The sequence below is a fragment of the Procambarus clarkii genome, chromosome 18, assembly GCF_040958095.1.
Source record: "Procambarus clarkii isolate CNS0578487 chromosome 18, FALCON_Pclarkii_2.0, whole genome shotgun sequence".
NCBI lineage: Eukaryota > Metazoa > Arthropoda > Malacostraca > Decapoda > Cambaridae > Procambarus > Procambarus clarkii.
Window position 1 is genome coordinate 16,766,604 of NC_091167.1, and position 144,179 is coordinate 16,910,782.

The window sequence follows — 144,179 nt, forward strand, 5'->3', positions numbered from 1 at the left end:
CCTCACAAGTTACCCTGGGAGAGAACTCCACAGTATATCCTTGGTGAGACCTTACACAAGTTACCCTGGGAGAGACCTCCTCAAGTTACCCTGAGAAAGCCCTCACATGAATTACCCTAGGAGGGCCCTCACAAGTTACCCTGGGATAGCCCTAACACAAGTTACCCTAGGAGACCCGTCACACAAGATACCCTGGGAGAGCCCTCACAAGTTACCCTGAGAAAGCCCTCACTTAAGTTACCCTGGGAGGGCCCTCACTAGTTTCCCTTTGAGATTCCTCACACAAGTTACTCTGGGAGAGCCCTCACACAAGTTACCCTGTGAGAGCCTTAACACAAGTTACCCAGGGAGAGTCTTCACACAAGTTACCCTGGGAGAGCCTTCGCACAAGTTACCCTGGGAGAGCCCTCACACAAGTTTCTCTGGGAGAGCCCTCACACAAGTTACCCTGGGAGAGCCCTCACACAAGTTATTCTGGGAGGGTCCTCATAAGTTACCCTGGGAGAGCCCTCACATAAGTTACCCTTGGAGAGCCCCACGCAAGTTGCCCTGGGAGACCCCCCACACAGTTACCCTGGGAGAGGCCCACACAAGTTACCCTGGGAGAGCCTCCACACAAGTTACCCTGGGAGAGCCCCCACACAAGTTACCGTGGGAAAGCCCCCACACAAGTTACCCTGGGAGAGCCCCCACACAAGTTACCCTGGGAGAGCGCCCACAGAAGTTACCCTGGGAGAGCCCCCATACAAGTTACCTTCGGAGAGCCCTCACACAAGTTTCCCTGAAAGAGCCCTGACACAATTTACCCTGGGAGTGCCCTCACATAAGTTATCCAGGGAGAGGCCTCACACAAGTTACCTTGGGAGAGCCCTCACATAAGTTACCCTGGGAGAGCCCTCACGGAAGTTACCATGGGAGAGCCCCCTTCACAAGTTTCCCTGGTAGAGCCCCACACAAGTTACCCTGGGAGAGTCTCCACACAAGTTACCCTGGAAGAGCCCCCACACAAGTTACCCTGGGAGAGACCCCACACAAGTTACCCTGGGAGAGCCCCCACACAAGTTACCCTGGGAGTGCCCCCACACAGGTTACCCAGGGAGAGCCCCCACACAAGTTACCCTGGGAGAGCTCCCGTACAAGTTACCTTTGGAGAGCCCTCACACAAGTTTCCCTGAAAGAGCCCTCACACAATTTACCCTGGGAGAGCCCTCACAGAGGATACTCTAAGAGAGCACTCTCACAATTATCCTGAGAGAGACCTCCTCAAGTTACCTTGGGAGAGCCCTCACAAGTTACCCTGGGAGAGCCCTCACAAAATACCTTGGGAGAGCCCTTACAAGAATTACCCTGGGAGAGCACTTAGACAAGTTACCCTCGGAGAGCCGTCCACAAGTTACCCTGGAAAAGTCCTCAAAGTTTACCCTGGGAGAGCCCTCACACAAGTTACCCTGGGAGAGCCCTCAAACAAGTTACCCTGGGAGAGTCCTCACACAAGTTACCCTGGGAGAGCCCACACACGAGTTACCCTGGAAGAGCCTTCACACATGTTACCCCGTGAGAACCCTCATGCAAGTTACCCTGGGAGAGCCCTAACACAAGTTACCCTGTGAGAGCCTTCAAAAAAGTTACCCTGGGAGAGCCCTCACACAAATTACCCTGGGAGAGTCCTCACACACGTTACCCTGGGTCAGCACTCACACAAGTTACCCTAGGAGAGCCCTAGCAAGTTACCCTGGGAGAGCTCTCACACAAGTTAGCCTGGGAGAGCCCTAACACAAGTTACCCTGGGAGTGCCCTCACACAAATCTCCCAGGGAGAACCCTCACAAGTTACTGTTGGAGAGCCCTCACACAAGTTACCCTGGGAGAGCCCTCTTAAGTTTGCCTGGGAGAGTCCTCACACAAGTTACCCTGTGAGCGCCCTCACACAAATTACCCTGGGAGAGCCCTCACAAATTACCCCTGGGAGAGTCCTAACACAAGATACCCTGGGAGAGCCCTCACATAAGTTACCCTGTGAACGTCCTCACACAAGTTACCCTGGGAGAGCCCTCAGACAAGTTACCCGGGGAGGACCCTAACACAAGTTACCCTTGGAGTGCCTTCACACAAGTTACTCTGGGAGGGTCCTCACAAGTTTCCCTGGGAGAGCCCTCACACAAGTTACTCCGGGAGGGTCCTCACAAGTTACCCTGGGAGAGCCCCCACACAAGTTACCCTGGGAGAGCCCCCACACAAGTTACCCTGGTAGAGCCCCCACACAAGTTACCCTGGGAGAGCCCCCATACAAGTTACGTTTCGAGAGCCCTCACACATGTTTCCCTGAAAGAGCCCTCACACAATTTACCCTGGGAGAGCCGTCACAGAGGTTAACCTAGGAGAGCACTCTCAAAGTTATCCTGGGAGAGACCTCCTCAAGTTACCCTGGGAGAGACCTCCTCAAGTTACCCTGGGAGAGCCATCTAAATGTTGCCTTGGGAAAGCCCTCAAACAAGATACCCTGGGAGAGCCCTCAAACAAGTTACCCTGGGAGAGCCCCCACACAAGTTACCCTGGGAGAGCCCCTATACAAGTTACCTTTCGAGAGCCCCCACACAAGTTACCCTGGGAGAGCCCCCACACAAGTTACCCTGGGAGAGCCCTCACAGAGGTTACTCTAGGAGAGCACTCTCACAAGTTATCCTGGGAGTGACCTCAAGTTACCCTGGGAGAGCCCTCACAAGTTACCCTGGAAGAGTCCTCAAAGGTTACCCTGGGAGAGCCCTCACACAAGTTACCCTGGGAGAGCCCTCAAACAAGTTACCCTGGGAGAATCTTCACACAAGTTACCATGGGAGAGCTCTCAGACAAGTTTCCATAAGAAAGCATTCCACAGGTTACCCTGGGAGACCCCTCACACAAGTTATCCTGGGAGAGCCTTACACAAGTTATCCTGGGAGAGCCTTACACACGTTACCCAGGGAGAGCCCTAACACAAGTTACCCTGGGAGAGTCCTCACACAAGTTAACCTGGGAGAGCCTTTGCACAAGTTACCCTGGGAGAGCCCTCACACAAGTTTTTCTGGGAGAGCCCTCACACAAGTTTCTCTGGGAGAGCCCTCACACAAGTTACCCAGGGAGAGCCCTTACACAAGTTACTCTGGGAGGGTCCTCATAAGTTTCCCCTTTGAGAGTTATCACACAAGTTATCCTGGGAGAATCCTCACACAAGTTACCCTGGGAGAGCCCTCACACAAGTTACTCTCGGAGGGTCCTTACAAGTTTCATTGGGAGAGCCCTCACACAAGTTACTCTGGGAGGGTCCTCACAAGTTACCCTGGGAGAGCCCTCACATAAGTTACCCTGGGAGAGCCAGCACGCAAGTTACCCTGGGAGAGCCCCCACACAAGTTACCCTGGGAGAACCCCCCCCACAAGTTACCCTGGGAGAGCCCCAACACAAGTTACCCTGGGAGAGCACCCACACAATTTACCCAGGGAGAGCCCCATACAAGTTACCTTTGGAGAGCCCTCACACAAGTTTCCCTGAAAGAGAGCTCACCCAATTTACCCTGGGAGAGCCCTCACAGAGGTTACTCTATTAGAACACTCTCACAAGTTATCCTGGGAGAGACCTCCTTAAGTTACCATGGGAGAGCCATCTAAATGTTGCCCTGGGAAAGCCCTCACACAAGTTACTCTGGGAGAGCACTCTCACAAGTTATCCTGGGAGAGACCTCCTCAAGTTACCCTGGGAAAGCCCTCACAAGTTACCCTGGGAGAGAACTCCACAGTATATCCTTGGTGAGACCTTACACAAGTTACCCTGGGAGAGACCTCCTCAAGTTACCCTGAGAAAGCCCTCACATGAATTACCCTAGGAGGGCCCTCACAAGTTACCCTGGGATAGCCCTAACACAAGTTACCCTAGGAGACCCGTCACACAAGATACCCTGGGAGAGCCCTCACAAGTTACCCTGAGAAAGCCCTCACTTAAGTTACCCTGGGAGGGCCCTCACTAGTTTCAATTTGAGATTCCTCACACAAGTTACTCTGGGAGAGCCCTCACACAAGTTACCCTGTGAGAGCCTTAACACAAGTTACCCTGGGAGAGTCTTCACACAAGTTACCCTGGGAGAGCCTTCGCACAAGTTACCCTGGGAGAGCCCTCACACAAGTTTCTCTGGGAGAGCCCTCACACAAGTTACCCTGGGAGAGCCCTCACACAAGTTATTCTGGGAGGGTCCTCATAAGTTACCCTGGGAGAGCCCTCACATAAGTTACCCTTGGAGAGCCCCACGCAAGTTGCCCTGGGAGACCCCCCACACAAGTTACCCTGGGAGAGGCCCACACAAGTTACCCTGGGAGAGCCTCCACACAAGTTACCCTGGGAGAGCCCCCACACAAGTTACCGTGGGAGAGCCCCCACACAAGTTACCCTGGGAGAGCCCCCACACAAGTTACCCTGGGAGAGCGCCCACAGAAGTTTCCCTGGGAGAGCCCCATACAAGTTACCTTCGGAGAGCCCTCACACAAGTTTCCCTGAAAGAGCCCTGACACAATTTACCCTGGGAGAGCCCTCACATAAGTTATCCAGGGAGAGGCCTCACACAAGTTACCTTGGGAGAGCCCTCACATAAGTTACCCTGGGAGAGCCCTCACGGAAGTTACCATGGGAGAGCCCCCTTCACAAGTTTCCCTGGTAGAGCCCCACACAAGTTACCCTGGGAGAGTCTCCACACAAGTTACCCTGGAAGAGCCCCCACACAAGTTACCCTGGGAGAGACCCCACACAAGTTACCCTGGGAGAGCCCCCACACAAGTTACCCTGGGAGAGCCTCCACACAGGTTACCTTGGGAGAGCCCCCACACAAGTTACCCTGGGAGAGCTCCCGTACAAGTTACCTTTGGAGAGCCCTCACACAAGTTTCCCTGAAAGAGCCCTCACACAATTTACCCTGGGAGAGCCCTCACAGAGGATACTCTAAGAGAGCACTCTCACAATTATCCTGAGAGAGACCTCCTCAAGTTACCTTGGGAGAGCCCTCACAAGTTACCCTGGGAGAGCCCTCACAAAATACCTTGGGAGAGCCCTTACAAGAATTACCCTGGGAGAGCACTTAGACAAGTTACCCTCGGAGAGCCGTCCACAAGTTACCCTGGAAAAGTCCTCAAAGTTTACCCTGGGAGAGCCCTCACACAAGTTACCCTGGGAGAGCCCTCAAACAAGTTACCCTGGGAGAGTCCTCACACAAGTTACCCTGGGAGAGCCCACACACGAGTTACCCTGGAAGAGCCTTCACACATGTTACCCAGTGAGAACCCTCATGCAAGTTACCCTGGGAGAGCCCTAACACAAGTTACCCTGTGAGAGCCTTCAAAAAAGTTACCCTGGGAGAGCCCTCACACAAATTACCCTGGGAGAGTCCTCACACACGTTACCCTGGGTCAGCACTCACACAAGTTACCCTAGGAGAGCCCTAGCAAGTTACCCTGGGAGAGCTCTCACACAAGTTAGCCTGGGAGAGCCCTAACACAAGTTACCCTGGGAGTGCCCTCACACAAATCTCCCAGGGAGAGCCCTCACAAGTTACTGTTGGAGAGCCCTCACACAAATTACCCTGGGAGAGCCCTCACAAATTACCCCTGGGAGAGTCCTAACACAAGATACACTGGGAGAGCCCTCACATAAGTTACCCTGTGAACGTCCTCACACAAGTTACCCTGGGAGAGCCCTCAGACAAGTTACCCGGGGAGGACCCTAACACAAGTTACCCTTGGAGTGCCTTCACACAAGTTACTCTGGGAGGGTCCTCACAAGTTTCCCTGGGAGAGCCCTCACACAAGTTACTCCGGGAGGGTCCTCACAAGTTACCCTGGGAGAGCCCCCACACAAGTTACCCTGGGAGAGCCCCCACACAAGTTACCCTGGTAGAGCCCCCACACAAGTTACCCTGGGAGAGCCCCCATACAAGTTACGTTTCGAGAGCCCTCACACATGTTTCCCTGAAAGAGCCCTCACACAATTTACCCTGGGAGAGCCGTCACAGAGGTTAACCTAGGAGAGCACTCTCAAAGTTATCCTGGGAGAGACCTCCTCAAGTTACCCTGGGAGAGACCTCCTCAAGTTACCCTGGGAGAGCCATCTAAATGTTGCCTTGGGAAAGCCCTCAAACAAGATACCCTGGGAGAGCCCTCAAACAAGTTACCCTAGGAGAGTCCTCACACAAGTTTCCCTGGGAGAGCCCTCACAAGAATTACCCTGGGAGAGCACTTAGACAAGTTACCCTGGGAGAGCCCTCACAAGAATTACCCTGGGAGAGCCCTCACAAGTTACCTTGGGAGAGCCCTCACAAGAATTACCCTGGGAGAGCACTTAGACAAGTTACCCTGGGAGAGCCTTCAAGTTATCCTGGGAGAGCCGTCCACAAGTTACCCTAGGAGAGTCCTCAAAGGTTACCCTGGGAGAGCCCTCACACAAGTTACCCTGAGAGAGCCCTCAAACAAGTTACCCTGGGAGAGTCCTCACACAAGTTTCCCTGGGAGAGCCCTCACAAGTTACCCTGGGAGAGCTCTCACACAAGTTTACTTTTGTATAGCCCTCACACAAGTTACCCTGGGAGAGCCCTCACACAATTTATCCTGGGAGAGCTCTAACGGAGGTTGCTTTAGGAGAGCCCTCCACAAGTTACCATGGGAGAGCCCTCAGACAAGTTTCCATAAGAGAGCATTCCACAGGTTACCCTGGGAGAGTCCTCACACAAGTTACCCTGGGAGAATCCACACAAAAGTTATCCTGGTGTAGAGCCCTCACAAGTTACCCTGGGTGAGCCCTCACACAAGTTAATCTGGGAGAACCCTCACACAAGTTACCCTGGGAGAGCCCTCACTTAAGTTACCCTGGAAGGGTCCTCATAAGTTTCCCTTTGAGATTCCTCACACAAGTTACTCTGGGAGAGCCCTCACACAAGTTACTCTGGGAGGGTCCTCACAAGTTTCCCTGGGAGAGTCCTCACACAAGTTACAATGGGAGAGCCTTCACACAAGTTACGCTAGGAGGGCCCTAACACAAGTTACCCTGGGAGAGCCCTCACACAAGTTACTCTGGGAGATCCCTCAGACAAGTTACCCGGGGAGGGCCCTAACACAAGTTACCCTGGGAGAGCCCCCACACAAGTTACCCTGGGAGAGCCCCCACACAAGTTACCCTGGGAGAGCCCCTATACAAGTTACCTTTCGAGAGCCCCCACACAAGTTACCCTGGGAGAGCCCCACACAAGTTACCCTGGGAGAGCCCTCACAGAGGTTACTCTAGGAGAGCACTCTCACAAGTTATCCTGGGAGTGACCTCAAGTTTACCCTGGGAGAGCCCTCACAAGTTACCCTGGAAGAGTCCTCAAAGGGTACCCTGGGAGAGCCCTCACACAAGTTACCCTGGGAGAGCCCTCAAACAAGTTACCCTGGGAGAATCTTCACACAAGTTACCATGGGAGAGCTCTCAGACAAGTTTCCATAAGAGAGCGTTCCACAGGTTACCCTGGGAGACCCCTCACACAAGTTATCCTGGGAGAGCCTTACACAAGTTACCCTGGGAGAGTCCTCACACAAGTTAACCTGGGAGAGCCTTTGCACAAGTTACCCTGGGAGAGCCCTCACACAAGTTTTTCTGGGAGAGCCCTCACACAAGTTTCTCTGGGAGAGCCCTCACACAAGTTACCCAGGGAGAGCCCTTACACAAGTTACTCTGGGAGGGTCCCTCACAAGTTTCCCCTTTGAGAGTTATCACACAAGTTACCCTGGGAGAGTCCTCACACAAGTTACTCTCGGAGGGTCCTTACAAGTTTCATTGGGAGAGCCCTCACACAAGTTACTCTGGGAGGGTCCTCACAAGTTACCCTGGGAGAGCCCTCACATAAGTTACCCTGGGAGAGCCCCCACGCAAGTTACCCTGGGAGAGCCCCCACACAAGTTACCCTGGGAGAACCCCCCCACAAGTTACCCTGGGAGAGCCCCAACACAAGTTACCCTGGGAGAGCACCCACACAATTTACCCAGGGAGAGCCCCATACAAGTTACCTTTGGAGAGCCCTCACACAAGTTTCCCTGAAAGAGAGCTCACCCAATTTACCCTGGGAGAGCCCTCACAGAGGTTACTCTATTAGAACACTCTCACAAGTTATCCTGGGAGAGACCTCCTCAAGTTACCATGGGAGAGCCATCTAAATGTTGCCCTGGGAAAGCCCTCACACAAGTTACTCTGGGAGAGCACTCTCACAAGTTATCCTGGGAGAGACCTCCTCAAGTTACCCTGGGAAAGCCCTCACAAGTTACCCTGGGAGAGAACTCCACAGTATATCCTTGGTGAGACCTTACACAAGTTACCCTGGGAGAGACCTCCTCAAGTTACCCTGAGAAAGCCCTCACATGAATTACCCTAGGAGGGCCCTCACAAGTTACCCTGGGATAGCCCTAACACAAGTTACCCTAGGAGACCCGTCACACAAGATACCCTGGGAGAGCCCTCACAAGTTACCCTGAGAAAGCCCTCACTTAAGTTACCCTGGGAGGGCCCTCATTAGTTTCCCTTTGAGATTCCTCACACAAGTTACTCTGGGAGAGCCCTCACACAAGTTACCCTGTGAGAGCCTTAACACAAGTTACCCTGGGAGAGTCTTCACACAAGTTACCCAGGGAGAGCCTTCGCACAAGTTACCCTGGGAGAGCCCTCACACAAGTTTCTCTGGGAGAGCCCTCACACAAGTTATTCTGGGAGGGTCCTCATAAGTTACCCTGGGAGAGCCCTCACATAAGTTACCCTTGGAGAGCCCCACGCAAGTTGCCCTGGGAGACCCCCCCACACAAGTTACCCTGGGAGAGGCCCACACAAGTTACCCTGGGAGAGCCTCCACACAAGTTACCCTGGGAGAGCCCCCACACAAGTTACCGTGGGAGAACCCCCACACAAGTTACCCTGGGAGAGCCCCCACACAAGTTACCCTGGGAGAGCGCCCACAGAAGTTACCCTGGGAGAGCCCCCATACAAGTTACCTTCGGAGAGCCCTCACACAAGTTTCCCTGAAAGAGCCCTGACACAATTTACCCTGGGAGAGCCCTCACATAAGTTATCCAGGGAGAGGCCTCACACAAGTTACCTTGGGAGAGCCCTCACATAAGTTACCCTGGGAGAGCCCTCACGGAAGTTACCATGGGAGAGCCCCCTACACAAGTTTCCCTGGTAGAGCCCCACACAAGTTACCCTGGGAGAGGCTCCACACAAGTTACCCTGGAAGAGCTCCCACACAAGTTACCCTGGGAGAGCCCCCACACAAGTTACCCTGGGAGAGCCCCCACACAAGTTACCCTGGGAGTGCCCAACACACAGATTACCCTGGGAGAGCCCCCACACAAGTTACCCTGGGAGAGCTCCCGTACAAGTTACCTTTGGAGAGCCCTCACACAAGTTTCCCTAAAAGAGCCCTCACACAATTTACCCTGGGAGAGCCCTCACAGAGGATACTCTAAGAGAGCACTCTCACAATTATCCTGAGAGAGACCTCCTCAAGTTACCTTGGGAGAGCCCTCACAAGTTACCCTGGGAGAGCCCTCACAAAATACCTTGGGAGAGCCCTTACAAGAATTACCCTGGGAGAGCACTTAGACAAGTTACCCTCGGAGAGCCGTCCACAAGTTACCCTCGGAGAGCCGTCCACAAGTTACCCTGGAAAAGTCCTCAAAGTTTACCCTGGGAGAGCCCTCACACAAGTTACCCTGGGAGAGCCCTCAAACAAGTTACCCTGGGAGAGTCCTCACACAAGTTACCCTGGGAGAGCCCACACACGAGTTACCCTGGAAGAGCCTTCACACATATTACCCGTGAGAACCCTCAGGCAAGTTACCCTGGGAGAGCCCTAACACAAGTTACCCTGTGAGAGCCTTCAAAAAAGTTACCCTGGGAGAGCCCTCACACAAATTACCCTGGGAGAGTCCTCACACACGTTACCCTGGGTCAGCACTCACACAAGTTACCCTAGGAGAGCCCTAGCAAGTTACCCTGGGAGAGCTCTCACACAAGTTAGCCTGGGAGAGCCCTAACACAAGTTACCCTGGGAGTGCCCTCACACAAATCTCCCAGGGAGAGCCCTCACAAGTTACTGTTGCAGAGCCCTCACACAAGTTACCCTGGGAGAGCCCTCTTAAGTTTGCCTGGGAGAGTCCTCACACAAGTTACCCTGTGAGCGCCCTCACACAAATTACCCTGGGAGAGCCCTCACAAATTACCCCTGGGAGAGTCCTAACACAAGATACCCTGGGAGAGCCCTCACATAAGTTACCCTGTGAACGTCCTCACACAAGTTACCCTGGGAGAGCCCTCAGACAAGTTACCCGGGGATGACCCTAACACAAGTTACCCTTGGAGTGCCTTCACACAAGTTACTCTGGGAGGGTCCTCACAAGTTTCCCTGGGAGAGCCCTCACACAAGTTACTCCGGGAGGGTCCTCACAAGTTACCCTGGGAGAGCCCCCACACAAGTTACCCTGGGAGAGCCCCCACACAAGTTACCCTGGGAGAGCCCCCACACAAGTTACCCTGGGAGAGCCCCCATACAAGTTACGTTTCGAGAGCCCTCACACATGTTTCCCTGAAAGAGCCCTTACACGAGTTACTCTGGGAGGGCCGTCACACAAGTTACCCTAGGAGGGTCCTCACACAAGTTTACCCTGGGAGAGCCCTCAGACAAGTTACCCGGGGAGGGCCCTAACACAAGTTACCCTGCTAGAGCCCTCACACAAGTTACTCTGGGAGGGTCCTCACAAGTTACCCTGGTAGAGCCCTCACATAAGTTACCCTGGGAGAGCCCCCATACAAGTTACCCTGGGAGAGCCCCCACACAAGTTACCCTGGGAGAGCCCCTACACAAGTTACCCTGGGAGAGCCCCCACACAAGTTACCATGGGAGAGCCTCCACACAATTTACCCTGGGAGAGCCCCCATACAAGTTACCTTTGGAGAGCCCTCACACAAGTTTCCCTGAAAGTGCCTTCACACAATTTACCCTGGGAGAGCGCTCTAAGAGGTTACTCTAGCAGAGCCCTCACACAAGTTACCCTAGGAGAGCCCTCACAAGTTACCCTGGGAGATACCTCACACAAATTACCCTAGGAGGGCCCTCACAAGTTACCCTGGATAGCCCTCACACAAGTTACCCTAGGAGACCCGTCACACAAGATACCCTGGGAGAGCCCTCACAAGTTACCCTGGGAGCGCCCTCAGACATGTTTACCCTAAGAGAGCATTCCACAGGTTACTCTGGGAGAACCCTCACATAAGTTACCTTGGGAAAGCCCTCACTTAAGTTACACTGGGAGGGTCCTCACTAGTTTCCCTTTGAGATTCCTCACACAAGTTACTCTGGGAGAGCCCTCACACAAGTTACCCTGTGAGAGCCTTAACACAAGGTACCCTGGGAGAGCCCCCACACAAGTTACCCTGAGAGAGCCCCCCACACAAGTTACCCTGGGGGAGCCCCCACACAAGTTATCCTGGGAGAGCCCCCATACTAGTTACCTTTGGAGAGCCCTCACACAAGTTTAACTGAAAAAGCCCTCACACAATTTACCCTGGGAGAGCCCTCACAGAGATTACTCTGAGAGCACTCTCACAAGTTATCCTGGGAGAGACCTCCTCAAGTTACCCTGGGAGAGCCATCTAAATGTTGCCCTGGGAAAGCCCTCACACAAGTTACTCTTGGAGAGCACTCTCACAAGTTATCCTGGGAGAGACCTCCTCAAGTTACCCTGGGAGAGCCCTAACAAGTTACCCTGGGAGAGCCCTCACAAGCTACCCTGGGAGAGACCTCCTCAAGTTACCCTGAGAAAGCCCTAACACGAATTACCCTGGGAGAGACTCAGACAAGTTACCCTGGGAGAGCATTCACAGAAGTTATCCTGGGAGAGCCGTCCACAAGTTACCCTGGGAGAGCCCTCACACAAGATGCTCTAGGAGAGCCCTCACAAGTTACCCTGGGAGATACCTCACACAAGTTACCCTGGGAGATCCCTCAAACAAATTACCCTAGGAGAGCCCTCACAAGTTACCCTGGGATAGCCCTCACACAAGATACCCTGGAAGAGCCCTCACAAGTTTCCCTGGGAGCGCCCTCAGACAAGTTACCCTAAGAGAGCATTCCACAGGTTACTCTGGGAGAACCCTCACATAAGTTACCCTGGGAAAGCCCTCACTTAAGTTACCCTGGGAGAGCCCTCACACAAGTTACTCTGGGAGAGCCCTCAAACAAGTTACTCCTGGAGAACCCTCACACAAGTAACTTTTGGAGAACCCTCACACAAGTTACCCTGGGAGAGCCCTCACACAAGTTACTCTGGGACGGTCCTCACAAGCTTCCCTGGGAGAGTCCTCACACAAGTTACAATGGGAGAGCCTTCACACAAGTTTCCCTGGGAGGGCCCTAACACAAGTTACCTTGGGAGAGCCCTTACACAAGTTACTCTGGGAGGGCCCTCACACAAGTTACCCTACGAGGGTCCTCACACAAGTTACCCTGGGAGAGCCCTAACACAAGTTGTCCTGGGAGAGCCCCTCACACAAGTTACTCTGGGAGGGTCCTCACAAGTTTCCCTGGGAGAGCCCTCACATAAGTTTACCCTGGGAGAGCCCCACACAAGTTACCCTGGGAGAGCCCCCCACACAATTTACCCTGGGAGAGCCCCCACACAAGATACCCTGGGAGAGCCCCCACACAAGTTACTCTGGGAGAGCCCCTACACAAGTTACCCTGGGAGAGCCCCCACACAAGTTACCCTGGGAGAGCCCCACACAAGTTACCCTGGGAGAGCCCCGATACAAGTTACCTTTGGGGAGCCCTCACACAAGTTTCCCTGGGAGAGCCCTCACACAATTTACCCTGGGAGAGCCCTCACAGAGGTTACTCTACGAGAGCACTCTCACAAGTTATCCTGGGAGAGACCTCAAGTTACCCTGGAGAGCCCTCACAAGTTACCCTTGGAGAGCCCTCACAAGTTACCTTCGGAGAGCCCTCAAAACGAATTACCTTGGAGAGCACTTAGACAAGTTTACACTGGGAGATCCTTCAAGTTATCCTGGGAGAGCCGTCCACAAGTTATCCTAGGAGAGTCCTCAAAGGTTACCCTGGGAGAGCCCTCACACAAGTTACCCAGGAAGAGCAATCAAACAAGTTACCCTGGGAGAGTCCTTACACAAGTTACCCTGGGAGAGCACTCACAAGTTACCCTGGGAGAGCTCTCACACAAGTTACCTATGGAGAGCCCTTACACAAGTTACCCTGGGAGAGCCCTCACACAATTTATCCTGGGAGATCCCCTAATGGAGGTTGCTTTAGGAGAGCCCTCCACAAGGTTACCATGGGAGAGCCCTCAGACAAGTTTCCATAAGAGAGCATTCCACAGGTTACACTGGGAGAGCCCTCAGACAAGTTTCCCTGGGAGAGCCCTCACACAAGTTACCCTATGAGAGTCCTCACACAAGTTGTCCTGGGAGAGCCCTCACACAAGTTACCCTGGGAGAGTCCTCACACAAGTTAACCTGGGAGAGCCTTCGCACAAGTTACCCTGGGAGAGCCCTCACACAAGTTTCTCTGGGAGAGCCCTCACACAAGTTACTCTGGGAGAGCCCTCACACAAGTTACTTTTGGAGAACCCTCACACAAGTTACCCTGGGAGAGCCCTCACACAAGTTACTCTGAGGACGGTCCTCACAAGCTTCCCTGGGAGAGTCCTCACACAAGTTACAATGGGAGAGCCTTCACACAAGTTTCCCTGGGAGGGCCCTAACACAAGTTACACTGGGAGAGCCCTTACACAAGTTACCCTGGGAGAGCCCAACACAAGATACCCTGGGAGAGCCCCCACACAAGTTACCCTGGGAGAGCCCCTACACTAGTACCCTGGGAGAGCCCCCACACAAGTTACCCTGGGAGAGCCCCCACACAAGTTACCCTGGGAGAGCCCCGATACAAGTTACCTTTGGGGAGCCCTCACACAAGTTTCCCTGGGAGAGCCCTCACACAATTACCCTGGGAGAGCCCTCACAGAGGTTACTCTACGAGAGGCACTCTCACAAGTTATCCTGGGAGAGACCTCAAGTTACCCTGGGAGAGCCCTCACAAGTTTACCCTTGGAGAGCCCTCACAAGTTACCTTCGGAGAGCCCTCAAAACGAATTACCTTGGGAGAGCACTTAGACAAGTTACACTGGGAGATCCTTCAAGTTATCCTGGGAGAGCCGTCCACAAGTTATCCTAGGAGAGTCCTCAAAGGTTACCCTGGGAGAGCCCTCACACAAGTTACCCAGGAAGAGCAATCAACAAGTTACCCTGGGAGAGTCCTTACACAAGTTACCCTGGGAGAGCACTCACAAGTTACCCTGGGAGAGCTCTCACACAAGTTACCTATGGAGAGCCCTTACACAAGTTGCCCTGGGAGAGCCCTCACACAATTTATCCTGGGAGAGCCCTAACGGAGGTTGCTTTAGGAGAGCCCTCCACAAGTTACCATGGGAGAGCCCTCAGACAAGTTTCCATTAGAGAGCATTCCACAGGTTACACTGGGAGAGCCCTCACACAAGTTACCCTGGGAGAGCCCTCACACAAGTTACCCATGGAGAGCCCCCACACAAGTTATCCTGGGAGAGCCCCCCACACAGTTACCCTGGGAGAGCCCCCACACAAGTTACCCTGGGAGAGCCCCCACACAAGTTACCCTGGGAGAGCCCTCACACAAGTTACCCTGCGAGAGCCCCCACACAAGTTACCCTGGGAGAGCCCCTATACATAATATCTTTGGAGAGCCCTCACACAAGTTTCACTGAAAGAGCCCTCAAACAATTTACCCTGGGAGAGCCCTCACAGAGGTTACTTTAGGAGAGCATTCTCACAAGTTATCCTGGGAGAGACCTCCTCAAGTTACCCTGGGAGAGCCCTCACAAGAATTACCCTGGGAGAGCACTTAGACAAGTTACCCTGGGAGAGCCTTCAAGTTATCCTGGGAGAGCCGTCCACAAGTTACCCTGTGAGAGTCCTCAATGGTTACCCTGGGAGAGCCCTCACACAAGTTACACTGGGAGACCCCTCAAACAAGTTACCCTGGGAGAGCCCTCACAAGTTACGCTGGGAGAGCTCTCACACAAGTTACCTTTGGAGAGCCCTCACACAAGTTACCCTGGGAGAGCCCTCACAGAAGTTACTCTGGGAGGGTCCTCACAAGTTACCCTGGGAGAGCCTTTACATAAGTTACCCTGGGAGAGCCTCTACGCAAGTTACCCTGGGAGAGCCCTCACAAGTTACCCTTGGAGAGCTCTCACACAAGTTACCTTTGGAGAGCCCTCACACAAGTTTAAACTGGGGAGAGCCCTCACAGAAGTTACTCTGGGAGGGTCCTCACAAGTTACCCTGGGAGGAGCCTTCACATAAGTTACCCTGGGAGAGCCCTCACGGAAGTTACCCTGGGAGAGCCCCCATACTAGTTACCTTTGGAGAGCCCTCACACAAGTTTAACTGATAGAGCCCTCACACAATTTACCCTGGGAGAGCCCTCACAGAGATTACTCTATGAGAGCACTCTCTCAAGTTATCCTGGGAGAGACCTCCTCAAGTTACCCTGGGAGAGCCATCTAAATGTTGCCCTGGGAAAGCCCTCACACAAGTTACTCTGGGAGAGCACTCCACAGTTATCCTGTGAGAGACCTCCTCAAGTTACCCTGGGAGAGACCTCCACAAGTTACCCTGAGAAAGCCCTCACACGAATTACCCTGGGAGAGCACTCAGACAAGTTACCCTGGGAGAGCATTCAAAGAAGTTATCCTGGGAGAGCCGTCGAAAAGTTACCCTGGGAGAGCACCTCACACAAGATACCCTAGGAGAGCCCTCACAAGTTACCCTGGGATAGCCCTCACACAAGTTACCCTAGGAGACCCGTCACACAAGATACCCTGGAAGAGCCCTCACAAGTTACCCTGGGAGCGCCCTCAGACAAGTTACCCTAAGAGAGCATTCCACAGGTTACTCTGGGAGAACCCTTACATAAGTTACCCTGGGAAAGCCCTCACTTAAGTTACCCTGAGAGGGTCCTCACAAGTTTTCCCTTTGAGATTCCTCACACAAGTTACTCTGGGAGAGCCCTCACACAAGTTACTCTGGGAGGGTCCTCACAAGTTACCCTGGTAGAGCCCTCACATAAGTTACCCTGGGAGAGCCCCCATACAAGTTACCCTGGGAGAGCCCCCACACAAGTTACCCTGGGAGAGCCCCTACACAAGTTACCCTGGGAGAGCCCCCACACAAGTTACCATGGGAAGTAACTTGTCTTTAATTGTTAGGACAACCTTCCTCTTAACACCTCCAGAACGATTGCTGCTGCTACCAGATATAGTCTTGGCTAAAAATGTTTAGTTACTATGAAAATAAAAAGTTATTTAAAAAAATATTAAACTAATGGCGCGGCACTGTGGTATAACACGAGGGACGGGAGCACATGGGTTGACCAGTGTTGAACAAGTCCACTTGGGGCAGCTATAGCATGTTATGTAGGCCGCCAGGAGGAAAAAACTCACAATATTTTTGAAGGAAACTTCAGCCTGTGCACATTGTTTTTAGGAAATTTATATATTTGTTATTACATAATTACTAGTATTTCATTTGTTTTTGGCTATGATGACTTGTTCTAAAATTAATGGTAATTCCTGTACCCAGGTGGTCCCTCCCGACGCTCCCCTCCCACCCTCCCGACACCACCCACCCACCCACCCACCCCACCCTCTCCTCCACCATGTGCCTTGAGCCAGCCAGCTACAGCCAGACGGGATTAATACGGTACGGCCCGCCCCAAGGCTTTCATATCCGGACAATTCAATGATTATCCAGCTGACTGTCCAGATAGTGTAACATCAGCAGCAAGTTAACTGGCTCCAATTTTTTTATCCACCTAAACCAGCTTTTATCCAGCTCCCATGGCCATTTTGGCCGGATATTGAGATAACTTTATCCGGTCACGATTTTGGTCGTATAAGGTCGTTTTCCGGATGTTCGAATCCCGGATAATCGAGTGGTTACAGTATATGCACGGGATGAGGTTTATCTATCTAGGGTGAGGATGGCAACCTTAGCTAATGCTCTAGAGGAAACTATTCTCTGGGGTTTAGACTGGTAGATCAGAGTGATCTTGGTTTGTATTGGCAGGGAGACAATTGTAAACATGATTATTGAGCTAGAAAAGTGGAAATAAAAAATGGCCAAAAGAATATAAGTAGGGATTTTGTAAACATATTCTCAAGATGAAAGGGGAAACATCATAAGATAACAAACACTGCTATAGGTATATTATACAAATAGCAATAGTAGAAACAGAACAGATGAATTGTGTACTTGTGTATATAGCAACAATAGATATAATTATGTAGTGTATTGCAATAACAAAAACTTAAATGAATGTAGAAACATAACTTTTAGGGAAATTCTAAATTAAGAAATACAGTTTCACACTAATAAGATGATTAGATGAGGTAGGGAAGTAGCAATACAGACAGCCACTTGCTTTGCGAATGTCGTCTATCCAAAATGCTTGTTTTCCGATTAGGGTTGGTTCGGATACTCAAGTTTGGGAAGCTCAAGGTTTACATAAAATGGTTCGGGTATCTCATCTGGCAAGGGTTCGCCAGGCCTCGCGGCCCGGGGTGGGTGGTGAGTGGTTGGGTGGGAAATGAGCCTAGTCTGCCCACTGACCGTGTCAGGCACCACTCTATTGCCTTCTACTCTGTGACGTCACAGAATCACGGCCCATTGTTTCCATTGTTTTGATTTGTTGCGAGAATGGGGTATTCATTCTACTACTTTGTTGAATATAGTGTCACAATCTAGGAACATCCGTGCACCTTGTCGGCTCCAAATGCACCCATTGTGTCAGTGAAAGCTTCAACAAGCGGGATACGTAAAAGAAAGAAGTCGGTAATGACATTTGAGAAGAAAGTTGAAAGGTGGAGAGCGGTGTCCCGAGAAGTGTCATGTGCGCTGAATATGGCATTAGCAAGAGTACTGTTTTTTATCTTCTAAGGTTAAACTTATCATTTCTGAGGGGAGCCCCTACGGCTCCCCGGAGCTTACCAGGCTAATATGCTAATGTCAGACTTTGGCATCAGTCATGTGGTAAGTAGTAACTTGTATATTACTTTAGTTGTATGGTGCTGGTGTTAAAATGCCCCATCTGCCTGTTAACAATCCTGTTCAGTAGACACGGCTGATTTTGCCTTAGGAATTTCCAAGTAGACTTTAGCCCATCCTTTTTCAACAATTTTTACTTTGCCCCTTCCTTTGCTTTGGTTACTTTGCCAGATGAGTAATGAAGTGGGGCAAGAATGACACTTAACGCTGTTATATATATATTTTGGCTCGTAAACCACTTTATCGTTGTTGCTGTTACTTGTTTCATCATCTTTCCAGAACCAGATCCAAGTGTTTGTGGAACGAAAGGACGCGCTTTTATATTAGTGCGAGAGGAAGATGGCGCCGATGTTGAGGAGGAATCGGAGGGTGAACTCGTGGAAGCTGAAGAGGAGGAATCGGAAATGAGCGAAGATGATATGCCTGACTCGGCACATATGAGTGATGAGGATGAACAACGTGAACATGGTGAGTTACAACCACAGTTCCCCTTGAAACATCCTACGAGTTGGATTTAACAGGCATGAGCTGTACTAGTTCTAATGAATTGGGGTAAGACTGTGAGCCATTTCCTTTCTGGTTTAGTTTTAGTTGTGATAAATTTTAAAAGTACTGTCCATTGAATTTACTATATTTACTATATTTACTATATTTACTATATTTAATATATATAATATATATAATATATATAATATATATAATATATATAATATATATATATATATATATATATATATATATATATATATATATATATATATATATATATATATATATATATATATATTATATATATATATATAAATTATATATATATATAAAGCTTACACCAAATGATGTTTCAGAGTTCAAGCGGGAAATGATGGAAAGCCTAACAAATGCTCTGCGCGAATCATCTGCAGCAGAGAATGTGGTTCTAGAGATTAATGCGTCACGTCATGCATATAACATGAGCATGGAAGATGTCCTCACAACTGTGACTCAGGTGGGAAGCTTTAGTTTGTTTACTTTACCTATAATGATGCATAATGTAAGCACTAACTTCATACTAACTCTGATTAATTTCTACACTTTTGACAGCCAAGTGCTTTCCTGTCAGTGCTTACCTATTTGTGACTACTGGGGAGTGAGCTCTATCTCTTTATGCCACGCCTCCTGGCTGTTTATAACCGACGTGCAAATTACTCCTCTCCAGATTAATGTTTAATCCCTTAACCTTCGATGTAATGGGATGTGCCAAGAAGTGTCCTAGAGGTCCAGGGAAATCATCGGTGTGTGGTCATCCGAAAGTGGGAAAAGGGGAAATAAATATGGTATTCAACGAGGATAAGTTTCAGCTCATGCGCTACGGAAAAATTGAAAATATAAAAACAGAAACCACGTACAAAACGCAGGCAAATCATAACATAGAACGAAAAGGCAATGTAAAGGACCTGGGTGTACTCATGTCGGAAGACCTTACCTTTAAAGAACACAATAAAGTAGCCGTCACAAACTGCAAGAAAAATGACAGGTTGGATAACAAGAACTTTTCACACTAGAGATGCTATACCGATGATGATACTTTTCAAAACGCTTGTGCTATCTAGAGTGGAGTACTGCTGCACAATGACAGCCCCTTTCAAAGCTGGAGAAATTGCTGACCTAGAGAGCGTGCAGAGATCCTTTACTGCTAGAATCCACTCAGTAAAACATCTAAATTACTGGGACCGACTAAAGAGCCTAAATCTGTACTCCCTTGAGCGCAGGTGGGAGAGATACATAATAATTTACACGTGGAAAATAATTGAGGGGCTGGTCCCAAACCTGCACACAGAAATAACACCACATGAGACCAGAAGACATGGCAGGATGTGCAGAATACCCCCGTTGAAAAGCAGAGGTGCAACAGGTACTCTGAGAGAGAACTCTATCAACATCAGAGGCCCGAGACTGTTCAACACGCTTCCACTACACATAAGGGACATAACTGGCAAACCCCTCACAGTGTTCAAGAGAGAACTGGATAAGCACCTCCAAAGGATACCTGATCAACCAGGCTGTGACTCATACGTCAGGCTGCGAGCAGCCGCGTCTAACAGCCTGGTTGATCAGTCCAGCAACCAGGAGGCCTGGTCGACGACCGGGCCGCGGGGACACTAAGCCCCGGAAGCACCTCAAGGTAGCCTCAAGGTAGGGGGAGTAGTTGACTGGGTCAGATGAGACTAAGTCCAGAATGAAACCGGAGATCCGCATAGTCCAGTTTCAGAACCAGAAACGGGCGGGAAATCCACTGAAGACGAGGCCGGTTTGACCATTTCCAAACGAACCCACTCTGAGATGACCCGACGCATGCAAGAAAGAGGCCCGCCCAATCAGACCCGAACTGCCGAAAGGAGGAAGGGCCGGCCAACGCTACCCAAGGTTTTGGGACATGACCAGAAAAGCTCATGAAGTGGGAGACCAAGTGTGGGCAAATACAGCCGGCCTCCCCACCCCATCACCCGATCAAAGGGTGACCTACAAAAGGGCCAATGCGAACCCTGAGAGCCAGTCTTCCCTGCAGAGCAAGCACTACGCTAACCCAATTTCTGACACCACGGGCCCACCCTCAACCTAATGCAACCTGAACCCTGGCCCAACCCTTCTGAGAAGGCCTAGAACAACCCCCTCGAAGAAGTCAGAAATTAGAATGGCAACCAGCATACACCACCAACAGAAACTGTGCAACACTGTCCACAAAGTACAAAAAGGGGAAGCCAAAAGAAGAGCCAGGGCCCATGGGGAACCCAAAGAAAGAGCCAGCACCGCCTGCTGACTCACAAGAAGTGAGGTGAAGAACATGAAAGCTGCTTCCCAGAGGATTGGAGCATACAGCTTAAGGAAGGCAGACAATGCCAAAGCAGTTGAGAAAAAGACCCTGGCAGAAGGCCCCTCACCAAGCATTCCAGTGACCTCCGAAAGCCATCACGAAGATTCAGGAGGCTAAAGAACTGCACGACAGTCAAAATGCGCACTAGTTCGAAGGTTGTTAGCCACCAAAACATCTGAAAGAGAGGTCACCCGAGCTGGATGCTCGGGGTGACCAGGGCAGCAGCGAAGAGGCACATGTTGAGGGACTTAAGAGAGCTCCCGAACAAGACCTACAACACAGAGGACACCGCCCTCCACACAAGTGTACTGACAAAAGCCATGTTAAGCCCTAAGCCAAACAAAAGACAAGTCTGCTAGCCAGGATGACTCCAGAACCTCGGAATGCACCCAATACGGGGAAGAAGAACTGAACTCAAAAGAGGCCAGATCCATCACCGAGGCATAAACCGTGTCACACAGGAAGTTAACACCGAGGGCCTCCCCAGTTTACGAAGAAGAAACACTGGGAAAATGAAACCTCCAGAAAGACTAATTCATGGAGCCCAAATGTACCTGAAAACAAACCCTGGGGGAAGCCCTACCCAACTCGAATCCATAAAGTGACGGGGGATACAAAAACCTCATATCTAACAAAAGCAGACCCTGCACGAAGGGCAATAGAGCCCATGCCAGGTCAAAAGGAGCCCAAGAGCTACCATCGACAAAGGCCCCGGGGGTTAGAGCCCTCATCCATGACCACCACCCAAGAAGATGAAGCAGAGCGCAAGGGAGTCTTCTAGCTGACTCCCTCTTTTCAGGGAGTCGGCTAGAAGGACTCTGAAGCCTCGGCGGGAAAGAGTGGCTCAACCTGCCTCTGTGCCCGCATCAGAAGGGGCACCCTCCAGATCTGCTGAAGCCTCTTCCCAAGCTAAATCCTGCCCCGAGTCTGAAACCCTCAGACAATTCAAAGCTGGAAGGAGGGGGGGAGGAGGGAGAAGAGAATTGTGAACCCTGCCCAACTGGGAAGGAAAGAGGTGTGGCCGGAACTGTGGTCGAGGTGACCATCACCCCCAGGGTCGAGTCCCTAAACACCAAACGGAGCATATCCAGAGCATCCCAACCAGGTAGATAACCTGACAGGGTGCAACACAAAAAAACTCGTATGCAAAGTGACCGCTGCTCGATACCTCAAAGTGTCTATCGAGGAATTTGAGATTGAGAATACATGAGGAGAAAAAGTTCCACGTTACTCAGGGTCATTGGTGTCACCGACCCAACAACCAGCATGGCGGAGGCAGAACTTCTGACCGGCACCCTGAGGCACAGGTGACGAACAAACCATCCAATTTGCACAGAGCGAGAGCCACCTCCCCCCAACAAGGGAAGGGGTGGAGCTAACTAGCAGGGGGCAGGTTTGAAAACATTTTGATTGTTTATTTTCTGTTTGGGGAAGTTCTTTAGGCATTTAATGGGCTAAGGTCTTGTATTAAACCATGCAGTGGTTTGTTTTGATACACCTACCTTTCTGGGTGCCTTCCCTGGTCAATGGCAAGTTGATAAACTTTAAATGTAAAGTGTTCATGAGCCATTGCTCCCTGCACCTCTGTGGAGGGGGGGGCAAGGTTCTATCTCGTGGTCACTCGCTAGGCAATAAGAACTCTACAACTGATGACACTCGGATAGTATGGTACTTAATCAGCAAGATAGCTTAAGGGAGCCAATGCGTCTCCCCACAGAAAGCTTTTGATACAGTTCCTCACAAAAGACTAATACACCAGATGGAGGGACTTGTGTGATAATAGGAAAGGAACTGGACTAGGTATGGGGAAGTACTTGACAGATAGGAAACAAAGAATCATAAAGAGGATATGTCAGACTTGAGAGGAATGGAAAGTGGTGTTCCACAGGGCTGTGTCCTAGAACCATTACTGTTTTTAGTTGATGTAAATGACCTCGCAGAGGGAGTGAGCTCATAAATGTTGACGTTTGCAAATGATCACAAGTTAATGAGGAGTGTAAAGACTGAAGAGGACTGTAGGATACTGCAAGGAGATCTTAACAAACTTCAGGAGTGGACAGATAAATAAATGGCTGTTGGAATTGAATTCAAATAAATGTAAAAGCAATGAAAATGGGAACACCAGGAGCTCATGTGAACAGGATAACATCAGCAGCATATGGGAAGTAGGCAAACATAAGAATGTCACTTAAGAATTTAAAAAAGGAGTCTTTTAAATCCATAAACACTACCTATTTGAGACCATTACTCGAGCATGCAGCTCCAGCATGGAACCCCAACCCGTTCTCGCAAATTCGTAAAGTCAATATTGACTTATCAACTACGTGCATAGGTGATATACTAAACATAATAAATACCCCTAAAAAGATTCATAGAAAACACCGACCTTACCTAACCTTGTTAGTATCTTAAGATAAGCATCTTATTGCTTCGTAATTACAATTATTACTTAACCTATACCTATTATAGGTTGGGTAATAATTGTAATTACGAAGCAATAAGATGCTTATCTTAAGATACTAACAAGGTTAGGTAAGGTCGGTGTTTTCTATGAATCTTTTTAAGGGTATCTATTATGTTAAGTATGTCACCTATGCACATATTTAATAAGTCAATATTGACTTATTAAATTTGCGAGAACGGGTTGTGGAACCCACACCTTTTGAAGAATAAGCAAAAACTTGAGAAAGTTCAGAGGGGTTCCAACTAGATTAGTTCTAGAATTTTGAGAGGCCTCACCTGTGAGACAGAGGGGATATGATAACTACATACAAAATTTTGAGAGGAATAGATAAAATAAATAAAGGAGCCTATTTAAATTATAAAGAGGTAGGATAAGCGGTCCTTGGTAAAAGCTGGACGTGCAATTGAGTTGAAGAGATGTAAGGAAGCTCCATATTTGTATGGGTGGAATGAACTGAAGGTAGAGTTGTTGAAGCCAATTCCATTGACAACTTCCATTAAAAAAAATATAATTCTACTTCCATTCAAAAGAAATATGATGAAAACATTAATGATGAGAGAGGTAATTAGTGCACCAGGAACGGCTAGGAGGCAGGTCGTTATAAGAGCTGATCTCACTCTCCCGTAGTCACTGAGTAGTCAGCATATCCATAATGGGAAAATTCATTCTAGGCATTCATATACCAAGAAAGAAACAAAGGATTCACAGTATGGTTTAATGAGAGGTTAATATGTATAAAACAAATTTGCTCATTCTTTTCCAAAAGATTTTAATCAGTTTTAGTCAGTTTAAAATTAATCATTTTAATCAGCCTCTTGATGAGAGGCTGCTTAGGAAGGTAGAGTTGCATGGTAGTGAAGGGCATCTCTAAAAGGAAGACATTAAGAGTAATGTTGACTCAACTACTTCATTGGTGAATTTACACATTACACTCTATTGTACTGTACACTATATTTATGCTTTGAAAAATAATTAAAATACTGTTTTTATACATCATTGGTGAGTGTACTACAGCACTGTACTGTACTATATTGGTGCCTAATAAATGGCAGTAGTACAATACTTTAGGAGACCTGTGGACTGCATTTGTGTCATATAACTTTTAGTTTGCTTCTTTCCTCAAACTGCCATCTGCCGAGGCTTAGCTTGACTGTAGTCCTGGGAGACAGTAAGGACTGTTTGTATAATGTTTCTGTATCATATTACTTTTATCAGAATAATATGCATGTTTTACATTTTGAAGTTTTTTACAATAATTTAGGATATCATAGAGTACATTTCCTTCTCCAAAGTTGTTGACATTTAAATTCCAGACTGGAGAGAACAAAATTTGTCAATTTCTTAATTACTTTATGACTACTGTACTCCAGTGTAGCACAATAAATAATTGCTAAAAGATACACAGTAATATTACTGAGGGTTTTACATCAGTAGCATAATTATCCTCTGAGGTTATCTTGAGATGATTTCAGGGGCTTAGCGTCCCCGTGGCCCGATCCTCGACCGGGCCTCCTTTTTGTTACACACCCCCAGGAAGCAGCCTGTAGCCGCTGTCTAACTCCTAGGTACCTATTTACTGCTAGGTGAACAGAGGCATCGGGGTAAAAGAAACTGCCCATTTGTTTCCGCCTCCACCTGATCTCGAACCCGGAACCTCAGGACTATGAATTAGAAGCACTCGGCTGTCAGGCACCTCTCGGCTGTTTACAGGAACTGTAACATACAGTTTCATACATAACTCTTCACTCAAAATGAGGTTGATGTTGGTAAATAAATTATGGAACTACCACTAGTCTCCCTGTGACCACTGCATTATGACGTTTGACAACTATCAAACCTGTGGGAATGTCAGTCGGAGTCTTCCATGAGATGGGCAGAATGTATGCCAAGACCAGTGACTCTGCTAGTGCTTGTGTGAATGAATGTGCAGAAATCCTAATATAAATAGTTTGAGACAGTGGGACTGTGTGAGGTATCACCTAGATAGTACCTGGATATATGATGCAGACCCTCAGTAGCAGTTCTATAATGTATGATACAGACCTTCAGTAGCAGGTCTATGATGTATGATGCAGACCCTCAGTAGCTGGTCTATGTATGTATGATGCAGACCTTCAGTAGCTGGTCTATGATGTATGAAGCAGACCTTCAGTAGCCGCCATATAATGTATGATGCAGTGGATAGTGTATTACAATAGGAAGATGGTCTGTAGTTTAGCATTATTTTAAATTGATAATTGGCCATTTCAATTTGATTTTGTACTAATTTTCTGTCCTGATAACTAGGTATGTGACTCCTTCAATAAAATATCTAAATTAACATTTCAGGGCATCATCCGTGTAAGTGAAGACAAACTTTGGGAAGTTGTAACACGGAGATGTTGTGGCAGAGTGTCAAGCTTTCAATCACTGCCTTTACACATGTCCTTAAAAATTATATTCGGAAGAACAGAGATCAAATCCTGGTTCTGAATGCTATAGAGGTGAGTATCACTGTCTCAAATAAAAATAACAATTATATTTTAATAACAATTATATTTTAATAATAACAATAATAATACTGTAAGGGAAAGGTTGCCAGTTCTTGGTCACCTGCATCCAAGATGCTTTTTCTTTACCACATCGTTCGATAAAACAAAACTCCCAAAATTTCAGTAACCTTAACTGTCGTATTTCAACATGTTACATATCTTAAGGTACAGTATTAATAAATTTGAACTTTCTGGGGGGAGGCCCCATGAGGCTCCCTGATGCTATGATACTGATTCAGTGTCAAACTACTAGGTGCCATCAGTCGCGGAGTCCTATTGGCCTTCATGGCACCGAACCCAGGTTCATACACCAAACAAGCAAAGCCTGAAACCAAGGCTGGGCTGGCCACCATGGGGCTACGAGAAGCACCCTCCCATGATAAGAATCCAAGTGAGTTAGGGACCTGGAGCAACAGCCAGACTGGAGAAAAGAGGTACAGGAACCCCCACTGCGACCAGTTCTGCCGAAAAGTATCCATCTCTCAGACGGGAAACGGCGCCTCATACAGAGGAAGATGTTAAGACCACACTGACGCGAAGAGGGCCACCTCCGGGCAGTCGTACGTCTGGCAAAGCCAACTGAAGGACTCGGCGTCGATCGCCCACTTCATGGAAAGTGGAAGAACTGGAACAAGGTATCTGCCAGGACGTTGGACACGCCCTGGATGTGAACCGCATGGAGAGTTACACCCCTGAGAACTCAACAGAAGAGCTACACAAAGCGACCACCCCCAAAGAGCCACGGACCAGAGAGATCCCCCGCGGTTGTGACAATGCACCATGGAAGAACAGTCTGAATAGAGTTTGATCAAAGAACCCTGAAGAAGCCGAATCCAGCACAGTGCATCCCACACAGCTGCAAATTCCTGAACTGTGCTGTGAGCCCGACGGAAGGCTAGACCCCAACGCCCCTGGCCGGACTGGTGAGCACTGGTCACAAAACCCCAACCCAGAAACGAGATGTCCATGAACACATCAAGCGAGTGATGGGGAAGGCACCATGGCACCGAACCCCGAAAACCCTGAAGAAGCAGCAACCGACTCAAGGACTCCGGGGTGTGAACGCAACGATCGCGAGCGTGGCGAAGGAGGTGGCTCCAAAGATACTGTACCAGAACAGCTTCTGACTTTGGAAATTGGGTCAAATTCTACCCGACGAAAGTACCAGAAGAGCAAAATTCAGGCTCCCCCACAGCTGCTCGAGCAACCGAGTGAACTGGGACCCCCTCAGAAACAGCTAGAAATGGGACTGCAGCCAGATCAGAGCTACAGGAGGGAGAGAAATGGACACAGTCTGAGAATCCCATAGGAGGCCCAGCCAAGGCTGAACCTGGGATGGAACCAACTGGGACTTCTGTCAATTTACCAGGAACCTGTACCTGGCCATCTGGGAAAGAACCAGATTCCTGGCTAGCAGACAAGCAGACCGGCTGGGAGCCCACACCAACCAGTCGTCGAGGTATGCCAAGACCTAAAGCTCTAGTATTCGTTCCAGTAATCGTGCTTGCTTGGTTGTTGAAGAGATACACACTGTAGATCAATTCAAGTGCTTTATTAAGTTAGGTAACTAAGATAGATGTGAAGCACTGAGGTCCTGAGGACCTACCCAGTCTAGGTCTTTGAGACACTGACGCGGCCTACTTGAGAACGGGCACTGCTGCTCTATCAGAAATAACGTCAGAGGCTTAGCTGCCTCAGGATTGGCTAAAAACCAACCGTCTTACAATATGAAAGCTAACTCCAGCAGACACAGATGGGCTACTACGACCCGAGTAAGACGAGTAAATACGCAAGGTGCCAGATTTAAGCCGATAGGTAGACAATGAAAGCGGTAAGCTTGTTGCCCCACGTGGAACCCCAACGAATCCCTGAACCCCGGATGAATAAAGACGTGCCAATAAGCGTCCCGGAGGTCCAGGGATATCCAAGCCCCCTGCTCGAGAACGACCCGGACCTGGGCCAAAGTGGTCATCCGAAATGAAGGGCAAGGAATCAACCGGTTCAGATGAGACAAGTCTAGAATGTACTGGAGATTCACACAGTCCCATTTTGGAACTGGAAACAAGCGGGAACCCACTTGAGAGACGAAGTCGTTTCGACTACGACTAAGCGAAGCCACTCCCGGATGACCTGAACAATGGGTGGGGAAGGAGGCTGCCCCCACAGACCTGACATCTCCCCCGAACAGGAGAGACGGTCTACCCAATGCCACCGAAGGCCGGAAAAAAACCACCCTAAAATGCCCACAAATAATGAAACCAAGCATGGGCAAAGAGAGAGAGCCTCCTCCCTCCCCCAATGCCCCATCAATGGAGCAACCCACGAAAGGGCCTTGCTTCCAAACTGTCGGGTAGGGTTTGTGCATCTGCTCCAGAATTGACTGCGCAGATCCTGGAAGGTGGTGAGCACCTGTTCCCAAATGAGAGGGGGAGGTGGGGCAAATAAGCTCATGTTAGTTTCGAGGGATTCGATCATTTGTTTGCATAGTCGGGGGAATTGGTGATATGTCACCACTCCCAGGCCTCTGTGAGGAGGGGGCCAGATGCTTGGCTCTGGTCCTAGTAGGCCAAAAAACTCCATGGCAACCTGGTAGATTGGAACCATCTCAGTGTATACCTTTAGGGAGTTAATACAGCTCACCCATAAATTGGCATTTCATTACATTCAACACTGGATTTTGATGGCGATTGATTGAAAATGGGGGTATGCTGTAGAGCAAAAACTAGATGTGATAGGCAAAACCAATGTGACATTTGAGTTCATCACCCTCAAATTAGTCAGAAACTAGCCTCTTATGTTAGCAAAAATGTTACATTATTACCTAGACCTCCATGTGTTTACACATGGAGGTTTATAATATATATATTTACACATATATATATATTATATAATATATACAGTATATTATATTAATATATTATATAATATATATATATATATACACATGGAGGTATGGAGGTGTTGTTACAAGCAACACATGGACAAAGGAGGAGCTAGATAGTAAATGAGAGGGTCTTATAACAATAATGAGAGAGATTATAGCAAGAGCTGATAAAGATAAATAAAGACTGTTGATAGTCGGCGACTTCAACTTGAAATCCAGAGACTGGGAAGCATATGAAGCTAGAACAGAGGATTTTTGTACCTGTAGGTTTGTAGACCTCATCCTGGAAACATTTTTGTATCAACATGTTAAACAAGCTACTAGGATGAGGGAAGGGGGACGTTCCCTCCATGCTAGATTTGATATTTACCAGGAAGGAGGAAGAGATATTTGACATTCAGTACTTTCCTTCCTTGGGTAAAAGTGACCATGTATTTTTGGGAATAAAGTATGTAATGCGTTATAATCTGGAAGAAAATAAGGAGGTTGAAGCAGTTGAAAAACCTGACTTTAGGAGAGGACATTATGGTGACCTTAGAAATTTTTTATTGAGTATATCTGGACAGACTTGTTGCTAGGCAAGGAAGTAAATGAGATGCATGTCAAGTTTCGTGAAATATATGATAAAGGCGCACAAAAAATTTATACCAAAGCAGAGATGCAAAACTAGGAAACAGGATTGGTTTAACAGAAATTGTGAGAGGGCCAGAGACCAAAAGACACAAAAATGTATTCAATATAGGAAGAGGCCAAATCCCCAAACATACCAACGATACAAAGATGCGAGAAACAACTACACAGCAGTGAGGAGGGAGGCAGAAAGAAATTTTGAAAAAGGGATTGCAGACAAATGTAAAACAGAACCAGGTCTATTCTATAAATTCATAAACAACAAATTGCAGGTAAAGGATAATATTCAAAGGTTGCAAATGGGAAATAGATTCACGGAAAATGAAAATGAAATGTGTGAAACATTAAACGAAAAGTTCCAAAGTGTGTTTGTACAAAATGAAATCTTCAGGGAACCAGACACAATAAGAATTCCAGAGAACAACATAGAACACATAGAGGTGTCTAGAGACGAAGTGGAAAAAAAATGCTCAAGGAGCTAAGTAAGAACAAAGCAGTTGGTCCATTTGGAGTTTCACCAAGGGTTCTGAAAGAATGTGCACCTGTTCTCAGCATTCCACTTCAAACTGATTTTTCAGGCATCCCTGTGTACAGGAGTCGTAGCAGATGTGTGGAAAAAGGCTAACATAGTTCCAATCTACAAAAGTGGAAGCAGGGAAGACCCCCTCAATTATAGACCTGTATCATTGACAAGTGTAATAGTCAAAATATTGGAAAAAATAGTAAAAACTAAATGGGTAGAACACCTGGAGAGAAATGATATAATATCAGACAGACGGTATGGTTTTCAATCTGGAAGATCCTGTGTAACGAACTTACTCAGTTTCTATGATCGAGCCATAGAGATTTTATTGGAAAGAGATGGATGGGTTGACTGCATCTATCTGGACCTAAAAAAGGCTTTCAACAGAGTTCCACATAAGAGGTTGTTCTGGAAACTGGAACATATTGGAGGGGTGACAGGTAAGCTTCTAACATGGATGAAAAATTTCCTAACCGACAGAAAAATGAGGGCCGTAATCAGAGGCAATGTATCTGACTGGAGAAATGTCATGAGTGGAATACCACAGGGTACTCTTGCACCGGTAATGTTCACTGTCTACATAAATGATCTACCAGTTGGAATACAGAATTATATGAACATGTTTGCTGATGATGCTAAGATAATAGGGAAGATAAGAAACCTAGATGATTGTCATGCCCTTCAAGAAGAGATGGACAAAATAATTTATGGAGCACCACATGGCAAATGGAATTTATTGTGAATAAATTCCATGTTGTGGAATGTGGAATTGGAGAACATAGAACCCACACAACCTATAAATTATGTGAGAAATCTTTAAAGAATTCTGACAAAGAAAGAGATCTAGGGGTGGTTCTAGATAGAAAACTGGCATTGAACATTGTGCGATGAGCCTATGCTACACTTTCTAACTTCAGAATTGCTTTTAAATACATGGATGGCAAAATACTAAAAAAATTGTTCACGATTTCTGTTAGACCAAAGCTGGAATATGCAGCGGTTGTGTGGTGCCCATATCTTAAGAAGTACATCAACAAACTGGAAAAGGTGCAACGACATGCTACTAAGTGGCTCCCAGAACAGAAGGGCAAGAGCTACGAGGAGAGGTTAGAGGCATTAAATATGCCAAAACTAGAAGATGGAAGAAAAAGAGGTGATATGATCACTACATACAAAATAATAACAGCAATCAATAAAATCGATAGGGAAGAAAAAGATAGGGATGAGACGTGGAACTTCAAGAACAAGAGGTCATAGATTTAAACTAACGAAACAAAGGCTGCCAAAGGAATATAAGAAAATTCACTTTTGCAAACAGATTGGTCGACGGTTGGAATAAGTTATGCGAGAAGGTGGCGGAGGCCAAAACCGTCAGTAGTTTTCAAAGCATTATATGACAGAGTGCTGGGAAGACTGGACACCACGAGCGTAGCTCTCATCCTGTGGCTACACTTAGGTAATTACATATGCTCCATTCCTAAGGCAACTAAACAATTTGGCTGTATTAAATTACACTGTTTTCTGTTTACAAAAAGTATGTTGGTGTTTATGTACATGATTTTGACTAATAAGTATAATTTTGACGAATAAATTTATGTTTACAGTTACTGTTGAATGAGTCACCGAAATACTTGCCAGTTGCCCAGAAGATTCTCTATGAACTGAACCAAACACATGAAATCTTGGATGATGAGGTTGTGGTCCACTGGTTCAGAAAGGGAGGTGCTGCTACTTCAGTTTTTCCTGCCCTGAAAAATGCTGTGAGTACCCACCTAAGATTAGCTATTGTACATAGTGGTTTTACACTTCTCAATATTCTACTGCTGTCATACATTCTCTTCATGTTATGAATTGAAATACCTTCTCGGATTTAGCCCGAAAGAGCCCTTTCGGGCTCTTCCCTTTTGAACTTGGCTCTTGGAACTTCCTCCAGCCTTAGGTTCTGGTCTTTGATAAACAGCTTACCCTATCTCGAAACCTGACATGATTGGGCTCCTTGTCATCGACTTTTGTGTGCTTACCTTACCGTACAGTTACCTTGCATTGGTTCCGGGAGTCAAGGTCCCCGCAGCCCGGTTTCTGACCAGGCCTCCTGGTTGGTGGTCTGGTAAACCAGGCTGTTGGATGTGGATGCTCGCAACCTGACATATGACTCACAGTCTGGTTAATCAGGTATCCTTTGAGGTGTTTAATGAGTTCTCTCTTGAACACTGTGAGGGGTCGGCCAGTTATGCTTCTTATGTGTAATGGAAGCATGTTGAACAGTCCTCGGGCCTCTGATATTGATAGAGTTCTCTCTCAGAGTACCCGTTACATCTCTGCTCTTCAACGGTGGTATTCTGCACATCCTGCCGTGGCTTCTGGTCTCATGTGATGTTATTTCTGTGTGCACATTTGGGACCAGCCCCTCTAATATTTTCCACGTGTAAATTATTATGTACATCTCCCACCTGAGCTCTAGAGAATACAGATTTAGGCATTTTAGTTGGTCCCTGTAATTTAGATGGTTTATTGAGTGGATTCTAGCAATAATGGATCTGTGAATACTTTCCAAGTCAGTAATTTCTCTAGCATTGAAAGGGGCTGTTATTGTGCAACAGTATTCCACTCTAGAGAGCACTAGCATCTTGAAAAGTATCATCATTGGTATTGTATCTCTTGTTTGAAAGGCTCTTGTTATCCAATGTCATTTTTCTTCCAGTTGTGATGACTAATTTATTGTATTCTTTAATCACTGCACTGTGCCTTGAGCAGCTAAATCGGTGGTGTGCAGGGAGCCTCAGGGCTCTCATAGGTATAGCATAGCATTCAAAACTCCTGTGGCTACATGGGGGTTCACATCAGCTTCTCAAGGCTCTAGTAAATAGAAGCCATTTAAAAAAAAATAATTGTGGACAACATTCCCGGGTGTGAAGGCCTCAGTACTGAGTGAGCAGTGAGTATGGCTGTGAGTACATGAGCTAACAGCACTGCTGTTCAGCTTGTGACCACAGCATCGCCTAAAAATATCAAAATACACACGTAACTGGTATTATTTAGCCATGATAGTATTACTGAAGAGCCTTACTGTAATAAAGACTGTACAATGTTCAGATATCGGTGAATAAATGCTGTTCAAGATGTTCACAGCGCTAGCCACAGCACACTGCCATTATTTTGTCCATCTAAGAATCTTCAAACGACTTCTCATGTTCCTTTATAAAATATAAAATAAACTTGTGGAAAATTATTCATTTACAGGATTTAGTGATCAAGATTCTGATAATAGCAGGATTGTGGTGAGAACTAGCGGAGTACGTAGTATGGTTGGAGGAGTAATCTTGGTGAGGAGGGAGAGAGAAGTGGTGTTGCCTGCTGGCTGGTGTGTGACTTGTCATGCAGTGTATGGTGGCCGCTAAGCTGTTTGGACACTATACCAGCTTAGTTGTATGGTTATGGTGAACAAAACATGTAGATACTTATAGATAACATGTTCATATGTAGTGTGATAGAACCACAAACAGTATTGTGGGAGGACGAATATTGGCAAGTTAGGTGTTGAAGGAGTGAGGGAGGGAGGGCTGGCTGGGTGTAGCAGCCCACTCTTGATTTTTTTTGGCTCACCATACCAACTTAGTAGTTCGCTATGATGAACACATAAGTAGATAGGTATATACAATGTGTATATAGTGTAATAACAGCAAAAATACCGATTGATTGTAGAACTATATACAGCGGCACCTCGACTTACGATAATTTCGAGTTACGGTGTAAAGTAAAAAAAAAAGTTACCCGTGAGCGCACAAAATCAGTAAAATGTGTACACTCGTTTCAGTTTTCTCACCTTAATTCTCGTGCTACGTCGTTCATTTTGGTATCATTATGTTCGCAATATAATTCCCTGCAGATGAATATGCATATAATGTCCAAAAGCCTGGCGAGACTCCCCGCAGCAAAGCCTAAAATTACTCGTGAACGAGCACCAATTTGCACACCACAACCTAATGTGTATACTCGTTCAGTTTGATAACATCAATTTTCATGTTACATCTCTCGTTTTGGTATCAAATTGTTCGCAAAATAAAGGCGCACATTTTAAAACTAGTCTCATAATAATAGAGCAATAACTGGAATTTTAACAAATATTTTAATTTTGGACGCTCATCATCAAAATTATTTACTGTATATCTTTCCAGTGTTCTGACATAAATTTTCATGTTACATCGCTTGTTTTGGTATCAAATTGTTCGCATTATAAAGGTGCGCATTTTAAAACTAGTCCCATAATAATAGCACAATAAATAGAATTTTAACAAATAATTTAAAATTTAGACCCAAAAATGGATTTATAATCTTTCAAGTGTTCTGACATCAAGTTTCGTGTTACATCTTTCATTTTGGTGTCAAATTGTGCGCATTTTAAAGGCGCTTATTTTGAAACTATCCCGAGGTTGATTGGTTAAAAAATGAATTTTATGCAAATATTTTTGTAGTGGACGCGAGTGCTGTCCACGGCTAGGACTCGAGAGAAAAAAAATGGACGTGATTGGTGTCCAAAGCAAGCGATAGTGTTAAAATTGATGAATGCGTCTTTGGAGTCAACTGCTGGATGGAATCGACTTGGTCCTGAGGACGGGTTGCCAATTGGATATAAATTGGGTCTTTCAATAGGCCACAGATAACATGATGTTAAATGAAAATAAGTTCCAGTTCCTTCACTATGGAAAAAACGAAAATATAAAAGGAGACTGTACAGTATATAAAATGGAATCAAATCATACTATAGAATGAAAAAAGCAATGTAAAGAATCTAGGAGTAATCATGTTGGAAGACCTTACTTTTAAGGAACACAGTAAAGTTGCTGTCACGACTACAAGAAAATGACAGGTTGGATAACGAGGACCTTTCAAACAAGGAATGCCTCGTTTAGAAAAATTGTTTTAGTCAAACAATTGTTGGTAAAGGTATTATTTTGGTCAAAACAATACATTGTTTTGAAAGATACTGAGATACCTTTAACTAAGTTGTGCTCAGCTCTCTTGTTTCACATAGCACTGAAACTTACCTACAGGCATATCCATGTGTCAGTGACTTGCACAAGTTCACGTGTTATTTTCCTGTGCTGACATTCAGGTCTGGGGGTCTTGGTTGAACAGGTTTGCTACCAGCTTTTTTTCTCCACTCTTTCAGCCAGGCTGTGGACCATACTTGTCTTAAATTTTCCCCATTTGTTCCAGCAATATTTATATTGGAAATAGAAAGCTATGGATTTCACAGTTCACACAGTACATATGGTGTTTCTGACTGCCTATGTCACCTCTGTTCTTCACTTGGTCTGTTCTGCATATGTGGAACCTAACCCTAGTCTCTAACTTTCTTCTCAATGGGAGCATAGTCAGCCATGCATTCCTCAACTGCACTTTGTTCCACCACTTCCTCTCCATCTACATACTGTCTGTAGGTTGTAAACAGGTGGAAAACACTGAAAAAAAGGAAAAGATTTTGGAAGCCACCTTTATTCACAACGTAAAGTAAATATTCCGTTTAGCTTTGTGTCTGGTACATTTTTAAGAGGTTGAAAGTAAAGTGGTAGACCTCATTATATATTTATGGCTATAGGGATAAAAATTTTCCTTTTTATTGTATGACTTCTGAACCTCTTCAATACTTTTGTTATAGATTGCAAGATTTATCGAGTGGCTGGAGCAGGAAGATAGTGATGATAGTGAAGATCAAGATTAGCATATGGTCATTCATCTTATGGTTGACAAAGCTTAATTTGAAATAATTCAATTTGCATAACACAATGTTTCTGATAAAATGAATATAAGTAATAATGGAAATAAAAAGCGGCAATCATTTTAAGATGAAAAAAATTAGGTGCAAAGGTCATTTTCATCTGACCAGTTTTGGTCCGAGCCCCTTTATTTCAAAATTACTGTATTGCAAAGAACAAGCACTTGTGATTTGACGAAAAAAATAAAAGTACTGTAAAACTAATCCTTTTATTTTATAAATATGGCTATGTACATGTATCCTGCATTGAATTACAAATGTGTACACCATCTGCAGTGCTCAGATGTAAAGTATACTACGGCTTTAATAGTAGACTTCACATACAGACAACTGTTCATCAGCATTACCTGTCGGATGTTCTCTTTGGTAGGTACCTATTTCTTCACAAATTTTTTGGCATGATGAAAATATGAAGTAATTGTAAACCTTAGGAGTAAAATAATTGACTATTGCAGCTGTAAAACATGAGCTCACCCAATAAATGTAATGTTAACAATAATGTCTTATCATATTTTGTAGTAATAAATTATATAAAACAGTGGTACATTATGACAAATTACACATTCAGATTGTAACACTTGAAAATGTTATGACCATTATCTTTAATTATCAAAAGAAGGCACCAAGCCAGGGAGACCATACAGCACATATCTTTTAAACAAAATTAGTGTACATGCACTCATCTGAAAGGAAGAGATCATCACTGTTCTGGGGGAACTATGTTAAAGACTTGCTACAAACTTGACTTGCCCTTTACGCGGCCTTTACCACGATTCTTGCGTGAAGCCGATGCACGAACAGATGCATCTGTAGCGGTCGACTTATTATGTCTGTTACCATCCACCTCATCCCTCAGAGGACCACTACTACGTCTAGCACGCAAATTTGTTCCTCCAGCTAATGTAAAGGTCCTTGTGACAATACCTTGGTGACGAGATGATTGGGAATTCACGGAACTTGCACTGGCTGTGGTAGACGAGGTTGTATTCGATGTAGTAGTTGTTAAAGTACTATCTGTAATAGTACAAGTGATAGTTGTTGGGGTGGTAACGGTCGATGTCAACTGTTGCATGTTTGAATCTGTAATGTTGGTAGTTACAGATGATTGAGAAACTAGTAGTTGGCATACTTGAGAATCATCAGTAGTAATGTTCAGGTTATTAGTTGATGCTAAATGCTTATGTTCTGTGCTAGATATTACTGCAGTTATTGATGAAGTGCTAGTTACTGCTGAGGATGTTTTATTATCTGAACTTGTACTGGAACCACTGTTTGTTGGAGCGACTATATTTCTTGCTCTTTCGCTCATCTCAGAAGCTGCCACAAGCAGAGCTAATTCCCCCGTTGGTACACTGGAGGGTGTAGTGGAGGTTGAGGTGGATGAAGACTGCAAAAGGGTAATCGGAGGTGCAACTGTTGTAGAAGATACAAGAGTTGGGGTGACCAGAGAGGTTGGGAGTGTTACAGGGGTTGTATGTGTCGTGAGTGTAGAGGATGCTTGAGTTATAGGGCTGGGTGTTGTTACCAGCATCACCGTGGGGCGGCTGGTATTTAAAGTGCGAGTGGTAGAAATAGTGCGGCTGGTATGAGCCACAATGGGCCGCATCAGGCGAGGGCTGGAAGTTAGAATTACTCTACTGCGACCACTACTCGGCACACTACCTGCACCACTAACACCTCCCGCACTCACTACCACAGATCCAACACCCAGAGACAGAGGGGAACTTTCTGAAATAACTGTTCCAGAGCCAGTGGACATTCCCATGGTGTTTGTAATAACCATGGAAGGGCTTGCCATGCGAACACTAGACGACGATGTAACGTTGGTAAGGAGAAATGAGGCAGCGGACGTCTTGGGGCTGCCAGAGTAGACCCTCACCCCAGACCCACCTCCTCGAGGGCTGAGTGGACCACCTACTTGGAAGGGAGTGGGGAGAAAAGGTCAATGTTAAGTAACTTATAGAATTTTAAAAGGTCTACCAATATTTGCATTTCTGCACTGCAATAATATTTTCAATACTGCAATTCTATTAGCTATAATATCTCATAATGAATGATCCATTATTATTACTCATTGAAAGGTATGCATTGTTACTTGTCTATAACACGGACAAAATGATATTCGCTCATTAACCACATTTAACATTCATATATTGCTCTCATATGGGTACTGATACCTGCAATGCAATTGAATTTTTTTTAAGTAATATTCCTACTGTGGGATGGTGCCTCCACAGAGTAAATAGAAAGTAGTATAATAATACTGTAAGTTTTTTTTTTTTTTTTTTACAAATTGTAGTGTGTAAGGTATAGTAATGGATGGGTACATAGCATCACCACCATATTCTAGCAAACTCAACACAGCTGCACCACATTTCATAAGACCAGTGTACCAGGCTTTACTTGATTTGTCAATCATTTACTGCCTTTCCACAAAGTGCTGCCATGTCTTCCCCCAATTTTCTTACTCACCATGTCTGCCCATTATCATCTTGGCCTTCTACTCCTCTCATATTCATTCAAATGCACTCATCTCACCAGCCAATGGATATTTATTTCTTTAACATGAATACTATAGTACAATTTTTTGTTTACATAGATGGGGTACATGAGTAAATAATTTGACTCATTAACAGGTTTCTTTCTCACAGCTCATTTTAAACCTTACTAGTTTTATATGGCACATAATCTGCCAGTCAGTTTACCACCAGGTCTCCAATTACTGTTGGGTTAACAAAGGTAAAGTCTATAATTAGCACCAAATATTTTTCATATCCATACTTCACCAGCATTTTGCACCTATACATATGACAGGACACCCATACCTTCATGCAATCATCTTTGTACATCTCTTCCAAATCTTGTTCTGTATACCAGGATTTTTTCATTGTACCAGCCACTTTCCATTCCTAACTTCTTGTACAAATTCCTTTTTTGTCATCCACAGCTCAGGTATTTAAACTTATCCACCATTCCTTTCATACATACTGTATTTCACATACAATTTCCTTCTTTCTATCAGAACTTTAGTCCATATTAATTTGTAAGGTTTCTCATTCATTTGTAAAGCTTCTCATCTTCAAATATCAATTGTGACAAAAGCTATTTATTAATGACAATCTATTATACATTAGATTGTCATTATAATATTTTTACTTTGAACTTCCTCATGACCTCATTTATAATAAGATACATACTTGTCTAGGGGGAGCCCCTTGTGGCTTCCTGAAAAAATCATTGAATGTTTGCCGACTACTAGGTTGCATCAGCTGCAGAGTTCTGATAGGTCTGACAGGGACCACTGCCAGAACCTGGCCCTCCCTCACAGAGGTGCAGGGAGCGGTGGCATGTATTTATTTACACCACCAATGGGGAAGGCACCTAGTCAGCGAGACAAAACAGACCACTGCTGACTTAAATAGAAACTGCAACCTCAAGACATGCCAAAACAACTCTCTGAACTGTGTAAAAAATTGAAATCTTTCTAAACTAGTACATGCTCATTCACCGCACCTCCCCCACTCATTTGAGGGAAGGAAGGAGGTAGCGTGCAGTAAACAAGCTACACCACCTTCAGTTCTATGCTGTGTAGTGTATGCTTGGTCACTTCTCTGCTGTTTGGGCTCCGGTGTTTTACTGTTGCAGCCAAGTGGTGGTCTTTGCCTTTGTGGGCATTCCTGTACACTGTTCAGTGTTGTGTGAGCCTGGACATCAATTGTGCTTGGAGCTGCACGTGCACATGGTTATCTTCCCTGCCTGCTCATTTGAGCTGCCCTCGCACTGCAGAGTTCTCTTTCCTTGGTTGTTTAGGAGTCATTCCATAGGGGCTCTCCTTGCATGTGGTGGCCCTTACCCAGGGCGAGTCAGGTGTCTTGGAATTTTCCTGCCTTTACTAGGGTTAACTTGCCTTTCGGTGGTTCCGGGGTTCAGGGTCCCAGCGGCCCAGTCTCTGACCAGGCCTCCTGGTTGGTCTGGTCAACCAGGCTGTTGGACGCACCTGCTCGCAGCCTGACATATGAATCACAGACTGGTTGATCAGGTATCCTTTTGGAGGTATTTATTGAGTTCTCTCTTTAACACTGTGAGGGGTCGGCCAGTTATGCCCCTTATGTGTAGTGGAAGCATGTTGAACAGTCTCGGGCCTTTGATGTTGATAAGAGTTTTCTCTTAGAGTACTTATTGCACCTCTGCTTTTCAATGGGGATATTCTGCACATCCTGCTATGTCTTATGGTCTCATGTGATGTTATGTCTGTGTGCAAATTTGGGATTAGCCCCTTTGGGACCAGGAGGGGTCATTGGCTGGCTTGGGGTGCACTGGGTATTTGCATGCTACATTATAGTGTGCATAGGTAGGCCTTCACAGCCATACGAGCAGCTGCTGTGTTGGCTTGCTATGCAGTCTCTATACTAGTACTTCAATTCTATTGTCTGTATAGATTCGGTAACTTCCTCCAATTTAAGGTCCAGCATAGTGTCCCAGTACCTGGGTGTCCTGCTTGGTCTATTCTTTCAGGCCTTGGAAATCCTCTGCAGGTTTGGTGATCCTATCAATATCCCCACCCATCTTTCTCTTGCCCTGCGCGAGCTTCAGGGTTGCTTGTCGTCCATGTCACATGATGGCATTCAGTCCACCTGCCTCCACTGTGCTTCCTATTGAGTCAGTAGCACCTTCGGCCCGGAGTCCTGTGGGGGATTTGCTCTCCCCATATAGCTTTTCCATGAAGCCCACTTGATGGGGCTTCTCAGGCAGTGACTACTGTGTCTCTTCATTTTTCTAGGTTGCAGTAGTTTGGGTTGTGTCTGGTTAGTTGTCCCAGAGCTGCCCCAACGGTGGTTAGGACTCTAAAATTGTGGTGTTGGGTAATTTCTACCCTTGTTCTGTCTGCACCTCCTCTTCCTTCCCTTATGGTAACCATGTTGTAGGCGGTTGTGGGGTGCAGGCTCTTGTGCCGGCTGCTGCATTGCCAGCTTCCTCTTCGGGTTTTCGGTGTTCAGTTCCCTGGTGCCTTCCTCCACCCTAGATCGATATATTTGGGATGCCTCAGGTCTGGGTTGGGGTTTTGTAACCAGCACTCACCAAGCAGATCAGGGTTGTTGGTCTCCTTTGTTAGGTTTAGGGTACAGTGCAGATGTTGTGGGGAGTATGCCGTGCACTGCGGTGAGTGTATTTCACTGATACTTGGGCGGTCACACTGGGTTCTGGTGGCTCAGTTTCTTGTGCCTAGGCCCTGATGTCCTTGTGTGACATTGGGTTGTCTCTTCTTTGTCTCAATTCCTGCAGTGCTTCCTCCTCCCTGGTCAGTGCCAATTTGTTTTTTCTCCATGGGTAGTAAGCTTGAAGGAGCCACGTGTGCTTTCCCTCCAAAAAACCAGCGTAATGAAACTCCAATTTCTGCGCGAGCCCTGGTGGCTCCCTGACACCCTCCCTCCCTCTGGGTCATTAGGAAGTTGGTTACATCTGCCATAGAACTGAAGATGGTGTTGCCTCCTGACCATGATCTACCTCACTCCTTCCCGACTCATACGTCAGGCTGCGAGCAGCCGCGTCTAACAGCCTGGTTGATCAGTCCAGCAACCAGGAGGCCTGGTCGACGACCGGGCCGCGGGGATGCTAAGCCCCGGAAGCACCTCAAGGTAACCTCAAGGTTCCCCTCAAACGAGTATGGGAAACGGAGTGAATGAACTTGTACTAGTTTGGATAGATTTTAATAGTTTGTTTACATAGTTCTGAGAGTTCTTTCAGCATTTCTCATAACCAGTCTCTATTTAAGCCAGCAGTTTTGTCTTGCTGGCTTTCTGCGTGCCTTCCCTGGTGGTGGCATGAATTAATGCTTGCACCATTCCCTGCACTTCTGAGTGGGACAGGTTCTGGCACATGGCTCCCCAGTAAGTGTATAAGAACTCTGTAGCTGATACAACCTAGCAGTTGGCACGCTATCAGTGATAGTAGCTGCAGGAAGCCATCGGGGCACACCCAGAAATTGGCATTTCATCGCATTCGACGCTGGATTTTTAACTCTGCTTTACAATAATTAGATTAAAAGATTGAGCCCAGTCTATTCAATTATTGACTGTTGTTGTTTCTGCTCATACAAGTACTATACCACTAAGAGGGAAGTACTGTATTCTTAAAACTACAGATGTATCAAGCTCAGTGTTATCCAGTAATTGTTTGCATTCATTGCTAACTTTTTTCCTCATGCAGGGATTCTATTTTCTGATTTTGTTCTATCGTATGTTTAGTTCCATATTCACTAAGCATGTGCACAATTTACATAGCTAATGTATAACTTTGTCACGTGACCTCTCTGTTAAAAGGAGCTTTTCCTGGCAAGTAATTTATGGGTAATCTAACTTTTTGAAAATACATGATAAATATAAATATAGCCCCTCACCTTTAACAGCAGCAATGTGAGTTTCAGTAGCAGCATCATTGGTTGAAAGCAATATAGGAGTAGTGAGAGGTGTGGCCACCTTGTTCATCACAGGCTTACCCAGGCGTGCTCCTTGTGCCTCAACCCCACCCACTTTGGTGGCTGTTAAGGTATGCATCAAAGGCTGCGATTTTGTAGCTGGACGACCTTTTTTATTCCAGCCCACTGGTGTCACAATAGTACTGCCCATAATCTAGAGTGAAAAATCAATTTTGTTATTTTTATGCTTATTATTCTATTCCTGTGTAATCTACAATGCTCTTGTATTTTAACTTTTTTTTTTTTTTTTTGGCACACGTCATCAAGTCTAATTTAGTACAGAAATGAATGAGGTAGTGAGCTGGCTGGAGCCTTGGTTTGCAGGTTCTGCCATCTAGTAGTGGGGTAGAGTAACCAGTGACTGGAAGTCCAACCACTTGGAGTGGTCGGTACAGCGACTGCCTCGCTTCATGCAGGTCAGTGTTCGAGCCCCCGATGCTCCAGGGAGTTGGGCATTATTCCTACCCTCCCGCCTATCCTAGATACTTTGTCCTCAAATTCATTCCAAGTGCTACATAGTCACACTGGCTTAGCACTTTCTCTTAATATTTTACTTTTTTTTTAGGGATTGGAACTAACAAATGTGTACATAGTTGTCAGGATTGTAAATGTTGCAATTGTCTTGGGTCATTATTATTATTTTTTTTTTAATCTTAGCTTGAGTTGATGTAGTACAGTACAGGACCTGTACAGTGTTTTCACTCACTGAACTATATGGCACACATGGCCATGGCCAGGGAGGTTGTCCAAGCCATCAGTCCCCAGGCAGCTCCTGAGTCCCAGGACAGACAACAAGATGGGGGAGGCCGTACATCTACTATAATGCATATAAAAGTCTCAGACTTACCAGGAGAGTTGTATAGTGAAATATCTAGAAATAACCTTTAAGTATACTAGGTAAGTACAAATGCATCATAATCCATATTTCTTCAAGTCTGCATTAATCAAAACTATCACCAAAAAATCTATTTATTATATATTTTATCATTTTGACTATGGCATAAAATAAAGCAATTATTGGCAAACAAATAACTATTTGACAATTATTGGTGGGTGGAAACATTACATAATGGCCGGGGCTTACATAAACTATCAGTCTTTATATCAATATTCAAGGACAAAAATATTATAAATGTTTCCTTTTAACCATAGCATCTGATAGAGCAATCAGCTGCAATAACATTTCTATAAAAATTACATATAACAAGTCTTGTTGAATCCAAACACGGGAAATAATCCAATCTTCTCGACACACTGGTGAGGGCGGAGGGTTGCGAGAGGGAGGAAAGCCACCACCACCACCTCCCCACTCCACCACCACAACACACTCAGCTCGTCACTAATGCCAGTCAGCTGATGGTGAAGCTACACCGTGTGTCATCAAATTTCACTCAAATGGAAATGTTCTTTTAATATTTATTACAATCTTCAGCATTATGATTGCTCCAATATGACATCTTGCTAATAAAAAAGGCAAATTGCAGTAGAGATAATTGACAATAACATCTCTCAATTGAATTATTGCTTGGAAGCATTTTATTGCAATGTGCAGCATTATGATTGCTGTAATGACATATCTTGTAAATAAAAAAAAAACTGCAAATTACAGGACTGATAAATCAATAATTGACAGTAAAATCTCTCAATTGACTCGTATCTTAAACATTTAACTCAAAACTACAGCACACACAAAAATAGATATTAATGACTGACACTAACATTGTACAATAGTTTTTTGGTATCAAAATTGTACATATGATCAATATTGAAACCAAGCAAGCGAAATTTAGACTTTTCTCACCACGCTTGTGAGGGAAGGAGGAAGGTAGGGCTCCTCCATCCATCACCACCATGCACGGCATGGAGGACCAGGATATAAAATCTACACAGTAAAATACCATACTGGAGTGAACGATATGGAAGAAAATGCAGAAGAGCAGGAGTGCCATAGGCACAATCAGAGAACACTGTGTAAACATCAGAGGTCCACGGTTGTTCAATATCCTCCCAGCGAGCATAAGAAATATTGTCGGAACAACCATGGAAAAAAAAGAGAGAGAGAGATATGGGGGGGGGGGTTCTAGGTAGGAATCTATCACCTAGGGACCACATAAAGAACATCATACGAGGAGCCTATGCTACACTTTTCAATTTCAGGTTTGCTTTTAAATACAGTATTGTACACAGATGATGAAATACTAAAGAAATTGTTCACAACTTTTGTTAGAGCAATGTTGTAATATTCAGCAGTTGTATGTTGCCCATATCTTAGTAAGCACATCAACAAGCTGGAAAAAATGTAGACATGCAAGAAAATGGCTCCGGAATTGAAGAGCAAGAGCTACATGGAGAGGTTAGAGGCATTAAATATGCCACAAGCAGAAGATAGAAGAGAAAGAGGCGATATGATCACTACATACAAAACTAACAGGAATCGATAAAACCGATAGAGAAGAATTCCCGAGATCTGGAACTTCAAAAACAAGAGGTTATATATTTAAACTAAACAAAGCTGACAAAGAAATACAAGAAAATTCTTTCACAAACAGTGGTAGATGACTGGAACTAATTAGGCTAAGTGGTGGTGGAGGCCAAAACCGTCAGTAGTTTCGAAGCGTTATGTGACAAGATTACTGGGAAGACAGGACACCACCAGTATAGCTCTCATCTTGTAAATGCTTAGGTAATTACAATACTATCAACATGACTACAATCACTTCATTCCTGCCAAACACACGACAAGACTATGAGGTTGCTACAACGTGCAAACAAGTTGTAACAACTTTCTAACGTGTCATACAAACTTTATAACAGGATGTAGCAACTTTGTACCAAGTTGTAACATAGCAACAATAGGGACTGTTAAGTTGTGTGTTTGCAGGGTTACTGTCACTACCACCACCACTATTATCACTATCTTCACCACCACTTTATTACTATCAACACTGTGACCACCACTTCATTACTATCAACACTGTGACCACCACTTCATTACTATCAACACTGTGACCACCACTTCATTACTATCAACACTGTGACCACCACTTCATTACTATCAACACTGCCACCACCACTTCATTACTATCAACACTGCCACCACCACTTTATTACTATCAACACCACTACCACATTGGTGGAAGTTGGAAACACAAATGAGTTGGAGAAATATAAGGTAATACTCTGTATGGGTGATCAAGAGGAATGCACTGAAAAGATAAATAAATAGAGCCAATCCTATGCAAAAAGCCTGAAGATTTCCTAGTAAGCAACTATAAACCTTGAGCCTACAGCTTTGCTCAGAACAAAAAGAATAGTTGTTACCTTCCTGGCCTGAAGATCTGCAGTGTTAGTTGAAGTAGTGGTGACAACAGTTGCCAGTGTGCCCGCTGAAGGTAAAGTGGCCGGAGAGAACATAGGCGGAGATTCTTTTAATAGCTTTCCTGACAGGTTACCCAGCACAAGTCCAGTTGTTATTCTGCTGCTGCCACTAGCTGTGTCCTGGGGAGCAGTAAACATACAGTGAAACTATCTATCTAAATTACAGTACAAATATGCACCGAGTGTAGGCAAGAACTGACCGACTGTAGAGGAAATACTGCAGGAGCATGAAGATCATTGGTAAAATGCCTGGAAGGCTTTACACAGATAAAAGGTAATTACCATTACACAGGTAATGTTATCTGTGTAACGTTACCACCTTGAAACAGTAAGTAATTATCAAAAGAAGGCACCAAGTCAGGGAGACTATGTAGCCACCTGGAAAAAACCCAGCATTGAATATAATGAAACGCCATTTGTTTCATTACTCTGGGTGAATCCCGGAGGCACCCCAGAGCTATCCAGGCTGATATGGATATATTACACTTTGGTATCAGTCAATGTGAATGGAGTTCTAGACGTACTGGGGACCACGAGCCAGAAACTGGCCCCCTCAGAGAGGCACAAGGAGCAATGGCCTTTAGAAATGCACATGTGGTTATGGAGCACTATGTCAGCCAACGAGCGGGTCAGGCATCCAGAAAGGTTAGCGTCCCAAAACAAACCCCCTACTCTAGTTAAAACTATTATTGAAAGTCAAATGTGTGGACAGAATTTTCCAAATGGAAACAAGCAAATGACCATGACGTCACCAGACGCTGGGCCGCCATCTGCACAGCTTCCCTCTCCCCGAGAGCGGGAAGGGGGGAGCCCCAGACCCCTCACGCCGGCCACAACACCTTAGTTCTGAGATGGATGTCAAAACACACAAAAAACTGCTGACCAAAGGGATACCAGGGAGGGCACAAAAGGGCGAAGACAACCTAAGAGCCAGAGCCCAAGTGGATTCCATGGAGGAAGCAAGCACAACCTGCCGACGCGCGAGACATGCAGCAAAAAACAGCGACAGCGCAACCCGCAGGATCGGCGCAAACATCATGCGCAGATGACGCACGAGCAGCCGAGACCAAGGTACCAGACCCAGGAACGGCCCCAAGCGCCTCTACATCCTCCGCAAGCCAATCTGAAGACAGCTCCAGGGGAAAAAGAAACGAAAGACCGAAGCCAGCAAGCCACGAGCGCACAAGTTCTCAGCAACAAGCACAGCTGACAGGGAAGGAACCTGCACGTGAAGGTGAATCGTGCCCACATCCCACAGAAGGGCAGGGGCGAACAAGCACTCATTAAAGTGCTCAAAGTCATCCCCCAGGTAAACCTGGACCACAGTCAACGCCTTGCGTCACTCAAGTGTGCAGGTATGACAGAAAGCGCTCTAAGCATTCAATGACAACAATGGGTAGTCTGCTAGCCAGGACGACTCCGGAACTTCGTAACGAACCCAGCATGGAGATGATGACCCAAACCTGAAGGAAGACGAATCCATTATAGAGGCATATTCCAGGTCATGCAGGTGGTAAGCCGCAATGACCGCCAGCACCTCAGTAGGCGAGACACGGGAAGCCGAAAACCTCCGGAAAGACGGAACCGAACCCTAATCCAACCCGTATGCAGAGGGGGAAAAAGGAAAACCCCACTCCTTGTAACAGTAGGCCCTGCTCTGAGGGTCGGAAAACCCAGGCGGGGTCCAACGGGGACCAAGGCCCCCAAGTCAGCTCCTCCCCAACCCCGGGAACCTCCACATCAGGCCCCCTGGGGCGAGTCATCCTCCAAAGCCCCGGCCTCACAAGAAAAAGCTAGGGCGGCCGACAAAGTGGGAAGAGAAGGGGCCCACTGGTCAGTCCCTGGTGCTACGGCTGGAGGAACAGACTCGAATACTGGAGTGAACGATATGGAAGAAAATGCAGAACCAGTGAAGAGCAGGGGTGCCATAAGCACAATCAGAGAACACTATAAACATCAGAGGTCCACGGTTGTTCAACATCCTCCCAGAGAATATAAGAAATATTGCCGGAACAACTGTGGACAAACACCCAAGAAGGGGCAACCCCCAAAACCGCCAGAGTCTCAGAAACCTCTAAGCTCTGCCCCGACCCCATAAGCCCTCAGACGCAGGGAAAGAACGAGGGGGTGCTGACTGAATCAAGGCCGAAACAACCAACACCCCAAAGTCCGGGTCCCTATAAGCAAAGCGGGGCAGCCTCAAATCCGGGGAAGCAACCAACCTAGTATGTTGCAGCAACCAAAACCTAGCATGCAATACCCTAGTAACCTGCACCCGAATATCATCATCATCTGATTGGGTGAATTGTGCCACAAACAACAGTGTTCACAGTACTCGGGGTCGAAGGTGTCACCAATCCAACAGGCAGCATGACGGAGGCAAAAAACATGAGTGTTTCCCTGAGACAAGGAAACAGAGCAACCCTGAAACTCGCACAAAGTGAGAGGGGACCCAGGGGTTGCATCCATTGGACCCCGTGCACCCCCGCGGGGTTTCCTAGGGCCTTAGACTGGTATCGCAAAGGGTAAGCCCAGGCAGGGTACTGCTAACCGGCATCCAAAGCTGCCAAACAACCTGCTAAAGCTGAACCCCTGGGACGTGTCCACTCACAGGGGGCCAAGCAGGAGGTACCACTGAAAACAGAAGGTCAAACCCTAATATAATAGGAGGTAAGGGACACAACGGCAAACTCCCACCAAACAAAAATAAAAATAAAAATAAAAACCACGCAAGAGGAAAACATACTCAGGAGGAACAGAGCCGGCCACTGTTATAGGTGAAAACTAGCAGCGCAGAACCTTGTGCCCCTACCAGTGCAAAACTACCATTTATCCCAAGGTAAACAAGGGCGGAAAGCCTCCAACACACTTGGGGTGGTCAATCGTCGAGCTGCAAAAAGTCAACAGAGGTAGACCCCAAGGTGACTTGTGGAAGAGAACCCATAACTCCGAGGATGGTACTTACAGGGCACTTAGGGAAGGAAACCCTAAGCACATGCAGCTCGAGTACCTGTGAATATCACTCCCAGCTCGCATGCCACTGTAAAAGCAGTACTGGACCCAAGGCACAGCACAACACAGAGAATCTGGAACCACACAACTATGCCACATCACATCAGCCGAGGAACTGCAGGGTGATTCGCCGTTGCAGGGGTCTGAGGCTCCCCCTCCCGGGGAGGGGGGGAGCAGCGCAGACATGCGGCACAGCTTGTGTGACGTCATGCTTGTTTGCCCATTTTCATTTGGAGAGTTCTGTCTACTCGTTTGTCTATTTTAGTCATTTTAACCAGGATAGAGGTTTGTTTTGAGATGCTTACCTTTCTGGGTGTCTGTCCCAGTCGATGGCAGATATAGAAGGCTCCAAATGTGCATTTCTATAGACCATTGCTCCTCGTGCCTCTAAGGGGACCAGGTTCTGGTTCGTGGTCCATGGTAGGCCTAGAATTCCATTCACACTGACTGATGCCAAAGTCTAATGACACACACAACAGCCTGGATAGCTCCAGGGAGCCGAAGGGACTCCCACCAGAAACATGCTGGAGGGATGAAAGAGAGACTTCAGACATGGATGAAAAATTTTCTAACTAACAGACAGATGAGGGCAGTAATCAGAGAAAATACAGTATATCTGACTGGAGGAGTGTTACTAGCGGAGTACCACAGGGCTCAGTTCTCGCACAAGTTCATCGTCTACATAAACGATCTACCAGAAGGAATACAGAATAATGTCTTTCAAATTGATCTAAATAAAATAAGTGCTTGGAGCATTGTGGCAAATGGAATTCAATGTCAATAAATGCCATGTTATGGAATGTGAAATTGGAGAAAATAGGCCACACACAACTTACAAATTATGTGGAAAGGAATTACAGAACTAATAAAGAACGAGACCTAGGGGGTTATTTTGGATAGTAAGCTGTTGCCAGAGGAACACACAAAAAACATTGTGAGAGGAGCCTATGTGTTGCTTTTCAACTTCAGACTTGCTTTTAATTATATTGATGGTGAAATACTAAAGAAAATGTTCGTGACTTTTGTGAAGCCAAAATTGTAATATGCAGCAGTTGTATGGTGCCCAAATCTCAAGCACCTAAATAAACTGGAAAAGGCACAACGGCATGCTAAAAAATGGCTTCCAGAACTGAAAAATAAGAGTTACGAGGAGAGACTAGAGTCATTAAACATGCCACTAAAGTCGGAAACAAATGGGCAGTTTCTTTCACCCTGATGCACCTGTTCACCTAGCAGTAAATAGGTACCTGGGAGTAAGACAGCTGCTATGGGCTGCGTCCTGGGGGTGTGTAACGAAAAGAAGGCCTGGTCGAGGATTTGGTCGCGGCAACGCTAAGCCTCGAAATCATCGAGATAACCTCAAGAAGAATGACCAAAGCTGGAATATGCAGCGGTTGTATGGTGCCCATATCTTAGGAAGCACATCAACAAATTGGGAAGGGTGCAAAGACATGCCACTAAGTGGCTCCCAGAACTGAAGGACAAGAGCTACGAGGAGAGGTTAGAGGCATTAAATATGCCAAAACTAGTAGTAGATAGAAGAAAAATAGGCAATATGATCACTACGTACAAAATAGTAACTGGAATCGATAAAACTGATAGGGGAAGAACTCCCTATTCCTAGAACTTCAAGAACAAGAGGTCATAGATTTACACTAACAAAACAAAGATGCCAAAAATATATGAGAAAACTCACTTTCACAGAGTGGTAGACGGTTGGAACAAGTTAGGCGAGGTGGTGGTGGAGGCCAAGACCGTCAGTACTGTAATTTCAAAACGTTACACGACAAAGAGTGGTGGGAAGACGGGACACCACGAGCGTACCTCACATCCTGTAACTACACTTAGGTAATTACTGTATAGCATGAGCCACCTATGGGGCTCTGGCCTGATAACATGGAAACCCCCTTTCCTTTCCTTCTTTTCTGTTCTTCTAGTCTTGTACATTTAATAATCGATTGCATGGAAGAATTATGGGGTACTGTATTCAGACAGTTTATGGACAATGTACAGCTCTGTAATTCATTAAATATTTTTTGTTTATTGATACAAGTTTTGTGATGACTGGTATCAACTACCAACCCTAACACTGACGACTGAGGCTTTTCATTATCTTTTACTTTATTAAATAAAATATTTATGCTGTATGAGAAGCTTTGTAATGGCAGTACAGTATTTGGATGATGATCAAATCTGTCAATGCCATTAGTTGTTACTTTAATCACCTTTACAGAATTAGAAAAATGTGGAAAATTCTTTCCAATGGAAGCAGTTCTGGGTGCTAAATACTTCAATTTAAAATGCACACCTGCTACTGTTTTAATTGAAATTGTCTCTTGATCCTGGTATGTTGTTTGTTCACATGATTTTCCTAACTTGTATTGTCAGGTTGTCTTTTGCAACAATACAACCAAATTAAGACTTTTCACTGGCAAAGATCTGCGAGCTAAGAAACTCAATAACACCAAACTCAGGATTCTCATAAAATTCTTTCACCGACTTTCTTAGTGAGAGATGACGAGAGTTAGTACCGATTATGTCACTTTCACGACTTGCTGCTTTCAGATATATCTTGATCCAGTCTTCCCTTTCAGTACATTTCCTTCCCGGCACATTTCTTACCTGATCATTTTTGTTTGTCAGGTCAGTGACGAGCACACTCTTCAATGTTTTTTGGGATGATGCATTTTTTAGCTTTCAAAAACATTTTCTGAAAACTATTGCTGATGTTTGGGGAAGAGTCTTTGTACAACATTTTTGTTGTTGTTTTGAGACATTCTTATTGAAGTTTATGTTATTAGACTTTCCCTTTGAAAAACTTGAGCTAAGCATTTTAATATTCCCTTTTAAATTCTTCCAATGGTATTCAGGATTAAATTTCAAACAGGCCTTATAAAATGGTTTAGTGACATCTGTTCCAAGTGTTGAATTTAACGCTACATTTCCCAGTTCTTCTTTTTCCATACCATCTTTATTAGTTCCAGAAAGTGTATCAAGTCCTTCTTGCCTAAATGATGGAGACTGACACTTTCCAAAGGATCAGAGTCATGTCTATGACCTGAATATCATATGCAGTGGCATTTTGGATCAACTCCTGAGGAGTAATTGGCAACCGCTGGAATCTGCTACCCGAGTTCATGAAATCTGCCGGCGAGATGTTTACCTTTGTTACTCTTGGGTCAACACCTGTCACTGGCTCTAGGGTTACCATCTTGGGTGATCAAAAATTTATATTTGTAGTCTTACCAGAGCAGCTAGCAGAAAGGGAAGAGGAGCAGAAAAGACAGTCAGATGTATTATTATTTAGTGTACAAGCAGAAGAAAGGGCAGGAACCTCCAACTGATGAAGCAGTCTCACCTAAATTTTTAAAGGCCTCACCTATATCATTTACTAAGGAATGGAAAGCTTTTGGACCAGTTTCCAATCAAATCAGCCCATTGAAAGTCAAAGCTGTCATCATTAAGAAAATCCACATTTCTATGTATTAAACTAGAAGCACCAACACTAAATTATGAATGTTAATACCCTACTCCCACTTGTATATTAGAAGAGACTTCCAAGTGGTTATTTTGGGGAGTGTAAGAAGCACATGGGGACACCTCCACATGCACCTGGCACAAACAACCACAACCTCTTACACAAGCCAAACACAGACTAGTTGGCTCACTTACACAAAGTCTCTGACGCAGAATTGGACTTCCGTTGGAGCTCGACACAAGGGTAGGAGAGGAAGTAGTGATGCCAATGGACTCGGAAGTTGAGGCTTCTGATTGATGAGGGTAGGAAAATATATCATTAGACATGCCATCACTGCCTGATGCAGCCCTATTTCCTTCATTATGGCAGTTTGTCGAAGGATTCCAAATAACATCAACCTCCACACCTGACCTTTGCTGATCAATGGCTTCATAACTCATCGCAGGTGTATTATCAGTGCTGTGGTGCTCAAGCCTCTGGCTTCACATCCAACCATCTATGTAATCAATGTAATGACCTTTCAAGGCAGATAATACTCTAATGTTATTAAACTTTCTACTGCCCCTTTCATTACCCCTTAAAACACCTATCATTCATATAACAACTAGGTTCATCCTTGATTAATGAAGATCCTCCCAATAGCCAATATGATCTGTCTGTCATGATCAGTCACAACAACTTGATCATCCTGATTATTATTTTGCTCGTATAGTTCTGAAAAACCATTGTTCACAATATTATTCTTACCAATACTCTACTTTCAAAATGTCAACTACAGCCTGAATACTGTTAATTAAACTTTTAATTAGCTACTTATCTTTTGAGAGCAATGATAACTTGTTCAAACCAGTCATACTCTTATGTAATTCACAGTATTCAAGAGTATCTGAAAAACTCCCTCTCATATTAACAAGTTAACTAATTTAATAACTGCTGCATCTGACTTTGGCTGAGCCTATATGAAGGGCAGAGTTACTCTGTATTGTGGTGGGCTTAGGTTTGAATTTAAACAAATTATTACAGTTCAATTTGGATTTTCTGCAATGAGTTCTTGGTGCTCGTCTAGGGTAAGGCACCTTAAAATGATCAATCAACCCACCACCAGAGTGTGAAGACGATATTGTTGAAGTCATCTCTTGAGAAAGACTTGCAAGACCTGCAGAAGTAGTGTGAAAGGTGGTTGTGGTAAATGTGGTGTCCTTTGCAGCTGCAGTAGTTGTCAAGTGGAGGCCGTCAGAGGACGAGGACTGCCGTACTCCCGGCAGATTCAGGATCCTCTGGTATTTCTGACGTGAGAGCGGAGCCAGAGATCCGAGCGGAATGGTGGTCACAGACGACGATATGGGTGATGGGATGGAGCACAGTACAGGGGAGGTGGAGGGAGACAGTTGGTCCTGTGTGGTGCCTTCTACTGTTGCCTGCTGGCATGGGAAAAAGAAAAAGCATGCAGGAAGAAAAGGATGCTAACAATAAGAGAAGCAAATGCAAGCAAGTTGTGCACCCTCAACCACTCCAGTGCAACATGCACATTGCCACACAATTATTAATACTCCTAGTAATTTTCATCTTTCACAGTGCACCAGTGCCTACATTCCTACATGCTACTAAATAATTACCGCCTCACAACTGTGGGTTCCTTACCCAACACTACTGCAACTACAACAAGCAGTTAGCTTAATGAGATAAACCTATTTTGACAAAGTCATCTACTGAGCACATTTACCAGCATATTCTATCCATGTAAAGTATGTGCCCGAGGCTTGCCAAACAATAATAATTATTTTAACAAATTCACAAGGGCCGTGACGAGGATTCGAACCTCTGTCCGGGATGATCCTAGATGCGCCTTCGTCGACTGTGCCACGACATGGTTTAAGAATTGCAACCTGGAGTGCTACTGCCCTCACAAGGCTCCCACAGCTTTTCCGAAGCACAGTCCGGGGCTTTACACAATTTCCCCGTGCACTCGGGTTCTGTCAACCAAATGTTCTACCTCTTCTCCCTTACTTCAGTACAGATTTGTTCATTTGATGCATCACGCTATTGTGATTTCTGTGTGTAATAATTGTTTTCTTTTAGTATTAAGGAAAATCCTCCTTAATATTTAAGTGAGTACTTAAGACTGGTTACATGTGTATATTCAGTATTTATATATTTGAAGATGTTTTACCCAGAGGTCACTAGAAAACGTGCTGTAAATTAACCATGGACACTGTCATTTTATTAGTATTTATTCACCAAATTCATCTCCACTGTTTACTTCTAAATACTTGTCACTACAACTTTACTCAAGTTTAAACTATTATTTGCACTTTCTGGCATTAAATGCAAAAACAGCTGCAGAACTTGGTTAACACTGTCTATACAGTTTGGTAAACAATGCACATATCAAATTAAGTAACATTTTAACATTTTCAACGTTGCAAAGAATTGCAACTATAGTTTAAAAATATATAACCAAGTGTTTTATTTATATATATATATATATATATATATATATATATATATATATATATATATATATATATATATATATATATATATATATATATATTATATATATATTATATATATATATATATATATATAAGTATGTATGTATGTATGTATGTATGTATGTATGTATGTATGTATGTATGTATGTATGTATGTATGTATGTATGTATGTATGTATGTCCTCAACCTAAGGCTATTTATTAATTGTACTTTGTTAAAAACAACAAATAGCAGAACACCTCAACTGCTCCACTATCCCAACAATGACGAGGAAGGCTATGTAGGGAAATACAAATGATCGAGCTTAAGCGGAAAGAATCATACAAGATCAAAGAGAGGCAAAGAGAGCAAAAGACCATAAGTGAAATAGAGAAGAACCCAAAATACTTTTTCTCCTATGCAAAACCTAGAACAAAAATGGCATCCAGCATTGGGCCCTTGCATAAGGGTGATGGAACTTTCACAGATGACAACAAAGAAATGAGTGAAATGCTGAGGTTTCAGTAGTATTCTGTTTTCAGTGAACCCCTGAACACATTGAAGATCAAGGAACCAAATGAATTCTTTAAGAATGTGACACCAGCAGCGAACCATATATCAGATGTCACCCTAACCCCAATGGGCTTTTGAAGTAGCCAGATTGAGGCAGCCTTTGAAGTGGAGATGCTACTTGTTTACTACATGTGTAGCATATGAGTGCATTTAACATTTTTCTGGCCCATTTTATTTGTGTAACTTTAACCTATGTCGTCTTCACCTATTTTCTCAGAGAGAAGACTGACCGTGTCCACCTTGTCAGTTTTCCACTGTAGTCCACTGGTCCTTCTCTCCTCTAAGGAAGTGTTAGATTCAGTTCCTTTAACCTGCCTTCATACCCTAGACTAAATTTAAGCAATAGTTTTTCTCTGTAAGAGCTCCTTGGTGGCATTCTGAAGCTGTATCATTGATATTGCTCCTTGTCTACTGGGTCACATCAATCACAGGAGTTCTGTTCAACCAACCGAGACCTGAGCCATAACCTGGTTCCCTCCTCACAGAGGCGGAGAGGGCAAATGACAAACTGCCACACCACCAGGAAACCATTCAGAAAATTAGCACAATGCAGTAAGAAAACCTCTGGAAATAAGGCAATTCTGAGGCACTGAATGGGACCCAGAAACAAGACTGAGGGGAAGAAGCAATGATCATACCTATACATAGAAGAGGGATAAGTAAAATTCTACCTGTGAAACAAAATACCTGCCATAGAGGGGCCCAAAGTCCACAAATTGTTGAAGGGCATCCAAGGGCTCTCGTTCGGCTTCCCTCAGCCCTTGAAGCCTGCCATGAAGGTCCCAGAACCAAAGTCCTTGCCTAACACCTATGGCAGAAAGGCATCTTCCCAAGGTGGTGGTTTGGAGGGGGGGGGGAAGGTTGTGAAGGTTAATGCCCTAAAACCTTAGTGGGTCTAGAAGACTCAACTGCCTCCACTGTCTTAAGAGGATGGGGGGGCCACCCTCAAAGAAGGCCGAGCTATGCCCTGAGCTAAACGCTGACAACTCTGAAACCTTCAGATTCTTTGAAGCCAGACCCAGGAGGGAGAGGGCTGGGGAGACCAAAAGCAAGGTGAGCCACATCCACAGAAAAAGGAAGAGAAGGTGCAGACTTAGTCCAGGTGGAGCTCACCAACATCTCCAATTCTGGGTCCCTCAACACTATAGGGGCCAACTCCAGGGCATCCAGATGATCAATATGTCAAGAACGCTTAACCTGTGCAAACCTGGCTTGCAAAGTGGCAGCTCTCTAAAAAGCTTCCAAACTTGAAGCTGAAACAGTAAGGTAAGAGACTCAGTGAGAACAAACGTCACAGGACTCGGTCATAGGTGTCATCAATCCAGCAGACAGTATGGAATAGGCAGAAAGAGTGATCATTGTCAAGTAGCAAAGACAATGAACACACCCCCCCCCCCAAAGCTTGCACTCGTTAAAGGTGGGCTCGATGGGCTGATCCATAACAGGCCATGCCAGAGACCCACGAGGGGATTACCAGAGCATGAACGCAACTAAGCAAGCAGAAACCCTAGACACTGGGGCTGCTCGCTGGAAGAACAGTCATCAAATGCATCCAAAATAAGCAGGCTATGAATGTCAATTGCAGTGCACCATGTAAATAAGCATGTTAACCCCAGTGCACCTCCAGCACAACTAAAGAGTTTCCCCAGTCTAGGGCCTAAACAGAGGACTCAAAGACTTGCTATTAGCCAAAGCAAGGCTCTCCACCCTGGTGGCTTAGCCTTTTTCTGGGACAAAATCCTGAACACACCCGAGAAGATAACTCTGTGCTAGCGGGCACCCAGGGAAGAAAGCCCCGAGTACATGCAGCCCGAAGCACAACACAAACCAAGCCCACTCAACAAGCCAGAATTTAAGCATGTATGTGAAGCTAACACTAAAATAAAGGAAGTCAACAACAGACAAATGCCCCCTGCAGGATGAACAAAGTCCAAGGATGGACAGCACTTAGTCTGAAGCTAAGGAATTTGCCCACCGTTGGTGGACCGGAGCACTATTAGTGCTGTAGTTTCCACCATAACAATAGTAACAGAGTCGGCTGGTCATGGAAGCCAGCTGCAGGATGGGGCTAGGCCGTCTGGTGGTGTTCAACAGTATTAATCACTTTCTAGCTAGTTTGAGTGAATCCTTTGTTCCGTGTGAATTGTTTGCAATGTCGTTTGGCTGTTTCAAGACTTCGTTTATGTGAACTCTCCTGTTGTCTATAAGGCTTTGCTGAATTTCTGGAGGCCTTTTTCTTGTGGGTGGCAAATTGTCACTTGCACCCTGTGCTTCTGTGTGTGTGTACTCACCTAGTTGTACTCGCCTAGTTGTGCTTGCGGGGGTTGAGCTCTGGCTCTTTGGTCCCGCCTCTCAACTGTCAATCAACAGGTGTACAGGTTCTTGAGCCTATTGGGCTCTATCATATCTACACTTAAAACTGTGTATGGAGTCAGCCTCCACCACATCACTTCCTAATGTATTCCATTTGTCAACCACTCTGACACTAAAAAAGTTCTTTCTAATATCTCTGTGGCTCATTTGGGCACTCAGTTTCCACCGGTGTCCCCTAGTGGGTGTGCCCCTTGTGTTAAACAGCCTGTCTTTATCAACCCTGTCGATTCCCTTGAGGATCTTGAATGTGGTGATCATGTCCCCCCTAACTCTTCTGTCTTCCAACGAAGTGAGGTTTAATTCCCGTAGTCTGTGTGTGTGTGTGTGTGTGTGTGTGTGTGTGTGTGTGTGTGTGTGTGTGTGTGTGTGTGTGTGGGGGGGGGGGGGGGGGGTGCCCAGGTTCTAACTCTGGTCCCAGTAGGTCAAGCAGATCATCCATGACCGACGTAACCTTTTGGTATGGAGCAATCTCAGGAAGATAGGTTTAGGAAGTCATCTCTGGCACGTCCCCAGAAAAATACATTACCGACAAGACATGCTATGCCTTAAATTTTCTATTTTGCTGTCTGTGTGTCCCAAAAAATGAGAATTTAGTACAGTGGAACCTCTATTAACGAGTTTAATCCGTTCTGGCACTGAGCTCGTTACCTGGAAAACTCGTCTTAAACAAATTTCCCCATTTAAAATAAAGGAAATAAATTTAATCCGTTCCACTCCCAAAAACTTCCATACTTGTATGACTTTTTTTTATGTATATATAATACTGCACATGTAAATATAAATGTTTTGTTGTAGTGTTTTAACGTTTACTTTACCTTATGAAGAGTAGTTGCTGGCTTCAGGGAGACGATGGAGAGGTGGAAAGGAGGAGAGGGGTTATGGTGTGGAAGGAGAATCCACCTCTGAGTCAGGCGGACTCTCTCTTCTTGGGAATTTCACCCAAATTTCATTTCAAATGTCACACAAGGATGCGTTAGACCAGCACCAAATAAAAAACTACGTTGATTACACTCGTTGTGTCAACAATATAATGGTCTTACCACAAAGATACAATACAATGCCGTTCTCCCAAATAGGCAATGTGGTTATTAGAGAAAACGGAAATTTCATGGCAAACATGTATACAATCCCCAAGTCGATCGGATAAGAATTGCATTTTATAGAAATATTTGCTCAAAAGGCGCTTGAGTGCGGTGTTTGGGTGCATTCAAGAGAAAAAAGTGTGTCACGTTCAAGCGACATATACCTGCGAAAGTGATAACACTTTCACAAAGTGTTATCACAAAGTGATAACATTTTCACAGTGTTATCACAAAGTGATAAATTAATTAAACATTTTCACACACCGGGTTGTCACTGCTTTATCAGGGCAGCTTTTCCAAGAATGTGTTCACCTTTTCAAACATTCCAAACACTTCCCTGATTTCAGTGGAAGAGGCAGCATCCTCCCTTACCTCCTCATTCCCTTACTAATGGTGTAAATTGTTGATGAGGACCTGCCATACTCCCTTGTGAGATCGGTCACACAGACACCACACTCATGCTTTGCTATAATTTCCTTCTTTAAATCCACAGTAATTGTGTCTTTCTTCCTCTTGACAACACTATCTTTAGCAAGCAGCTTCTTTGGAGACTTCGTGTGTTACAAATTGTAGTCGCAAAACCACTAAAAACCCAAAGAAAAACTCAAATAAATCCAGAGGGATGCTTGTCGTGTGCGATACAACAACAACACTGGCGTCGGAAGCGTCCGAGAATTTGCGAGAACCCGCGAGATGCTAGGAAGCACCATGTGGTTTTGCTCGTTAATAGAGGCGAGCTCGTCAATAGAGACAAATTTGCTGCGAGTAGCTTGCTCGTTACTGGAAAAACTCGTTAATAGAGCCACTCATTAATCGAGGTTCCACTGTATATCCATGTATGTTATCAGTTATTTTTAATATGAACCTCAAATATTTGACCAATGTTTGGAGATAATGGGACCCACCTGGTATTGTTACAAGCACTTCAAAATACAGTAGACAAGACAGACACGGTTCTTAGTTGGAGTCCAGACATGTGGTCAAAATGAACATATGTAGCCCAAGAGGGTTGAGAAATGCACAACTAGACAAATAATTCCACAAACAAATTAATCAATCTTAGCATCATCACCTAGGAAAAGATAATCACTACAGGTCTTCTATACTAGCTGAAAATTAAAAATACTTGCAAATAAAAAATAAACAAACTCAACTAAAATATATTAAGACGAAGCAAAATACAGTATTGTACTGGAAAATTGTGACCCACAGAGAGAAAACTCACTCGAATAGCAACCAATGTTTTGTTACAAATTACAATGCTAACAATATGAGAAGACACTAGGCAGACTAAGGCTGTATCACGAGCTGTGCGTACCAGAGTGAGTCTTCTTCCCCGAGGAGACACGTTACTTGATCAAGGCTACGACACTCATGCCTCATCAAAGCAATTGTAGCGTCATCAAATTTTAATTAACATTTAGCAAAACTTCTAGATGCTATGGATAAGGTCTGATGCCTACCTTGGGCTGAATAGGTAATGAATCTTCTACAAAGTTGGTTCCCAGAGCAGTTCCAGAGCTCACAGTAGACAAGAGGGGTGAGGTGAGGGTTGCAGAGAATGCTGAAAGGCCACTTGAAAGATCTGTAGTGAGACTCCTCATTTTGGGGTAACGACGAGACTCTGCTTTACGTGTGTACTTGCGCTTTAATGAAGTACTTGGGGAGGCCTGAGAGGTCCCTGTGGACGATAATACAACAATTCAGCACAACTGCATCACAACCCGTCATTCAAAAACAATAGAAAAAACCTGTGATATTTGCAAAAATATCTTATTCATTTGTTCTTGTTGTAGAGTTCAATACTATGATTTTGTAATTCCCTCCTGATACCTTTGATTTGTGTTATTTCAGGTATCATGTAGGTATATGTTAATTGAAGCTGAGGAAACTGAAATCAAGTACAGTACTGTATATTTTTTACCTTTACCCAGATTTGGTCAATTTAATTGACTAATTTAATTGTCTACCATGAACAGGCTACTAAGGCCAACAGTTGGGATATTGCCCCTAACTCATCTACAGCAGCCAAAGAGTGGAAGCATTGACAATGCATGTTTGAAAACGGCCGAGTGTGGAGAAAATGCTCCAGACAAACTCAGAACTTTGGTGAATTATCACACACTGTATTAATTATTTACTTGAGTTTACCCGAGATCCACTAATACTAGTGGCCTCGATGAGGCCAAGAAGCCGGCGGCTTGTCGAAGTCCTCCTCCCCCCCATTTGCTTTGATGATCTTTTCCAATTGTACAGTACTGTACTGTAAAAATTAATAGTTTCGGCATTTACAGCTTCCGTGGTTAGGCGGTTCCAGGGGTTTATAACCCTGTGGGTAAAAAAGCATCTCCTGTTCTCAATCCTACATTGTGGCTTGTTGAGCTTGAAACCATTGTTTATTGTTTCCGCTACATCTGACCTTTTGAAAAAATTTCCAGATCAACATCCTCCAAATCGTTCAGTATTTTAAAAGTTTCAATGAGATTTGCCCTGTCATGCCTGGTTTGCAGTGCTGTTAGTCATGTGGCCATCAACCGCTCCTGATACATGATTTGACTTAGCTCTGGAATGATTTTTGTTGCCTGGTGTTGCACTTTCTCCAGAGCAGCTATGTCCTTCTGAAGATGTGGTCTTCATGCTTGGATACAGTAATCCAAATAGGGGCACACCAAAGATTTATGCAATTGAATCACTACCTTTCTTTTCCTTATGTCGGCTGCAAATTTGAATTTATCGAGGACTACAACCTTTGAAAATACCACATCTACATTACATTGAGTGTGCTCGGTGATTTTTTGAGAGAACTACATAAAATCAGCAAAGATTGTAATTTGAAACCAGTTACTGCAGAAGAGTATCGTGAAGAGCTGATCCATGAAGGGAGATCCAGGGAGCCGGTCGGCCGAGCAGACAGCACGCTGGACTTGTGATCCTGTGGTCCTGGGTTCGATCCCAGGCGCCAGCGAGAAACAATGGGCAGAGTTTCTTTCACCCTATGCCCCTGTTACCTAGCAGTAAAATAGGTACCTGGGTGTTAGTCAGCTGTCACGGGCTGCTTCCTGGGGGTGGAGGGCTGATCGAGGACCGGGCCGCGGGGACACTAAAAAGCCCCGAAATCATCTCAAGATAACCTCAAGATCTCAAGATGATGCTGTCATCAATGGTATTTCCTCACTACCCATTTGTCAGCACCTTCTGGAGAACAAGACACTGAACTTGCACAGTGCCTACAATCAGGCATACTCACGTGACCTCGAGTAACGCTGATGCTTACTCTGCATCAAGTGCACACACTGCTGCGATAGTCGCACCTATTCAACACCCCCCGCCCCCCTCAAGAAAAAAGAACTAGACCATGAGAACCACACACTAGTCACTGTCTACACCGCCAAAACGAAATGTTACTTCTATGGTGGTATGTTTACCATTAGAAGTAAGTGCCCAGCATGTGATGTTACCTCTCATAATTGTACCTATTTACTGCTAGGTGAACAGGCACATTAGGGTGAAAGAAATGTTTCCCAGTTGTTTTCGCCTCCACAGGGGATCGAACCCGGAGCCTCAGGACTACGAATTCCAAGCGCTGTCCACTCAGCTGTCAGGCCTGCCCATCATGTTCACAAATTTGCCGCCCTCTTGGACTATTTTGCTAGTACGTCAAGTTGACATTCGGGCGCAGGGGTTCTGGTTGTTGAACAGGGTTTTGGGCCTCAAGAGCTACTTGAGGCCCAGAGACTTTGGGTCGGCTGTCTACACTGACCATCTCTACTTCGGTGTGGTGCCTGCAATTGATTCTCATTTGATCTTCCTCCTCCCTGGTTTTCCTCCCTTCTCCTCTCTGTGGGTAGAAAGCTACAGGGAGCCACAAGGGGCTCCCCTCCCCCAGGAAACCAGTATTGAATGTAATGAAATGCCAATTTTTGAGTGAGCCCCAGTGACTCCCCGTCGCCAGCCCTCTCCCAGGGGCTCGGGTTCTTACATCATTCGTCGAGCTGCTGGTGGAGAGGCTTGTGAGCAGTAGCTTGCTCCCCCTCCCCCCCCCACAAACAAGGGGAAAGATGGGGCAAATGAGCGAGCGCTAGTTCATAACTCTTTCAGTCGTTTGTATATATAGTTAGAGGAAGTTCTATGGCCATTTTAGAGTCTGCAGGTGTAGGAAGTAGCCAGCTACAGTTTGTTTTATCTCGTTGACTTTCTGGGTGCTTTCCCTTGGTGGTGGCATAAATGAATAACTTGATATACAAATGCGACGGCTCCCTGCATGTCTGAGAGAGGGACCAGGTTCTGGCCCTGGGTCTCCAATCTCCAGAGAACTACGCGACTGATGGCACCTAGTAGAACACACATTTTCATCTCCTAGCTACATGAAGCAACTGGGGCTCACCCAGAAATTGGCATTTCATTACATTCAACACTGGTCTTTTAGGTCCAGATAAACAGTCAACCCAATCATCTCTTTCCTGTAGAATCTCTGTGGCTCCTTCATAAAAGCTAAGTACAGTAGATTTGTTCCACAGATCTTCCTGTTTAAAAACATACTGTCTTATTACAATATTTCTCCCCAGGTATTCAATCCATTTGTTAAAAAAAAAAAAAAAAATGTTCTAATGTTTTGTCTACCACACTTGTCAATGATATGGGTCTATAATTTTCAAGCCTGGGCTTGGTCCAGGCTTGGGGAGTAGAAGAACTCCCAGAACCCCATCAACCAAGTATCAAGCAGGGTTTTCTCTGCTATCATTTTTGAAGATTGGAACTATGTTTGACTTTTTAAATATATCTGCCAGGATGCCTGTACTCAAAGATATCTGGAATATCAATTGAAGTGGAATGTTCAGCTCAGCTGCACATTTTCTCTGAACAAGATGAAACTCCCATTTGATTCAACTGCTTTATTTCTTCCTAACTCCCTTAGTCATTTTTCCACTTTGTCTTGTGGAGCCATCTCGGTGCAGTTAGCAAGGAGCAGCCACCAGTTGGCCCCTCCAGTGGTGGTGCTTGAATATCATCCTGCCCGACTGTTCACGAGCCACCTATGCAACAGTGGACAAATCTTGCGAAGCAACACACTCTTTAACAGATAGGATTTTGTCCAATGAAACCAGGTTGTTGAGGGCCTATAGTACTTCCTACTTTTACCACATCTAAGCATAGTAAAGATGAAAGACAAAATTGGCAAATTACCTCCAGATGATCTGGGTGTGCACGAGTTGGAAAGGGAGGAACACTCGCTCAAAGGGGAGGAATGAGCATTTGCTTGGAAGGGCGATGAGCATGGGGTGCTCAAGGTAGACTCGCCCACACTATATGCTATTCCAGGAGAGGAGAGAGCTGATACACCCACCGGTATCTTAACATTACTTCCACTCATGCTGATTGGAGTACCTGAAAAAATTCATGACACTGCTAAGCATGAAGAATAAATAATAGAAATTACACCCATCAACATGTGCCACACACACACACACACACACACACACACACACACACACACACACACACACACACACACAGGAGGGGGTAAGGTTATTGGCACGCATTCTGTTTAAGAAAGTCTACTGTACAATGACTGACACAGGAAGATTAACTACATCAAGAGCAGCATGGAGGAACTCACAATAGGGGTAGTTGATAGGATTGTGGAGAAAGCTATGAGGTAATGTGAAGAGATGGGCAAACTTTGGATCAGGGAGATGATCCTGGAATGAAAAAATTATTATTGGACATAAAATGGGAATATGAGATGACCAAACAGAAGAAGTGGATAGAGGAATACAATTAAGGGCAAATTAGAAGGATGGAAAAAAGTGGGGGACAGCAATTGAAAGGGTGAAGAGAAGAAGTCCATGTGGCACAGTTGTAAAACACTCGCCCCGCACTTTGCAAGCGATTTGGCCTGGGTTCATATCCTGGCTGGGGAGGAGTGACTAGACATTAATCCATAACTGTACACCTATGTTCACCCAGCAGTGAATGGATGCCTTGTTGTTAAACGATTTGGTGTGACGTATTTCAGGGAAAATTTGAATTACCTGCCCAAAATACTATGGGTACTAGTGGCCTTACAATAATGTAAGAACTCGCATGCATGTGTCTTTATTCACCTATTTGTGCCTGTAGAATCAGGTATTGGCTCTTGAATCCCACCATTCTTGCCTTCGGTTGTTTAAAGCAATGACTCCTGTCCTCCTCTGTCATACCTAGTTTTAAAGCTATGAATAGTTTGCTTCTACAACCTGCTCTTTTAGTGCATTTCATTTCCTCACTACTCTCACGCTAAAAGAAAACTTTCTAACATCTCTATAATTCATCTGAGTTTCCAGCTTCCACCCATGTCCCCTTGGTCACTTGGTATTCCGTGTGAACATTTTGTCTATTTCCACTCTGTCAATTCCCCCTAAGTATTTTGTATGCTGCTACCATATCTCCCCGTTTCCTCCTTTTTTCTAACGTCGTCAAGTTCAGTACCTTCAGTCGCAATTCAAATATCATCCCATGCAACTCTGGGGCTAGCCTCATCACAATTTTTTTTTTATCTTTTCTAGTTTCCTAATGTGTTTCTTTAGGTGGGGGCTCTATGATGGGGCTGCAAACTCTAAGACTGGTCTTACATAGGCAGTGTAAAGTGCTCTGCATGACGTTCTAACTCTTGCTTCTAAAACTTCATACTGCTGCTAGGAATACCGCAGGTGGGACACCTTCAAAGAAGCCACCTGATCACCAAATAAATGGTGATACACATGCATTAGAAAGACCAGACGCGTAGTGCAGAGCAGTAAGGCGAATCAATGAGGTACCTGTATACAGCACACACACAATAAAGCACCTAAATTATTGGGATTGTCTCAAAGCTCTTCAAATGTACTCCCTAGAAAGGAAATGAGAGGGATACAGTATCAAATAATATACACATTGAAAATACTGGAGGGTCAGGTCCCAAATCTACACAGAAAGTAACAACATTCGATATGGAAGAAAATGCAGAATATAACCAGTGAAAGGTAGGGGTGCCATAGGCACAATCAGAGAACACTGTATGAACATCAGAAGTCCACAGTTGTTCAACATACTCCCAGCGAGTATAAGAAATATTGCCAGAACAAACGTGGACATCTTCAAGAGAAAACTAGACAGTTTTCTTCAAGAAGTGCCGGACCAACCGGGCAATGGTGGATATGTGGGCCTACGGGCCACTCCAAGGCCTGTTGGACCAAGCTCTCACAAGTCAAGCCTGGCCCTAGGCCGGGGAACTCCATTCAGGTACAATCCAAGAGACTTTGCATTTATTATTCTCAGACCATTAACCAATACACAGAATTAGATGCTTATCCACTGCTAAGAATAGATGACATGGTCAATAATCTTGCAAATTACAATGTGTTTTCTACATTTGACTGAGTTCTTATCATCAAGTTCCAATCAATGAATCTGACAAGAAGTACATAGCTTTTGAAGCTGACAGGAGGCTGTATCACTTCTGAAGGATACCATTTGATGTCACAAATGGAGTTGCTGCCTTTCAGGGTTTGATGGACAAGGAGGTAGAAGAAAATCTTAAAAAATCTCAAGGGTATATGATAGAAACATAAAATACTTAGGGGGATTGATAGAGTGGAAATAGACGAAATGTTCACAGTTAATACTAATAGAACAAGGGGACATGGGTGGAACCGGAAACTCAGATGGATCATAGAGATGTTAGCAAGTTTTCCTGTAGCATGAGGGTAGTAAGAAAATGGAATGAACTTAAGGAGCAGGTTGTGGAAGCAAACTATCTTTATCATTTTAAAACTAGATATGATAGGGAAATAGGACAGAAGTCATTGCCGTAAACAACTGGCGGGTAGAAAGGTGGGATGCAAGAGCCAATGCTCGGTTCTGCAACAATAAATAGGTGAGCACACAATGTATATACATTATACACAGTAAAGACTTCAATACGTTGCCTATGCAATACCAAATGAAACCTTTACAGTTCAACCACCCATGCCACAACCAGTCTGTGAGAGATGTGAAGTTGGTGACCGAGGTGTCGGCACAAGTTCTGGTTTTAAAGGGATAGATGGACTGTTTTGCCAAAAATTACATCTCACAAACTTATATCTGATCTTACAAACATACATATATCTGATACCAAAATCCAATTTTCATAAGCACCAATCAATTGTAAGGTGGATAGTCATCCATACAGATTTTAAATGGAGGATGAACTTCTGTGGAAGACAATGGCCATCCAGCAGCCAGTTTTTAGGCCTCCTGGGAATAGTTTTGGTTAAATAAAAACCCACACGCCATGAGTAACTACCCACATTACATTTTAAATTCTCCACAAAAAGTAAATAGGGTGGTGAGGAAATGTTACTCATTAAATAGTAGGTGTATGAAGTTATGATGTATGACAAATCTTTCAGTGATGGAAGGTGATTTTCACTTTTTACCAATGCCAGTACTCACCAAAATAGATTTTTGCCAATAACTTTTTCTTGTATAGAGAAAAAGTTCTTATGACAAAGACACATGAGAATTCTGCAAATTAAGAGCCATAAATCGTCTTTAGCACCAGTGAGTGGCAAGTAATGGCCTTTTTGAGTGGTTGCTGGCCCCAAAAATGGTGGCAATCGCCCAAAATTACGGTTTTCCTTACTTTTGGCATGTGTCAGGGGATTAAGAACTACACTTTTTTAGGTTTAAAGAGAAATAAATGTTTCACTCCACCATAACCCTGCAGTTTCATTTCTTCTTGTGTTATATTTGTATGTTCAGCCAAAGTCACCTTACATGATATTTACAAAGTTTACATTATCACATGACCTGTGACAATACCTGAAAGCTTATGAACACAGGCCAAATTCCTCTTACTTGGTCGGGAGAGCTTTGCAGGAGAAGGGGGTGCTGAACCATCCAACAAACATCCCGTCGATACCTTTCGTTTCCTTACGCCTTCCTTGCGTTGAGACTTTGGAGGCAGAGGATTTGTGAATGATGATGAAAGAGATGTTTGAGGGAAGACAGTAGAGGACATAACATGTTGGCTCTGGGAAGGATTTGTTGAATACAGCGAATTTGCCGAGCCTCCGCTTAACAGATGACACAAGAAGTCTCCAATCTCATCCTACAAGAAAAAATGCCTATTAGAAATAAATAAGGAAGCTTGTCCTCAACAACTAGCCTCTAAAACAGTTTCTGTAATAGCTGTAAACAATGCATGTTCCTCACATAGGAAAAAAACCTATATAATTGATTTTTACTGTGTAGTTTGGGCTCTTTAATATGGTATTGGCAACCCTAAAATTTTCTATTCTGTACTTATAAAAATACTTGATAAAAAAATATGATTTATCTTGTAATATTTATATACTTTTGTACAGTATATTCAGTAATGCCAAACATTAACCAACCTGTCCTTAGGAAGGAAATAGCTCAACGGAATGGATTGGGAAGGACTACGTAATTAGTGCTCTTATCTACTCTTTCCATGGGTTACTTTAGGTTAAGGTTACTTTATTTAAGGTTAGGTTTGGTTTAATTAATTTGGTGAATTATTAATGATAATGTGATATATTGGAATTTGATAACTATTAAAGTGTACCCGGAAATTCTGTTTACAGAGCTTCTCCGTAGAAAACTTTTTCAGCCTACACTTTTTATATTTTAAACCAACTAATTTTAGTATAGTAAAGTTATAACTTGAGAATAATCTCCATTTAGGACAAAGGTTCACTTGCCAGTTTACAAGAAGACTAACTATTACTGGAACTGTAATATGTTTTCAGACCATCACAAATACCCGTACAGAGGAACCTCGGTACTCGAACAGCTCCCAACTCGAACATTTTAGCACTCAGATGCTGTGTTCATGTTCGGTACTCGTCAGTTTGCTGGCCACGCACGTGAACTCGCATCTCTGATGCGTCAATTTTGCCATAGCAGTCGTTCAGTGCACAACCCACTATACTTTAATCTTGGATATCTTTTATATTCTTAGTGTAAATAAGTCACCATGTCACCTAAGAAAATTAATCATAAGAGCCAAGCAAAAAGAAAAGTAGTTAGAACCATAATTGAGATGAAAAAAGAACTCAAAGAACTCAAAGAACTCATGAAAGTACTGCCCGCGTGTCTGTTCTTGCTACCGAGTTTGGTATGCCTACATCTAGTTCTCTAATAAAAGAAATGTGTGCAAAATGGGGAAGTGGAAAGTTTTCTTGAAAAATATCCCTCTGACCCAGCTGTGATAATGGTAGGGGGCTCCCCTGCCAAAGAATCTCTCCCTCACCACCTTCCACATGTCATCATCTCTCCTAAGTGAAGGTAAGGTGTATATACTGTATTAGCATGTATTTCATTTATTTATTTATTGCATTAATATATTTATCTTTGTGGTCTAGAACAGATTAATCCAATTTACATTATTCTTTATGGGAAAAAATTGTTTCACAGATCACAGAACAGATCAGCACTCGACCCCACCCACAGGAACCAATTAAATTCGAGTACCAAGGTTCCACTGTATCTAGATAACTATCCAGGTGATTTGAAGGGGAAAGGGGGGGGGGGTTCTCGTGGTAATGGATTTGCTCTGAGGATGGCCTACATTAACCCATGTTGTTTTGAGACTCCGTGCTTCATTATAACTTTTTCTTTCCATGTTTGTCAGTTTGTTCATTACAAAGGTATCTGGTTTAAGATGAAGGCATACTGTACTTAGATTTTAATTGAACTGTTTTCTACATCTTTATCATATTGGATTTTTCACACAAAATGTCAAGAGCATTAGATTAATAAATACAACAACATTTTTTCTTTAATAATGGGGGAAACAATTTATAAAACAAAAATAAATATTTACCACTATGCATCGATCAACCATTGATTGAGTGACACCTTCGAAATGGCGTTTCTGGCAAGATAAACGAAGGTGAGAGTCGGCCCCCCCAACAACCACCAGGCCAGTCTCTGCACGCAGGCGCACACGCAGGTCCTCCACATCATCCACACTATAAACAAAATGCACACCTACATTAACATATCTGCATAAGGCATTTATACTTAAACAAAGATAAAAGTACATTATTACAATGAAAACATAATAAGATGATAAAATATACAGTATATAAAAAAATCTTTGGAGTAAGGCAGTGGGATCAAACTAGCATCCTGCATCACCCCAGATACATGCCCAACAATAATGTCACCCTACCCTAAAGACTTTATCATAAAAGTACATTATTTAAATAATAATAAATGTTTATTTTATAATGAAAAGCTTATATTTTATTACAGTATTATTATAGGATTATTATACAGCACTGGTGATAGCCCTGAAACACACAATGCTTGCAAATAGTAACCACGGTACTCATCATGTACCTACAAGACTTGTGCATCCAGCTCCAGTAGTTGACTGTACAGCATTTTGTAGTGTCAGATATAAATGACAGAAACTGTATATAAGGAATGGCAAGTCATCTTTGTTCTGTGGAGTGTGTTGACCAGGACACCACCAAAACAAAATTTTAGAATGCCAGCAGAAGCTAACAAAAAAACCAGCGTTGAATGTAATGAAACGCCATTTTCTGGGCGAGACCCGGAGACTTTCCGGAGCTATCTGGACTGATATGAATGTATTAAACCCTGGCATCAGTCAAACAATTGTTCTTAGGCCTACCAGGGACCATGAGCCAGAACCTAGCTTCCGTAGAGGCGCGCGAGGAGCAATGGCCTATAGAAACCCTCGTGTGATTAGAAGCATTCTATGTCTGCCATTGGCCGGGTCAGGCACCCAGAAAAGCAAGTGCCCCAAAACAGTGGTGAATGTAATAAAACACCATTTTCTGGGCGAGTCCCAGAGGCTTCCAGGAGCTATCCAGGCTGATATGAATATCCCTAACTTTGGCTTCAGTCGATGTGGGTGGAGTTCTAGGGCTACCGGGGACCACGAGCCAGAACCTGGCCCCCTTGGACAGGCACGAGGAGCAATGGTCTATAGAAATGTACATGTGATTTTAGAGCATTCTATATCTGCCATCGACCAGGACAGGCACCCAGAAAGGTATGCGCCCCAAAACAAACCCCTATCCTGGTTAAAACGACGAAAATAGACAAATGAATGGACAGAACTCCCCAAATGAAAATGAGCAAACGAGCATGACATCACACGAGCTGCATGTCTGCACAGCTCCCCCTCCCCGGGAGGGGGAAAGGGGAGCCCCTAGAACCCCGCGCCGGTGATCCACACCCCCAGTTCTGAGGCCGGATATCAAAATATGTGGAACCGCCAACCGGAGGGAGGGAGGGAGGGTTGCTTCCAGAGGGAGCCTCTGGTACTCACCCAGAAAATAGCATTTCATTACATTCAACGCTGGTTTTTTGGTTTTTCTTTCTCCCCTACGGAAGCCCCTACGGCTTCCTGGAGTTACTTCACCAAAGCCGAAAGAAACGGGATTGTGAGTTTTAAATTTTATGATAAGCTTAGAAACAAGACTGGTTATGATGTGCACTGCAGGTTAAAGTCAAAATTGTTGAGCAACATATGAACTTATTCGGAAATGTAGTTATTTGTCATTACATGCACATATATAATATACAGTACTGTAAAATCTAATGTGCTGTACTGAACTCACTTGGCATTTGCAGCTTTCTCGCCAATAATGAACAAGGTCGGGGTTCGGCAGTCAAGGAGTGGATCATCAGCCTCCCCTCGCTTGCCAGATGCACCAGTCATGGGGAACCCCAGACAAATATTGGCTGCCACTGTCTCCAGCATGGACACCTATGTATAGGCAACAAAAAAATTAACATATCAGAAGGAATGCTTTGAATTATGTATAATGACAATCTAGTCATGGTTAAAGGAACGGGGAAAGGGAAAGATGATTGGTGATTCTGCAAGTAAAAAGTTGCGTAAGGAATGCGGCAACTAAAGAAGGTGCACAAGGAATGCTGCAAGTAAAGAAGGTACATAAAGGATGCTGCAAATAAAGAAGGTATATAAAGGATGCAGCAAGTAAAGAAGGTATGTAAGGGTTGCTGCAAGAAGATGCACAAGTGATACAAATAAAGGGAGGTGCATAAGGGATGTTGCAAGTAAAGGTGCTTAAGGGATGCTGCAAGTAAAGAAGATGCTGTAGTGACTTCACTATCCCCCTACAACATGGCAGATATCAGGGAAAATTGCAGATGAGCTGGTGGGAGACAACCGACCAGCCCAAATGCTACGGGCAGCAGATGAACACGAGACCAGGTTCTCCCTCACACCCTCCTCAAGTTTGTACAGGTATATAATATATTACATTCAGTGACTTGTGTTTGCTTAACCCTTGTCTGGTGGATATTAGGACGCTAAAGTGCTAAGGGATGCTGCAAGTAAAGAAGGTGCATAAGGCATGTTGCAAGTAAAGATGATGCAATAAGGGATGACACAAGACATTATGGGGGAACTTAGAAATCTCTAAGGAATTTGATTGGAAAGACTTTGCTGTTAGGCAAGGATATATGTCAAAGTTTTGTGAAATATATGAAAAAGGCACCAAAAATCTATACCAAAACAGAAATGAAGAACTAGGAAACAGGACCGATTCAACAGAAATTGTTTGAGGGGGCCAGAGACCAAAAGACACAAAAATGGAACCAACATAGCAAGAGGCCAAACCCTCATACATACCAGCAATACAAAGATGCACAATAACTACAGTACATAACATCGAGGAGAGAGGCAGAAAGAAATTTTGAGAATGGGATATCTCATTGAGATAATGAGATAGCAATGGGATTAATGAGAAAATGGGATAGTAGACAAATGTAAAACAAAACCAGGCCTATTCTATAAATTTATAAGAAGCAAATTGGAGGTAAAGGATAATATTCAGTGCAAATTGTCTATACAGTATACCTAGGTCATAAAAGTATTTATGTGTATGTCTGATACCATACTACTTGTGTAAAGGAGGAAATGTATATGTTTATCTCTCAGACTGTTTGGTAATATGTTTATTGTTTGTGATGCGTGTACATGTATATATATTAACACAATGTACTGAACAAGGTGAGAATAGCTTGAGCTACCTCATCCCTTTGTGTGTATTTTAACCTCAATAAACTTATTTCAATTTCAATTTCAGAAAATGAAAAGGAAATGTGTGAAATATTAAACGAACAGTTCTAAAATTGTGTTTGTGTAGAAAGAAATTTTCAGAGAACCAGACATAATAAGAATTCTAGAGACAACCCGTTCTTGCAAATTTAATAAGTCAATATTGACTTATTAAATATGTGCATAGGTGACATACTTAACATAATAGTTTCCCTTGAAAAGCTTCATAGAAAACACCGACCTTACCTAACCTACTTAGTATGTTAAAATAAGCATCTTATAGCTTTGTAATTACAATTGTTACTTAACCTATTATAGGTATAGGTTAGGTAATAATTGTAATTACGAAGCAATAAGATGCTTATCTTAACATACTAAGTAGGTTAGGTAAGGTCGGTGTTTTCTATGAAGCTTTTCAAGGGAAACTATTATGTTAAGTATGTCACCTATGCACATATTTAATAAGTCAATATTGACTTTTTAAATTTGCGAGAACGGGTTGCTAGAAAACAACATAAGGAATACAGAGGGATGCTGCAAGTAAAGAAGCATTAGAGTTGTCTAGAGATGAAGTGGAAAAAATGCTCAAGGAGCTAAGTAACAGAAGATGCTAAGAGGAAAACTGAAGGAGTTAAGAAACATCGGCTTGCAATGTATTTCACTGGTTCAAACTTCAAGCTTCTATGCATCTAGAGTTTTGACATGTGTATCACTATTTGTATGGCGAGTAGGTGACTGGTTTGTTGGTTTCCCACCTGCATCTTTTCTCCCAGCGGCAATATTAAGATTGCCTCATGCTTGTTTTACAAGTAACTGTCTCTTTGGCATCTTTTTTCAGTTTTGGTCAAGGCTGTCCTGTCTACTTTGTCTTGGTTATTTCTAGATCAGCATCTCATGTCATATTCTGTCACCTCTTATCACTTGACATTGGCAGAGCAGCTGTTACTTGTGTTCAGTGACAAACAATCACACAATCCAGTGAATTTCATGGATGCTGTTCTACAATTTCTCTCATGGGTTTTCCATCTTCAGCTAGCTCATGCACCTCCTGAGCCATCCTGGCCTATTGACCAATTGCTTCTCTTCCTCTCCTTGCCTTGTTTTATGGTTTCCTCTTCAGGTAACAATATTTTTCTCAACACTGTCTTTTCATTGGCTCTTGCTTCTCGCTGTATGGTTGGCGAGTTTCAAGCTCTTCTGTGAAGGTGGGATTTTTGTTCCTTCAGCCTTGGTGGGCAGTTTGTTTGTAACCTTCTCCCCCTTTTCTTGTAAACGATAAGTTTGCCAGCTTTCAGAGGCCAGCTTTTTAACTGACACGGTTCCAAGGCGTGTAGTCCACAAATCGTCCACAGTCATCAGATCTAGCCAGCCTGCAGTTTACCCTTGGGGCCCATAATGTTTGCAAGTACGCTGCACTGGTCTCCATCTTCGCCAACATATCCAGTTCTGATATTCGGGATTAGGGGTTCCAGTGGCTGGGAATTTGGTTAATTAATATTCCTGGTCTCAGATGGTCATGTGCTGCTTTGGGCTGTGTCTCCTAGCTTGGATTTTCTTCTTTGTCCAAGTGCATCCTGCCTCTCCTCCCTGGTAAGTCCTGTTTTTGTTCTCTATGGATAGTTAGCTTCATGGAGCCAACAGAAACCAAACATTGAACATATTGAAATGCCTCTTTCTGGATGAGCCCCTGTGGCTCTCTCACTCCCTCCCTACCAGGTTTGTCAGTTCGTCAATGGGCTTGGCTGTGTGCAGAACCTGGGCTACCTGGTGGTGCCATTTGATTCACACACTATGCTGTATGAATCACTTGCATAGTTGTTTGGCAATTTCGAGACTTAGGACTTTGTTATCCATCCAGTTGTCTGTAAAGGTTCTCAGACTTTCTGGATGTTTTTCTGGTGTGGTGGACGCTTGTCACTCACTCTCTGTGTCTCTGTGAGGGGGGAGAACTAGGTTTTGGCTCTGGTCCCCAGTAGGCTAAACTGACCACCCAGGGCTCATCCAGAAAGAAGCATTTCATTACATTTAATACTTGGTTTTTCCACATTGTGAATGCAACAGTTTGGAATCTGGAACTCCGAAAGAAATAGCTTGAAGCATGACAGTCCTACAATGTCTCTTTACCTACAGAGGAGAGCAGATTTTTTTTTAGTCACGTGGCAAGGCACTATGGACTGTAAACATTATTCATATCCTTGCTCTGTACTAATTATTTTGTCCAGATGTTAAATTGACAATTTATATTCATTGCCGTGTGATCCTAGGGACCCATATATGTCAATTAATACTTTCGTTCCTTAGGGGACGGAGATGACGTCCACAAATAACTCTGCGAATATTTCTTAGGGACGTAGGCGACGTCAAAAATTAAAAAATGTTAAAATTCAAGTTTTTATCCAATCTTTATGGAACTGGTTTTAAAAATGTGTGCCAACGTCTTCCCATTCTATTGCAACCCGAGGTGAAAATTGTGGTGAGAAATTGAAAAGAGTAAATACATTTGTGACCAGGTGTTGCGGGTGTGCCAATGGATGCTCACTCAAGGATAACACTCAGCCGACCTTTGGCTTTGCTGCAGATGGGGCGCAACGGGCTTTTGGACCTCATATGCATATAAGGAATTCTATTGCAAACAAATTGATACCAAAATGAAAGACATAGCACGAGAATTGAGGTGACAAATGTGAAAAGAGAATACACATTGAATTGCTCTTGCGCGCTCATGGGTAACGCTTGGCCGATTTCTGGGTTTGGTGCAGGTGGCATGCTGGGCTTTTGAACCTTATATGCACATACTCCGGTAGGGAATTTTATTGTGAACATTTTGATACCAAAATGAACGACATACAGCGAAAATTGAGGTGAAAAAACTGAAGAGAGTATACACATTTCAGTGTTACAGCGCCCTTGTGGGAAATGCCCGGACCACCTTGGGTTAGTCTGGCAGGTGCATGCCCAGAATGCGAAAGTGCTAATGTGACCTGTAGTTTAATGATTAACAATTAACTTGCATGTCACTGACTAGGTGTTTGGGTTGTTTGCCATATTCTCTGCCATATGACACTATGTCCTGAATGAATGTCAAGATGTCAGGAGACAAAAGGATCTCGAAATACGTCATTATTTCCAGTGTTTTGATGAATGGAGCTCATGCGCTACAATAATGCCTATGTAGACATTACTCTGGAAACACCACAAGACTATGCAACCGTATACTGTCCTCGGCCAAGGGCTGGAGATCATAAAAAAAGAATAAACCTGTCCAACTTGCACGAAAGGTACACGAGCAGCTGTCAAAGCTTGGCTGATCATGGACTGAAAAAGGCAACAGCATGTGGATAAAATAGCCATCTGAAAAGTTTGACCTCAGACTGTACTACAACTGTATCAACTACCACAGAATTGCCTTGGTACACACATTTACATAGCAAGCAAAGAGAGCAAGAGAAAAACTAGCTATGCTTACGTGGCAGGCAATAACGGCACCAATACCCCAGCCAAGGAGCACTATCGGGCTGATGGGATACTGGCTCTTGCACTCCAGCACACGGGCGCGCACCTCACTCAAGATCTGCTCCAAAACTGTGCTCGCTTCATTGCTATCTGTAGGTTTAACATAATATATACATACAATGCATACATAAACATTTTATCTCATTTCTGTAGGTAAATAATAATGTTTTTTATTGTATTTCGAATAAGCAGAAATTTAACAAAAATACTGTTAGAATCCAGAAATATTTTTATCTTTCAATAAACTGTTTAAAATACTGAATGGAACAAGATTCATTACTCTCAGAATGAGAGCTTTTTCATCCAATGAAAATGGTGAATGGCTTAACAATATAATGCTGAGGGCAATGGAAATTACAACTATGATGAGGCTTATGACAGCAACAACAGTGATGAGGGAAATGACAATGACAGCAAGAGTGAAGGAGCAATAATGACAACAATGAAGGTAACAATGACAACAATGAAGGTAAGGGGGGGGGGGGCAAGTTGATAAACTTTAAATGTAAAGTGTTCATGAGCCACTGCTCCCTGCGCCTCTGTGAGGGGGGGGGGGGGGGGCAGGTTCTGGCATGTGGCCATCCGGCTCTGTGAGGGGGGGGGAGGTTCTGGCATGTGGCTATCCGGCTCTGAGGGGGGGGGGGGGCAGGTTCTGGCATGTGGCCATCCGCCTCTGTGAGGGGGGGGGAGGTTCTGGCATGTGGCTATCCGGCTCTGAGGGGGGGGGAAGGTTCTGGCATGTGGCTATCCGGCTCTGAGGGGGGGGGGGCAGGTTCTGGCATGTGGCCATCCGCATCTGTGAGGGGGGGGGGGGGGAGATTCTGGCACGTGGCCATCCGGTGGGCAACAAGAACTCTGCGACTGATGACACTCAAGTAGTATGGCACTCAATGAGTAAGCTAGCTTTAGGGAGCCAACGGGGCTCCCCACTGAAAAGAACATCTGTGTATGGAACCTTTGCAACTTCAAAATCAATTGTAAATATATGGATGACAAAATATTAATATTATAAATATAAATATTTACAAGAATGTAAGAATTCTTGTATATATAATAAATAATAAAAATAAATAAAATAAAAGTTAAAGGAATTATTCATGACCCTTTGTGAGATAAAATTTTGAATATGCAGGAGATGTATGGTGCCCGTATCTCAAGAAGCACATCAATAAACTGGAAAAGGTGCAAAGATATGTAAATAAATGGCTTCTGTAGAGGCAAGAGGTGTTAAATATAAGAAAGCTAAAAGATAGAAGAAAAGTGGTGATATTATTTTGTAGGCAGGTAGTGATCCTAACATTAATTGGCAAAGTTAGCAGAAAAATTCTTGAAACCTACAACTTCAAGAACAAGAGGGCATAGATTCAAACTAAGGAAACAAAGCTGCCAAAACGAAACATTAAAAAGTTCACTTCTGTAAACAGGGGGAAGTAGACTGTTGGAAAAAGTTAAGGGAGAAGGTGGTTGATGCTAAAACTGTCAATGGCTTTAAAGCATCATTTGACAAAGAGTACTAGGAAGACAGGACACAATGCGAGTAGCTCTCATCTTGTAATAACTTTAGGAAATTACATGCCCTCATTACATACAAAATGTAAACTGGATGTTTATCAGCGAGGCATACCTGGGGTGATCATAACCGGAACTGTCTTAGCCATATGTTGTAACTGAGAATTGAAGAAGCGTATGCGACGAGGAGCTTGGGGTATGCTGGACGGTGGACCACTTGGCACTTGCACTATGATTACAGAACCGTCCAGCTTTCTCTGAATGGCAGAAGAGAGAGAGAAATACGATTACAAATTTACACGTTTGATCACAAGAGGGCAGTGAAGAAAAGTATCCCAATGCCAATAACTCATAATAAGTGTCTTCCAGTCAAATTAAAATAATAATTTCCAATTAAATTAGCTTCAAGTTTTTCTTTTCATAAACTTTGCAAAATTATGTTTTTTCATTTTGTAAGATACGGGATTGGAAGCCGTACCCCAGAATATCACTAACAACACCTGCTCTTATTTTCTTATAAACAATGGGAGTGTAGATATCTATATAGCCATAATAAACAGTTCTAACTACATGGGACAAGAAATACACCTTGGGGTACAATTTTACAAAAGGGTTTTTATTAAACAACACCAGATTATCTCACACTGATTAGAACAGGGGGGGAGGGGTACTTAAGCCCACCACAGGATTGATACAGACAAAAGGGGGGGGGGAGGTTCGTTCCCACCAACACACCTAAGGGGACAACTGGCACAAGGGTCCACACACAACAGTTTAGGCCTCTACAAACTGGGACTTAAGGTCATTACTATATTCCACTCCTCTTGGGTAACTACAAAGGGCATGGGGTTTTAACAAAACACTTTTCTGACCACAATACACAAAGATATGGACAAAGTAAATATGGATAACCCCACGTGAGACAGAGCTGAGCACATGCATATGAATTAATAACACCCCACTCTACCTACACACAGGTGTTCTAAAATCCTTATTTCTGTAAATTCCTATCTCTAACTCATACAAAAAGAGAAGCACCGCTATAAAAACCTCTAATGCTGCACTTATCGTATTTGTTGGAGACCATCCCAAGACACACAAGTGACTCTGGTCCTCCTCCCACTGCCTCTCTCCCACAAGTGAACAAGAAGGGCTTGCACATGTCCCTGCCTGCCTGGTTCCAATAATGTCTTATCCCTATACATGTCATACATATTTCCAAATCGTTCATTTATATGTCTTATAATGTTCCAGACTGTTTTTCTACATTTAACACTGTTGTTTCTTTATATTTTCTTGCAGTGAATCTGCTTTTTAACCGTTTTATCACTTTTGTTTAGATTGGTTTTAGGAGATGACATTTTCCTGTTAAGATGATGCTCTGTATATATGCAGGGGTAAAAGTACCAGACTGTTTTCAACATTTAACACTGCTATTTCTCCCTACACAAGGGTCTCTCTCTCTCTCACATAATTCCCCTTTCCGGGGGACAAGGAGAATAGAAAAATTCATGTAAATTTGAAGATTTTATGTAAATTTTTCTTAGTACTTCTGACAAAAATGTAAATATCCAAGTTGGGCTACTAGCTAGCTAAATAAAACCAACAATGTATCCTGTAACTAAAGACACAAGTGGTGATTGGTCTCCACTTGTTCAACACCGCAGGAGACACTGCAGCTCACAACAAGTGTCACACCTTCAGGGTCGCTTCCAGAACTGTTCCACTTGACCTGTCAGGACTCACCAGACCAACAGAGGGGAGTATGAGGGAGGTATGCACGCTGTAGACTTGAGCTCGTGGATTGCAGGCGTAGACATGGCTGCAACTGGTAGAACACAGCTGGATCAACAATGAGAGGTTTACTCTTTGGATCCTGGATCATGTCTTAGGTTACTGACATCTGTTAGTTTGAGTAACTGGAGCCCAAACCTGGCTGTCACTCAGGTGACCTACTGTCACAACAAGATGCCACATGTCACATGTCTCCTCCTCGATTTGACTGTACCCGTGGTCTACACGGGTACAGTCAAATCGAGTCAAACACTTGGCTCTCCCTAAAGGGAGAGCCAAGTAGAGCCACATTCTAACGACTATGATGGTCATTTGACAACCATAAGGGAACTCAAAAGGGAGACTCATGGGTACTTGACACCCAGTACTCCATGGTTTCTTAAAAGTAAAGGCCGTACTTTACCCTGTGCCTTTTCTTTCAGTTTCTTCAAGGTGCAGGACCATTATTCCTCATTTCTTTCCTCTTCGTGCTTCTGCTTGTTACTGACTTCCTCCTCTTGGTGTATATTCATCTCTATCAGGACCAGAGGCCCGAGACTGTTCAACACGCTTCCACAACACATAAGAGGCATAACTGGCCGACCCCTCACAGTGTTCAAGAGAGAACTGGACAAGCACCTCCAAAGGATACCTGATCAACCAGGCTGTGGCTCATACATCAGGTTCTGAGGAGCCGCATCCAATAGCCTGGTTGACCAGCCCAGCAACGAGGAGGCCTGGTCGACGACCGGGCCGCGGGGATGCTAAGCCCCAAATCATCTCAAGATAACCTCAAGGTATGGCTAATAATTAACTTTTAGAGTTGCTATAAATAGTAGTATTGATATGATTCCTGGGATACCTTGTTAAGTGTCACTGAAATTTTTGCAAACACTGCAGAAAAACCCAGCATTGAATATAACGAACACCAATTTCTGGACGAGCCCTGGAGGCTCCCTGAAAGTACTATCACCGATTTAGTGCCATACCACTTGGTGCCATCAGTCATGGAGTTCTATTGGCCTACCAGGGACATGAGCCAGAACCAGGCCACCTAAGAGAGGCACAGGGAGCAGTGGTCCAAGAACACTACATTTAAATTTAATCATAATTGCTGCCATCAGGGAAGGCACCCAGAAAGTTAGGCCAAACAAAACAGACTACTGCATGGTTAAAATGAGACCGCAGCTTCAAAATTGCCAAAAGAACTCCCCCCAACAATGAAAACAAATCACCAAAATTTTGTGAAACTAGCATGTCCTAGTTGGTCCCCCTCCCCATCCCTCACCTGGGGAGAGGAGGGAGGTGGACTGGGTCAGCTGGCCCACACCATTCTTCTGTTCTATTCTGATGGTGCCTGGCCACTGTTGTGTCACTCTGGCAGTTTTCCTTTTTTCTTTGTAGTTTTCTTTGTTTTCCTTTGTAGCTGTTCTTACACATGGTAGAGTAGCACGAGCCAGGAGTTCAAGAGTGCTTTACAGCTGCAAGTGTTCAGGGTTATCTTCCTTGTGTGATCTTTGAGTGCTGCCCTTGCACAGTCAGGATTATCTTACCTGGGGTGTTCGGCAAGCTCCCTTTAGAGGGGCTTCCTTGCTTGGGGTCGCCTTCACCTGTTTTACTAAGCCAGAAAGACTGTCTGTGACTGTCTTTCTTCAGGTTGGGAATGTTTTTGGTGGTGTGGAGCACTATGGTAGCCCCCATCCCCCCCCCCCCCCAGTTATATTCTTGGTGGTGCTACGTTGTCCCTAATTGTTCGTTCTCCGTGGTTTGATTCTAGGGGCTTTGCCTTTATTTATTTATTTTTTCATTCGTCACTTTGCCCATTTAATTCTTGGGGGTTCTGAACAAATCCACAAGGGCCATGAAGAACCTACGTCCTAGAGGATACCAGATGCGCCTTAATCGACTGTGCCACGACATGGTTAAAAGAAATGCAACCAGGAGTTCTACTGACCTAACACGGATCCTGCAGTCTCTCATTTAAACGTAAATTTTAACGTAAAATTTAAACGTAGGTTCGAACAATCATCACGGCCCTTGTGGATTTGTTCATTTGATGCATCACACTATTGTGATTTCTGTGTGTAACTTTGGGGGCTCTTATTCCTGCCTGATTAGGCTCGACTTAGGATGTAAGCGGTTACATCCCCTTGTCGCCCCCCTTGACTTCTCCAATGGCTTTGAGCGGCTAGGGGGTTGCCTGTTCTGGAAGGGTTATACATATTTACAGTGGAACCTAGGTTTTCGAATGCCATCCTTTTCAATTTTTTTCGATTCTTGAGCTCAATTTCTTCAAAAAATTTGACTCGGTATTTGAGGTTCGCCTCAGTGCTCGAGTTCGTTGATACATTGATCAACCGAGGACATGATGCACTTCAGTTTACCAGTGTCTACCGCCTAGTATGACCGTGCTTGAATTCTCTGTGAAGAATTTAATTGTTCTTGTACTTTTTTGGTTTCTGAACATTAAAGTTCTTATTATATATCACGCCATAGGCTCCAAGAAAGTCAGTGGTAAAGTTCAGCCTAAGAAAATAGTTGTGAGGATGACAACAGAGGAAAAACAAGAGATCATTCATAGTGAGACAATGTGATGTCTCACTACAGACAAATGTTTAAACATAGGAAAAACCAGTGTGTATGGACAGATTCTTAGTAAGACAAGCAAGCAGTGAGCCACAACCAGGTCCTAGAGGTATGCCTGCAAAACCTAAGAGAGTACCCAGAAATATCATCACTGCTGTCATAATGGAAGGGGACTCCTCCTTCCAACACTAACACCTCTCCTCCACTTTCTCATCGTCTTCCATACGTCAACAAGTCGTCAATAAAGGTAAGATATATATATATTTTGTACAGACTGTAGCACAAAATATAAGTACTGTAGTAGTTTTTTAAATATATTTGGTGGTGTGGAACGGATTAATTAAATTTACATTATTTCTTATGGGAAAATTCATTTCGGTTCTTGAATTTTTGTTTTTTGAACTGTCTCTGGGAATGGATTAAATTAGAAAATAAAGGTACCACTGCATACATATGTAACAACACTGAAACCACAAGAGACCCTAGAGCAGCGCGCTTTCTCCTCCAGAGCCTCAGTGTGGTGATCAAGAGGTGGAATGCCAGCTGCCTCCTCAGTTCCTACATAGCATCTGAGGACTTGGACAAAATCTACAGCCTCTAGGAAAAAATTTCCCTTTATTTCCTCTTGTTGTCTACATTTTGTAACCAGCTATGTAACAGTGTGAATATAATAAATTGTACAATACTTTTATAATAAATTGTGCAATATAAGTTGTTAAGATAAGCGAATACCCATAAGTATTTAGAGTCAAACGCCAAGTTTTCCTCTGAATACACTTTATTCTTTTCTCCAAGGCTATGGGTTCCTATAATTACACCAGAGGTGTAATTATAGGAATCGACTTGAGAATGGTCCAGGACGGACCAAAACGTCGTCGTCCCTTCACTTTCTAGTGTGTGGTTTGCTCAACATACTTCAGCCACGTTACTGTGACTCGTCGCCTGCATATGGTACCCTTATATATAAGAAAATTATAACAAAAAAATCAATAATCACTTAGGCATTATTCACACAAATGCAAACTCATAAATATTCACTGGCTTATGGTGATTCAGTGAAGGTACCGCAGGATCCCAGGGACGCTTCAGCAACAGGTTGAGAGCCTCAACACTTGCACCTCGGTGATTGCTGCTGAGGGACACCATCTTATCGATTAGTGTTGGAATCTTGGATTTTAGCGTCTGCAAAAGTATTACAAAAATTAATTCCATTTTATGCAATAGACTTCTAACGTAGCATTTAAATTAAGGATCTTAATTTGAACAGAATATCTGAATAACATTCAAATATTCTGTTCAAATATTAAAAAACCCAGCATTGAATGTAAGGAAACACCATTTCTGGGCGAGCCCTGGAGGCTCCCAGAGCTTACCGGGCTGATATGTATGTATAAGACTGTGGCATCAATCGATTGAGTTCTTGCCTACAGAGAACCAGAGCCAGAACCTGGCCCCCCCCTCTAGAGACTAGGGAAGCAATGGCCCATGGAAACCCCCATGTAATTGGAAGCATTCCCTATCTGCCATCGACCGAGGGTTGGCACCCAGAAAGGTAGGCATCACAAAGCAAACCCCAGTGTAAAAAAAAAAAAAAAAAAAATTATTGCTATCCTAAGACTGAACAGAGAAAAGAACTCCCCAATTCTAAAACAAGCAAACTTCACACCCTGTCGCCGCGTCGCCTGTCTGCACAGCTTCCCCATCCCCGGGAGAGGGGAAGGGGGCCCCTTGACCTGTGCCGGCAGCCCCACCATTCATTTCTGAACGCTGAGCATCAAAATGTACGAGAAAAACCGAGGAGCCTCCGGGGCTCACCCAGAAAATGGCTTTTTATTACACCAAAATAATACAAGTGGTCCTACAGTCACACCAGGCAGACCCCACCAGGCAAAACAAAACAAAAGAAAAACACCACGCAAAAGCACAATGTCTCCAGGAGGAGCAGAACTGGCCGCTACGCGTATTATAAGACAGCAACACAGTACCTTGAGCACCTGCCAGCGATGATGCTGCCTCCTACCCAAGGGCAAACAAGGGTAGGAAAACCCCCAGCTGACCCCAAGGGCGGGCAATCACCAAGCAGCAAAAGAACCCTGCGGAGGTAGCCCCCCGAACAGTTTGAAGAAGGTAACCCCAAACTGCAAGGGCAGTACTTACAGGGCACCTAGGGAAGGAAACCCTAGGTGCATGCAGCCCCAGTACTTATGGAATAACACCTGGCTCACACACCACCACACCGCAGTACAACACCACAAGGCACATCATTGCTCAAGGATTGGAGCCAGAGTCGATCGACTGCCACAACAGCCTCAGAACTGGAGTTGGGTAGCTGGCGCGGGGGTCTAGGACCCCCCATTTCTTCCTCCCGCGGAGGGAGGAGTTCCGCAGACAGCAACGTGGCGGCTGTGGTGATGTCATGCTTGTTTTCTAATTGGGGGGGGGGGGGGGTTCTGTTTGCTCGTTTGGCTTTAGTTTAGCAATTTTTTTTACCAGCTGTAGTTTGTTTTGGGATTCCTACCTTTCTGGGTGCCTGACCTGGTAGATGGCAGATATAGTCTGCTGCCAACTACACGGGGGTGTCTATAGGCCACTGCTCCTCGTGCCTCTCTCAGGGGGGCCAGGTTCTGCTGCTGGTCCCTGGTAGGCTTAGAACTCCATCGATTGACTGTTGCCACCATCTAATATATACACATCAGCCCAGTATAGCTCCGGGGAGCCGAAGGGCTCTCCACAGAAAGAAAAAGAAAACCCCCGCAAAAGCACAATGTCTCCAGGTGGAACAAAACTGGCTGCTGTACATACAGTAATGGGAAATGAGCCGCACAGTACCTTGTGCTCCTACCAGCAACGACGCTACTTCCTACTCAAGGCCAAACAGGAGGAATGAAAACCCCAGCTGACCCCAAAGGAGGGCAATTCCCAAGCAGCAAAAGAACCAGACGGAAGCAGGTTCCGAACACACTGTGGAAGGGAACTCCACAATGCAAGGACAATACTAGTACTTACAGGGCACTTAGAGAAGGTGGCTAAGCACATGCATCCCTAGTACAGACAACTACTCCTGGCCTGGGCACCTGTTACGGACCCTGATCCAGCGTCCAATCTCTAAACAGTGACGGCCGCGCCATCTGTGGGTCAGCTCCCGAAACCCCCTCCAAACCGACGACGTGTACTAGCTACGAGGGCCAGTTTCCAGCCCCGTTCAGCGCTCAACGCCGCCGCCGCCGCTGACCTCTGATGAGGTGGTGCTCAGACTACAACGCCATCTATGGAGTGGATATGTCGGGCGTTTGTATCTGAGCCTGTGAGTGTGGTGTATTAGTGTCCCTGTTATTGATGACGTGTCTGCTTACAGAGCCGACCTGGGACCACTGTGTTGAAGGTGAAGTCAGTCTACCCGAGGCAGCCAGTCTCCATACTGTGAAGTTTGCTGCAGCTGTCGTGACGTCGTCCCCCCGGAAGAACACTGTGGTGTGTTAAGCCTGCCAGTGGAGTGGCAGTGGAAGGATTTACCCGGGACCGACGGTTGGAGACGATAATCCACTGGGGTATTGAGGACAGGAGGGTGATTGGTGATATCACACGAGACTCCTGTCTAGGGCGTACCCCTTTTATCGTTCGTGGAGTGGCCGTACCAGCCTTAGTGGCTCAGTACCTGCCAGCAGACCTGCTGGACGTGTGGTTGACGGCCTCCACGACGGTGCCCCCAGTGGACCTGTGTTGTGGCTGACCTGTGGCCAGGGTAGACTCGGCGTTCTCAGAGGACACGTCTTGAGGCCACGAAGAAAGCACCGCGGACTCGGCACCTAGCTTCGAGGATCCATAGTCTCCAGCAGAAGACTACAGTGTTGATCCCCTTTGTAAAGTGTTAATACCCCTCCCCCTTGTGTACGTTTTACTTTTATATATTTAAATGGTGATGGTGGACATTATATAATATTAAGTTCTTAACTTTCTTTCCCTACTCCCTTTTAAGTTACTTGCGTCACGGATCTCATCCCTTGATAGCCACTACTGGCTTGGGAACGGATACCTATATCTTCCTCTAACAACATCAGAGCAAGAACCCCGTTGCGTCCCGAGAGGGCCGTAACATAATTGGCATCCCCAGCGGGATCCGTCCCCTTGTTAAGTATGTTTGACAGGGGTGGTGAAGTGGCGTAATCCCTGTATATAATTCCCCCTGTGTGACGATTGCGACGTTATACGTCCTGTGCGGTGCTCAGTGACTAAGCGCGATATTGTGCAGTGCGGTGCTCGCTGTGATTAAGCGATTAAGTGCAATATTGACTAGTGCGGTGCTCAGTGATTTAGTGTAATATTGTAGAGCGAAGTGTTCGCTTGGACTCGGTGCAATATTGTAGAGCGAAGTGTTCGCTTGGACTCAGTGCAATATTGGGTAGTGCGGTGCCCGAAGTGATTACGTGCAATATTGGCAAGTGCAGTGTTTGGTGCGATAAAGTGCAATATTGACGTAGAACAGTGCTCGGTGCGTTAAGTGCTAACGTGTAAACGGTGTGTTAAGTGCTGTGCTCGTTAAGTGTTCCATCTGTGACAATGGCAGACAAAGCTACCATCGATGATCTGGACGAGGTTCAGGCTTTTCTGAACAGAGAAGATTGTCTTGCCAGATTAAAATATCTGAGTAAACCAGAGCTTGTACTAGTGAGCGCCTACCTGGAGATCAAGATCCGTGCCAGTGATTCCCGTGTGGAGATCTTATCCAAGGTACACCGGCACCTGAAGGCAGAAGAGAAACAGGAAGGCGAGACTCCTAGTACAAAGGAAAGTGCAGACATGGCTTCCACGGAAAAGGAAGATAAGGGCAGTGACGTTGACAGTGATGCAGGTGAGCTTAATATCAGCTTCCTAACAGTCAAGATGCGTGCCCTGGAAATTAATCGGGAAATTGAATGGAAGAAGTTAGAAATGGAACGAGAATTAAAAGATAAAGAAATGGAGATGAAAGAAAAGGAATTGGCGATGAGGCGTTTAGAATTAGAAAGAGAAGAGAAACGAGAGAGACAAGATAAAGAATTAGAGATGAGACGTTTAGAATTAGAAGAAAGGAAAGCAGAGAGAGAAAGAGAAGAGAAACGAGAGAGAGAAGAACGAGAAAGAGAAGAGAAACGAGAGAGAGAAGAACGAGAAAGAGAAGAGAAACGAGAGAGAGAAGAACGAGAAAGAGAAGAGAGACGAGAGAGAGAAGAACGAGAAAGAGAGAGAGAAGAACGAGACAGGCAAGAACGACAGGACAAAGAGGAAAGAGAGAGACAACATGAACTAGAAGTTTTGCGATTAGGCGGTGGTCGGAGGCAAACGACGGACACCAGTGGTTTCGATCCGGTAAGAAACATTAAAATGGTCCCCAAATTCCATGAGAAGGAAGTGTCAAAATTCTTTGCAGCCTTCGAGAAAGTCGCTGCCTCTTTGGAGTGGCCAAGGGAGAATTGGGCCATCATGATACAGTCAGTCTTGACTGGGAAGGCCCAAATTGCCTACTCTACGTTATCCCTTGACGACTCCAGCGATTATGACAAGGTGAAGAAAGTTGTGCTCATGGCGTACCAATTGGTACCTGAGGCTTATAGGCAAAAGTTCAGAAACCTGAAGAAGACCTCAGAGCACACTTTTACCGAATTCGCCACGATCAAGGAGCGACTTTTCCAGGAATGGTGTACCTCTCGGAAGGTGGAGACCAAGGAAGACCTCGAGCAGCTGATTCTGCTGGAGGACTTCAAGGATTGTTTGACTGGAGACTTGAAGACGTACCTAGAGGAACAGCAGGTAGAGACCTTGAGTGCAGCAGCCACAATGGCTGAGGAATACATCCTGACTCATAGGCCATCTGCTAGGTACGTCCCGAAGACCTATTCAAGATATCCAGCCAAACATAAACCGGAAGATAGAACTGCCCCTCGTAGTGCCGCCAAGTCAACCTCGGATAGTCCCCGGAGGTTTAGTCCGAAGAGAGATGTATTGTGTTGGACCTGCGGTAAGAGAGGACATATTGCTGCGAAGTGTCGTAGCAGTTCAGGTAATAATCCCCGTAGGGAAGTCATGCTGATGAACAGTATAGTACCACCGACATCCACCCAAGAGAAGAGGAAAGGATTGTTCGCCCCATATACCTCCCAAGGATATGTAGCCAGTGGCCTTGCAAGTACGCCTGTGGTAATACTTAGAGACAGTGGAGCGGCCCAGTCTCTAATTCTGGAAACATCATTACCCGAAGGTATATCGGCGGATGAGATGCAGAAGGTAATCCTGGGTGGATTCCCTTCAACCTTGTACGTTGCCCCATTGGTACAAGTACATCTAGACTCTCAGCACTTCAAAGGTGAGTGTCGGTTGGCCGTGGTGGATAGTCTTCCCATAGAGGGAATTGACGTAATATTAGCCAATGACTTAGCCCTAGGATTGTTACCCAACTGTCCCCTGGTAGTGGATATTCCAGGACGTGAAGAGACCAGTCCCATCGCAGCAGTGCAAACCAGGTCTCAGGCGCACCTCCATGCACCACTAGATCTAAACACTTTGTTTAACTCTCCTCCTATCCCGCAGGTTACAAGTAGCCATACACCAGTCCCACCAGTCCAGATGCCGGTTCCCGAACGCTGGACTCGAGCCCAGCTGATAGAGGAACAGAAGAAGGACCCTCAGGTACGGAAGTTGGCCGACACCGTAGACTCTCCTACGAAAGGAGGGGATCTATATGTGTGGTCAAGTGGTGTACTGTGTCGCCGGCATCCTCCGAAATACCCCCAGTCAAGGGCGGTAGGTGATCAGATAGTCGTCCCAGCCGTGTTCAGATCTAAGCTGTTAGAAACAGCCCATGCTAATAGATTTGCTGGACATGGTGGGATCTCTAAGACTTTCCACCGCCTAGCCAAAGGTTTCTACTGGCCGCATATGAAGGAGGACGTACGTCATTTCTGCAAGACCTGCCATGCCTGCCAAGTGGCCGGAAAAGCAAACCAGCCTGTCCCCAAAGCCCCTTTATACCCCATTCCATCAATAGGTGAGCCCTTCGAACACCTCATCTTGGATATAGTAGGCCCTCTTCCACCTGCTACCTCAGGGGTGAAGTATTTGCTAACAATACTAGATCGGGTTAGTAGGTACCCAGAAGCGATCCCCCTTAAAACCATCACAGCTAAGGTTTTGGTGAAACAACTGCTCTGGTTCATCTCGCGATACGGTCTTCCCAAGACCATTCAGACGGACCAGGGGTCTAATTTCATGTCCCATTTGTTTCGCCAACAGATCGCCGACCTGGGAATTCGACAGGTTACCTCTAGTGCCTACCATCCCGAGTCTCAAGGAGCTTTGGAACGTTTTCACCAGACGTTGAAGGGTATGCTTCGGAAGTTTTGCTACGACAGGCAGAATAAGTGGGTTGAAGAACTGCCCTACCTCCTATTTGCGGTAAGATCAGTGCCCAATGAATCCCTAGGAATCTCCCCATTCGAGATGATCTTTGGTCACTCAGTAAGAGGTCCCTTAGAGGTGGCACGAGACCATTGGCTGGACGCAGAAACCAACGAGGATATTGTGGACTGGTTGTCTACCAATAAAGGACGGCTGTTCTCAGCCTGGGAGATGGCTACAAGGACCTTAGAAAGTACACAAAGAACTATCAAGAGCAGGTATGATAGGAGAACCAAGCAGAGGGAGTTCAAAGTAGGAGATCTGGTTTTAGTATGTACTCCTACAATAACTGGGAGCTTGAGCGCCAGATTCGTAGGTCCCTACCCGGTTGTAAAGAAGGTTACTAACCTCAATTACCTTCTTAGTACTCCAGACCGCCGTAAGAAAGAAACTCTGGTTCATGTTAATATGATCAAGAAATACGAGGGGCGGGATACACTCCCCGTAACCTTAGTGACCACTAATGACGACATTGAGGAGGAAGAGGAGGTGTTGACTAACTCAGACATTCTGTTAAACTTGCAGGCAAAGTTGACACACGTGGCCGAAGGACATCAATCATCATTGCTGCAGATGATCCGGCAATACAAGCCTATCTTCGACGATGTTCCAGGGTTAACATCTGTCTTGAGGCATGATGTCGAGCTGGAGGAAGGAGTCCGACCTATAAAGCAACATCCGTACCGTCTCAACCCACTGAAGAAACGAGTAGTGAAAGAGGAGGTAGATTATATGCTGAAACACCATCTAATAGCCCCGAGCTCGAGCCCATGGTCATCCCCAATACTACTAGTGCCCAAACCTGGTAAGAAATACCGTCTTTGTATTGATTATCGCCAGGTGAATAAGGTCACAGTAGCAGATACTTACCCTCTCCCCAGAGTAGAGGAATGTCTGGATGCCATAGGTAGAGCCCGGTACCTGACGAAATTTGATCTGTTCAAAGGCTATTGGCAAGTTCCCCTCACGGAAAAGGCCAAACCCATATCAGCATTTGTAACTCCCGATGGGCTGTTTGAATGTCAGGTGATGCCATTCGGGATGAAAAACGCAGCCTCCACTTTCCAGAGACTAATGGGTACTGTGTTGCGTGACGTGGAAAACACCTTAGTCTACATCGATGATGTATTAATATATGATGTAGATTGGCAGGATCATCTGCGTCACATAGAGGATTTCTTCCAGGCCATGCTCCAGTCAGGATTGGTGGTCAATCTGCATAAATCGGAGTTTGCCAGGACCTCTGTCGTCTTCCTAGGTCATAAAGTTGGAGGAGGATGGATTGCGCCGAAGGCCAGCAAGATCGAGGCAATAGTCCAGTATCCTACGCCAGCTACCAGGAAGGACATCTTGCGTTTCCTTGGTATGGCTGGGTTTTATCGTAAGTTTGTCCCTAATTTTTCCTCCATCGCCGTCCCCCTGACCAATCTATTGAAGAAAGGGGTAAAGTTAATATGGAATGAGAATTGCCAGGAGGCATTCGAGAGTCTCAAAGCAATTCTGATCTCTGCTCCAATCCTCAGGTCCCCGAGCTTTGAGGATAGATTCATCCTGACGGTCGACGCCTCTGACTATGGCCTGGGCTCCGTTTTATCCCAGACGGACGAGAAGGGGGTGGAACACCCGGTGGCCTATCATTCTAAGAAGTTCACCCCCAGCCAGCTTAATTACTCGGTCATAGAAAAGGAAACGTTGGCCTTAATTAATTCCGTCCAGCACTTCGAGGTATATTTAACAAGCAATGGCCATCCTATATTAGTACGGACCGACCATAACCCTCTGAAGTTCCTGGCTCAATTTAAGCAAAAGAACCTCAGACTCACCAGATGGAGTCTACATTTGCAGCAATATCCCCTCCAGATTGAACACATAAAAGGGGTGGACAACGTGGTAGCTGACGCATTATCTCGTATCTAGATCCACGTACTAATTTGGTTTGTCTTCTCTTTTTATAGGAACCCAAACCAAATTCTTTTGGTGGGGAGGTGTTACGGACCCTGATCCAGCGTCCAATCTCTAAACAGTGACGGCCGCGCCATCTGTGGGTCAGCTCCCGAAACCCCCTCCAAACCGACGACGTGTACTAGCTACGAGGGCCAGTTTCCAGCCCCGTTCAGCGCTCAACGCTGCCGCCGCTGACCTCTGATGAGGTGGTGCTCAGACTACAACGCCATCTATGGAGTGGATATGTCGGGCGTTTGTATCTGAGCCTGTGAGTGTGGTGTATTAGTGTCCCTGTTATTGATGACGTGTCTGCTTACAGAGCCGACCTGGGACCACTGTGTTGAAGGTGAAGTCAGTCTACCCGAGGCAGCCAGTCTCCATACTGTGAAGTTTGCTGCAGCTGTCGTGACGTCGTCCCCCCGGAAGAACACTGTGGTGTGTTAAGCCTGCCAGTGGAGTGGCAGTGGAAGGATTTACCCGGGACCGACGGTTGGAGACGATAATCCACTGGGGTATTGAGGACAGGAGGGTGATTGGTGATATCACACGAGACTCCTGTCTAGGGCGTACCCCTTTTATCGTTCGTGGAGTGGCCGTACCAGCCTTAGTGGCTCAGTACCTGCCAGCAGACCTGCTGGACGTGTGGTTGACGGCCTCCACGACGGTGCCCCCAGTGGACCTGTGTTGTGGCTGACCTGTGGCCAGGGTAGACTCGGCGTTCTCAGAGGACACGTCTTGAGGCCACGAAGAAAGCACCGCGGACTCGGCACCTAGCTTCGAGGATCCATAGTCTCCAGCAGAAGACTACAGTGTTGATCCCCTTTGTAAAGTGTTAATACCCCTCCCCCTTGTGTACGTTTTACTTTTATATATTTAAATGGTGATGGTGGACATTATATAATATTAAGTTCTTAACTTTCTTTCCCTACTCCCTTTTAAGTTACTTGCGTCACGGATCTCATCCCTTGATAGCCACTACTGGCTTGGGAACGGATACCTATATCTTCCTCTAACAACATCAGAGCAAGAACCCCGTTGCGTCCCGAGAGGGCCGTAACAGCACCACAAAGCAGAATTACACCACAAGGTATAAAGCTGCACCAATTGAGAGGCCAGAGTCGATGACCGCCACAGTCAAACATCAGCCAGGAACTGAATGGTGGGGCTTCCTTCACGGGAGGTCCAGGGGCCCCCATCCCCCCCTCCCGGGGATGGGGAGCTGCGTGGACAGGCATCGTGGCGACGGGGTGTGACGTTTGCTTGTTTTAGAATTGGGGGGAGTTCTTTTCTTTGTTCAGTATTAAGGTAGTAATAATGTTTTTTAACCATATGGGGTTTGTTTTGTGATGCCGGCCTTTCTGGGTGCCAACCTCGGTCGATGGCAGATATGGAATGCTTGCAGATGAGGAGTCGCAATTACGTGGCTGAAAAATGTTGACCAAACCACACACTAGAAAGTGAAGAGACGACGATGTTTCGGTCCGTCCTGGACCATTATCACAATTGACTTGATAACGATCCAGGACAGACCGAAACGTCATCGTCACTTCACTTTCTAGTGTGTGGTCTGGTCAACATGAAATGCTTCCAATTACATGGGGGTTTCCATAGGCCATTGCTCCCCTAGCCTCTCTAGAGGGGACCAGGTTCTGGCTCTGGTCCTCTATAGGCAAGAACTCCATTGACTGATGCCCCGGTAAGCTCCAGGGAGCCGAAGGGGCTCCCCACAGAAATACAAACAGAATAATATTTATAATTTGCAAATATTTGAACAGTAGAATAAAAATAATTATGGGCAATACATTGTCTGCTAGCTTATTTTCTGTTGAATATATTCTTGAAATTTTAGATGGAACTGGCTTTGACAACAACTTTTACCACCGTGAGAGTTTTAAATCTAATGCAGTACCCAAATACAGTCCCAGTCAGGATGGACAGTTTGGTGATACAGTAATGAGCCTACACAGCTCCAGCTGTGATGCACAGTGCAAGGATTAAGCCTCCAGCTGCTACTGCAAAGGTTGTAGTCCATCCCAAACTTCCACTGGCTTCATATTATTTCATTTTCCCTATCACCTTCTCTATTCCTTTGGCTACATATTCCTCCTTTCCCTCCTCCTGTTCCTTTTCTCTAATTCCCAGAACCAAGTGACCTGAATATGTCCAAACATTTAACAGACTACAGTTCCAACCCTGGTGGTTATTAGGTGGTTAACTGTTCCTGAAGAATGTCAAGGTGGTCACTCACATTCAAATAAATTTCTAACCACAGTTGTGCATACCTGCAAAATATCGAGGTAAGCAGCCAAGTACAAAAGATTGAGGTGCTGTAATAGGATGGAGTGGAGCCACTGGGTCAACTTGGAGTCCCAATTTACCCGAGCAAGTGCCTGCCGAAACTTAGCCGACGTCTTATCTGTGGGGAAATAGCACTTGTGAATTTGAGTGTGACTGCTGTACAATTAAATTCAGAAGTGTGAATAATTTTCAAGTACACTTTGAACTTTGGAAGTTAAGGAAGGAATTTTCAGGAAAAGCTAAAATTTCCTCAGTGGTGAGTCATTTGTAAAGTACTACACATTTCTTTCACAAACAGGGAAAACAACTGCTTCATAGAAATGAGTTGGGAACTTTGTTTTAGAGAAAAGGTTGTGAAGAGGACCTCTTGCAACAACTACCTAGCAACATACAAGTATACAGTGCATAAATACAATGCTATTTCCCACTCTCACGAGTGAGGGAGGCATCACCAGGAAAGAAAAAGTTAAATAAAACAAAAGTAAATATTACTTGTCCATTCATTTTATCTTTCACACTACATGGCATCATGATGAACAAGAACTATCATGCTCCAGTAGTCATCCACAGCAACACACTACATGGCATCATGATGAACAAGAACTATCATGCTCCAGTAGTCATTCACAGCAACACACTACATGGCATCATGATGAACAAGAACTATCATGCTCCAGTAGTCATCCACAGCAACACATTACATGGCATCATGATGAACAAGAACTATCATGCTCCAGTAGTCATTCACAGCAACACACTACATGGCATCATGATGAACAAGAACTATCATGCTCCAGTAGTCATCCACAGCAACACACTACATGGCATCATGATGAACAAGAACTACCATGCTCCAGTAGTCATCCACAGCAACACCACACTACATGGCATCATGATGAACAAGTACTACTATATTCCAGCAGTCATCCACAGCAATACACTAGAAAATAGCATTCAGTGTTGCTGCTGAGTTCAGCTCAGCAGCACCAGGAGGCAGGAGTCACTGCAGCAGGCCCAAGGAATATCAAATTGCCTAAGTATTGGAAACACGTAAAGGGCTGTAAGTGGTGTCTCAGGTTACATAAAAGTATAGGGAAGTTTAAAAGTAAATAAGATACAATAAGTGAAAGTGGGTGAAAATTCTGTGTGGAAAAGTTTATATTCCGAAACAAAAGATTGTCAATAACAAAGAAGGCTGCCACCATGGGGAAGGTAAACAAACCAACAGATGATTGTTTCAAAAAATTCTCACCACAAGATATAACGATATCCTGTGGTGAGACAACACATGATACACCCCCCGGCTTGACCAACCAAGCCACAACAATCCAGGGATCCCTCCGGAAAGCAGCAGTCCCATTCTTCGTCAGAAAAGGAGGAGACGGCTGCAACCGAACAAACCTATCACCACAACCAAAAGAGCAGAAACCCCCTGCAACGGAGGAGAGCATGAAGCTCCTCGACCCGAGACCCCCAGAGGCCAATGCCAACAAGAAAAGCCCCAAAGAAAAGCAATCTGGAACCGAAGGGGCCATAACAAAACAAGGAAAAGACAATACGAGAGCACCCTGTCCAAAGACCAGGACAGCGCAGGCGGCGCAGGAGTAGGCAGATTTTGGTGACCACCACCAGAGACAGCTTGCGAAATGGTGCAGAGGGAATACCAAAATCGAAAGCAAGCCGGAGTGGCTCCACCAGCGCCGCACGATACAAGGCGACAGCATGTGGCAAAAAACCTTGCAGAGGCAGACCCCAAAGTGGCTTGTGGAAGATGGCCCCAAGCCCAAAGGGCAGTACTTGCAGGGCACTTAGGGAAGGGGACCCCAGACGTATGCAGCCTGAGTACTTGTGAAGTAACTCCTGGCTCACATACCACCACTTAAACATTACCATACCATAAAGCACAGAACTGGAAAAACGGGAGCCAAAGGCTCCTGTTTTGTTAGGGCTGATGTGAACCTTACCAGTTCACATCAGCCACAGAACTGAAGGGTGGATGAAGGGTAAAGCCGGCATGGGGGGTCTGGGGCTTCCCCTTTCTTCTCCTGGGGAGAGAGGGGGGGGGGGGGAGTGCACAGACAGAGGTGCAGTAACATGCTCATTTGCTCGTTTTCATTCGGGAAGCTCTGTCCACTAGTTTGGCTTTCAGTAGCACTATTTTAACCAAAATAGGGGTTTGTTTTGGGGCGCTTACCTTTCTCGGTACCTGACCCAGTCAATGGCAGACATAGAATGCTTCCAACCACATGGGGGTTTCTATAGGCCAGTGCTCCTCGTGCCTCTCTGAGGATGGGGGCAGGTTCTGGCTCGTGGTTCCTGGTAGGTCTAGAATTCCATGCCCATTGACCAATGCCAGGAGTGTAATACGTTCATATCATCCCAGTTAGCTCCGGGGAGCCAAAGGGGCTCCCCCCAGAAAACTGGGACACTTGCTCGTTGGTCATCGCCCTATAACTACTTAGGGTTAGAAACAGGAGATACTCCAAAGTGGGGAAACTCCAATTCCGTGTCACCGAGTAAGTAAAGAAACGATCAGAGTAGTGGTATTTCATTGACAGATGCCCGTACGAGGCAAAATGACCTCCCACTTATGCTACACCTCTGATGTCTCGACAAAATCAGACTAGAGTCAAGCTCAACAGGGTCTTCTTTCCCCGCTGTTAAATGCAGACCTGTTCCCCCTGCCTGTGGGTTTGCTAGATAGTAGATAGGGACAGTGAGAATCTTGTTAATTTATTCGTGCGCATCACTAATTGGATGACGAGGCATTTGGCATTTTATGCACTGTAGCAAACTTCTAATATTGTCCATGTTGGACAGACATATGTATATAGGCTGGTTAGCATTGAAATTTACCATTGTAAAAGCACTAAAATCATCATCTATGTTTTAGTGCTTAATAACCTAGTACACTACATGTAGAAAATTTTAGTAGGTAGGTAGGAATGAAAACTCTTGATATGATGACTGGTTAATCACTACTGTGGGGCCTCCAATCCTAAATCCTACTCAGGAATACACCTATGTTAGTGTCATACCACTCACTCATCATGCCATTAATTCATGAACATGTATTTTTTTTCACACATACAATTTTCATAGCACTTAAGAGAACTGAAAATTACATAAATGCTGCTCCTCTCCAGAGCTCTCCTATATTAACACTGTTAATGAGTAACATTTCATGAGAAAACATTACATTTGCTAAGATTAAAAAGTACATAAGCAAACTCTCCAAAAGTATCACTACATTCAAAATATTAAAAAACCTACCAACTAGAGCTCTGCGAGTGACAGGTTCATTGTGACAATCTTTGAGAGCAAGACGCCCCAGACGATCAGAGTCCAGGATCTGCACTGCCTTGTTGAAAAGGGCCGTCTGTGACTCTGTCCACCCTATTCTGAAATATTAACGCACATTACCAACACAAGGGTTGCCATTCACCTGAATACTGTATTGCTAAATATTAAACAGTATTTTAAAATTAATATTAAAACAAAAAGGGAGAAGATGCTAAACTACAAAGTATGTCATTACTGTAATAAGTATACATTACTATGTATAATAATGGGCACAAAAACCAAGTGCTGAATATAATGAATGTCTTTTTCTGGAGAAGCCATGGTGGCTCTCTGGAGTTATTTTGCTGAAATTACTCCAGAATAAAAGTTCATATGATTTGCAGTAGTTCCGTTTAGTTAACCGAGGATCAGAGACAGAACCTGGCCCCCTCACGGATGCACGGGGTGCCGGTGATTCGACACCCCCACTGGAAAAAGCCTCCAGAAAGTCAGTGAAGCTTTACAGACAATTGGAAGGTTCGCAGAAAACAAAGCCTCAAAACTGCCTAACAACTCTGCAAACAACTCTCACAGAATAAAGGATTCACTCATACTAGCTCAAAACTCGTTAATACCAATTACCACCACCAGGCAGCCTGGCCCAGCTGATTCTCCATCTCGGTTCTGGAGCAGATGAACAACCCAACATGAAACCAATGAACTTGGAGGGAGGGAGAATCAGGGAGTCACCAGGGATTTTCAAGAAAGGCATTTCATTACGTTCAATGCTGGGTTTCTGGAGGGAGGCTCCCAATGGCACCTTGAAGCTGACGAACCACAAAGAACATAAAAATAGCACTAAATGTAATGAAAACGCCAATTTCTGGGAGTGCCAATGTCTCCCTAAAGCTGCATGCCAAGATGATTATTGGGTCACATCAGCTGTAGAGTTCTAGAGGCTTACAGGGGACCAGAACCAGAACCGCCCTCCCCCCTCACAGAGGCACAAAGAGTGGCGACATTTAATTTTTGCCACCGCACCGAGGAAGGCAACCAAAAAGTCAGCGAGTCAAAACAAAACTCAAAAAGAACTCTCCTATGTATACAGACACTCAAAATCTCTCAGAACTAGCATGAGCTCATTTATCCCACCTCCCCCCACTCGTTTGGTGGAGGGGGAAGTAGCCTACCACCAGCTGGCATCCACAAACTCGGTACTAGAGGCAGATATGGGTATTTACCCAACAATCTGGAAGAAACAGAGGGAATCTGGGAAGCATCAAGGTTTTCCCAGTGTTATGACTGCAGTCTAATAACAAGCCTCCCCAGCCTCAAGAGTCATTTAACCTCACCTAAGATGATCGCAGACAACTTAAACATAACTAAGTTAATAAGAAACACATCTTATGCACGATTTTGAAGTATATTTAGCTGTAAAGGTGGGAAATGGGACAAATTACAGAACAAGATGGCACCCGAACAAGAGGCAGTACATACAGGAATGCACTCAATGCAGCAACACATGCCTTGGGATCACATAAGATAAGCGAGTGGTGGGTGGTGGTGGTGGTGGTCCAGGTGATCAGCCAATCTACAACAATCTTTCTGCGACATCATCGGCAGGCACCGAGCCCAAGGAGTGGAGATTAGCTCACTAACCTGCCAGACTAGGTCAGTGAGCCTGACAGCTGAGTGGACAGCGCTTCGGATTCGTAGTCCTGAGGTTCTGGGTTCGATCCCCGGTGGAGGCGGAGACAAATGGGCAGTTTCTTTCACCCTGATGCCCTTGTTACCTAGCAGTAAATAGGTACCTGGGAGTTAGACAGCTGCTACGAGCTGCTTCCTGGAGATGTGTAACAAAAAGGAGGCCTGGTCGAGGTCCAGGCCGCGGGGATGCTAAGCCCCAAAATCATCTCAAGATAGGTATGAAGCAAACGTGACACCAGCGCTCGTGAAAATCCATCAAGTTTAGGATTTACATGGAGAGTTGAGCCCTAGAAGTTGTGCTACAGTACTCTGACACCACATGGAGCATCTGGGAACCCTTTGGTAAAGGTTGAGAGAAAATTTGACAGCGAATGGCTCAGCTGAGATCGTGAGGACCCGACAGCAAGCCTGAAGTCATAGAGGAAAGAGGAAGAAACTTTATGACTATGGTAGATCTACGTGAATAAATTAACAAGATACCTAGAGACAGTCCCGGCTAGTAAGAGTCGGCAGAAGTTACAAGCCTGCGAGTTGATCCACAAGAAGTAGCCACAGGAAGAGGCTAGTCAATATTCAAGGCAGGTGTGTTTTATTTTACTTTTCCTGTGAAGAGGCTAGTGGCATTTGCAATTACAGTATATTCATTAGTTCTTGCTATAGTGTTATTATGATGATTTGTAATTCACTTCTGATACCTTTCACCTGTGTTATTTCAGATATCATGTAGGGAACCAAGTTGAATAAAGCTGGAAAACTGAATTCAAGTACTGTACGTATATCATTTATCACCATCCATTTGAACAACGTAAGAAAACAAAATTGGCGAGAATAATTTTTTCTGTGCACCGCGAGCTTATATTTAATAGTGGCGCAACAGAGTGGTTATTGACAAAGCAAACTCATACTTAGGTATTTTCTCTTCCCAGTCTTCATTTTCATCCTCTGGTGACTGGTTCTTATCCGGGCACTGCTCTGGCTTGATCTGGTCCAGTCTAGCAAACACAACGTGGCGTTCACACTCGCTCATCACTTGCTGGGCCTTGCACAAGTCATATGGTAATGGAGGTGGTGGTGGTGGTTCGCCGTCAACATCAATTGGCTCATCATAGCTGGAACGAGAATATTCCCTTAGTGATCAAAGGTTAACGTGGCATTGGTTACAAACAACATTACACTCCTTACAATAACTACATGTAGAAATATTTGCAACAGTAGTCTAATAACCCAATGGACTGTTGTGTTCAACTATGTTATTGTGACATTCTCTGCAGGGTAGTCCTATCCTGTGCTTAACTATTGTATTAAAGTATAGTTTAATACAATAGTAAAGTATAGCAAAGTAAACTCAGTACCTTTGAATGTAATCATCATAAAAAAGACTTAATAATTTTCATGATGAGGTGAATAGACATATCTGTGTAACCTAACCTTGTTTCTTTCTATATTGACAACACTTTGTAACCAGATTTTTTCTGGTAGGCTTCAATCTATGATATGTAGGGTATATTAGCTTGTCACACACTACCTGCCATATTATACCAAGCACTCTTCAATATAATTTATGATCATGTTCTTCACCATTTCCCTCTTTCCCCTTTTATTGGAAAGTAAGACACCCACCTGGAAAGGATGAAAAATCAAAAGTGAATAGATAAAAAACCAGCGTTGAATGGAATGAAACGGCATTTATTGGGCGAGACCCGGAGGCTTCCCCGGAGCTATCCAGGCTGATAAGGATATACTAGACTTTGGCATCAATGTGAATGGAGTTCTAGGCCTACATGGGACCGAAATGGGTCAGTCTCGGGGCATTCGGGAAAGCAACAAACCTATCACGTTGCAACAACCAAAACCAAGCATGCAACGCCTCTATTGCCTGCACCCTCATATCATGTTCAGTAGCTTGGGTGAACTGGAGCACGTACAAAGAACAAATGTCGCACGACTCCTGGTCAAGAGAATCACCGACCCGACAGGCAGCATGGCGGAGGCACAACTGGTGATTGTCACCCTGAGACAAGGGGACAGAAAAACCATCAACCTCACACAAAGCGAGAGGGAACTGAAGGGGGATCCATCGGACCACGGAACCCCGTGGGGTTTCCCAGGGCCCTTAGCCTTGGTATCACGCTAAGGGAAGTCCAGGCAGGGTACTGCGAACCGGCATCCAAAACAACTGAGCAAACTTCTAAAAGCTGAACCCCTGGGACGTGTCCACTCACGGAGGCCTAGCAGGAGGTATCACCAAGAACACAGATGGATATAGAAAGACCCCCAATTGTAGAAAGGAGGCAACCAACCAAAGACAGAATCCCCCCCCCCACCAGGCAGGAAAACGAAAACAAAACACCCCACAAGAGGACAACGTACCCAGGCGGAACAGAGCCGGCCGCTATAATAGGTGATAACTAGCTGTGCAGTATCCTGTACCCCTACCAGTGACGAAAACCACTCCCTACCCAGAGGCAAACAAGGGTAACAAACTCCAGTTGACTACAAGGGCAGCCAAGTACTGAGCAGTAAAAGACACAGCGGAAGAAGGTCCCAAGGCAACTTGTGGAAGGAGGCCCCAAGCCCCAGGGAGGCAGTACTTACAAGGCACCTAGGGAAGGAAACCCTAGGTGCATGCAGCCCCAAGTACCATAGATTACTGCTGGCTCACACACACCACCTGTAGAGACAGACTATGCCACAAGGAACAGTAACTGAAATCAAAACAGGAGCCAGAGGCACATGACCTGTCAGTATCACATCAGCCAAGAACTGCCGGTTGGATCGCCAATGTGAGGGTCTGGGAGCTCCCCCTTCCCCCCTCTCAGGGAGGGAGGGGGGTTGCGCAAACAGCGGCGCGGCAACATGTCGTCGTCATGCTTGTTTGCTAATTTTTGTTTGAGGAGTTCTGTCCACTCGTTCGGCTTTCGGTAACAGTATTTTCACCAGAATAGGGGTTTGTTTTGTGGCGCCTACCTTTCTGGGTGTCAGACCCAGGCGATGGCAGACATAGAATGCTCGCAACCTCAGGGAGGTTTCTATAGGCCATTGCTCCTCCTGCCTCTCTAAAGGGGCCAGGTTCTGGCTCGTGGTCCCCGATAGGTAATAACTCCATGCACTTTGAATGATGCCAGAAAGCTAATAGATACATATCAGCCTGGATAGCTCTGAGGAGCCAACGGGGCTCCCCCCAGAAAAATAATAAAAAACTAAAAAAGGCAGCACTAACGGGCAATTTAAAAAACTGTACAGTATAAACAAAATTAATAGTGTTAGTATGTTAGGGAAAGATATATGCATTAACTGCTGAACATAGAAGCATGCACACAACAACCATTGGGAGTTGTACCGATTTTGACGAGAAGTCTTCGCCATAAACAACATCTTCCTGGGACGAGCATTTATAGCTTCTGGTCGCCAATTCCAAGGTCGTGCGTATGAATGGTCAATCATCACTATGTCTGTCTCGCTCTCCTGCAGAACGAATACTGTATAAATAAATAGGGTTTAAAGATTTTTTCATATTATAACCATTGAAATCTCACAGTAAAGGGCAATATGATTTAGATATACAAATGGGTGAAAGAAAAAAAAAAAAAAAAAAAAAAAAAAAAGGATATTAATAAAGTTGTAGTACATCAACATATAATGGGGCCCAAAACAATGGCTATGAACTACAAGTTTGGATTCAGAAAAGATCTTGGTAAATACTTGTGTGGGAATATGGTTGCAGGCTTTTAGACTAATTACTGGGTAATGCAATATCAGACACGGGATCACTGGATTGTTTTAAGTGGTCAGATACAGTACATACATGAATAAGTTTGGTTGATATAAATAGGCACTGCCTCACATGGGACAAGAGACCTTCTGTAGTTTAATTTATTCTTTATATTTTTCTAATATGAACGGTCATGGATTCCCGGCAGCAGGACATGTCGGCACACATCATACCTGTCCACTTGCAAGCCTCAGTACAGAGGCGAACCTGGCATGGGGGTCTCCTGGAGATTTTGATTTTGAGTCCATCAAGCCCTCACCAAATGCAGAGGTGCTTCCCAAGGCCCGTGGAGACCCCGGTCGTGAGGAAGGACAAGGCCGACGGAACGAGAGCGAGTTAAGACCCGATGATCCAGCATGACACTATAAGAAGAAAGAAATACTGTATTCACATTTATATTACAATCTCAACTTACTTTTACCCATTCAAACACTGTACATGAAAATATATACTGTAAATCCAGTAGGAGCACAGACTGATGGAAGCAGTACTGGATGGATATGGTGGATAGGGAGAGATGGGGGAAAAAATAGTAAAGGGCAAGGTTGTGGTGTTAGTAGTAATATGGTATGTAGTAGTGGCATTGTATGTGGTATGTAGTAGTGGCATTGTATGTGGTATGTAGTAGTGGCATTGTATGTGGTATGTAGTAGTGGCATGTACAGTAGTTGTAATCTGTACGGTAGTCATGTGTTGGCATGTAGTTAACCCTTCGACAGCTGCTATGAAGAAACGGTCATACCCGCCTATGCACAAAAAAAAAAAAAAAATCCAACAAATAATTTTCATCATAGAATTATTAATTTGTAGGCATAATGTAAGAAAAACATGAAAATAGAAAACTATTTATCATTTCATGGGTGGAGGCACTCAGCAAGGCTGTGTCTGGCACTTATCAAAGACTTGTGCTCAACTATGCTGATGCTCCCTATTTTATCCTCTGATACTTCATTGATTGTTTTCTCACTTGTTTTTCTTTATTTACATCCGCAAAGAGCTTTTATATCTATATTTTCATCATACTTGTCAAACCCAGACAATAATTATTGAAATCATCATACGATGGTGACTGCATTACCCTGGTAACATTCATGATGGTAACCACATTTGTACCATGAAATAGTAGCAGCATTTTTTTCATGGGTCGAGGTAAACTCCATTACATCCACATAGACCTATTACAGTATATCCATATTATATGTGTAAATCAGGAAAATTAATGTGATGAAAAATGTGACAGTGTCAGACCACAGAGGAAGAATTGAAACAGGAATTTCCTAGTTGACCAGACCACACACTAGAAGGTGAAGGGACAACGACGTTTCGGTCCGTCCTGGACCATTCTCAAGTCGATTGTGATGAAGTAGATGCAGGCAATAAAGAGGCATGAGAGAGGTGAGGAGCAAAGTAAGGTGCAGTAGAGGGGATAGTAGTAGGAATAAGAACTGCAGAGGGCTACTTTCACATAATTTTGGTGGTTTGTTTCCATTGCTGGGAGAGTTCTTTTGGCCATTTTGAGGCTGCAGTCTCACTAACCATGCAGTAGTCTGTTTTGTTTTGTCTACTTTTCTAGGTGCCTTCCCTGGTGGTGGCAATTATGATTAACTTTAAATGTAATGTGTACATGGGCCACTGCTCCCTGTGCGTATCTGAGGGAGCCAGGTTCTGGGTGTGGTTCCCGGTAGGCTAATAGAACTCTGTGACTAATGTCACCTAGTAGTATGGCACTAGATCAGTGTGAAAGCTTCAGGAAGCCTCGAGGGGCTTCCCCCAGAAAATACAAATTTTGGAGGGGTAATCCAGTAGGAACATTTGGTCTTGTGTAGACGAATCCACTAAATGGAGGGTCCACTGTATATTCAAAGATACATTAAAAAAAATTGTATTGCCTAGGGAACAGTTTATGGGATATTTTTTTTATACTGATGGTACCAATGGAACCCAAACCCACCTTGCCAGGAGAGATGCTTTGAGAACCAGTCAAGGAAGTAGATGTATGTGACACTGAAGATGTTAGCAATGTTCTGATGAGGCCATCTGTCTCCATTTTGTCCACAATCATCAAAATTCCACATCTACAGGAACAGCAGCAATAAAGTGGCAGTGAGGAATATCCATGTTAGCACTAACTATATAAATCACTACATACCAATAAACATACCTGAATAAGCTGAAGTGGTCTGCCATTCTTGTCTGTTGGCATTCATATTACAAACAAAACTCAAAAGGCATTTTCTTCAGCACATCACAGGACTATTTATTTACCTGTCAACTTACAATGAAACCCTAATACACCAATCTGGATTATGCTAACCTCCAAATTACATAATGCAATAAATTAAATAAATTTTTCTTTACTACAGCATTTCTATGTCCTATTTCTATACAGCCTCTAATGTAGCCCCTTCATCACAGCCATCCTCATACTTGCCATTTAACCCTTAAACTGAGCAATACATACTTATACGATGGGAGTAACTGTCACGAAATTGCGCACATTGTACATATACGATTGAGGGTCTAGAGCACGATTAGCTGCCCCTAGCCCCACGAGAGATAGGGGCAGCTATAGTCCAGCCACGTCCGAGAGTAAACAAACGCCATCTTGAAATAAAATCGTGGGGTAACATATCCGAGTGCGAGAGCCTCAATATTGAGTGAACCACCAAGGCTGGTGCATGCAGCATGAGCTAACAGCAGTGCTGTTCAGCCTGTGACCTCAGCATCGTCTAAAAATGTCAAAATATATATGTACATGCCATTATTTAGCGATGATAGTATTACAGAAGACCCCTGACTAATAAAAATGACCAGGATTCTGATAATAGCAGGATTGTTGTGATAATTAGTGCTGTAATCTTGGTGGGAAGGGAGGTGGCATTGTTCGCCGACTATATGTGTGGCCACCTTTTACTGTCTGGACTCACTATACCAACTCAGTGGTTTCCTATGGTGAACACAAATGTAGATATTAGTACTTATATATAACATGTGTATATAGTGTAATAACAGCAAAAGGAGTATGTTGGGAGGAGCCATTTTAACGAGGGAGGTGGCGTCGTCTGCATGACTTGTCATGCAACGTATGGTGGCCACTATGTTGTTTGGGCACCATATCAGCTTAGTTGTACGGTTATGGTGAATAAAACATGTAGATACTCATATATAATGTGTGTATAGTGTAATAACACCACAGATAGTATGGTTGGAGGAGGAATGTTAGTGTGTTTGGCCTTGAATGAGTGAGGGAGGGGAGGGAGCATTAGCTCTGTGGTGACTTCTGTTATTGCCTGAACTCACCATACCAGCTTAGATGTACAATTATGGTGAACAAAACATGTAGATACTTATATAGTAGTAGTAGTAGTGGACATACATCAGTCTCAGGAGACTATGGAGTTGCGCTCAGGTTGCCGGTCTGGAGCGGCTTCTCCAGGGCACAAAGCCAGGGTAGGTTGATACCGAAAGTAAAAAATCTCCAATGGAAAGGCAAACGCCAATATGATTAGTTCCAGCGCCGTCACAGGAACTGCGAGTTACAGGGGTTGACTTCGAAGTTGGTGAAAGAAGGCTCACAGGGACTCCAACCCGGAGACTGCCGTGGTCATGGCCGGAGAAAAAACACCCAATCAAGAGTATGAACTACCCCAGCCTTCTGAAGCAGAGCCTGGGCCGCACGACCCTCAGGAGGTGGACGTCCCGGTCACGCACCTACAGGTTCCAGACAGAGATCATTACAGCCCCCTTTCACAAGAGGCTGGCCTCCTTCAAGACCAAGCAGAAGAAAGTGATAATTATTAAATACAACAATTATTATTATAATAAATTATAATAATTATTATTATAATAATTATTATAATAATAATAATCAGATACTTATATATAACGTCTGTATATAGTGAATAAAAGCTAAAACAGTATGGTGGGAGGAGGATATTGGCGAGTGAGGTGAGGGAGGGAGTGGTGGCCAGTGGCTGGCCGGCTGGTGTGGCAGCCACTCTTTGTTGCTTCGACTCACCATACTAACTTAGTGGTTCATTATGGCGAACAAAACATGCAGATACTTAAATATAACCTGTGAATATAGTGTAACAACCGCAAAACTATTTGTTTATTTTATGAACAATATGAAGACGGTACGAAAACTGAAAAATAAGAAAACCAAAACAAATTTTCCCATAAGAAATAATGTAAATTGAATTAATCCATTCCACACCCCAAAATATATTAACTACAAAATACATTTCATACAGAGTAATACTAATACTAATAACCGAGGCAAACAACGAGTACTGAATAAAATTTTTCAGAGAAATTAAGAACGAGTACCGAAAAATATGAGAACTGGGGCATACGAGAACCAAGGTTCCACTGTGTGTGTGTGTGTGTGTGTGTGTGTGTGTGTATGTATATATATATATATCAACAAACAGAACACTTCCCCATATGAGACAATCGAACCATGGGCCTGGCAGGTGCCAGGCCAGAGCTCTAACCATTGGACCAACCTCAGACCGTTAAAAGGAAGGAAATTTGAGTGCGTTTTACACCACCACCTTTTAACGGTCTGAGGTTGGTCCAATGGTTAGAGCTCTGGCCTGGCACCTGCCAGGCCCATGGTTCGATTCTCTCATATGGGGAAGTGTTTGTTAAAAGTTCCTTGCAAATTCGTGCAAGTGTATGGTGATATGTATATGTATATGTACAAGTATATATTATATATATGTATATGTACAAGTATATATTATATATATTATATATTATACAGTATATATATATATTTATTTATTTATATATTCTCTATATAAATAAATAAATATATGCACAACAATGATCACATAAACACTGATGCAAGTATGCAGAAAAACGACATGTGAAAAATAGAATATGCTAAATGCCTTTTTGGCTTAAATCGCCTTCATAAGAGCAAAGAACACACACACATTATAGATAGATAGATAGATAGATAGATAGAAATATATATATATATATATATATATATATATATATATATATATATATATATATATATATATATATATATCTATATATATATCTATATATCTATCTATCTATCTATCTATCTATCTATCTAGCCAAGTTTTCATGAATTGTTTTTCGACTACCTAACCTACCTAACCTAACCTAACATTTTCGGCTACCTAACGAAACCTAACCTATAAAGATAGGTTAGGTTAGGTAGGGTTGGTTAGGTTCGGTCATATATCTACGTTAATTTTAACTCCAATAAAAAAAAATTGACCTCATACATAATGAAATGGGTAGCTTTATCATTTCATAAGAAAAAAATTAGAGAAAAAATATTAATTCAGGAAAACTTGGCTTATTAGGCAAATCGGGCCTTGCATAGTAGGCATAAAAGTGCGTTCTGGCTATTAGGTACGAGATAGATATATATATATATATATATATATATATATATATATATATATATATATATATATATATATATATATATATATATATATATATATATATATATATATATATATATATATATATATATATATATATATATATATATATATATATATATATATATATATATATATATATATATATATATATATATATATATATATATATATATATATATATATATATATATATATATATATATATATATATATATATATATATATATATATATATATATATATATATATATATATATATATATATATATATATATATATATATATATATATATATATATATATATATATATATATATATATATATATATATATATATATATATATATATATATATATATATATATATATATATATATATATATATATATATATATATATATATATATATATATATATATATATATATATATATATATATATATATATATATATATATATATATATATATATATATATATATATATATATATATATATATATATATGCTAGGTTTATATCAAGGTCTCCCCCACACCAGCAGAGTAGAGCCTCTCCTTCCCCCCACACCAGCAGAGTAGAGCCTCTCCTTCCCCCCACACCTGCAGAGTAGAGCCTCTCCACCCCCACACCAGCAGAGTAGAGCCTCTCCTTCCCCCCACACCTGCAGAGTAGAGCCTCTCCTCCCCCACACCAGCAGAGTAGAGCCTCTCCTTCCCCCCACACCTGCAGAGTAGAGCCTCTCCTCCCCCACACCAGCAGAGTAGAGCCTCTCCTTCCCCCCACACCTGCAGAGTAGAGCCTCTCCTCCCCCACACCAGCAGAGTAGAGCCTCTCCTTCCCCCCACACCTGCAGAGTAGAGCCTCTCCTCCCCCACACCAGCAGAGTAGAGCCTCTCCTTCCCCCACACTTGCAGAGTAGAGCCTCTCCTTCCCCCCACACCTGCAGAGTAGAGCCTCTCCTTCCCCCCACACCAGCAGAGTAGAGCCTCTCCTCCCCTACACCTGCAGAGTAGAGCCTCTCCTTCCCCCCACACCTGCAGAGTAGAGCCTCTCCTTCCCCACACCAGCAGAGTAGAGCCTCTCCTCCCCCACACCAGCAGAGCAGAGCCTCTCCTTCCCCCCACACCTGCAGAGTAGAGCCTCTCCTTCCCCCCACACCTGCAGAGTAGAGCCTCTTCTTCCCCCCACACCTGCAGAGTAGAGCCTCTCCTTCCCCCCACACCACGTTGGAGGAGTTCGAAATTACGAGAGAGGAGGTCAAGAGACACCTGCTGGATCTGGATGTTAGAAAGGCTGTTAGTCCAGATGGGATCTCACCATGGGTACTGAAAGAGTGTGCAGAGGCACTTTGCCTGCCACTCTCCATAGTGTATAGTAAGTCACTAGAGACGGGAGACCTACCAGAAATATGGAAGACGGCAAATGTGGTCCCAATATACAAAAAGGGCGACAGACAAGAGGCACTGAACTACAGGCCAGTGTCCTTGACTTGTATACCATGCAAGGTGATGGAGAAGATCGTGAGAAAAAACCTGGTAACACATCTGGAGAGAAGGGACTTCGTGACAAATCGCCAACATGGATTCAGGGAGGGTAAATCTTGCCTTACAGGCTTGATAGAATTCTACAATCAGGTGACACAGATTAAGCAAGAAAGAGAGGGCTGGGCGGACTACATTTTCTTGGATTGTCGGAAAGCCTTTGACACAGTACCGCATAAGAGGCTGGTACATAAGCTGGAGAGACAGGCAGGTGTAGCTGGGAAGGTGCTCCAGTGGATAAGGGAGTACCTAAGCAATAGGAAGCAGAGAGTTACGGTGAGGGGTGAGACCTCCGATTGGCGTGAAGTCACCAGTGGAGTCCCACAGGGCTCTGTACTCGGTCCTATCTTGTTTCTGATATATGTAAATGATCTCCCGGAGGGTATCGATTCATTTCTCTCAATGTTTGCGGACGATGCTAAAATTATGAGAAGGATTAAAACAGAAGAGGACTGTTTGAGGCTTCAAGAAGACCTAGACAAGCTGAAGGAATGGTCGAACAAATGATTGTTAGAGTTTAACCCAACCAAATGTAATGTAATGAAGATAGGTGTAGGGAGCAGGAGGCCAGATACAAGGTATCATCTGGGAGAGGAAATTCTTCAGGAGTCAGAGAAGGAAAAAGACTTGGGGGTTGATATCACGCCAGACCTGTCTCCTGCAGCACATATCAAGCGGATAACATCAGCGGCATATGCCAGGCTGGCCAACATACGAACGGCATTCAGAAACTTGTGTAAAGAATCATTCAGAACTTTGTATACCACATATGTCAGGCCAATCCTGGAGTATGCAGCCCCAGCATGGAGTCCATATCTAGTCAAGGATAAGACTAAACTGGAAAAGGTTCAAAGGTTTGCCACCAGACTAGTACCCGAGCTGAGAGGTATGAGCTACGAGGAGAGACTACGGGAATTAAACCTCACTTCGCTGGAAGACAGAAGAGTTAGGGGGGACATGATCACCACATTCAAGATTCTGAAGGGGATTGATAGGGTTGATAAAGACAGTCTATTTAACACAAGGGGAACACGCACAAGGGGACACAGGTGGAAACTGAGTGCCCAAATGAGCCACAGAGATATTAGAAAGAACTTTTTTAGTGTCAGAGTGGTTGACAAATGGAATGCATTAGGAAGTGATGTGGTGGAGGCTGACTCCATACACAGTTTCAAGTGTAGATATGACAGAGCCCGATAGGCTCATGAATCTGTACACCTGTTGATTGACGGTTGAGAGGCGGGACCAAAGAGCCAGAGCTCAACCCCCGCAAACACAACTAGGTGAGTACCTGCAGAGTAGAGCCTCTCCTCCCCCACACCAGCAGAGTAGAGCCTCTCCTTCCCCCCACACCTGCAGAGTAGAGCCTCTCCTTCCCCCCACACTTGCAGAGTAGAGCCTCTGCTCCCCCATCCCAGCAGAGTAGAGCCTCTGCTCCCCCACACCAGCAGAGTAGAGCCTCTGCTCCCCCATCCCAGCAGAGTAGAGCCTCTGCTCCTCCATCCCATCAGAGTAGAGCCCCCGTCACACACCAACCCACCAGTGGTGGGGTGGGAGACAGTCTCCACTACACAAGGCGCCACACACTCTTGTGTTCACAACATGTGACGTCACACTTGACGTGACGTCACGCTCCTGGCGGGATGTACTCTTGTAAAAGTTATAATAATAATAATAAGTAATAGTAGTAGTTACCTGTCGATAGTTAACTATATCTATCAGTGTCTACGTAGTGAGGTCTAGGGCCAGGATTCAACAGACACGCATCTACTTACGAACTAAACAAAATTATTTAATTTTTTGTTGCCCTCAGCACACCTTTAAATAATTTGTTTAATTAACTTAAGTTTGCTTAATTTGTTCGTATGTTCTCTGTATACACATTCTTTTCAATGAAAATTTGAATTTTAACATTTGTGTTGAGGAAGGAGAGGTGCAAGTTTAATTGCACAAACTACGAGACTTTTCCCCCCAATACTCAGGAGTCAAATTTCCGATATTTCAGACATTTTGAAAACTGCAGGGGGGTTTGGGCAAAATATGACCCATCGCCGTTTACAGTAATTGGCATATTTTCGGTATGAAACGTCGTAATTTGAAACTGAAAATAGGTGCAGAGAGTCAGAATTCGGCTCAAAAGTCACGCTCAGGAGTCAAATTTCCGACATTTCCGACATTTTAAAAACTGCAGGGGGGTTTGGGCAAAATATGACCCATCGCCGTTTTCAGTAATTGGCATATTTTCGGTATAAAAAGTCGTAATTTGAAACTGAAAATAGGTGCAGAGAGTCAGAATTCGGCTCAAAAATTATGCTCAAGAGTCAAATTTCCGACATTTCAGACATTTTGAAAACTGCAGGGGGGTTTGGGCAAAATATGACCCATCGCCGTTTTCAGTAATTGGCATATTTTCGGTATAAAACGTCGTAATTTGAAACTAAAAATAGGTGCAGAGAGTCAGAATTCGGCTCAAAAATCACGATCAGGAGACAAATTTCCGACATTTCAGACATTTTAAAAACTGCAGGAGGGTTTGGGCAAAATATGACCCATCGCTGTTTTCAGTAATTGGCATATTTTCGGTATGAAACGCCGTCAATTAAAACTGAAAATAGGTGCAGAGAGTCAGGATTCGGCTCAGAAATCACGCTCAGGAGTCAAATATCCGACATTTCAGACATTTTGAAAACTGCAGGGAAGTTTGGGCAAAATATGACCCATCGCCGTTTTCAGTAATTGGCATATTTTCGGTATAAAAAGTCGTAATTTGAAATTGAAAGTAGGTGCAGAGATTCAGAATTCGGATAAAAAATCACGCTCAGGAGTCAAATTTCCGACATTTCAGACATTTTGAAAACTGCAGGGGGGTTAGGGCAAAATATGACCCATCGCCGTTTTCAGTAATTGGCATATTTTCGGTATAAAAAGTCGTAATTTGAAACTGAAAATAGGTGCAGAGAGTCAGAATTCGACTCAAAAATCACGCTCAGGAGTCAAATTTCCGACATTTCAGACATTTTTGAAAACTGCAGGGGGGTTTGTGCAAAATATGACCCATCGCCGTTTACAGTAATTGGCATATTTTCGGTATGAAACGTCGTAATTTGAAACTGAAAATAGGTGCAGAGAGTCAGAATTCGGCTCAAAAATCACGCTCAGGAGACAAATTTTCGACATTTCAGACATTTTGAAAACTGCAGGGGGGTTTGGGCAAAATATAACCCATCGCCGTTTTCAGTAATTGGCATATTTTCGGTATAAAAAGTCGTAATTTGAAACTGAAAATTGGTGCAGAGAGTCAGAATTCGGATAAAAAATCACGCTCAGGAGTCAAATTTCCGATATTTCAGACATTTTGAAAACTGCAGGGGGCTTTGGGCAAAATATGACCAATCGCCGTTTACAGTAATTGGCATATTTTCGGTATGAAACGTCGTAATTTGAAACTGAAAATAGGTGCAGAGAGTCAGAATTCGGCTCAAAAGTCACGCTCAGGAGTCAAATTTCCGACATTTTAAAAACTGCAGGGGGGTTTGGGCAAAATATGACCCATCGCCGTTTTCAGTAATTGGCATATTTTCGGTATAAAAAGTCGTAATTTGAAACTGAAAATAGGTGCAGAGAGTCAGAATTCGGCTCAAAAATTATGCTCAAGAGTCAAATTTCCGACATTTCAGACATTTTGAAAACTGCAGGGGGGTTTGGGCAAAATATGACCCATCGCCGTTTTCAGTAATTGGCATATTTTCAGTATAAAACGTCGTAATTTGAAACTGAAAATAGGTGCAGAGAGTCAGAATTCGGCTCAGAAATCACGCTCAGGAGTCAAATATCCGACATTTCAGACATTTTGAAAACTGCAGGGAAGTTTGGGCAAAATATGACCCATCGCCGTTTTCAGTAATTGGCATATTTTCGGTATAAAACGTCGTAATTTGAAACTAAAAATAGGTGCAGAGAGTCAGAATTCGGCTCAAAAATCACGATCAGTAGAGAAATTTCCGACATTTCAGACATTTTGAAAACTGCAGGAGGGTTTGGGCAAAATATGACCCATCGCTGTTTTCAGTAATTGGCATATTTTCGGTATGAAACGTCGTCAATTAAAACTGAAAATAGGTGCAGAGAGTCAGAATTCGGCTCAGAAATTATGCTCAAGAGTCAAATTTCCGACATTTCAGACATTTTGAAAACTGCAGGGAAGTTTGGGCAAAATATGACCCATCGCTGTTTTCAGTAATTGACATATTTTCGGTATAAAAAGTCGTAATTTGAAACTGAAAATAGGTGCAGAGAGTCAGAATTCGGCTCAAAAATTATGCTCAAGAGTCAAATTTCCGACATTTCAGACATTTTGAAAACTGCAGGGAAGTTTGGGCAAAATATGACCCATCGCTGTTTTCAGTAATTGGCATATTTTCGGTATAAAAAGTCGTAATTTGAAATTGAAAGTAGGTGCAGAGATTCAGAATTCGGATAAAAAATCACGCTCAGGAGTCAAATTTCCGACATTTCAGACATTTTGAAAACTGCAGGGGGGTTAGGGCAAAATATGACCCATCGCCGTTTTCAGTAATTGGCATATTTTCGGTATAAAAAGTCGTAATTTGAAACTGAAAATAGGTGCAGAGAGTCAGAATTCGACTCAAAAATCACGCTCAGGAGTCAAATTTCCGACATTTCAGACATTTTTGAAAACTGCAGGGGGGTTTGGGCAAAATATGACCCATCGCCTTTTACAGTAATTGGCATATTTTCGGTATGAAACGTCGTAATTTGAAACTGAAAATAGGTGCAGAGAGTCAGAATTCGGCTCAAAAGTCACGCTCAGGAGTCAAATTTCCGACATTTCAGACATTTTAAAAACTGCAGGGGCGTTTGGGCAAAATATGACCCATCGCCGTTTACAGTAATTGGCATATTTTCGGTATGAAACGTCGTAATTTGAAACTGAAAATAGGTGCAGAGAGTCAGAATTCGGCTCAAAAATCACGCTCAGGAGACAAATTTTCGACATTTCAGACATTTTGAAAACTGCAGGGGGGTTTGGGCAAAATATAACCCATCGCCGTTTTCAGTAATTGGCATATTTTCAGTATAAAAATTCGTAATTTGAAACTGAAAATAGGTGCAGAGAGTCAGAATTCGGATACAAAATCACGCTCAGGAGTCAAATTTCCGACATTTCAGACATTTTGAAAACTGCAGGGGGGGTTTGGGCAAAATATGACCCATCGCCGTTTTCAGTAACTGGCATATTTTCGGTATAAAAAGTCGTAATTTGAAACTGAAAATAGGTGCAGAGAGTCGGAATTCGGATAAAAAATCACGCTCAGGAGTCAAATTTCCGATATTTCAGACATTTTGAAAACTGCAGGGGGGTTTGGGCAAAATATGACCCATTGCCGTTTTCAGTAATTGGCATATTTTCGGTATGAAACGTCGTAATTTGAAACTGAAAATAAGGGCAGAGAGTCAGAATTCGGCTCAAAAATCACGCTCAGGAGACAAATTTCCGACATTTCAGACATTTTGAAAACTGCAGGAGGGTTTGGGCAAAATATGACCTATCGCCGTTTTCAGTAATTGGCATATTTTCGGTATGAAACGTCGTAATTTAAAACTGAAAATAGGTGCAGAGAGTCAGAATTCGGCTCAAAAATCACGCTCAGGAGTCAAATTTCCGACATTTCAGACATTTTGAAAACTGCAGGGGGGTTTGCGCAAAACATGACCCATCGCCGTTTTCAGTAATTGGCATATTTTCGGTATAAAAAGTCGTAATTTGAAATTGAAAATAGGTGCAGAGATTCAGAATTCGGATAAAAAATCACGCTCAGGAGTCAAATTTCCGACATTTCAGACATTTTGAAAACTGCAGGGGGGGTTTGGGCAAAATATGACCCATCGCCGTTTTCAGTAATTGGCATATTTTCGGTATAAAAAGTCGTAATTTGAAACTGAAAATAGGTGCAGAGAGTCAGAATTCAACTAAAAAATCACGCTTAGGAGTCAAATTTTCGATATTTCAGACATTTTTGAAAACTGCAGGGGGGTTTGGGCAAAATATGACCCATCGCCTTTTACAGTAATTGGCATATTTTCGGTATGAAACGTCGTAATTTGAAACTGAAAATAGGTGCAGAGAGTCAGAATTGGGCTCAAAAATCACGCTCAGGAGACAAATTTCCGACATTTAAGACATTTTGAAAACTGCAGGGGGGTTTGGGCAAAATATAACCCATCGCCGTTTTCAGTAATTGGCATATTTTCAGTATAAAAATTCGTAATTTGAAACTGAAAATAGGTGCAGAGAGTCAGAATTCGGATACAAAATCACGCTCAGGAGTTAAATTTCCGACATTTCAGACATTTTGAAAACTGCAGGGGGGTTTGGGCAAAATATGACCCATCGCCGTTTTCAGTAACTGGCATATTTTCGGTATAAAAAGTCGTAATTTGAAACTGAAAATAGGTGCAGAGAGTCGGAATTCGGATAAAAAATCACGCTCAGGAGTCAAATTTCCGATATTTCAGACATTTTGAAAACTGCAGGGGGGTTTGGGCAAAATATGACCCATCGCCGTTTACAGTAATTGGCATATTTTCAAAATGTCTGAATTGTCGGAAATTTGTCTCCTGAGCGTGATTTTTGAGCCGAATTCTGACTCTCTGCACCTATTTTCAGTTTCAAATTACGAAGTTTCATACCGAAAATATGCCAATTTCTGTAAAAAGCGATGGGTCATATTTTGCCCAAACCCCCCTGCAGTTTTCAAAATGTCTGAAATGTCGGAAATTTGACTCCTGAGCGTGATTTTTGAGCCGAATGCTGACTCTCTGCACCTATTTTCAGTTTCAAATTACGAAGTTTCATACCGAAAATATGCCAATTACTGAAAACGGCGATGGGTCATATTTTGACCAAACCCCCCTGCAGTTTTCAAAATGTCTGAAATGTCGGAAATTTGACTCCTGAGCGTGATTTTTGAGTCGAATTCTGACTCTCTGCACCTATTTTCAGTTTCAAATTACGACTCTTTATACCGAAAATATGCCAATTACTGAAAACGGCGATGGGTCATATTTTGCCCAAACCCCCCCTGCAGTTTTCAAAATGTCTGAAATGTCGGAAATTTGACTCCTGAGCGTGATTTTTGAGCCGAATTCTGACTCTCTGCACCTATTTTCAGTTTCAAATTACGACGTTTCATACCGAAAATATGCCAATTACTGAAAACGGCGATGTGTCATATTTTGCCCAAACCCCCTTGCAGTTTTCAAAATGTCTGAAATGTTGGAAATTTGACTCCTGAGCGTGATTTTTTTATCCGAATTCTGACTCTCTGCACCTATTTTCAGTTTCAAATTACGATGTTTCATACCGAAAATATGCCAATTACTGAAAACGGCGATGGGTCATATTTTGCCCAAACCCCCCTGCAGTTTTTAAAATGTCTGAAATGTCGGAAATTTGACTCTTGAGCGTGATTTTTGAGCCGAATTCTGACTCTCTGCACCTATTTTCAGTTTCAAATTACGACGTTTGATATAGAAAATATGCCAATTACTGAAAACGGCGATGGGTCATATTTTGACCAAACCCCCCTGCAGTTTTCAAAATGTCTGAAATGTCGGAAATTTGACTCCCGAGCGTGATTTTTGAGCCGAATTTTGACTCTCTGCACCTTTTTTAAGTTTCAAATTACGACGTTTCATACCGAAAATATGCCAATTGCTGAAAAGGCGTAGGGTCATATTTTGCCCAAACCCCCTTGCAGTTTTCAAAATGTCTGAAATGTCGGAAATTTGACTCCTGAGCGTGATTTTTTATCCGAATTCTGACTTTCTGCACCTATTTTCAGTTTCAAATTACGACTTTTTATACCGAAAATATGCCAATTACTGAATACGGCGATGGGTTTATATTTTGCCCAAATCCCCCCCCCCCCCTGCAGTTTTCAAAATGTCTGAAATGTCGGAAATTTGTCTCTTGAGGGTGATTTTTGAGCCGAATTCTGACTCTGTGCACCTATTTTCAGTTTCAAATTACGACGTTTCATATAGAAAATATGCCAATTACTGAAAACGGCGATGGGTCATATTTTGCCCAAACCCCCCTGCAGTTTTTAAAATGTCTGAAATGTCGGAAAATTGATTCTTGAGCGTGATTTTTGAGCCGAATTCTGACTCTCTGCACCTGTTTTCAGTTTCAAATTACGAAGTTTCATACCGAAAATATGCCAATTACTGAAAACGGCGATGGGTCATATTTTGCCCAAACCCCCCTGCAGTTTTTAAAATGTCTGAAATGTCGGAAATTTGACTCTTGAGCGTGATTTTTGAGCCGAATTCTGACTCTCTGCACCAATTTTCAGTTTCAAATTACGACTTTTTATACCGAAAATATGCCAATTACTGAAAACGGCGATGGGTCATATTTTGCCTAAACCCCCCTGCAGTTTTCAAAATGTCTGAAATGTCGGAAATTTGACTCCTGAGCGTCATTTTTCAGCCGAATTCTGACTCTCTGCACCTATTTTCAGTTTCAAATTACGACTTTTTATACCGAAAATATGCCAATTACTGAAAACGGCGATGGGTCATATTTTGCCCAAACCCCCCTGCAGTTTTCAAAATGTCTGAAATGTCGGAAATTTGACTCCTGAGCGTGATTTTGTATCCGAAATTCTGACTCTCTGCACCTATTTTCAGTTTCAAATTACGACTTTTTATACTGAAAATATGCCAATTACTGAAAACGGCGATTGGTTATATTTTGCCCAAACCCCCCTGCAGTTTTCAAAATGTCTGAAATGTCAGAAATTTGTCTCCTGAGCGTGATTTTTGAGCCGAATTCTGACTCTCTACACCTATTTTCAGTTTCAAATTACGACGTTTCATACCGAAAATATGCTAATTACTGTAAACGGCGATGGGTCATATTTTGCCCAAACCCCCCTGCAGTTTTTAAAATGTCTGAAATGTCGGAAATTTGACTCCTGAGCGTGACTTTTGAGCCGAATTCTGACTCTCTGCACCTATTTTCAGTTTCAAATTACGACGTTTCATACCGAAAATATGCCAATTACTGTAAAAGGCGATGGGTCATATTTTGCCCAAACCCTCCTGCACTTTTCAAAATGTCTGAAATGTCGGAAATTTGACTCCTGAGCGTGATTTTTGAGTCGAATTCTGACTCTCTGCAACTATTTTCAGTTTCAAATTACGACTTTTTATACCGAAAATATGCCAATTACTGAATACGGCGATGGGTTATATTTTGCCCAAATCCCCCCCCCCCCTGCAGTTTTCAAAATGTCTGAAATGTCGGAAATTTGTCTCTTGAGGGTGATTTTTGAGCCGAATTCTGACTCTGTGCACCTATTTTCAGTTTCAAATTACGACGTTTCATATAGAAAATATGCCAATTACTGAAAACGGCGATGGGTCATATTTTGCCCAAACCCCCCTGCAGTTTTTAAAATGTCTGAAATGTCGGAAAATTGATTCTTGAGCGTGATTTTTGAGCCGAATTCTGACTCTCTGCACCTGTTTTCAGTTTCAAATTACGAAGTTTCATACCGAAAATATGCCAATTACTGAAAACGGCGATGGGTCATATTTTGCCCAAACCCCCCTGCAGTTTTTAAAATGTCTGAAATGTCGGAAATTTGACTCTTGAGCGTGATTTTGAGCCGAATTCTGACTCTCTGCACCAATTTTCAGTTTCAAATTACGACTTTTTATACCGAAAATATGCCAATTACTGAAAACGGCGATGGGTCATATTTTGCCTAAACCCCCCTGCAGTTTTCAAAATGTCTGAAATGTCGGAAATTTGACTCCTGAGCGTCATTTTTCAGCCGAATTCTGACTCTCTGCACCTATTTTCAGTTTCAAATTACGACTTTTTATACCGAAAATATGCCAATTACTGAAAACGGCGATGGGTCATATTTTGCCCAAACCCCCCTGCAGTTTTCAAAATGTCTGAAATGTCGGAAATTTGACTCCTGAGCGTGATTTTGTATCCAAATTCTGACTCTCTGCACCTATTTTCAGTTTCAAATTACGACTTTTTATACTGAAAATATGCCAATTACTGAAAACGGCGATTGGTTATATTTTGCCCAAACCCCCCTGCAGTTTTCAAAATGTCTGAAATGTCAGAAATTTGTCTCCTGAGCGTGATTTTTGAGCCGAATTCTGACTCTCTGCACCTATTTTCAGTTTCAAATTACGACGTTTCATACCGAAAATATGCTAATTACTGTAAACGGCGATGGGTCATATTTTGCCCAAACCCCCCTGCAGTTTTTAAAATGTCTGAAATGTCGGAAATTTGACTCCTGAGCGTGACTTTTGAGCCGAATTCTGACTCTCTGCACCTATTTTCAGTTTCAAATTACGACGTTTCATACCGAAAATATGCCAATTACTGTAAAAGGCGATGGGTCATATTTTGCCCAAACCCTCCTGCACTTTTCAAAATGTCTGAAATGTCGGAAATTTGACTCCTGAGCGTGATTTTTGAGTCGAATTCTGACTCTCTGCAACTATTTTCAGTTTCAAATTACGACTTTTTATACCGAAAATATGCCAATTACTGAAAACGGCGATGGGTCATATTTTGCCCAAACCCCCCTGCAGTTTTTAAAATGTATGAAATGTCGGAAATTTGACTCTTGAGCGTGATTTTGTATCCAAATTCTGACTCTCTGCACCTATTTTCAGTTTCAAATTACGACTTTTTATACTGAAAATATTCCAATTACTGAAAACGGCAATTGGTTATATTTTGCCCAAACCCCCCTGCAGTTTTCAAAATGTCTGAAATGTCAGAAATTTGTCTCCTGAGCGTGATTTTTAAGCCGAATTCTGACTCTCTGCACCTATTTTCAGTTTCAAATTACGACGTTTCATACCGAAAATATGCTAATTACTGTAAACGGCGATGGGTCATATTTTGCCCAAATCCCCCTGCAGTTTTTAAAATGTCTGAAATGTCGGAAATTTGACTCCTGAGCGTGACTTTTGAGCCGAATTCTGACTCTCTGCACCTATTTTCAGTTTCAAATTACGACGTTTCATACCGAAAATATGCCAATTACTGTAAAAGGCGATGGGTCATATTTTGCCCGAAACCCCCCTGCAGTTTTCAAAATGTCTGAAATGTCGGAAATTTGACTCCCGAGCGTGATTTTTGAGCCGAATTCTGACTCTCTGCACCTATTTTAAGTTTCAAATTACGACGTTTCATACCGAAAATATGCCAATTGCTGAAAAGGTGATGGTTCATATTTTGCCGAAACCCCCTTGCAGTTTTCAAAATGTCTGAAATTTCGGAAAGTTGACTCCTGAGCGTGACTTTTGAGCCGAATTCTGACTCTGTGCACCTATTTTCAGTTTCAAATTACGACTTTTCATATACGAAAATATGCCAATTACTGAAAACGGCGATGGGTTATATTTTGCCCAAATCCCCCCCCCCCCTGCAGTTTTCAAAATGTCTGAAATGTCGGAAATTTGATCTCCTGAGCGTGATTTTTGAGCCGAATTCTGACTCTGTGCACCTATTTTCAGTTTCAATTACGACGTTTCATATAGAAAATATGCCAATTACTGAAAACGGCGATGGGTCATATTTTGCCCAAACCCCCCTGCAGTTTTTAAAATGTCTGAAATGTCGGAAATTTGATTCTTGAGCATGATTTTTGAGCCGAATTCTGACTCTCTGCACCTATTTTCAGTTTCAAATTACGACGTTTCATACCGAAAATATGCCAATTACTGAAACGGCGATGGGTCATATTTTGCCCAAACCCCCCTGCAGTTTTTAAAATGTCTGAAATGTCGGAAATTTGACTCTTGAGCGTGATTTTTGAGCCGAATTCTGACTCTCTGCATCTATTTTCAGTTTCAAATTACGACGTTTCATACCGAAAATATGCCAATTACTGGAAACGGCGATGGGTCATATTTTGCCCAAACCCCCCTGCAGTTTTTAAAATGTCAGAAATGTCGGAAATTTGACTCCTGAGCGTGATTTTTGAGCCGAACTCTGACTCTCTGCACCTATTTTCAGTTTCAAATTACGACGTTTCATACCGAAAATATGCCAATTACTGTAAACGGCGATGGGTCATATTTTGCCCAAACCCCCCCTGCAGTTTTCAAAATGTCTGAAATGTCAGAAATTTGACTCCTGAGCGTCATTTTTCAGCCGAATTCTGACTCTCTGCACCTATTTTCAGTTTCAAATTACGACTTTTTATACCGAAAATATGCCAATTACTGAAAACGGCGATGGGTCATATTTTGCCCAAACCCCCCTGCAGTTTTCAAAAGTGTCTGAAATGTCGGAAATTTGTCTCCTGAGCGTGATTTTTGAGCCGAATTCTGACTCTCGGCACCTATTATCAGTTTCAAATTACGACGTTTCATACCGAAAATATGCCAATTACTGTAAACGGCGATGGATCATATTTTGCCCAAACCCCCCTGCAGTTTTTAAAATGTCTAAAATGTCGGAAATTTGAATCCTGAGCGTGACTTTTGAGCCGAATTCTGACTCTCTGCACCTATTTTCAGTTTCAAATTACGACGTTTCATACCGAAAATATGCCAATTACTGTAAAAGGCGATGGGTCATATTTTGCCCAAACCCCCCTGCAGTTTTCAAAATGTCTGAAATGTCGGAAATTTGACTCCTGAGCGTGATTTTTGAGTCGAATTCTGACTCTCTGCACCTATTTTCAGTTTCAAATTACGACTTTTTATACCGAAAATATGCCAATTACTGAAAACGGCGATGGGTCATATTTTGCCCAAACCCCCCTGCAGCTTTCAAAATGTCTGAAATGTCGGAAATTTGTCTCCTGAGCGTAATTTTTGAGCCGAATTCTGACTCTCTGCACCTATTTTCAGTTTCAAATTACGACGTTTCATACCGAAAATATGCCAATTACTGTAAAAAGCGATGGATCATATTTTGCCCAAACCCCCCTGCAGTTTTCAAAATGTCTGAAATGACGGAAATTTGACTCCTGAGCGTGATTTTTGAGCCGAATTCTAACTCTCTGCACCTATTTTCAGTTTCAAATTACGAAGTTTCATACCGAAAATATGCCAATTACTGAAAACGGCGATGGGTCATATTTTGCCCAAACCCCCCTGCAGTTTTCAAAATGTCTGAAATGTCGGAAATTTGACTCCTGAGCGTGATGTTTTATCCGAATTCTGACTCTGTGCACCTATTTTCAGTTTCAAATTACGACGTTTCATACCGAAAATATGCCAATTACTGAAAACGGAGATGGGTCATATTTTGCCCAAACCCTCCTGCAGTTTTCAAAATGTCTGAAATGTCGGAAATTTGTCTCCTGATCGTGATTTTTGAGCCGAATTCTGACTCTCTGCACCTATTTTCAGTTTCAAATTACGAAGTTTCATACCGAAAATATGCCAATTACTGAAAACGCCGATGGGTCTTATTTTGCCCTAACCCCCCTGCAGTTTTTAAAATGTCTGAAATGTCGGAAATTTGACTCTTGAGCGTGATTTTTGAGCCGAATTCTGACTCTCTGCACTTATTTTCAGTTTCAAATTACGACGTTTCATACCGAAAATATGCCAATTACTGTAAAAGGCGATGGGTCATATTTTGCCCAAACCCCCTGCAGTTTTCAAAATATCTGAAATGTCGGAAATTTGACTCCCGAGCGTGATTTTTGAGTCGAATTCTGACTCTCTGCACCTATTTTAAGTTTCAAATTACGACGTTTCATACCGAAAATATGTTAATTGCTGAAAAGGTGATGGGTCATATTTTGCCGAAACCCCCTTGCAGTTTTCAAAATGTCTGAAATGTCGGAAACTTGACTCCTGAGCGTGATTTTTTATCCGAATTCTGACTCTGTGCACCTATTTTCAGTTTCAAATTACGACTTTTTATAACGAAAATATGCCAATTACTGAAAACGGCGATGGGTTATATTTTGCCCAAATCCCCCCACCCCCTGCAGTTTTCAAAATGTCTGAAATGTCGGAAATTTGTCTCCTGAGCGTGATTTTTGAGCCGAATTCTGACTCTGTGCACCTATTTTCAGTTTCAATTTACGACGTTTCATATAGAAAATATGCCAATTACTGAAAACGGCGATGGGTCATATTTTGCCCAAACCCCCCTGCAGTTTTTAAAATGTCTGAAATGTCGGAAATTTGATTCTTGAGCGTGATTTTTGAGCCGAATTCTGACTCTCTGCACCTATTTTCAGTTTCAAATTACGAAGTTTCATACCGAAAATATGCCAATTACTGAAAACGGCGATGGGTCATATTTTGCCCAAACCCCCCTGCAGTTTTTAAAATGTCTGAGATGTCGGAAATTTGACTCTTGAGCGTGATTTTTGAGCCGAATTCTGACTCTCTGCACCTATTTTCAGTTTCAAATTACGACGTTTCATACCGAAAATATGCCAATTACTGTAAAAGGCGATGGGTCATATTTTGCCCAAACCCCCCTGCAGTGTTCAAAATGTCTGAAATGTCGGAAATTTGACTCCCGAGCGTGATTTTTCAGCCGAATTCTGACTCTCTGCACCTATTTTCAGTTTCAAATTACGATATTTCATACCGAAAATATGCCAATTACTGAAAACGGCGATGGGTCATATTTTGACCAAACCCCCCTACAGTTTTCAAAATGTCTGAAATGTCGGAAATTTGTCTCCTGAGCGTGCTTTTGAGCCGAATTCTGACTCTCTGCACCTATTTTCAGTTTCAAATTACGACGTTTCATACCGAAAATATGCCAATTACTGAAAACGGCGATGTGTCATATTTTGCCCAAACCCCCCTGCAGTTTTCAAAATGTCTGAAATGTTGGAAATTTGACTCCTGAGCGTGATTTTTTATCCGAATTCTGACTCTGTGCACCTATTTTCAGTTTCAAATTACGACTTTTTATACAGAAAATATGCCAATTACTGAAAACGGCGATGGGTTATATTTTGCCCAAATCCCCCCCCCCCCCTTGCAGTTTTCAAAATGTCTGAAATGTCGGAAATTTGTCTCCTGAGCGTGATTTTTGAGCCGAATTCTGACTCTCTGCACCTAATTTCAGTTTCAAATTACGACGTTTCATACCGAAAATATGCCAATTACTGTAAAAGGCGATGGGTCATATTTTGCCCAAACCCCCCTGCAGTTTTCAAAATGTCTGAAATGTCGGAAATTTGACTCCCGAGCGTGATTTTTGAGCCGAATTCTGACTCTCTGCACCTATTTTCAGTTTCAATTTTCGACGTTTCATACCGAAAATATGCCAATTACTGAAAACGGCGATGGGTCAAATTTTGCCCAAACCCCCTTGCAGTTTAAAAATGTCTGAAATGTCGGAAATTTGACTCCTGAGCGTGATTTTTTATCCGAATTCTGACTCTCTGCACCTATTTTCAGCTTCAAATTACGACTTTTTATACCGAAAATATGCCATTTACTGAAAACGGCGATGGGTTATATTTTGCCCAAACTCCCCCCCCCCCCTGCAGTTTTCAAAATGTCTGAAATGTCGGAAATTTGTCTCCTGATCGTGATTTTTGAGCCGAATTCTGACTCTCTGCACCTATTTTCAGTTTCAAATTACGATGTTTCATACCGAAAATATGCCAATTACTGAAAACAGCGATGGGTCATATTTTGCCCAAACCCCCCTGCAGTTTTTAAAATGTCTGAAATGTCGGAAATTTGACTCCTGAGCGTGATTTATTATCCGAATTCTGACTCTCTGCACCTATTTTCAGTTTCAAATTACGACTTTTTATACCGAAAATATGCCAATTACTGAAAACGGCGATGGGTCATATTTTGCCCAAACCCCCCTGCAGTTTTTAAAATGTCTGAAATGTCGGAAATTTGTCTCCTGAGCGTGATTTTTGAGCCGAATTCTGACTCTCGGCACCTATTATCAGTTTCAAATTACGACGTTTCATACCGAAAATATGCCAATTACTGTAAACGGCGATGGGTCAGTTTTTGCCCAAACCCCCCTGCAGTTTTCAAAATGATTGAAATGTCGGAAATTTGACTCCTGAGCGTGATTTTTGAGCCGAATTCTGACTCTCTGCACCTATTTTCAGTTTCAAATTACGACGTTTCATACCGAAAATATGCCAATTACTGAAAACGGCGATTGGGTCATATTTTGACCAAACCCTCCTGCAGTTTTCAAAATTTCTGAAATGTCGGAAATTTGTCTCCTGAGCGTGATTTTTGAGCCGAATTCTGAGTCTCTGCACCTATTTTCAGTTTCAAATTACGACGTTTCATACCGAAAATATGCCAATTACTGAAAACGGCGATGGGTCATATTTTGACCAAACCCCCCTGCAGTTTTTAAAATGTCTGAAATGTCGGAAATTTTACTCCTGAGCGTGATTTTTTATCCGAATTCTGACTCTGTGCACCTATTTTCAGTTTCAAATTACGACGTTTCATACCGAAAATATGCCAATTACTGAAAACGGAGATGGGTCATATTTTGCCCAAACCCTCCTGCAGTTTTCAAAATGTCTGAAACGTCGGAAATTTGTCTCCTGATCGTGATTTTTGAGCCGAATTCTGACTCTCTGCACCTATTTTCAGTTTCATATTACGAAGTTTCATACCGAAAATATGCCAATTACTGAAAACGGCGATGGGTCATATTTTGCCCAACCCCCCTGCAGTTTTTAAAATGTCTGAAATGTCGGAAATTTGACTCTTGAACGTAATTTTTGAGCCGAATTCTGACTCTCTGCACCTATTTTCAGTTTCAAATTACGACGTTTCATACCGAAAATATGCCAATTACTGAAAACGGCGATGGGTCATATTTTGACCAAACCCCCCTGCAGTTTAAAAAATGTCGGAAATGTCGGAAATTTGACTCCTGAGCGTGATTTTTCAGCCGAATTCTGACTCTCTGCACCTATTTTCAGTTTCAAATTACGACGTTTCATACCAAAAATATGCCAATTACTGTAAACGGCGATGGGTCATATTTTGCCCAAACCCCCCTGCAGTTTTCAAAATGTCTGAAATGTCGGAAATTTGACTCCTGAGCGTCATTTTTCAGCCGAATTCTGACTCTCTGCACCTATTTTCAGTTTCAAATTACGACTTTTTATACCGAAAATATGCCAATTACTGAAAACGGCGATGGGTCATATTTTGCCCAAACCCCCCTGCAGTTTTTAAAATGTCTGAAATGTCGGAAATTTGTCTCCTGAGCGTGATTTTTGAGCCGAATTCTGACTCTCGGCACCTATTATCAGTTTCAAATTACGACGTTTCATACCGAAAATATGCCAATTACTGTAAACGGCGATGGGTCAGTTTTTGCCCAAACCCCCCTGCAGTTTTTAAAATGTCTGAAATGTCGGGAATTTGACTCCTGAGCGTGACTTTTGAGCCGAATTCTGACTCTCTGCACCTATTTTCAGTTTCAAATTACGACGTTTCATACCGAAAATATGCCAATTACTGTAAAAGGCGATGGGTCATATTTTGCCCAAACCCCCCTGCAGTTTTCAAAATGTCTGAAATGTCGGAAATTTGACTCCTGAGCGTGATTTTTGAGTCGAATTCTGACTCTCTGCACCTATTTTCAGTTTCAAATTACGACTTTTTATACCGAAAATATGCCAATTACTGAAAACGGCGATGGGTCATATTTTGCCCAAACCCCCCTGCAGTTTTCAAAATGTCTGAAATGTCGGAAATTTGTCTCCTGAGCGTGATTTTTCAGCCGAATTCTGACTCTCTGCACCTATTTTCAGTTTCAAATTACGAATTTTTATACCGAATATATGCCAATTACTGAAAACGGCGATGGGTTATATTTTGCCCAAATCCCCCCCCCCCCCTGCAGTTTTCAAAATGTCTGAAATGTCGGAAATTTGTCTCCTGAGAGTGATTTTTGAGCCGAATTCTGACTCTGTGCACCTATTTTCAATTTCAAATTACGACGTTTCATATAGAAAATATGCTAATTACTGAAAACGGCGATGGGTCATATTTTGCCCAAACCCCCTTGCAGTTTTTAAAATGTCTGAAATGTCGGAAATTTGACTCTTGAGCGTGATTTTTGAGCCGAATTCCGACTCTCTGCACCTATTTGCAGTTTCAAATTACGACGTTTCATACCGAAAATATGCCAATTACTGAAAACGGCGATGGGTCATATTTTGCCCAAACCCCCCTGCAGTTTAAAAAATGTTGGAAATGTCGAAAATTTGACTCCTGAGTGTGATTTTTTATCCGAATTCTGACTCTCTGCACCTATTTTCAGTTTCAAATTACGACGTTTCATACCGAAAATATGCCAATTACTGTAAACGGCGATGGGTCATATTTTGCCCAAACCCCCCTGCAGTTTTCAAAATGTCTGAAATGTCGGAAATTTGAATCCTGAGCGTCATTTTGCAGCCGAATTCTGACTCTCTGCACCTATTTTCAGTTTCAAATTACGACTTTTTATACCGAAAATATGCCAATTACTGAAAACGGCGATGGGTCATATTTTGCCCAAACCCCCCTGCAGTTTTCAAAATGTCTGAAATGTCGGAAATTTGTCTCCTGAGCGTGATTTTTGAGCCGAATTCTGACTCTCGGCACCTATTATCAGTATCAAATTACGACGTTTCATACCGAAAATATGCCAATTACTGTAAACGTCGATGGGTCATATTTTGCCCAAACCCCCCTGCAGTTTTCAAAATGTCTGAAATGTCGGAAATTTGACTCCTGAGCGTCATTTTTCAGCCGAATTCTGACTCTCTGCACCTATTTTCAGTTTCAAATTACGACTTTTTATACCGAAAATATGCCAATTACTGAAAACGGCGATGGGTCATATTTTGCCCAAACCCCCCTGCAGTTTTTAAAATGTCTGAAATGTCGGAAATTTGTCTCCTGAGCGTGATTTTTGAGCCGAATTCTGACTCTTGGCACCTATTATCAGTTTCAAATTACGACGTTTCATACCGAAAATATGCCAATTGCTGTAAACGGCGATGGGTCATATTTTGCCCAAACCCCCCTGCAGTTTTCAAAATGTCTGAAATGTCGGAAATTTGACTCCTGAGCGTGATTTTTTATCCGAATTCTGACTCTCTGCACCTTTTTTCAGTTTCAAATTACGACGTTTCATACCGAAAATATGCCAATTACTGTAAAAGGCGATGGGTCATATTTTGCCCAAACCCCCCTGCAGTTTTCAAAATGTCTGAAATGTCGGAAATTTGACTCCAGAGCGTGATTTTTGAGTCGAATTCTGACTCTCTGCACCTATTTTCAGTTTCAAATTACGACTTTTTATACCGAAAATATGCCAATTACTGAAAACGGCGATGGGTCATATTTTGCCCAAACCCCCCTGCAGTTTTCAAAATGTCTGAAATGTCGGAAATTTGTCTCCTGACCGTGATTTTTCAGCCGAATTCTGACTCTCTGCACCTATTTTCAGTTTCAAATTACGACTTTTTATACCGAAAATATGCCAATTACTGAAAACGGCGATGGGTTATATTTTGCCCAAATCCCCCCCCCCCCAGCAGTTTTCAAAATGTCTGAAATGTCGGAAATTTGTCTCCTGAGAGTGATTTTTGAGCCGAATTCTGACTCTGTTCACCTATTTTCAGTTTCAAATTACGACGTTTCATATAGAAAATATGCCAATTACTGAAAACGGCGATGGGTCATATTTTGCCCAAACCCCCTTGCAGTTTTTAAAATGTCTGAAATGTCGGAAATTTGACTCTTGAGCGTGATTTTTGAGCCGAATTCTGACTCTTTCACCTATTTTCAGTTTCAAATTTCGAAGTTTCATACCGAAAATATGCCAATTACTGAAAACGGCGATGGGTCATATTTTGCCCAAACCCCCCTGCAGTTTTTAAAATGTCTGAAATGTCGGAAATTTGACTCTTGAGCGTGATTTTTGAGCCAAATTCCGACTCTCTGCACCTATTTGCAGTTTCAAATTACGACGTTTCATACCGAAAATATGCCAATTACTGAAAACGGCGATGGGTCATATTTTGCCCAAACCCCCCTGCAGTTTAAAAAATGTCTGAAATGTCGAAAATTTGACTCCTGAGCGTGATTTTTGAGCCGAATTCTGACTCTCTGCACCTATTTTCAGTTTCAAATTACGACTTTTTATACCGAAAATATGCCAATTACTGAAAACGGCGATGGGTCATATTTTGCCCAAACCCCCCTGCAGTTTTCAAAATGTCTGAAATGTCGGAAATTTGTCTCCTGAGCGTCATTTTTCAGCCGAATTCTGACTCTCGGCACCTATTATCAGTATCAAATTACGACGTTTCATACCGAAAATATGCCAATTACTGTAAACGGCGATGGGTCATATTTTGCCCAAACCCCCCTGCAGTTTTTAAAATGTCTGAAATGTCGGAAATTTGACTCCTGAGCGTGACTTTTGAGCCGAATTCTGACTCTCTGCACCAATTTTCAGTTTCAAATTACGACGTTTCATACCGAAAATATGCCAATTACTGTAAAAGGCGATGGGTCATATTTTGCCCAAACCCCCCTGCAGTTTTCAAAATGTCTGAAATGTCGGAAATTTGACTCCTGAGCGTGATTTTTGAGTCGAATTCTGACTCTGTGCACCTATTTTCAGTTTCAAATTACGACTTTTTTTACCGAAAATATGCCAATTACTGAAAACGGCGATGGGTCATATTTTGCCCAAACCCCCCTGCAGTTTTCAAAATGTCTGAAATGTCGGAATTTTGTTTCCTGAGCGTGATTTTTGAGCCGAATTCTGACTCTCTGCACCTATTTTCAGTTTCAAATTACGACGTTTCATACCGAAAATATGCCAATTACTGTAAAAGGCGATGGGTCATATTTTGCCCAAACCCCCCTGCAGTTTTCAAAATGTCTGAAATGTCGGAAATTTGACTCCTGAGCGTGATTTTTTAGCCGAATTCTGACTCTCTGCACCTATTTTCAGTTTCAAATTACGAAGTTTCATACCGAAAATATGCCAATTACTGAAAACGGCGATGGGTCATATTTTGCCCAAACCCCCCTGCAGTTTTAAAAATGTCTGAAATGTCGGAAATTTGACTCCTGAGTGTGATGTTTTATCCGAATTCTGAATCTGTGCACCTATTTTCAGTTTCAAATTACGACGTTTTGTAACAAACTAGGCTGTTGTAAGAATTATTCGAGAAGGTTCCAGAAGTCGTGTAGGGACCTGACCTCACAACGCACATTCCCCCTGGGAATTAGCAGGTCTGAGTCACAAATGGCGGGCATCTTTGTTCATAGTTTTGTATAATGAACCATCCTATAGTAGCAAGTAATTTAGAGAAATTAGCCTTTATTCATTTTGTATTAAAATTGTATTGTATAATAGTACTGGGTACAATATCAAGAGTATTCTAATTATTGAGTTTAAGTCACCATCAGTGACGTCACGAATCAGATCTAACTTGTAAGGCGGAGTGACCGGCGGTCATAGGTCATCAGGGTTGACATGTCTACTATTTCTTAAATTTCAATTAACCATTTTGGGGATCGGGAACAGCTCTACCGTTAGATGCTTGTGTAATTTAATTTCAGTAAAATAATTCAACCAGTCTGGATCAATTAAGTACAACAGAGGTTAATTGTTATAACTTAACCTTGCTAAAGTAACTGGGTAAGCGATGCGGAACAATACAATGTTCTAGTCTGGGCTAGATCAGACGAGGACAGATCAGTGTGGACTCCAGAGCAACTGGGAGAGGTCAATCCATCTTACCTCTCCCAAGACCAGCCCAACATCTTTAGCTGGTAAAACATAGAGGTATAGTTGCTATTGTTATGTATAGGAATAGTCTTCATTGCCATTCAGGTCAAGTAGGGAGTGTTAAAGTGACAGGGAGTGAACATATTTAGATTTTGTTTTAGTTTTTCTTTTAATAAATTAATTAGGTAATAAATTGCATTTTTATTATTTCCATGTGTTTTATGTGTATACTTGTCCTGGTCATGTGGTCCACACGAGGCAGAGTTGGATTGGGCGCCGATTGTAACATCGATTCTAACATAGAATCATTCCCGTGTAATTAATTTCACACTCTTAAGTTTCCACGGTCATCGGTTATAGTAGGGGATCAAGCCCCAAGGTTGATTAATTCGCATGATCGATCCAGACCTCGATCATTGCTGTGTTACTGGTCTGGTGGTGGCAGCATAGAGGCGACTCTAGGGTTTTGCTCAAAGCCTAGGTCACGCCATACTGGTTGTAGAATCCTAAGTCGGTCAATCGTCTTAGGACCACGTGGCGTGGAGTCGGCTTTGGTAAAAGTTTTGGAGTCCCTTGGTAGAGAATAAAAAGTAAGAATACGGGTAGAGGGAAAAGAAGGAAAGATAAGTAGAGAGGAACCCTAACCCGTGTTACAGTTTCATACCGAAAATATGCCAATTACTGAAAACGGAGATGGGTCATATTTTGCCCAAACCCCCTTGCAGTTTTCAAAATGTCTGAAATGTCGGAAATTTGACTCCTGAGCGTGATTTTTTATCCGAATTCTGACTCTCTGCACCTATTTTCAGTTTCAAATTACGACTTTTTATACCGAAAATATGCCAATTACTGAAAACGGCGATGGGTTATATTTTGCCCAAACTCCCCCCCCCCCCCCCCTTGCAGTTTTCAAAATGTCTGAAATGTCGGAAATTTGTCTCCTAATCGTGATTTTTGAGCCGAATTCTGAATCTCTGCACCTATTTTCAGTTTCAAATTACGAAGTTTCATACCGAAAATATGCCAATTACTGAAAACGGCGATGGGTCATATTTTGCCCAAACCCCCCCTGCAGTTTTTAAAATGTCTGAAATGTCGGAAATTTGACTCTTGAGCGTGATTTTTGAGCCGAATTCTGACTCTCTGCACCTATTTTCAGTTTCAAATTACGACGTTTCATACCGAAAATATGCCAATTACTGAAAACGGCGATGGGTCATATTTTGCCCAAACCCCCCTGCAGTTTTTAAAATGTCAGAAATGTCGGAAATTTGACTCCTGAGCGTGATTTTTGAGCCGAATTCTCACTCTCTGCACCTATTTTCAGTTTCAAATTACGACTTTTTATACCGAAAATATGCCAATTACTGAAAACGGCGATGGGTCATATTTTGCCCAAACCCCCCCTTCAGTTTTCAAAATGTCTGAAATGTCGGAAATTTGACTCCTGAGCGTCATTTTTCAGCCGAATTCTGACTCTCTGCACCTATTTTCAGTTTCAAATTACGACGTTTCATACCGAAAATATGCCAATTACTGAAAACGGCGATGGTCATATTTTGACCAAACCCCCCTGCAGTTTTCAAAATGTCTGAAATGTCGGAAATTTGTCTCCTGAGCGTGATTTTTGAGCCGAATTCTGACTCTCTGCACCTATTTTCAGTTTCAAATTACGACGTTTCATACCGAAAATATGCCAATTACTGAAAACGGCGATGGGTCATATTTTGATCAAACCCCCCTGCAGTTTTCAAAATGTCTGAAATGTCGGAAATTTGACTCCTGAGAGTGATTTTTTATCCGAATTCTGACTCTGTGCACCTATTTTCAGTTTCAAATTACGACGTTTCATACCGAAAATATGCCAATTACTGAAAACGGAGATGGGTCATATTTTGCCCAAACCCTCCTGCAGTTTTCAAAATGTCTGAAACGTCGGAAATTTGTCTCCTGATCGTGATTTTTGAGCCGAATTCTGACTCTCTGCACCTATTTTCAGTTTCATACCGAAAATATGCCAATTACTAAAAACGGCGATGGGTCATATTTTGCCCAAACCCCCCTGCAGTTTTTAAAATGTCTCAAATGTCGGAAATTTGACTCTTGAGCGTAATTTTTGAGCCGAATTCTGACTCTCTGCACCTATTTTCAGTTTCAAATTACGACGTTTCATACCGAAAATATGCCAATTACTGAAAACGGCGATGGGTCATATTTTGCCCAAACCCTCCTGCAGTTTTCAAAATGTCTCGAAATGTCGGAAATTTGTCTCCTAATCGTGATTTTTGAGCCGAATTCTGAATCTCTGCACCTATTTTCAGTTTCAAATTACGAAGTTTCATACCGAAAATATGCCAATTACTGAAAACGGCGATGGGTCATATTTTGCCCAAACCCCCCTGCAGTTTTTAAAATGTCTGAAATGTCGGAAATTTGACTCTTGAGCGTGATTTTTGAGCCGAATTCTGACTCTCTGCACCTATTTTCAGTTTCAAATTACGACGTTTCATACCGAAAATATGCCAATTACTGAAAACGGCGATGGGTCATATTTTGCCCAAACCCCCCTGCAGTTTTTAAAATGTCAGAAATGTCGGAAATTTGACTCCTGAAGCGTGATTTTTGAGCCGAATTCTCACTCTCTGCACCTATTTTCAGTTTCAAATTACGACTTTTTATACCGAAAATATGCCAATTACTGAAAACGGCGATGGGTCATATTTTGCCCAAACCCCCCCTTCAGTTTTCAAAATGTCTGAAATGTCGGAAATTTGACTCCTGAGCGTCATTTTTCAGCCGAATTCTGACTCTCTGCACCTATTTTCAGTTTCAAATTACGACTTTTTATACCGAAAATATGCCCATTACTGAAAACGGCGATGGGTCATATTTTGCCCAAACCCCCCTGCAGTTTTCAAAATGATTGAAATGTCGGAAATTTGACTCCTGAGCGTGATTTTTGAGCCGAATTCTGACTCTCTGCACCTATTTTCAGTTTCAAATTACGACGTTTCATACCGAAAATATGCCAATTACTGAAAACGGCGATGGTCATATTTTGACCAAACCCCCCTGCAGTTTTCAAAATGTCTGAAATGTCGGAAATTTGTCTCCTGAGCGTGATTTTTGAGCCGAATTCTGACTCTCTGCACCTATTTTCAGTTTCAAATTACGACGTTTCATACCGAAAATATGCCAATTACTGAAAACGGCGATGGGTCATATTTTGATCAAACCCCCCTGCAGTTTTCAAAATGTCTGAAATGTTGGAAATTTGACTCCTGAGCGTGATTTTTTATCCGAATTCTGACTCTGTGCACCTATTTTCAGTTTCAAATTACGACGTTTCATACCGAAAATATGCCAATTACTGAAAACGGAGATGGGTCATATTTTGCCCAAACCCTCCTGCAGTTTTCAAAATGTCTGAAACGTCGGAAATTTGTCTCCTGATCGTGATTTTTGAGCCGAATTCTGACTCTCTGCACCTATTTTCAGTTTCATACCGAAAATATGCCAATTACTAAAAACGGCGATGGGTCATATTTTGCCCAAACCCCCCTGCAGTTTTTAAAATGTCTCAAATGTCGGAAATTTGACTCTTGAGCGTAATTTTTGAGCCGAATTCTGACTCTCTGCACCTATTTTCAGTTTCAAATTACGACGTTTCATAACGAAAATATGCCAATTACTGAAAACGGCGATGGGTCATATTTTGACCAAACCCCCCTGCAGTTTTCAAAATGATTGAAATGTCGGAAATTTGACTCCTGAGCGTGATTTTTGAGCCGAATTCTGACTCTCTGCACCTATTTTCAGTTTCATATTACGAAGTTTCATACCGAAAATATGCCAATTACTAAAAACGGCGATGGGTCATATTTTGCCCAAACCCCCCTGCAGTTTTCAAAATGTCTCAAATGTCGGAAATTTGACTCTTGAGCGTAATTTTTGAGCCGAATTCTGACTCTCTGCACCTATTTTCAGTTTCAAATTACCACGTTTCATAACGAAAATATGCCAATTACTGAAAACGGCGATGGGTCATATTTTGCCCAAACCCCCCCGCAGTTTTTAAAATGTCTGAAATGTCGGAAATTTGACTCTTGAGCGTGATTTTTGAGCCGAATTCTGACTCTCTGCACCTATTTTCAGTTTCAAATTACGACGTTTCATACCGAAAATATGCCAATTACTGAAAACGGCGATGGGTCATATTTTGCCCAAACCCCCCTGCAGTTTTTAAAATGTCAGAAATGTCGGAAATTTGACTCCTGAGCGTGATTTTTGAGCCGAATTCTCACTCTCTGCACCTATTTTCAGTTTCAAATTACGACTTTTTATACCGAAAATATGCCAATTACTGAAAACGGCGATGGGTCATATTTTGCCCAAACCCCCCCTTCAGTTTTCAAAATGTCTGAAATGTCGGAAATTTGACTCCTGAGCGTCATTTTTCAGCCGAATTCTGACTCTCTGCACCTATTTTCAGTTTCAAATTACGACTTTTTATACCGAAAATATGCCCATTACTGAAAACGGCGATGGGTCATATTTTGCCCAAACCCCCCTGCAGTTTTCAAAATGATTGAAATGTCGGAAATTTGACTCCTGAGCGTGATTTTTGAGCCGAATTCTGACTCTCTGCACCTATTTTCAGTTTCAAATTACGACGTTTCATACCGAAAATATGCCAATTACTGAAAACGGCGATGGTCATATTTTGACCAAACCCCCCTGCAGTTTTCAAAATGTCTGAAATGTCGGAAATTTGACTCCTGAGCGTGATTTTTTATCCGAATTCTGACTCTGTGCACCTATTTTCAGTTTCAAATTACGACGTTTCATACCGAAAATATGCCAATTACTGAAAACGGAGATGGGTCATATTTTGCCCAAACCCTCCTGCAGTTTTCAAAATGTCTGAAACGTCGGAAATTTGTCTCCTGATCGTGATTTTTGAGCCGAATTCTGACTCTCTGCACCTATTTTCAGTTTCATACCGAAAATATGCCAATTACTAAAAACGGCGATGGGTCATATTTTGCCCAAACCCCCCTGCAGTTTTTAAAATGTCTCAAATGTCGGAAATTTGACTCTTGAGCGTAATTTTTGAGCCGAATTCTGACTCTCTGCACCTATTTTCAGTTTCAAATTACGACGTTTCATACCGAAAATATGCCAATTACTGAAAACGGCGATGGGTCATATTTTGCCCAAACCCTCCTGCAGTTTTCAAAATGTCTGAAATGTCGGAAATTTGTCTCCTAATCGTGATTTTTGAGCCGAATTCTGAATCTCTGCACCTATTTTCAGTTTCAAATTACGAAGTTTCATACCGAAAATATGCCAATTACTGAAAACGGCGATGGGTCATATTTTGCCCAAACCCCCCTGCAGTTTTTAAAATGTCTGAAATGTCGGAAATTTGACTCTTGAGCGTGATTTTTGAGCCGAATTCTGATTCTCTGCACCTATTTTCAGTTTCAAATTACGACGTTTCATTCCGAAAATATGCCAATTACTGAAAACGGCGATGGGTCATATTTTGCCCAAACCCCCCTGCAGTTTTTAAAATGTCAGAAATGTCGGAAATTTGACTCCTGAGCGTGATTTTTGAGCCGAATTCTCACTCTCTGCACCTATTTTCAGTTTCAAATTACGACTTTTTATACCGAAAATATGCCAATTACTGAAAACGGCGATGGGTCATATTTTGCCCAAACCCCCCCTTCAGTTTTCAAAATGTCTGAAATGTCGGAAATTTGACTCCTGAGCGTCATTTTTCAGCCGAATTCTGACTCTCTGCACCTATTTTCAGTTTCAAATTACGACTTTTTATACCGAAAATATGCCCATTACTGAAAACGGCGATGGGTCATATTTTGCCCAAACCCCCCTGCAGTTTTCAAAATGATTGAAATGTCGGAAATTTGACTCCTGAGCGTGATTTTTGAGCCGAATTCTGACTCTCTGCACCTATTTTCAGTTTCAAATTACGACGTTTCATACCGAAAATATGCCAATTACTGAAAACGGCGATGGTCATATTTTGACCAAACCCCCCTGCAGTTTTCAAAATGTCTGAAATGTCGGAAATTTGTCTCCTGAGCGTGATTTTTGAGCCGAATTCTGACTCTCTGCACCTATTTTCAGTTTCAAATTACGACGTTTCATACCGAAAATATGCCAATTACTGAAAACAGCGATGGGTCATATTTTGATCAAACCCCCCTGCAGTTTTCAAAATGTCTGAAATGTTGGAAATTTGACTCCTGAGCGTGATTTTTTATCCGAATTCTGACTCTGTGCACCTATTTTCAGTTTCAAATTACGACGTTTCATACCGAAAATATGCCAATTACTGAAAACGGAGATGGGTCATATTTTGCCCAAACCCTCCTGCAGTTTTCAAAAATGTCTGAAACGTCGGAAATTTGTCTCCTGATCGTGATTTTTGAGCCGAATTCTGACTCTCTGCACCTATTTTCAGTTTCATACCGAAAATATGCCAATTACTAAAAACGGCGATGGGTCATATTTTGCCCAAACCCCCCTGCAGTTTTTAAAATGTCTCAAATGTCGGAAATTTGACTCTTGAGCGTAATTTTTGAGCCGAATTCTGACTCTCTGCACCTATTTTCAGTTTCAAATTACGACGTTTCATAACGAAAATATGCCAATTACTGAAAACGGCGATGGGTCATATTTTGACCAAACCCCCCTGCAGTTTTCAAAATGATTGAAATGTCGGAAATTTGACTCCTGAGCGTGATTTTTGAGCCGAATTCTGATTCTCTGCACCTATTTTCAGTTTCATATTACGAAGTTTCATACCGAAAATATGCCAATTACTAAAAACGGCGATGGGTCATATTTTGCCCAAACCCCCCTGCAGTTTTCAAAATGTCTCAAATGTCGGAAATTTGACTCTTGAGCGTAATTTTTGAGCCGAAATCTGACTCTCTGCACCTATTTTCAGTTTCAAATTACCACGTTTCATAACGAAAATATGCCAATTACTGAAAACGGCGATGGGTCATATTTTGCCCAAACCCCCCTGCAGTTTTTAAAATGTCTGAAATGTCGGAAATTTGACTCTTGAGCGTGATTTTTGAGCCGAATTCTGACTCTCTGCACCTATTTTCAGTTTCAAATTACGACGTTTCATACCGAAAATATGCCAATTACTGAAAACGGCGATGGGTCATATTTTGCCCAAACCCCCCTGCAGTTTTTAAAATGTCAGAAATGTCGGAAATTTGACTCCTGAGCGTGATTTTTGAGCCGAATTCTCACTCTCTGCACCTATTTTCAGTTTCAAATTACGACTTTTTATACCGAAAATATGCCAATTACTGAAAACGGCGATGGGTCATATTTTGCCCAAACCCCCCCTTCAGTTTTCAAAATGTCTGAAATGTCGGAAATTTGACTCCTGAGCGTCATTTTTCAGCCGAATTCTGACTCTCTGCACCTATTTTCAGTTTCAAATTACGACTTTTTATACCGAAAATATGCCCATTACTGAAAACGGCGATGGGTCATATTTTGCCCAAACCCCCCTGCAGTTTTCAAAATGATTGAAATGTCGGAAATTTGACTCCTGAGCGTGATTTTTGAGCCGAATTCTGACTCTCTGCACCTATTTTCAGTTTCAAATTACGACGTTTCATACCGAAAATATGCCAATTACTGAAAACGGCGATGGTCATATTTTGACCAAACCCCCCTGCAGTTTTTAAAATGTCTGAAATGTCGGAAATTTGTCTCCTGAGCGTGATTTTTGAGCCGAATTCTGACTCTCTGCACCAATTTTCAGTTTCAAATTACGACGTTTCATACCGAAAATATGCCAATTACTGAAAACGGCGATGGGTCATATTTTGATCAAACCCCCCTGCAGTTTTCAAAATGTCTGAAATTCGGAAATTTGACTCCTGAGCGTGATTTTTTATCCGAATTCTGACTCTGTGCACCTATTTTCAGTTTCAAATTACGACGTTTCATACCGAAAATATGCCAATTACTGAAAACGGAGATGGGTCATATTTTGCCCAAACCCTCCTGCAGTTTTCAAAATGTCTGAAACGTCGGAAATTTGTCTCCTGATCGTGATTTTTGAGCCGAATTCTGACTCCCTGCACCTATTTTCAGTTTCATACCGAAAATATGCCAATTACTAAAAACGGCGATGGGTCATATTTTGCCCAAACCCCCCTGCAGTTTTTAAAATGTCTCAAATGTCGGAAATTTGACTCTTGAGCGTAATTTTTGAGCCGAATTCTGACTCTCTGCACCTATTTTCAGTTTCAAATTACGACGTTTCATAACGAAAATATGCCAATTACTGAAAACGGCGATGGGTCATATTTTGACCAAACCCCCCTGCAGTTTTCAAAATGATTGAAATGTCGGAAATTTGACTCCTGAGCGTGATTTTTGAGCCGAATTCTGACTCTCTGCACCAATTTTCAGTTTCAAATTACGACGTTTCATACCGAAAATATGCCAATTACTGTAAAAGGCGATGGGTCATATTTTGCCCAAACCCCCCTGCAGTTTTCAAAATGTCTGAAATGTCGGAAATTTGACTCCTGAGCGTGATTTTTGAGTCGAATTCTGACTCTGTGCACCTATTTTCAGTTTCAAATTACGACTTTTTTTACCGAAAATATGCCAATTACTGAAAACGGCGATGGGTCATATTTTGCCCAAACCCCCCATGCAGTTTTCAAAATGTCTGAAATGTCGGAATTTTGTTTCCTGAGCGTGATTTTTGAGCCGAATTCTGACTCTCTGCACCTATTTTCAGTTTCAAATTACGACGTTTCATACCGAAAATATGCCAATTACTGTAAAAGGCGATGGGTCATATTTTGCCCAAACCCCCCTGCAGTTTTCAAAATGTCTGAAATGTCGGAAATTTGACTCCTGAGCGTGATTTTTTAGCCGAATTCTGACTCTCTGCACCTATTTTCAGTTTCAAATTACGAAGTTTCATACCGAAAATATGCCAATTACTGAAAACGGCGATGGGTCATATTTTGCCCAAACCCCCCTGCAGTTTTAAAAATGTCTGAAATGTCGGAAATTTGACTCCTGAGCGTGATGTTTTATCCGAATTCTGAATCTGTGCACCTATTTTCAGTTTCAAATTACGACGTTTTGTAACAAACTAGGCTGTTGTAAGAATTATTCCAGAAGGTTCCAGAAGTCGTGTAGGGACCTGACCTCACAACGCACATTCCCCCTGGGAATTAGCAGGTCTGAGTCACAAATGGCGGGCATCTTTGTTCATAGTTTTGTATAATGAACCATCCTATAGTAGCAAGTAATTTAGAGAAATTAGCCTTTATTCATTTTGTATTAAAATTGTATTGTATAATAGTACTGGGTACAATATCAAGAGTATTCTAATTATTGAGTTTAAGTCACCATCAGTGACGTCACGAATCAGATCTAACTTGTAAGGCGGAGTGACCGGCGGTCATAGGTCATCAGGGTTGACATGTCTACTATTTCTCAAATTTCAATTAACCATTTTGGGGATCGGGAACAGCTCTACCGTTAGATGCTTGTGTAATTTAATTTCAGTAAAATAATTCAACCAGTCTGGATCAATTAAGTACAACAGAGGTTAATTGTTATAACTTAACCTTGCTAAAGTAACTGGGTAAGCGATGCGGAACAATACAATGTTCTAGTCTGGGCTAGATCAGACGAGGACAGATCAGTGTGGACTCCAGAGCAACTGGGAGAGGTCAATCCATCTTACCTCTCCCAAGACCAGCCCAACATCTTTAGCTGGTAAAACATAGAGGTATAGTTGCTATTGTTATGTATAGGAATAGTCTTCATTGCCATTCAGGTCAAGTAGGGAGTGTTAAAGTGACAGGGAGTGAACATATTTAGATTTTGTTTTAGTTTTTCTTTTAATAAATTAATTAGGTAATAAATTGCATTTTTATTATTTCCATGTGTTTTATGTGTATACTTGTCCTGGTCATGTGGTCCACACGAGGCAGAGTTGGATTGGGCGCCGATTGTAACATCGATTCTAACATCGAATCATTCCCGTGTAATTAATTTCACACTCTTAAGTTTCCACGGTCATCGGTTATAGTGGGGATCAAGCCCCAAGGTTGATTAATTCGCATGATCGATCCAGACCTCGATCATTGCTGTGTTACTGGTCTGGTGGTGGCAGCATAGAGGCGACTCTAGGGTTTTGCTCAAAGCCTAGGTCACGCCATACTGGTTGTAGAATCCTAAGTCGGTCAATCGTCTTAGGACCACGTGGCGTGGAGTCGGCTTTGGTAAAAGTTTTGGAGTCCCTTGGTAGAGAATAAAAAGTAAGAATACGGGTAGAGGGAAAAGAAGGAAAGATAAGTAGAGAGGAACCCTAACCCGTGTTACAGTTTCATACCGAAAATATGCCAATTACTGAAAACGGAGATGGGTCATATTTTGCCCAAACCCCCTTGCAGTTTTCAAAATGTCTGAAATGTCGGAAATTTGACTCCTGAGCGTGATTTTTTATCCGAATTCTGACTCTCTGCACCTATTTTCAGTTTCAAATTACGACTTTTTATACCGAAAATATGCCAATTACTGAAAACGGCGATGGGTTATATTTTGCCCAAACTCCCCCCCCCCTGCAGTTTTCAAAATGTCTGAAATGTCGGAAATTTGTCTCCTAATCGTGATTTTTGAGCCGAATTCTGAATCTCTGCACCTATTTTCAGTTTCAAATTACGAAGTTTCATACCGAAAATATGCCAATTACTGAAAACGGCGATGGGTCATATTTTGCCCAAACCCCCCTGCAGTTTTTAAAATGTCTGAAAAGTCGGAAATTTGACTCTTGAGCGTGATTTTTGAGCCGAATTCTGACTCTCTGCACCTATTTTCAGTTTCAAATTACGACGTTTCATACCGAAAATATGCCAATTACTGAAAACGGCGATGGGTCATATTTTGCCCAAACCCCCCTGCAGTTTTTAAAATGTCAGAAATGTCGGAAATTTGACTCCTGAGCGTGATTTTTGAGCCGAATTCTGACTCTCTGCACCTATTTTCAGTTTCAAATTACGACTTTTTATACCGAAAATATGCCAATTACTGAAAACGGCGATGGGTCATATTTTGCCCAAACCCCCCCTTCAGTTTTCAAAATGTCTGAAATGTCGGAAATTTGACTCCTGAGCGTCATTTTTCAGCCGAATTCTGACTCTCTGCACCTATTTTCAGTTTCAAATTACGACGTTTCATACCGAAAATATGCCAATTACTGAAAACGGCGATGGTCATATTTTGACCAAACCCCCCTGCAGTTTTCAAAATGTCTGAAATGTCGGAAATTTGTCTCCTGAGCGTGATTTTTGAGCCGAATTCTGACTCTCTGCACCTATTTTCAGTTTCAAATTACGACGTTTCATACCGAAAATATGCCAATTACTGAAAACGGCGATGGGTCATATTTTGATCAAACCCCCCTGCAGTTTTCAAAATGTCTGAAATGTCGGAAATTTGACTCCTGAGCGTGATTTTTTATCCGAATTCTGACTCTGTGCACCTATTTTCAGTTTCAAATTACGACGTTTCATACCGAAAATATGCCAATTACTGAAAACGGAGATGGGTCATATTTTGCCCAAACCCTCCTGCAGTTTTCAAAATGTCTGAAACGTCGGAAATTTGTCTCCTGATCGTGATTTTTGAGCCGAATTCTGACTCTCTGCACCTATTTTCAGTTTCATACCGAAAATATGCCAATTACTAAAAACGGCGATGGGTCATATTTTGCCCAAACCCCCCTGCAGTTTTTAAAATGTCTCAAATGTCGGAAATTTGACTCTTGAGCGTAATTTTTGAGCCGAATTCTGACTCTCTGCACCTATTTTCAGTTTCAAATTACGACGTTTCATACCGAAAATATGCCAATTACTGAAAACGGCGATGGGTCATATTTTGCCCAAACCCTCCTGCAGTTTTCAAAATGTCTGAAATGTCGGAAATTTGTCTCCTGATCGTGATTTTTGAGCCGAATTCTGACTCTCTGCACCTATTTTCAGTTTCATACCGAAAATATGCCAATTACTGAAAACGGCGATGGGTCATATTTTGCCCAAATCCCCCTGCAGTTTTTAAAATGTCTGAAATGTCGGAAATTTGACTCTTGAGCGTGATTTTTGAGCCGAATTCTGACTCTCTGCACCTATTTTCAGTTTCAAATTACGACGTTTCATACCGAAAATATGCCAATTACTGAAAACGGCGATGGGTCATATTTTGCCCAAACCCCCCTGCAGTTTTTAAAATGTCAGAAATGTCGGAAATTTGACTCCTGAGCGTGATTTTTGAGCCGAATTCTCACTCTCTGCACCTATTTTCAGTTTCAAATTACGACTTTTTATACCGAAAATATGCCAATTACTGAAAACGGCGATGGGTCATATTTTGCCCAAACCCCCCCTTCAGTTTTCAAAATGTCTGAAATGTCGGAAATTTGACTCCTGAGCGTCATTTTTCAGCCGAATTCTGACTCTCTGCACCTATTTTCAGTTTCAAATTACGACTTTTTATACCGAAAATATGCCCATTACTGAAAACGGCGATGGGTCATATTTTGCCCAAACCCCCCGGCAGTTTTCAAAATGATTGAAATGTCGGAAATTTGACTCCGGAGCGTGATTTTTGAGCCGAATTCTGACTCTCTGCACCTATTTTCAGTTTCAAATTACGACGTTTCATACCGAAAATATGCCAATTACTGAAAACGGCGATGGT

The 144,179-nt window shown here is 43.4% G+C and overlaps 2 protein-coding genes across 7 annotated transcripts; one reads left to right on the forward strand and one right to left on the reverse strand.

Annotated features, from left to right (window-relative positions):
- Nucleotides 1-18,364: 18,364 nt before the first annotated feature.
- Nucleotides 18,365-35,921, forward strand: LOC138365809 (uncharacterized). 2 transcript variants are annotated; one of them, XM_069326296.1, is made up of 4 exons: nt 18,365-18,653; nt 19,031-19,170; nt 25,829-25,983; nt 31,673-31,812. In XM_069326296.1, the coding sequence occupies exons 1-3, from the start codon at nt 18,380-18,382 to the stop codon at nt 25,970-25,972; spliced, it is 558 nt and encodes a 185-aa protein (XP_069182397.1). In that variant the 5' UTR covers nt 18,365-18,379; the 3' UTR covers nt 25,973-25,983; nt 31,673-31,812. The 2 variants fall into 2 exon arrangements, with proteins under 2 accessions (XP_069182397.1, XP_069182398.1); XM_069326297.1 differs by lacking the exon at nt 18,365-18,653 and adding an exon at nt 35,728-35,921 and having other exon boundaries at nt 19,030-19,170; nt 31,673-31,828.
- A 118-nt stretch (nt 35,922-36,039) lies between these two features.
- On the reverse strand, nt 36,040-111,213 carry Rcd1 (Reduction in Cnn dots 1). Of its 5 annotated transcripts, none has more exons than XM_045736952.2 (20): nt 111,117-111,213; nt 104,549-104,672; nt 102,771-102,959; nt 102,166-102,290; nt 99,731-99,934; nt 97,110-97,237; nt 93,821-93,954; nt 83,202-83,345; nt 77,920-78,061; nt 76,249-76,385; nt 71,314-71,462; nt 69,540-69,687; nt 67,550-67,802; nt 63,875-64,075; nt 60,154-60,371; nt 53,287-53,608; nt 52,382-52,476; nt 45,641-45,817; nt 42,242-42,473; nt 36,040-37,758 (listed from the first exon to the last, which is right to left on the reverse strand). In XM_045736952.2, exons 2-20 carry the CDS (start codon nt 104,657-104,659, stop codon nt 36,578-36,580), a joined length of 4,290 nt encoding a protein of 1,429 aa, XP_045592908.1. In that variant the 5' UTR covers nt 104,660-104,672; nt 111,117-111,213; the 3' UTR covers nt 36,040-36,577. The 5 variants fall into 5 exon arrangements, with proteins under 5 accessions (XP_045592908.1, XP_069182396.1, XP_045592907.1 ...); XM_069326295.1 differs by having other exon boundaries at nt 53,287-53,605; nt 111,117-111,188; XM_045736951.2 differs by having other exon boundaries at nt 36,040-37,761; nt 111,117-111,188.
- Between the last annotated feature and the right edge of the window lie 32,966 nt (nt 111,214-144,179).

Bases quoted from the DNA above. Each gene is read 5' to 3' on its own strand.
- LOC138365809 (XM_069326296.1), top strand. From the start codon at position 18,380: ATGACACTTAACGCTGTTATATATATATTTTGGCTCGTAAACCACTTT. The intron at 18,654-19,030 runs GTGAGTTACAAC...ATGATGTTTCAG, and splicing joins GGATGAACAACGTGAACATG to AGTTCAAGCGGGAAATGATG. The intron at 19,171-25,828 runs GTGGGAAGCTTT...TTAACATTTCAG, and splicing joins TCCTCACAACTGTGACTCAG to GGCATCATCCGTGTAAGTGA.
- Rcd1 (XM_045736951.2), bottom strand. From the start codon at position 104,659: ATGATTGTGGACAAAATGGAGACAGATGGCCTCATCAGAACATTGCTA. The intron at 102,960-104,548 runs GTGGGTTTGGGT...TTCTTCTTATAG, and splicing joins AAAGCATCTCTCCTGGCAAG to TGTCATGCTGGATCATCGGG. The intron at 64,076-67,549 runs GTAAGAGGAATT...GAATTTTTTCAG, and splicing joins TGCAAAGCTCTCCCGACCAA to GTACTCCAATCAGCATGAGT.